The sequence below is a fragment of the Odontesthes bonariensis genome, chromosome 15, assembly GCF_027942865.1.
Source record: "Odontesthes bonariensis isolate fOdoBon6 chromosome 15, fOdoBon6.hap1, whole genome shotgun sequence".
Classification (NCBI taxonomy): Eukaryota; Metazoa; Chordata; class Actinopteri; order Atheriniformes; family Atherinopsidae; genus Odontesthes; species Odontesthes bonariensis.
The window spans coordinates 22814503-22943782 of NC_134520.1; the positions used below are offsets into that span (position 1 = coordinate 22814503).

The 129280-nt window shown below is 39.1% G+C and overlaps 6 protein-coding genes and 4 non-coding genes across 13 annotated transcripts; 2 read left to right on the forward strand and 8 right to left on the reverse strand.

Annotated features, from left to right (window-relative positions):
- Positions 1 to 46116: 46116 nt before the first annotated feature.
- mfsd8l1 (major facilitator superfamily domain containing 8-like 1) lies at positions 46117 to 56822 on the reverse strand. Its single transcript, XM_075485560.1, has 12 exons — positions 56445 to 56822; positions 54492 to 54677; positions 54266 to 54328; positions 53652 to 53771; positions 53403 to 53482; positions 52936 to 53290; positions 52675 to 52748; positions 52110 to 52323; positions 51697 to 51819; positions 51458 to 51588; positions 50459 to 50570; positions 46117 to 48606 (listed from the first exon to the last, which is right to left on the reverse strand). The coding sequence occupies exons 1-11, from the start codon at positions 56518 to 56520 to the stop codon at positions 50493 to 50495; spliced, it is 1500 nt and encodes a 499-aa protein (XP_075341675.1). The 5' UTR covers positions 56521 to 56822; the 3' UTR covers positions 46117 to 48606; positions 50459 to 50492.
- A 2448-nt stretch (positions 56823 to 59270) lies between these two features.
- On the reverse strand, positions 59271 to 61595 carry polr2h (RNA polymerase II, I and III subunit H). Its single transcript, XM_075484394.1, has 6 exons — positions 61437 to 61595; positions 60921 to 61012; positions 60476 to 60559; positions 60000 to 60093; positions 59808 to 59891; positions 59271 to 59650 (listed from the first exon to the last, which is right to left on the reverse strand). The coding sequence occupies exons 2-6, from the start codon at positions 60991 to 60993 to the stop codon at positions 59533 to 59535; spliced, it is 453 nt and encodes a 150-aa protein (XP_075340509.1). The 5' UTR covers positions 60994 to 61012; positions 61437 to 61595; the 3' UTR covers positions 59271 to 59532.
- A 243-nt stretch (positions 61596 to 61838) lies between these two features.
- On the forward strand, positions 61839 to 94261 carry armc9 (armadillo repeat containing 9). Of its 4 annotated transcripts, none has more exons than XM_075485562.1 (26): positions 61839 to 62065; positions 62355 to 62523; positions 62724 to 62849; positions 63196 to 63366; positions 63599 to 63754; positions 63863 to 63955; positions 65056 to 65080; positions 65838 to 65995; positions 66332 to 66430; positions 67822 to 67857; positions 69493 to 69527; positions 69614 to 69725; positions 70365 to 70457; positions 79193 to 79283; positions 79660 to 79783; positions 80593 to 80732; positions 80987 to 81063; positions 81194 to 81268; positions 81801 to 81891; positions 82121 to 82173; positions 83572 to 83670; positions 84357 to 84460; positions 85242 to 85411; positions 86145 to 86250; positions 90599 to 90774; positions 92776 to 94261. In XM_075485562.1, the coding sequence occupies exons 2-26, from the start codon at positions 62449 to 62451 to the stop codon at positions 92796 to 92798; spliced, it is 2508 nt and encodes an 835-aa protein (XP_075341677.1). In that variant the 5' UTR covers positions 61839 to 62065; positions 62355 to 62448; the 3' UTR covers positions 92799 to 94261. The 4 variants fall into 4 exon arrangements, with proteins under 4 accessions (XP_075341677.1, XP_075341676.1, XP_075341679.1 ...); XM_075485561.1 differs by having other exon boundaries at positions 61839 to 62017; XM_075485564.1 differs by lacking the exon at positions 90599 to 90774 and having other exon boundaries at positions 61839 to 62017.
- A 6695-nt stretch (positions 94262 to 100956) lies between these two features.
- Positions 100957 to 104523, forward strand: b3gnt7 (UDP-GlcNAc:betaGal beta-1,3-N-acetylglucosaminyltransferase 7). Its single transcript, XM_075484395.1, has 2 exons — positions 100957 to 101160; positions 102201 to 104523. Exons 1-2 carry the CDS (start codon positions 101156 to 101158, stop codon positions 103450 to 103452), a joined length of 1257 nt encoding a protein of 418 aa, XP_075340510.1. The 5' UTR covers positions 100957 to 101155; the 3' UTR covers positions 103453 to 104523.
- Positions 104524 to 110965: 6442 nt separating this feature from the next.
- Positions 110966 to 120008, reverse strand: ncl (nucleolin). Its single transcript, XM_075485565.1, has 16 exons — positions 119856 to 120008; positions 118714 to 118806; positions 118497 to 118608; positions 118077 to 118217; positions 117500 to 117748; positions 117147 to 117287; positions 116844 to 116927; positions 116605 to 116728; positions 115551 to 115687; positions 115313 to 115439; positions 114037 to 114173; positions 113714 to 113843; positions 113209 to 113351; positions 112881 to 113007; positions 111886 to 112151; positions 110966 to 111711 (listed from the first exon to the last, which is right to left on the reverse strand). Exons 1-16 carry the CDS (start codon positions 119871 to 119873, stop codon positions 111644 to 111646), a joined length of 2097 nt encoding a protein of 698 aa, XP_075341680.1. The 5' UTR covers positions 119874 to 120008; the 3' UTR covers positions 110966 to 111643.
- On the reverse strand, positions 112489 to 112628 carry LOC142401021 (small nucleolar RNA SNORA57). Its single transcript, XR_012773040.1, has one exon. It is a non-coding gene; the product is annotated as a small nucleolar RNA SNORA57 (small nucleolar RNA).
- Positions 113484 to 113617, reverse strand: LOC142401031 (small nucleolar RNA SNORA75). The gene has a single exon (XR_012773050.1). It is a non-coding gene; the product is annotated as a small nucleolar RNA SNORA75 (small nucleolar RNA).
- Positions 116012 to 116148, reverse strand: LOC142401033 (small nucleolar RNA SNORA57). Its single transcript, XR_012773052.1, has one exon. It is a non-coding gene; the product is annotated as a small nucleolar RNA SNORA57 (small nucleolar RNA).
- LOC142401022 (small nucleolar RNA SNORA57) lies at positions 117849 to 117988 on the reverse strand. The gene has a single exon (XR_012773041.1). It is a non-coding gene; the product is annotated as a small nucleolar RNA SNORA57 (small nucleolar RNA).
- Positions 120009 to 124578: 4570 nt separating the features above from the next.
- nppc (natriuretic peptide C) lies at positions 124579 to 127931 on the reverse strand. The gene is made up of 3 exons (XM_075484396.1): positions 127732 to 127931; positions 126456 to 126743; positions 124579 to 125089 (listed from the first exon to the last, which is right to left on the reverse strand). Exons 1-2 carry the CDS (start codon positions 127822 to 127824, stop codon positions 126477 to 126479), a joined length of 360 nt encoding a protein of 119 aa, XP_075340511.1. The 5' UTR covers positions 127825 to 127931; the 3' UTR covers positions 124579 to 125089; positions 126456 to 126476.
- Positions 127932 to 129280: the final 1349 nt, after the last annotated feature.

The following is a 129280-nucleotide window of genomic DNA, read 5'->3' on the forward strand; positions in this document are numbered from 1 at the left end:
TTTCAATGTATCTTTGTTTATATGTACTGTTTATCACAGAAGGAGCAAATGTGGTCCTGCACTGATTCTACCTTGCTTTTAAAACTTCTAGAGCTCTTATTCAGAGGCACATCAATAAAAAACTGCGCTGGTCTGGGAGGTTTTTTTTCTTCCATTTTTTTTTTACAATGCAACAGGTATCTTTCAGTAAAGATTTGCTTGCTTCATTATTCACAGGGCACTTCCACCTTTAAAAGACACCCTATCTTATTCATTATTTAAATGCCTTTTCACTGTGGTTGGAGACACGTTCAATTATTCAACAACACTATGGAGCCTAGCAAGGGGTTAATAGGGCTTTTGCTGGCAGTGAGTGGGAGGAGAGGTAAATGGGCAGCGGGGGACATGATGTGTGGGGTGAGAAAGATTTATGACACAGGTCTTGTGGCGAGGCAAGAGATTGTGGCACAAGGGGGATAGAGATGTGAGACTAAGAGAGATTGGGGTTTGTGGTGATGGAAAAGCATCAGGAAAAGGCCCATCACCACAAACAACACAGGATGGATCATGTCACTGGACTAAAGAATAAAAAAAATTGTATCATAGTTTTATGTACAGCTCTTCTGTGATGCTGTGAACAAGCAGCCATGGACATTGAATCTGTCCCCTTTTTTCTCTTTTTTTTGTGAGCTTTGCAGTTCTTTAATTTGGTTATGCATACATTTTGAGACATATCATCTTCCTATACCTTATCAAGCATTTTTCCTTTGTTATATTAGAATGAGACATGGTAGGGCTTTTATTTTTTCAAAACCCTGTTATGTGGAAAGTGACAGCACAGCTCACACTCTGACAGACACGTGCACAGTTACTTTCTGACAACCACCCTCCATCCCTTTTAGAGATTTCTATCTTCTGGAGTAAATCTCTATAATTCCTCAGTGTAGATAAAAGCATTGTCAAGACGATTGTTTTCTCGAGTAGTGAGGTGTAAGACGTGAATAGTTGAAGAATTTGTGCCATTTAGTACAACCATGTCATGTAAGACACCAAGACATTTATGCTAAATTACCTTTGTCAATTAATATTAAAGCATTTTCAACACTCGGGGTCTTCAGGTAATACCATATTACATATTACAGCTTAGGATGAGATGCATTGTTTGAAATATCTTGGCACTTGTAAATCCATTAGATTCATACTTGTAAGTAAAGGTCACATGCCCAGATTATTTAGAGATGTGACCAATAATCTATAATCAAGGATTTATATTTGGAGTAATTCCTCTTCTCTAACCTCTTTCAATCCCACTAGAATGCATAAAATGTAATTTGTTGATTGGATTTCGCAAGAGTGGTCATTTATAAAATATGCTGTACCACAATTAAATACATAGGCAGCTCGACTAATTAAACAAAACTGGTGACATGGTGAGAGTGTACAAGAAGACGTCTGCATCCTCTACATCCCAAAGTGAGTAAATTATGACCCACCTTGAATTTAATATAGAAATAGTGCAGCTGATAAAGTGTAAAGCACATCTATCTACTGGCTGCACGTACATGTCACCAGGCGTCATTGGAGACTGCACTGCAAGCAAACATGTCTCCAAAGGATGTTTGTTCATGCAGATGAAACAGCCTACAATTACGTATGTCAAATATGCAACCAGAGAGCAACCACTTGTGGACTGTAAAAACTGCATGAATGTGATAGTCACAGACACATTGTAAAAAGAATGTATTTTAGTCTTAACTATGATCATCGGCTAACTGGTAGTTTTTCCAATCGTCACAGAGTGAAGCTATTGGCTAAACAGTAAAAGAGTGGTAAATCATATAGTATTTGTGTTTTTGGTGGTTTCTAAGTTATGCGACTTCAACATGTCACATTGACAGTGTGTCAATTTTTATATCAACTCAGCCTCAATGAATGACGTACACATCCCTAGTGAAAATACTTTACTAATAAAAAGCTAATCTAAAAAGGCAAGGGGTCGTCTGTTTGGTCAAAAATACATGAAAGCTTCTTCACCACATACATCTTTCCTGTAGCTGAAAAAGTTCTCTCAAGACTCTCCCTGTAGGTTTAAAATAACTTGGCTTCTGATAACAACATGTTCTAGTTTCAAACAAATCCCTGTCATGTGCCCTTCAGCTCTGCTTCACTCTGTGGTCTCTGTTATCTCCTCCCCCATGGCACCTTTCACCCTCTGCTTTCCTACGAAGCCAGGAAGTGAGAAAGGTGTTCTTGCCCAAAGCTCAGGTTCTACATTTACCTGGCAATATCGACAGATGTGAGTTTTTCAGTAAATGTGGACAAGGAGCATTGTGTGGGTTTCTGGGTTACAGTTTAAGCCAGTATCTCTTTGGACATTCAGAATGTTAACTAAACATTGTTAATTTGATATTTAGTCATTCATTATTTAAGTTTCAAATACAAGGGATGTAATATTTTGAATGAAGAAACGTTCAAAAAGTTAGTTTTAAGTGAGTTAAACTTAATGTGGACGATGTCTATAAAACCAGCCAATGAGCTACACAGATTAATATTCTATAGGGGAAAAAACACATATCAAGACATAATACAATAAAAAGTAATAGTAGTAACACAATTGCAATGATAAAATTAATTTAGAAATAGAATAGATAGATAGATTGAATAGATATGACCTCCCCAAAGTTTTCATGCTAAGGAACAAATCTAATTCTGAGAAAAGACAACTGTGTTTGACAAAATTGGGGAATTTCCTGGACCATGGTCGATGATGAGATAATGATGCTAAATTATTTGTTTACGATTACTACCCAGGGGGATGTAATGTCCAAAACCAAGGAAACTTTAACAGGTCATAAAGATGATGACATATTTTCGCTATTTCTTATATTAAATGTGTGTCTCTCTGCAGCTATACAGTCTTTCCATCCCCAGTCAGCTAAACATGTGTTACCACATCCCATTTTTTCCCTCAGTTACTTTTTACAAGAGGCTGAAAACAGCCATCACATCCAGCTTCTTTAACCATTAATTCATAACATTAATGTGTTCAGTCCACTCTGTAATTGATCAAAGGCCATTTTGTAATGTTATCGTTATCATCACTAATTGATTTGATGATCCATGTGTCCCATTAATAATGTAAAAGATGGGAGATTAAGAATTTAACTGTCCATCGCCATTAATGTGATCAAGATGTAATATGTGAATGGGCTACAATTCATTTAATTTAATCAAACGCAATTTTATGCAGTCCAGTTTCTGCCCATATATCCTGCCCTCATGAAGAGAAGAAATGCTGGCAGATGAATAGTGTGGAGTTTTTAAATATCTTTTTGATAGGTTTAAGTTTAGGACCCCCCTTACTTTACCCACAAACCTCCTCTCAAATAAATTGTGAATTATCCTGAGTGGTTTTCAAATTAATTAAAGCTCTGTAAAACACAACGATCGGGCAGCATCATTCTATTAGCAAGGCAAATACCCTTCTACAAGACTAAGACTGTATTTAGAAAAAAAAAAGAAAAAGCTATTGCACAGCTCATATATAGGCTTTTTATTTGCAAAAAAAATTACAACAGAGTCCCTCTGTGCTTCAGGAATACACAAACTTGCTGAAGGCGTCAACCCAGTCTCATCGCACTCTGGAAGTTGTCTCATCAGAAAGGCTGCAGCACCCCCTATTGACACTGCTCAGAGGAGCATTTTTGAGTCTTCCAGCTTTACCAAATGCAGCTCCCTAGCTAATCACAGCCACGAAACCAGTCCTGACCAAAATGACATTTATAAAGTGTCAGTCCTTATCTTTGATCTCTGCACCGTTGTCTGCCTAACTGGTACAGTCAACAGAGTGATACTGGACGTGTCATTAAGGCATTCGTGGGTGTAATCAAGCATGCCTAATCTCAAATGTCATCAATAGCTGCCTCATTCTATAGTGCATCTGAGCTTATTCACTTCTTTCCTCTGCAACGTTATATCAATTTACAGAGATCAAACAGCAGCGGAAATCCTTCAGTCTCAAGTGTAATTAGCTGTTTATTGAGACAAAAGCACCCTTTCTGCCTTAACAGTTAAATCTCATGTGCCCCGCTCTTGAGATCCCTTTGTGGGATGATGACTGTGACGCACATTCAAGATTCGCAGCCAGCTTCTCTCCAAGAGAAAACTGAAAGCTTGATGCCTCTTGCTTGACAGCTATAGAGCAGCAGACAAAGTGTGAGTGGCTCTCAGTCTTTTGGGTCTTCCTCCTGATTTTTGGAAAGCTCAAATAAGTGCCACTCTTAATCTGAAGCTGCATTCATAGTGAGACTCAAACTGTCCCAATTTTTCACTGAGATGTGATCAGTTTCTGATGTGCCCTAATCAGAATGAACTGGATTAAACTGTAGGAGGTCGCTTCATTTTTTAACAACATGGAAAATTGCTCGACATGTAGTATCCTTGTGAAGTGGGCCTGAGCCTGAATAAATGTCACACCAAATTACATAAAATAACATTGTAACTTTGCATACATTATCACCTGGAAACGTGATGGCTCGGAAATTTTATATGATTACAAAGGGGAGTAAACATAGAGGACAGTGGGGAGAAAAAAAAGAGACCCAGTAGTCAACATTTAGATTTAAAAACAAAAGCTGTGAGTAGGAAAGCAAACGTTTTTTTTTCTTTTGTATTATCACTTGTGTGCACGTTTATGTCTTTTCAGCATATGTGTGATGTTGTGTTAGTATTGGCTGAGGGGCACATCTTTGAGCAAATAAGACTCAAAAAGAAAACATCAGTGTACAAAATCAATGCCAAGTTAAGCATGACTTATGCATGAGTGTGAACACAGCCTAAAACAATCAAAACTAAATTGACTCCCTGTTTCCCCTCCCTCCTCAATGCTGAAAAAGCAGATTGAAGCCCTTGATAGGACTATGCATCTCTCTGTCTGAAAGAATATATGTCAGTGAGGAGAAACACAGAGAAATTGTAATGAGTCTGTGTGGAGTGGAGGAAGGGGGGGTGGTGTGCCTGTAAGTAAAGTTTGCCCCAGGTGACAGCTTGAACAAACTCCCATGAAGCTCTCTACTGAGAGAGTTGCATGCTGGGCCGCGCAGAAACAATGGGCTAATTAAGGCGAGGCTCTCGACGCAGGGTTCATTGTAAGTCCTTGGATCTTGGCTGGACGGTGGAATGAGCGGAGAAGGAGGGTGTGTTTTTTTTTTTCCTGATTAAATTCAGATCAAGAGAGCTGACACAATCTGGCTTCAGTTCTGGCTTAATGAATGGCTCCAATTATTTCAGCAGCAGGTTCTATCTGCTCTGACTGCAGTATACACTTACACAGTCGCGCACACAAACCGTCCTATACATGTGGCGCAATTAATGTCAAAGTTTAGATCTTAGTATAGAGCTATAAATCATCCACTAAAAACCTGTATTACTATCTACTATATTGGAACAAAGTGTGTCACTTCTAAAATGTCACGTGTCGAATACATAACTCAGAAAATAAACCCTGTCTGACCACATAAAGAGGAAAGATGAATTTTGAAAGTACAAATACAGGCATATAGTAAATCTTTAATGAGATTATGTGTGGTGTTCTGTAGGTGAAGGGAGATGAAAGGAGAAAGAGTGTAGGAAAATCCCTTTTATCAGGTTTTAAAGTTTTAAAAAATGGGAAACATTGACAACCAGCAAAGCATTCAATGTAATTTGTGTGCTTATTCTAACATGAGATTCAACCATAAGCCCCAAAAATGAATGCAAGGTAACTGTGCATGATTTTCTACAAACTGACGAAACCAGAGGCAGTCAGTGTAATCCAAACAGACTGGCCACTGCCAATGAGGTGGTCTGTTACAAGGCAACGGGCAATTTTTCAACGAGCACAAAATCAACTTCTTTAGGTTACAGCAGTATATCTGTGGATTCAATTAATCTGTATAGTTCAAATAACTGTCTTTTTGTCAAAGGAGCTCTGTGGCCGTGAGGTGTAAAACTCAACATTAGATCAAACACATCAAAAACAAAAATACAAAAGAAACTTTTTTTTTTTTCTGAAAAGTTATATTGTCTTAGGTTTTGTTGTTGAGTTTTTTTCTATTTCATCTGCTGACATTTTGGTGAGTTTTTCTTATTGTTTTGTGCTTCTGGTTTTGTTGTTTCATTTTTGCTTGTGTTTATCCCTTATCCAGCGCTTATCAGAAAATGAAAAACTTTGTCCTGAATTAGAATTTGCACCATGAAAAGAGTTATTAAGAATTGCACTCAAGAGTTACTTTGGATGTTAAATTTGAATTTAACAAGTATATGTGTCAAGTTGTTCTGTGAAAAAGTAAATAGTACTTTTTACTGTGTGTTACAGTAACACTGTTTGTGAGCACACTGGGAGCATCAGGACCCTCGTCAGCTTGTGTTTTTACTGATGGGATTAATTTAAAGGGCGAAAGAAGACAGAGAGAGAATGAAAACTTAAATGTAACAGTGAGGTTGGAATTGTAGATCTTATTAAGTAGTTTTATCCGTGGTGATTTTTCTCTCAAATTCTGATAGTTTAAATAGTTATGAATTCTGGTTTGTCATTTTCAATTCTCATTTCTGAAACTGTCATTGCATTTTAGCTTTTGTGGAGTTTAGCTACTAGGCTAGTAATGCTGGCCGAACCTGCCTGATATGATCCTAATTTTGGTTTGAGACATTTGAGTAGCTGGGAAATGTTTATATAATTTGGTGAAACTGAAGAGCCTTTCTTCTTGCTTTTTTTCTGTAGACCTTACTTACAAGAGAAAAAGCAGCCCACCTCTGCTACTCACTGGCTTGTTTAATAAATCTCTGACCAATTAGGGTTGACAGCAAACTTTTCTTTGTTTATCGCTAATCTTATTCTAATCAATTCCTTTTTTTTTTCTTTTTTTTTACAACAGTCATGACTTTGAATATAAAATGTAAATTATTTACTATAATAAGTTTTTCAAAATTAACAATAAGGGAACAGTAAGGTACAAAATTAACATAATAGCTAATTGCTTTTAAATAATTAATTAAATAATTAAGAAATTACTCAAGGCGTTTTTTCTTATTTTCCTTGGTTTTTTTCCCCCAAATGTTAGCTGAGGTTTTTGCAACAAAATTTAAAACACTTCATATGAAACTTGTGTATCTTTTACACAAAATGTCAGAGACATTTATTTTCAATTTCCTAAACAATTTCACTATTTTCAAATTACACCTCTACCTGACTGTTGCTATTCTATAGCTCCAAAGTTCTAAACAACAGTAGACTCTCTGCTCACAAAACCACAGCAAGCTTTTCTTCAGATTTTAGTATGTAAACTCATCTTAAGCATCAAGTTGCACCTTTAACACATGTCGTCTCTGTCCCCACAACAATAACAGATACTGCGGACGTAGTGGTAAGCTGCCCCCGTCTGATTAACTGATGTCACAGTTGGTATAACTGGCAGCGAGGGTCAAATGAGTCTCAAGCCATACAAAGTCTCAAGAGAGATGAGTCTCTCGTGGTTAGTAACTGATATCCATTTGATTAGCTTCTCATTACTCTAATGAAAATCGGAAAATGAAATTCACAAGAGCCATTACATACTTTAAAATCAAAATAGGCTTCCCACACACAGGTGGCCGGGTTGCTAAGCAAATGGAATATTTTCTTGCATTTCTATGACTTTGAATTCCCTCCATGTCTTTGTCAAAGTGAAAAGCAAATAGTCACTGATAACCAGATGAACTTAACCTTGCAAAGTTAGGTTACCCTTTGGCTGTATGCCTATAATTACTATCTGTTATCTCGTAGAACATGACAGATTTTTATAGATTTGATATATTTAATTATGTGATGTAAGTATTTTAATAAGCGTATATGTGGAACACTTTCTGTGAGGTTATTTTAGAAATTATTTATTTTCAGCTATTCAACTCATTCATTCTTTAAAACCAAAACTTTCGCAGTCTTCAACATTATTCATACAACTGATTGCTTTCTGTATAAGTCTTTGAAATTTGATATTTTCCATTGTGGGTCCATTTTTGTGCCGCATTAAACCAGCTGTGTCCTTCAATCTGATAACTGATAATTTACCAGAACTAAGGAGAGAAAATTCTTCCATGGCTCTCATATTTGAAGTCTCTGTCGTAGTTTCACCTTAAAAAAAAAAAATCTGATAAACACTTTTTTATCTGTTTGGCTTTCTCTTTCATCGCTTTCTGTACCATCCCCACGGACTGTTTATCCATTGTCTGAAACACCATCCATCACAGTTGTTTACTGACAGTTCGTTGTTTTTTTTTTTTTTTTTTTTTTTTTTTAAATCACTCGTTCCAACTTGGCGGTAACAGCTACGGAGCTTGTCAAAGGCTGGGAAACAAACCCAGGCTGTCAACTGTGCTGTCTCTCTCTCTGTCTGTCTTCTTCGACTGTGAGGTTCCTCACAAGTGACAGATTTCTGTCTGCCAATCTGCTTCATCCGAAGATTTGTATCAGGCTGTTTGTTGTGTGTGACAGACCAAATATGCAAGCACTGCAAGTTTGTGAGTACACGTAGCAATGTGTGTGTGTGTACGTTTATGTATGCGTGTGCATATGTCCAGCAGATTGAGTTTTGGTAAATATTTTCAGATGTAGACTGAATCTCTTGCTGGCAACAGTAAAGGGGATCTAGACTTTATAGTCATGGTTCAAGAAATGGTTCAACTTAGCAAGCGAACAAAACCTGAGTTTTTTTTGGGACAGAAAGGGATCTGTTACCATCAGTAGTTCAATGAACTGTAAATAATTTTCTCTCCTCAATTACATCGAGCAATTACATCTACCGAACTTTCCGTGACCAACTCAGATATCCAGTGAAAAAAACAAAACAGATTTGAGACACAGTTAGTCATTGATGCATCACAATCATTCGCACTTCTAACGAGTTCGCGCTTCTAAACCTGTAAACAAACAGGGAAAGCTTGTTAAGGACTAACTGACCTAATGTCTTGGGGAGATTTCACTCATTGTCTGCCAAAATAGCAAAATTAATATCACATTGTCGTAACAGAAAATCCACTTTTATATTATGATGTATATATCAATACTATGCTAAATGGATCCATGATATGATATAATATGTTAGGATGTGTGTCTGTAAACTGAAATGCAACACAGCTTAAACCACTGAGGCTGCTTTGTTCTTTCTCCATTGATTGTATACATGTAATCTATCTTGTTGCTTTGGTGATTTTAATGCTTACGCTTGCTGTGCAGGCATGAAGTAGTGTTGTGGTTAAGAGCAGGGGAGCGTCCACAAGAGATCAGTTGAAGCAATGATAAACTGTCAAAGCCGTAAAACTTGCATCTTTTTTTTACAATTAAAAATAATGCATCTAATTTTCCTCTCTGAAGCAGAGAAATCTTATTCACATTTTTATGAGAGATTAATACGTTTACAAATGCGCCAGTGGTCCAGTGTGGCCATCTGAGAGCTCTTGTGATTAATGAAAGTGTTTTATTTTAGATAATCACCTGCTGTGAGAAGATGTATTCGGACATCAGTGTCTTATTTACTGATCCATAAAGCTTTTCGTTAAAAGAAAAATAAAGAAATCAGCTGAATTTTAACCGGACAATTTGATTTTTTTTTCATGCAAGCAACTGCACAAGTATTCACACAATTATTCCTCTTACAGCACCATAAAAACAAGTTAATTCGCATTGCAGTTGGTACAACAGTTAAAGATACTGACATCAGATACGACAAATGTGTTTTTCTGCGATCCGGCTCAACCTGTGAGATTTTTTTTTCTGGCGCAAGATGTCTTTGTGAGGGTGTGTATGTCTCAGTAAGTATACAGACAGAGTCATCTTTAGTATGTAAAGATCTTGGATAATTCATGACAAACACTGAAGAGGAATCGCTGTCTTTTTTCACTTATCTTCATCAAACATGTTAAGAGGCAGAGCAGCTGTCTCCTCTGATGTAAAGCTCCAACATGAATAAGAAACATTATCATTCCCTAGTGTCACCAGATAGCTTTGCTGGGAGTGGTGTGTAGCTGGGCAGAAGTGGGCTTGGCAGTGTTTAGATATATGTGTAGTCCTTTATGCTTTCATGGTTTCTTGTTTTCTTTCTCCAAAGACAAAACAATTGAAACGCTGTTTTCATCACCACATATTCTTTGCATTACCGGTAAGACGATACACGCAGAATTGGTGCTGCATGGGTGTTGTCATCCAAAACTAAATGAAACATTTAGCCAAGGGACACAGACCCTTATAATGCAGCAAAAGCAGCATATGAAATGCTTCTGAGGGTAATGAAGGGGAGGGAGGGGGGCATTTAAAAATTTTATACCATAAGCAGTGTCATCTTTGATGGCCTAACAACTCAATCAGTAAACTGTCAGCACGTTTAGGAAAAGGGATTTTCCTTCGGTGATGACTTCTGGCATTCACCTCCACAGTGATGGAATATCACCCAATACTCTGTTTGTATTTACCCACGGGACTCTGCATCAAATTTATGGCTACAACATGTATTCCCAGGTCTGCCCTGCCTAGTTTTTTATCAGAAGTGAAAATAAAGTTTTTTTAAAAATGCATTTACATTAAAAGTCTATCAGAGAAGATATATTAAATAAGAACGTTTTTGCCCTATTATGTTGGTTGTGCAGCCTCTTTCACTGACATATCTATGGACTGTAAATGGGGTGCAGAGCACTGTGGGAGCTGCTGCCACATAGACAGATTACTCTTGTCACTGCTGATCCACGTGGGATGGCTGGCCATTACCGAAATGATCTCAGGCTGCATACAAATACACTTATATAAGCACAGCACAGGTGAACAATTGGCATGAGATAGATATATGATGGAGACAAGTAGTATGCATTGGAGACAGCATGGTGGATGATACATGAGAAAATGGTCTGCAGCACACATATCCAAAACCTGAGATACACATGAAACACACATATATGTTAAAAAACCCAAACAAGAGTCCCAAAGCAGATAAAGCCGCCAGTGGAGTTAATATCTGTGTTCTTCAGTGCTTTGGGCCTAGGTCCAAAAATAAATCACTCACGGTCAAGCCAATTAACCAAGGGATCAACCCAGCAGTTGGGTTGCAGAGGAAACAATTTAGGTGTGTGGGTATGTTGTAGACTCCAAATTGTCCCTAGGAGTAAGTGTGAGCGTGGATGGTTGTGTGTCTCGTTTGTCTCTGTGTGGCCCTGTGATGGACTGGTGACCTGTCCAGGGTGTACCCTTTCTCTCACAACAAAGAGGATTGAGTGCCAAAAACCATAAATGGCAAACAAGCACTGAAGAAAAGCTTCGACAAGAGCTGCACTGGACAATTTCCATTACCTCAACACTTAGTTTCACTTAATCATAGAAAGGATCTTTGACTGCCTTGATTTCTGGCTTTTCCACAGCATGGCAAAGCTACAGGAACAACGACAGCACTAACACAACCAAGAGAGGCTGAAAGCTCAGATTATTCTACATATTTATGAGGCTGACCCTCAAGCGGCAGCAAAATACTACAACACGGAGATGTACATTTGTGAGGCACCGTGTCTGTGTTCAGTCCTTGCAGGGATCGTTATTCACACAGACCGGGACTATTGCTGTGTGGGAGGTGGTGATGGACCAGAGCAGACTGCTGATATCACAAAGAACGGGAGAGAGGTCTGTTTGTAGTCCAAAATCAAACAGAGTCTATGCAGAGGAGAGGAAGAGAAAAAAGTATAAGAAAGACCATGAGGGAGACTGTAGCTTTAATGCAGAGCAGCGAGATATCACAACTGTGTTTAGGGATAAACTGAGGCAGGGCAGCAGTGCAAGTTAATTGAACCAAACAGGAACATTTTTTTGATGTTGGATTCTTCATGACTGCAGGAAGTCTGATTACCCAATCTTCACAGCTGAAAAGAATGAGCGTGCATGGCCATCTGTAGTGCGTAGCACACACAGGTCTGCCATATGTCTTAAAGTAATATGGAAAGTCAGGATCAATGTGCAACATAACTGAGACAGAGGACACAATTTGCAGCTTATAAATGGATAGAATCAAACATCTCGAGAGGTCGAAAGAAATTAAAGGAGGAGCTGGACAATAGCGTGGTTTCATCCAGCTTTTAATACAAAACAAGAAACAAAGAGAGTTGGTAAGTCAGTGTTAAGGCTATTCCTGTACAGTGTGATCTGCCAGACATTTTGAAAGAACAGGATGGGAACTATGCAACCAAAAATGGTGATTCAAAGATACTTGAGAGATATTTGTGTGCCACACAGTCATAAAAACTTAAGAATTAGATGATATGTTGGGCATGCATTCATTCAGTGGTAAGAGCGGGTTGTCCAATAACCTGAAGGTTGGCGGTTCAATTCCCACTCTCTCTGCACTGCTGCCTCCTTGCTATGGCCAAGGTACCCCCGTCCCCCCTGGCGCTGTGAATGGCTGCCCACCACTCCAGTGAATATGGCATCTGTCTCTATGAGTGTGTGACCCTGTGCATGTATGTGTTCCAACAGGTGACAACCTGGATGGGTTAAATGCAGAGGAGTAATTTCGTGTATATCTACATGACAGTAAAGTTTCAACTTCAAACAAACAAGAAAAAAACAAACACATTTTCATGATTACAGTATGAGTTGCCAGCAGTGTTGATATAAACTAAAAAATAAATAAAACTGGAAAAAAATAAGACTGGGACATGTGGTTGAAAGCAAAAGCTTGGGACACATTTGAAAACTGTTGGAAACCTTCAAAGTTTGGACAGACCACACAAAGACTATTTCCACCAACTTGCATAGATTTTGGCCTTTGACAGTCAGGAAGGATCATACACGATACAACAGAGTAAATACACGAGACAGCACACTGAATGACTTGTCACAGATGAGTGGAAGTTCTGGGGGAAGGCTACCCATAAATCTTGCAACACTAACCAATTTTGCATGTCCTTGAACCAAAACAATATGGACAGCAACCTGCTGTTTTCACGGTTTATACACAATGGCATGAAAAAGCCAGAAGGGATGAGAAAATACCTCAAATGTGGTTGATTTAGATGGAGTTACATTTGAGGCTGTGGAGCCGGAACTTTTGGTGAATTAACTTTTTGAAATGAATTCCTTCAGGTAAATCTGGTCATTCAATTGTTTCCCTTGAACATCATTGATGTCATCAGTTGCAAATATCAAACAGGTTTACCCTGATCATATGAAATTCACTAAATATATTCTGCGTCATGTAACACAACATGGATTTCTTTTCAGGTTTCGTTCTGTGCCCAGATGTCAACACCAACTAGAACAGACTCAACTCGGTCCAGTCGTCTTGGAGACCCAAATTCATTAGCTTGTTCTGTGTTCCACAGTATGTGATTGTTGACATTTAACTGTGAGTGAAAAAATAAAGAATGTTTAAATGTGTGATAAAATCAAAAATTTCATGCTCGCATAATGACAAGACTATAGGTTTGTCAAGTAAGTCAGCTTTCAGTACACCAACTTTAGTGCAGTGTTGTATTTTTGTCGGTTGCAAACAGCAGCAAGCACTTGAGTGAACCTAACTTTTAGCATTAATATGGATTTCATATTCTTTATATCTTACAGTTGATAAACTGATGATGAATCTATAATGGACACACAAGTATCAGCTATTATATTAAAAGTGTTATTCTTCTTTCTTCACCGTTGAAAATCAACACAGCTAGGAAAATCAAAGCATCTGTACTTGTACGAACAAATGGAACGTGTCATGTGGGTTGATGACTGGCTTAAAAGTGCACAGCAGTTCTTAAGAAAACAAAGTGGAGAAACAGAGAAAGAGTGAGTTAATTGCGCTCAGGAACATCTGTTAGACGTTGTTCCAGAATAATCTTTGAATTATGGTCAAGTACAACGAAAAACATGGAAGCAGAACATTTTCCTGTCAAAAGATCTTCAGCGTGCGAAAGCATGACAACATTCTGGCACTGACCACCCACTTATACGCCTCCTGAAAATGTGTGAACCAAAACACTGAGAAAATGTATGTGAAAGTCCTAAATCACTATGCAGGCACGCACACAACCTGCCAACGCGGCCAAAATCTCAACAAAACAGTGTTTTGCCGCACTTACACATGTCCAGGAACATTAACAGTGATGTATTTTATAGTCTTTCATATCTAATCTGGGATATGTTCTACAGAGACAGCCTATCGTTTAAAATTTCCTGGCAGTGTTCGCTGAAAACTGACGATAGCAGGTCTGCTTAGTGTTCCAACCGTTGTCTCCCGAGACTCATCTGTAAACGCGCACACTCTGAAGACTGCTCCTCAAACACCCACTCATACTTACAGAAACTTCTCATACGTATGCACACTTAGGCAACAAAATCCTTTACAATTATTTTACATTTAAAGCCACCCACATCTCACTCTCCCTCTGTCTGTCCCTAATCTCTTCTCTCCATCTTCCTGTCTCACTCTCTTTCTCATGCTTCTCCCAGGACTTCCGGATGAGCCCCTCTAACTCCTCGATGCAGAAATGTCCCCTCTCGTCCCTTCTTTTCATCTCTCTGTTTGCCTGCTGCAGAGGGGTGGGAGTTGACAGCCAATAAAAGACCAACTTGTTTCTGGTTGCCCAAAAAATAAAAAAAAAGGTACAGACCCATTCTTTGTTGAGTGGTTTGTTTTTCCTCCTCTCTGTGTATTTTGCTCCAGATTTTGGCCTCTTCTAATGTGGTCTTAATAAGAAAGAGGGAATGATTTAATAGAATTCATTACCCCAAGCTGCCTGGCCAGAGCTTGGCCATTCATTCAAAACGTTTTCTGCACACACAGCAGCAGGACGCCGGAGTCTATAAATGTCTGTAAAAACCTGAACAAAAATATGGGTTCAGATGTTTTTAACGACTACAGTCAAGTCAACATGTAATTTCAATTAGAAAGATTGACTTTCTCTATGGTGCAGCTGGCAGCCGTGATTTGCAACATTGATTTAAATACAAAGTGGAGAGTAATGGTAATGGTCAAGACATAGGTAAAGAGCTAATCCAACTGATGAAAACCACAAATTCATCCTTAATATTAACATCCAACACCTGATCATTTCTTTTTTAAGAGTAAATTAGGGGGAAAACAAAACAACTTTTAAAATAACTAAACACAGATACCCGACCCACTTAAGTAATTTATTTAAATTCATACCTGGGAAAAGACAACTTTTAATCTGTTCACACACTTCAGATGTGCATGCTGTTGTTAAATATTCTCATGTCTCTCAAGACCAAACAATTATCTGCAAAATGTTCTGTGAATATTTAATTGGTACATAAGAGTATTTATCTTCACTGTGTTGGGTTAATAAATAATTCTGGTAGGACCAAAGAAGACTTTTAGGAGAGGTGATTGCTGTTCATGTATCTCTTTACTTTGCAGTTTGCAGGGTTTTTATTTCTGTGGAAATCAATAAACGCACTCTTCTTTTGATCAGTTTGTGTTAAGTTTGATTGAGGCACTGAGAAGAGGAACACGGGTGCGTGTTTGGCCGACTATGTCTTGTATTCCTTTCTGTCATTATTTTTGGTTGGTTTTTATTTCTTCATTTTTTTCCCTTTTTTTCAATAATCCCAGTGTCCAACACCATACTGCACTTGTGGGGTTTGACAGTTTTGTGTTGATGAAAATGATCAGTTGGAGCTGCAGAAAAAACTGCCAGTCACTCAAATGAGCTGTAGAATTAGCTCTTTATTACTCTTATTCATATGGCAAATATGAGTCTAAAAACTATTCCAAGTCACAGGCAACAGACCAAAAGACTAACTGACTGACCGACAGCGCCATAAACCCAACACCACTAAAATGTAGCTACATTGTTTATGGCGATATGCACTAAATATAGTTTCGTGTCGCATCACTTAACTAATGTTTATATTCAAAGATAAATTAGGTAAACCTCCTGGCTCTTTAACATCTTTTTCTTTCCACTTTTCCTGCAAAGGATGACCACCGTGAGTCATTCTTTCAAATCATTTACAGTCCACCGTCTTCTTCCATCACGCCAACCACCAGCTTGTCCTGAGTCTAAAAAATCTATTTCCCTCTTGCCTCGTTGCTCCTTGTTCATTATCTTTTTCAGAACATGTAAACATCTCTCCTTTGCTACCTTGTTCTCACTCCAAGGAAATCAAACACTGCTGTTTTGTCAGAGCCTGCAGGATCTCTGGAATATACACAGCGTGTCTTTTTCTGTCAGAGTCAAGAGACACTAGCTGTTAAAATATTTGACAGTTCCAGGTAGGTCAACGGTCATGAAGGACCATCTAAGCTGGCATAGATAGGTAGAGAGGGTAGGGATAGAGGTAAACTACCTCGTTGGGGAGAACTGGGTTGGTGTAGTTACAACTTTTTGACCCAAGTTCGAAGCATAACTGTGTCTTCTATGATTCGTATTTGCTGTTTGGTCAGGTACAGGGGGAAAAAAAACAAGATAAAATAAATTAGGATAAATGAATAGAAAATACAAATAATTCAAATGAAAATAAATGACTAATGAAAGCATAAACATGTGTATTAAGCACAAGTGTAGATTGACAGATTGAACTTCTCAGCACCTCAGGGCTCAGAGTTATGATTCAGTCAAATAACAACACTATGCTTCTCTATGCTCCTCGCTTGTGCGTCACTTTGTATAAAGGCGTCTGCTAAATCAGGATAATGTAATAAATACACACACACAAAGGAAAGTTGTCTCTGTGTGGCTGCAGTTTCATGACATAATAAGCAGTTGGTCATGCACATGTGCAGAAGACACTGTCTGCAATGGAAATTGACACGTGGAAGAGAGGTGCCGAGTTGAAAAATGCACCAAACTTGATCCTGAGCTTCTTAGACGAATGCTGTTTTTACTTCAGAAGTAGGATGTTTTAATTGTTAGGGTTTTTTTGTTGCTGTTGTTTGTTCACTTTACTTAATGCAGCCGCTATAAAAGAGCTAACTAAATGTTTTCCCATTGCCAGTTATATCACTTTACTCTCTGAGCTCTGAAAGCTACCTCTCAGGGGTCAAGCCAATAAATAAAAGCATTACATTGTATCCTGCAGGCTGTGTTGGACCACAGTTTCTGATTCTATAAGAAGAGATGAACAGAAAGTGACTGCCAGCTGTCGTACAGATGTTAAACTTAATCAATAGTCTATTTTTGTTCCTTAAGTTTTGCTGTCCCTAAAAGCCAGGTGTTAGCTGGTGTTAGTGGGTTTTGACCAGTGTAAAAAGGGCCAAAGAGTCACGAACTTCTACTCTAACTATTTTGCATGTCATTTACTGTCACACAGTAATATGGGAAACAAAAAGCTTAAATTGCCCATGAAAAACATTGAAAAATTAGTGTGCTAGTCATATTCAATCCCTAATCAAACTAAACAAACTCCATTTCGGCTCTTCTACTTTGTCCACAAACTGTCCAACCTGAGCTATTCTACCAATATTATCATTCCTGCTCCTATCTATTGTAGTGTCTCCCAACATGAGAGCAGTTTTAGCTCAGCTGGCTCCAAATTTCCCTCTTGTCTCTTTAACCCATAACACATTTAACATAGCTAGTCTCACTGCCATCTTATAAACCATCCTTTTCACTCTTACTGATACTCTACTGTCACAAATCTCACTTGACAGCAGTGCAACATCATAAATAGCGTTTTTTTATTTTTTTTATCAAAGATGGAAAACATTCCAACTCAGCCACTTTGAAGCCATCACACTGCTGATCACAGTTATATTATTATTTTCAATCCAGACCAGGCTTATGAGTTTTACCCATCAGTCTTCCATCAAGGGCTCAAATCATTGGCAAGAAAAGTAATGCAATAGATACACAATAACAAGAAAAAGTTGTCTGAGGAAAAAGCTCCATCAGATTAGGGTTAAGACTGCAGACTTTCTCCTTCCTGCTGTATAGCCTCTCGTGCTTCAAAACGCAGGTGGTGGGGAGAGAGCAGGGCTGCTAGGTCAGCAGTCAGCCATGGTTGGAAAACAAACACCGGAGAAGGAAGAGAGAAGAGACAGAGGGCTGAAGAGCAGAGGCGCAGTAGAAGAAGAGGAGACAGACACTTCAATCTGACAGGAGAGGAGGAAGGAGAAAGCGGTAGGGAGCATCAGCAGGAGCAAAAATTAGTTGAGCGAATAATGAGGTAGTGTTTGTTTATTGGAGTTTCAGAGCTTTTGAGGATACATACATCTGTTAAGCTGTGTGATTTGTCAGAGGATGTTTGTCAGGGTTGATTTGCATTCAGACCGTGTTTAAAAGACATAAGAATAGGATGTAGAAAGTCCCACATGTGTGAAAGTGTAGTAGGGAAATGGGTTTACCTCAAATAATGCAGCACTCCTGGGAGATGATGGTCGTTATTTTGAGTGAAATTAAACTGGGAAAGTCCTAAAAGGTTTATTTCTTGTTAAGGTTTTGAACTACCTTACTATTTAGCACACATTAACTCAGTACTTTGGGTATTTCACAAATTGATAAAAGTGGACAAATTTGCGGGTACAATTGAGTTCAATTTGTTCTTAAGGCCCAAGCTTGCAGAAAATGTCTGCACAAGGGGGGAGAATCCTGAAGTGAAAACCCTGTCGCCACACCAAGTTCTTTGAATAAAGGCAGAGGCCGATGATGTTTTGGACTGCCCTTCCATCAGGTTATATTTTGAGAATTTGCTCACTGAGACTTTTTTTTGGTTCTTAACAAAACTATGATTTTGATTTTGTTAAATACAAAGTATCTGCTGGGTGTTGTTGGGACGTTTAAATATAAAGGTGGGAATAAAAACCTTCTTCTGTAGAAACAGGTTATCTTGGCCAGACATAAACCATCCTCCCTCTGGAAACTCTAACCTAACTAATCGTGTGAATGAAATGTTTAAATCAGTTAAGTTTAAATTAAAAGGGTAAAGGGTTGCAATCCAGTTAAATCCAGTGAAAAGCATACAGTAGAAATAGGAGTTAATGCTCTTCCTGTTACCATACCACATTGTAAAGGTTATTCTCTCTTATTTAGCTAGATATATTACCGTCAGGTTCAGGTTAAATATGGCAGCCTGTTGCTATTCTTTTGTTTTAAGTCTTCAGCTCAGGCAGTGCATATTGCATTACTAACCCGCATTAAATGCCTAACCTGGTGGCTGGAAAACATCAGCCTGTCTCCATGAGCCTGCCCTTTGTTGGCCTCTGTATTTGCACCATAAAGACCAAAGCCTCAGGGGTGTGGTGTGCACCTGTCAGTCATGATCAAAAATATGAAAGCTCATGTCTTAAATTTTCCCAGAGGCACTGGCAGTGGCATGTTCGGTCAGTCAGTGAACAAATGTGAGCACCATCTTGGTGAATGTAATTTGGTGATATGTTTGGCTAAATCAATCACAGGAGGAGACAGTAATATGGTTACATTTAAAAGTCAGTAACCCTAAGGTCAAATCCAATAATTCACCAAAGATTTGACTGCCAACATTTTACAATTTTTCGTTGAGGAAGAACCTTTACAGACCCTACATCAGTTTTTTTTTTTTTTCTTACTTCCAATGGCCTACATTGATGTAGAATATTGAGTAATATGAACAAAACTTACAGTGTCTGGCCTTCTTTCTAGAAAAAAATCAAAGTAATTACCTGGGAGGTCTGTGATGCTAGACCACCAAGAGCTGACACACAACACGCATATACAACTTTAATCTTTTACTAGCACAGGCACGTAAAGATAAAATCTATGTCTGCAGTCCGAAATGGAGTTTTTAAGATGGAAGATTTAAGATGTTTTACCCTCACTGTTGAGGCTCAGAGTTCAGTATCTGTTTCCTTGATCTCCCTAAACAGCTTTATTGGTCCCTTTCATTGCTTCCGCAAATTGTTACCCATTCAGCCAAAGATGTTCCTGTATAAAACTGTCCTCTTTTCATCTTTATTCATTGACTTACTCACTATTTGGCTTCTTTATGAAGGTTGTAAATACCTTTTGAAATAAGCCATGTTTTCTTCAAAGAAGATTCCACCAGTCGATCGACGGGGGGAAGTAGTGACAATTTAAGCTTTTTACTTAAATCAGCAGCAGCAGGTAAAACAATTTTTAAAACCCCTATATGTCATCTGTTTTACTGCCGCAGATGACTTTTAGTCAGATGACCGTAACTTTGTAAAGTCAGTCTCACCTGAACAGATAAAAGCTAATTCAAAGCACTGTTATTTTTCCATGTTCCTTTGAGGACATAGCTGTGCCTGCACACCAAAGAGAGAAGAGAGTTCCAACAAAATAAAAAGAAAAAATTCAAAATTAAAGGAAAAAAAAAAATCAGTTAACTGTATACAATAGTCATTCACCCTGTCTCAAACACATTAACTTTCACAGTGACGGTTAAACCTCCATCTATGTCCTAAATTCTGCCCTGCATTCGAGGTTATCACCCAATCAATGGGTCAGGTTGACGAGTGAGATGAAGGTGACTGGCCTGACCCACTTCCAAGATGGCCTATAAAAGCAGTGGCCGCTTCTTGAGAACAATTCCCTAAAACTGGAAGCTGCTTTTTTCCTTGTTGTTGTAGATTTAATTTTTTGTTTGAACTCAGACACAAACACTAATACACACCACAAACGTCTCATAGATCTCTTTTTCAGCTGTCAAATTGCTCTCTCCCAGCCATATTTATGCTCATGTAATTACTAAAGCCAGATGACAAGTTGCTGACAGATGGCAGATAGATGGGCTGTGCCCTTGAGTTTGGATTGCGCCCACATGGCCTGTTCATCAAAAACATAATAACACTGAAGGTGAATGTTGCAGAGTCTCACGTATGAGCTCCAAAGTCAAGGACATCGTATTGTCTGGAGGTCTCTCCTAGAGTAACTGGTTGGCAATAATACATCGAGCAAAGAAGAAAATGCAAGTTTAAATGTTCACGCTATTCTTCATTCCCAGGAGAAATATACTGCCATAAGTGCCATAAATATGTTGGCACTTAAGTATTTTTGACAGCAAGTTCTCCCTTGTGGGAGTCATTCAGTTAATGCTTGTTGGGTGAAAAAATGGAGGACGTTTCAGATGTTGCTGCCATCAATCCGCAGCATAGTTTTCATCTGAGAGAAGAGATGTGGGCAGCCATAACGTTATGTCATCTGTCCATAAAACACTTTCCTGGTCCCACAGCAACTGTGCTGCGCCATCCGATTTTTCAGCGGATTGAAATGTGTATCACCTTACCCATAATGCAAAATGTATGTGGTGGTGAATATGCCCCTCCAGCTCTTTAAGTTCAGACAAAGGATAACAACCAACATCACACACACATATGAGTTTTTGCCGTAATATAACAACAGTTCATTTCAAGATTTAGACAGGTTTGAGTTGTAGAGTCTTCAGTAACACACCCCAATTTACTGTAGAAACTAAAACCTTCATAATTCTGTTACTGCAGTATTATTTCAGCTGCTATAGCCACTCACAGTAGAGCCAAGACAGTTGATGTAAGTGTTCAAGAACAACAAAAGAGTGCACCAAAACTTGTAAGCCCTTTGCCAAAAATCCTCACCATCTTATCACCATCTGTTTCTCCGATGCATAGCTTTCATTCTTAAGCCAAAGGAGGCGAAGGCCTTTACTTTGGCTGCCTAGCTGCTGTCGTTCTGTGATGCGACAAGTAAAAACAAAATGTCCTTTAAAATATGCCTCGAACTCATCTCCAGCTGCCAACACTTTGTCAACAGCCAGCGGAGGAACACTGCACAAATCACAACAAAGCAACTGGACAATTTCAAGTATTCAGCTACTCAAATCAGCTTACAATGCTGCTGCCACTATGCCTCATGGCTTTTAAATTGTTTTCACCACATGCACTTACAGAGGCTGGAAAAATATGCGTAAATTGCTACAGCTATTATCAGTATATCATTAACTGAGGATTCAAAAGGATCTGTCGAGCATGGCAACATCAAGCCTTTAATCTGTGATTTGTTACATTATACAGATAAAGACCAAATCGGCCATTTGGTTATATTACCCCTGGAGGCTAAGGCAGTGAAATGTTTACGAGCCCACATTATTTTGTCTCTTGTTGTTTGCAGGCAATCACAACAAAATATTTACTGGTGGGTTTTTCATTTCCTGTCTGCTTTCAGTCACAGTTGACTTCAAGTTTAAACATCCTATTTTTTTCTTTTTTGTTGCTGTTGTTAAAATTCGGGGAATTAAACAAGCTTTTGAGCTATTACAATATCTGTTCCCAGAAACGAATAACATTCTGCATTATTTGATGAAATACTGGCATGACGGGTAATTCTGTAAGAATAAACCAAAAGTTTTTCTTCAGGCATATACAGTATGTCATACTCTCAGCGAAGAACACTGTGTTTGAAAGGGCAGAGATTGTTAGCAGTGGACATGCAGTCATTCACTGTGTGTGTTTGTGTGTCTGTGCACACGTTCAGCACAGGCCGTTGTACCCGTCATCCTGTCTCCAGAAGGATTTAATCTAGTCCCTCATGCCTTGCACTCAAAGGCAGTGACTGACAACTGGCAGAGGGTGTGAGAGATAAGCATGACTCGAGGAACTCTGTGTGTGTGCGCGTGTGTGTGTGTGTGTGCAATGCTTCTTAACACTACCTATGTGTTTGTGCATTTATGAAACTTTCATGAACATTAATCCATACAAGATGGTGGAATGGTGGATTACATTTGTACATGTATGATGGGTGTTTAAAATCCAGCAGCAGTGTGCATTTTCAGTCACAACAGTTTCGCAACTGGGTTCACTATGCAGGTTTTACAGCTTTGGATAAACCTGGAAATGCAGCTCATGTACGCTTTAGGCACCAGAGTGAAATGTCAATGTTCATTTCTGAATGAAAAACATGGCAACATGACCATTTGATCTTTTATGTGTCATTTATGTGCAGTAATAGCTTGTCTCGTGTCATTTTAGGCAATAAAATGTCATGTTACTGTACATAGCACAAAATGATAAAAAGAACAAGAAAAATATGAGGAGTAATCACACGCAACATGACTTTGGTATTTTATCTATGTTATTTCATGACAGCAGGCTGCAGGGTGAAATTTGTGATGGTACATGGTGTCTAAAAGTACTAAATGCTTTGTCATGGCTCTAACATGCCATGTTACTCAGATGCTATTCCAAAAATTATGTACGTGATCATCGTATGGGGACAACTAAGCCATTTCATGGATTGACATTTCATGTAAAGGCCTCACTTTTAATTATAACAGTGTACAGCTGCGGTTTAATGTTGGCTAAAAGGGAGTTATCAAGCTCTGAAGCTGTAAATGGTTCCACTGTATGAACAGCAGTCTCGTATGTCAATCTTCAGGAGGAGTACTGTTGCACCACTAAGCCTTGTCATTGTTACAGTTGCTACTGTTGGATAGAGGACACACTTACACTGCTGGGAACTTGTGTGTGTCTCTGTGTGTGGGTGCGTGTGAGAGAGAGAGAGGGAGAGAGCTTGTGTGCACAATATACATGCACATGGCAGCACAAGCATGCGGGCACAAGTCTGTCCTTACCTTAAGCATGTGTTCGTATCCGTATGTTCTCAGTCATCTGTGCGTTCTCCGTCGTAAGAGTGTTTCAGCATGTGTGTCTTGGCAGATGATCAAATCCTGTGCCGACAACAAAAGGTCCCCCAGTTTAGTGCCAAGTCACATAGTGCCCCCTAATTCCCCATAATCCACCCTGTCTCCAGGCAGGTGATCCTTGTGTGTTTATGTTCCCAGCCCCACTCTGGTGACATCAGCAAACTATGGCTACTCTCTCAGTGCTTTGGAAACTCATTTTCACATCAGCCTGTCATTCCTCGCAGTAACCAGTTGGCTAACGCTGTCCTCGACCCAGTTAAGCCTTATTCATGTCCTTTTTCTCTTACAGGGGGGTATTAGGGCTATTAAATATCCAAACAAGTTCACTTTGGAACGACCATAATTCATTCTCTCAGCTATTAGTGTATTGCAAGTGTAATAATGTAAAGTTAGTCAGTTCTTAGTATTAACAACTGGAATCTAGATACAGTAATTAAACACTGTCTAAACTGAATGTATTGGGACAATATAGACGATGTAGATTGAATTTTTTTGTCTTGATGATTATAACTTGTATTGTAAGAAGTGTATAGAGCTTACTTTTCAAAGAATAACACACCTTTCTCCTGAATTTCAGAAACAAAGAAGCCACAGCACATGTTTAGGTAAGTGCTAATAAAGAATAATGTATAAATTCAAAAATAATGGATTCACGCTGGTTTATTTGACTAGTAGCTCAAAATAGTATGTTAACAGCTACTGTTTTAGTTTTCATTGTTGTTGGTGGGTTTTTTTGTTCCTTTTTTAACCACACATTGTCCCAGAATATTTGGGGGAACATCCAGGTCGCAATTTGCAAGCAGAGCAAATGTTTCCCTTTAACGTGAATAAGAACTGAAATGTATGTTACTTCGTATTTTCCAAAACAAAACGCATGAATATCCCTGCAAGTTATGGAGATCTCTGCAAGTAAAGTGCATTATTTTTCATCTCTTTCAGGGCTGCATGTTATGCTCTTGCTTTACTTCTAGAAACAATACTGATTTTCCTATTTTTGTAGAGATTTTTTTTTGTCTTGTTAGTGTTTTTTTGTATGTTGGTGCACACCCTGGCCCAAGTCATGATTAAGGCATAGCTCACACGATTCAATCTTTCATGAGAAGAGCAGACGTCTGTGACCGAACTTTCAAGCTCTCATTTATAGGGAGGAGCAACTCTATGACCTACACTTCCAATCCAGTCTCCTTCAGTGGAACATCTGACTACAGGTAGCTTGTGGAAAAGTCATTAGCAGATGGGGTTCACATACTTTGCTTTTCCAGCCTGGATTGTGAATGATTGCCCATAGTGTTTTATGAGTAATCAATTCCAAAATCCTAGCAATTCCAAAGGGGTCACAAACTTTGGAAAAAAGTAAGTATATTTCACGGAATCTTGTACAATTCTTTTTTTAAAGCCACACAAAAAAAATTATTGCTGAATTTTGTTGTGACATTGAATATTAAATATTCCGCTATGGCTGCCAAAGGATGTGTTACATTACCTGAGAACTCTTTTTTTTTCCCTAAAACTCTTCCAGATGTGGACAGGGGAAGCTGAAAGCACATATTCATAAATGCACCAAGACCACTACATACACCTAAGCATGCATTATCACTCCAGAAAACTCCCATGTTCTGTGGCACAATTTTTTCATCCATTGACATTCGCATGTCTACTGGATTTGTCAATAATTCAGCTAGTTATTTCAGGTGTCAATCATCGTCCTTGCTGACCAACCATCATGGTGTGCAACCAGAGTGAATACAAGCCCCCATGCTGCACTCCAGCCTGAACTCCTCACCCTTACCATAATGCATTTGGACTCCATCCAGCCTTCCTTCAGCCTCCCAGCTTTTACCTTTTTTCTCTCTATTCACAACAACAGCATTTATGGACTCATAGATACATCACTCAGGATACTTTATGTGCCCTCCCCTCATCCTTGTTTAGGCTCTTATCCAACTATTCGTGGTATTTAGCTTGAGTGACAGTGTTTAATAAAGTGTTCAAGAATAAAAGAGCATTATTAAAGGGGTAGGGGAGGGGGTGGAGGCCACTTAAAGGCCAGCTTTAGGGCAGCCAGGTGAGGAGGCATGTTTGTATTGGGGAACTCATTTGACGGTGCAAATGGGTCACACTGGTAGTAAGAAATGTTGGCATGGGTGTGTGAATGAATAATGAAAAAGAAAGCTCACAGGAAGGTGTAATAGCTTGTTCAATCATTAGAATATAATCATCTCAACAAATACTTCCCCCGCATGCTCTGTCGAACAAGTTCAACATTGATGGCCCATAGAGTAATGAGCACAGTCAAACTACTATTTCGTGTGTAATTCTATGTGAAGTCAGCTTCAACTGAACATCACAAAAGGCATTACCGGCATGTCTAGGAATGTGTGCTGCACAGCCGATCCTGGCCAATGATAAGGCACCATCTGTTACCCATGAGTGGATATGGTGGGTTGTCCACGTACAAAGATGCAAGCACACACCAGTCTTGTCACTACCAAAGACCTCCCTCTGTTGCCAAGATTACAGAAGGGATGGTTGGTTTTCCTTCTGTTATTGTAACATCTTTGGGCGGCAGACACTGCCCTTTCTTGCTCTCTTCGGTCTCTACTGGGGATTACATGAAGTAATGGGGGTGAAGGGATGGCTTTAAACTCTCGTCTCCCCTCTTTCTTTTTTATGAAGTTAAGAACACGGGGCCCCATGACAGCAGTTCACTTCTTCTCCCTCTAGTTTTAGAGAGGTGTACAATTGGTGCAAAGAAGTGACGAGAAAAAAGAAAAATCAAGTGATATAGTTTTTTGTTTTTTTTCTTCTTGCTGTGTGCAGTCCCTGGTTGTTGTTCTTGGAAATGGTTCCGTGTAAGAGGGCTGCCATGGGGCACAGAACAGGATAGGGTGACTGCAGCTTGGTAGAAGTTTCACAGTATAGCATTTCCACAGAAAGCTCTTAAAAAGGGGCACTATGACCTTTCTGACGTCAAAATGGCTTAATTAAAGAGCAGGTGACATGGAAGTCATTCAAAAGGGGGATAAAAACTGAAATGACATATTTGAAAGCTTTATTTCCTCCATGCCTGCCATACAAAAGTGTAGCAAGGAAAATGTTCCTTCCCATGCAAGTTTTTGATTTAGATTGTTCTGTTATCTGATTGTAAGCTGAAATGAAAATCTGTCAACAAATAGACGGCCAATACCAGTCCGGGGTGAGTCGCTGTTGCAAGTAACCATGTGTCATCTGTGTTCACTTGTGCTTTTTAAGACTGCTTGCTTTCCAAAATATGAGGATGAAAATTGATGAAAAATTTAATAAAGTGAGTCTTTAAAGCAAGAGTGTTTATATATGCGAGTGCAAGTGGTTAGAGAGAATGTGAGGCGCTACACTGTCCAGATATTATATGTTGAAACCTACACAAGAGTTCATCTAGGACCAAGGCCAATGCTGCATTTTGCAAGTTGGGTTTGAATCCACACCAAAATCTAATGGGTTCTTTCTTTATCCATACTCCAACTCTTCACAAAGTTTCATAGAATCTTGCTTGATATTTTATTGAGCTGTTACAATATCTTATTTTTGCTGCATGATTACTCTATTTGGGCTGCACGGTGGCGTGGTGGTTAGCACCGTCGCCTCACAACAACCTTTCTGTGTGGAGATTTTCCCCCGTGTATGCGTGGTTTCCCTCCAGGTACTCCGGCTTCCTCCCACCACCCAAAACCATACATGTCGGGTTCATTGGTGACTCTAAATTGTCCCTAGCAGTGAGTATGAGTGTGGATGGTTGTGCTTCGCTTGTCTCTGGGTGGCCCCGTGATGGACTGGCGACCTGTCCAGGGTGTACCCTGTCTCTCGCCCAATGACAGCTGGGATAGACTCCAGCCCCCCCCGTGACCCTAAATTGGATTTAGCGGGTATAAAAAATGGATTGATGTATGGATTACTGTATCCAAAAAAACATTCTCTTATGATATGTTTGCAATATCGACTGAAAAGTTCAGTAACATCTTAATTAGGAGGTAATTACATTAAATAATTGATCGGTCATCATGATCATGAAAACAAATCCGTCAAATTAAACCCTGATATTCACATTTGTGTATCGTCAACATCATAGCAATGTTATCTGAATGTCATACTTATTCACATTGCAGCCCCTCTAGTACTTTTCATGTAATTTTGTTAAAAAGACAAACTGCAACAATCACAAGCCTCCACCTCTGCTTTGCAATAAAACACTGGAAACAACAGTTGTCTTTTTTTTTTCTCTGTCTTCATCTTTTTTCTTTCTTTTTTTGGAATGAAGAACTACTTCTTTTTAAAATTCTGGCTCAAGAATCATACTTTGTCTTGTCTGGGCATGCAGTCAAATACTCGTTCCATGCCTGTAGTTTCTCTGCTTTTGGGTTGACCAAAATGTTTTCCGCTCTCTAGATTTTACATTCATTCATAGGCAAGAGTTAATTTTAGAGTTTCTCCCATGACATAGAGCTTCACATTTCCAACTTATGCTCTCCAGGAAGGAGGCTGCCATCGCTTCCCGACAGAGGAAGTAGGTGAAGGTTGAGAAACAGGATGTTGGGGTGGAGAAGCAGCAGGAGTGTGACACAGACTGCACCACTGGGAAACACCATCAGAGATGTAGAGGAGCAGCGAGAAGTCATCTCATTGGTGGGAAAATGCCTGGGGGAGAGCACCAGCGGGGGATGTGATGAGAGAGGTTTGAGATGAGATAGTTCATAGAGAAGTTGTCAGCTCTACTCATCCAACTAACTCAAGAGATCTGCAGAATAAATAAGTAATGCAGTCTACTCTCATGAAAAAATGTTACGTTATTTATGAGCAATATCAGCTGGTATGAATTGCAGCAGAGGTGGAACTATTCACTTGACATAATTTCTGCTCTCCTTTTTGCGTCAGCTATTATTTCTGATGTTTCTTTTCAATTTTTTATTTTTTTTCCCAACAACAAAATAGAAATGCACTGCCTCATGAAAAAGGCATTCACCAATTGATAATGTCCTTCTCCACATGACACAGATTTGATGAAAAAACTTGATTTCTGATTTCACTCAACATAAAATAATAATAGCGTGGACATACAGTGGTCCTCCTGTTGTTCTCTTGCTTATTGGCTGGATTTTACATGAGCTTTCTGGTGATACAGTGAGCCCCATAGGTATAAAAGCGAATCTGAGTCTCCATTCCTCCCTCCAGCTATCCCTTGTCATGAACAAATGTGCGCTCCCAGTGAACTTGTCAGATTAAATAAGGGGTTAACCAAAAGAGGAGTGGGCTGAAGCTGCCAAGTGTTTGACGATGGGGCACTGTCAGACTATTGGCATGAAACCCCTTGTGGCTGTCTCGTATCCAATGGCAGCCCTCCAAGTTTTTGCTGCTGGCAAAGTCTGCGTGCTGTGGTGGGCATACTATCGCTCCACTACCTTCATGGCAACCTAATAGTGCCCATTAGCCACGAAAAACACGCTAGCTTCTTTAGGTTAGACAAGTCCTTTTGGCAGGGAAGGTGTGTTACGTGAGCATTCAAGTGTTCCCCACACTTTTCATGTTCTTATGTTCTTTTTTTCTCATTTGATTTCCTTGTTCAAGTGATCATCTCTGCACAGGGCTGAAGTCCTGCCAGCCTGCACTATCTGCTGGCTGAAAAAGTTTAAATAAGCTTGCCAAAAGAAATTCAGTGGCAAAGTCAATCCTAAAATCCTGCCGTCATCTCCCGAAAACATGCAGAAACAATACTGCTTACTGACAGAGGACATTAACACTGACAAGTACAAGTGTGTGTCAGGATTTTCTGTTTATATTTTTTGCATGAGTCTGTGTAAGTACGTTTTTGTGTCTCTGGGGCCTGAAATGCAGGAAACATTGCAAACCCCGTTCCCTAATCCCCATGCCCAGCCCACCTCCATTAACCACTGCTTTCTCTGCATGCTGGTTGGTTCCTTCTGTCACACTCCAGACATCTCAGCTGTCCTGCTTCTTCACTGTCAAGGTGCTAACAAACCATGAAACGTGTCAATATGGAGGTACTCTGATCAGACTTTGGCTTGCACATGAAAGCTGTCATACATGTGTGTTTGGAGCTCGTCTAGCTCCGGAGGGCTCTGCATGATGGCAGAACTATACAACTCTGTGAGGGGGGAAACTGATGGTGGGCCAACAGCTCGACACACTCAGGTTCTCAGCAACTCACTCTCTGTGCAGATGTGAGCAATACTCCAGCCAAAGTGCTGATCCAAACCTGTGAATCTGATACCAATTAGTGGCAGCCTAATCATGTGCCTCCCAGTCCTGGCTTTTGTTAAGAAACGAAATAAAGAGATGGAGAAAAGTATGGGGGGAGAGCCAAAGAAGGGGGGCAAAGCAAGCACAGAAAGTGCAGCGAGAAAAAAAAGAGGCTAGGGGATTGTTTAGAGAAGTGATTTGGCATCAGAGGGCTCGAAGACTCTTAATTTAATCTCTGAGGAAAATATTCACCGGCCTTCATCTGTACGCATGAGAAGGGACAATGGACAAATTTGAAATGTGTTTTTCGGAGGACTTTGTGTTTGCTGCAGTGCTGACCACGTTAGCACAATTAACCATATCCAGTTCCCAAAGGCTTACATAGGCTCTACCAGAAAAAACAGAAATACACTCACTTGGACACAAGCTCAAAGTCACTCAGACGCATACAGATGCATCGTTGTCATTGTTCTCTTCTTGCAGGTGGACGGTTGGCATTTAACCAGTCAGCAGTGCCCTGCTGAGCTCCCAGCAGATTTGCAGTTCATCAAAGGGTCATATCTCTCTCACTCTCTTTCTCTATTCATTCATTACTCTGTTCATCACAGCAGCTTCTGCCCAACTGAGGTAGCTTACTGCCCCCTAGTGGAGCTCATCTATCGTGTAACTAAAAGCACCAATTCAGCTCTGCAAATCTTTCAGCTGATTTTGAACCAATAACCTCTCTGTGAACCCAGTGTCATTCAGAGTTCACAGGGTCTGAGTCAACAGATAAGCTTCTTTTTATTCTCACATAATAAAGCTTAGACATGCCTTGATACTCTTAATGATTTCAAAGCTTTTGGCTTGAAGCATCCACTGGTGATGATGTCAGTGGACAGCGTTCACTGATGATTTAAATGAAATCATGTACAGCTCGGAGAAACGCGGGACTGTTCTGTACATTTTGCGTATTTGTGCTTTTCTAAAGACAAAAGTTTGCTTTTGTTTTTTGGACAATATAATTTGATTTCCAAACGTTCTACCATGAGCACATTGCAGATTTTTAGATTTATTTACAAGCAGAAACAAGAGACTCATGGTTTTCTATATTTGAACAAAACATGGTCTGTCAACATTTCAATACAAATATGAAATTTCAGAGAATTTCATTGATTCAGGTACATTTTACCTCAAGTTATCTATGATTTTCAGTAATTAATAGTCGTACTATTAAATCAACAAATACATGGATGTTGCTGAGGTAGATGTAGATGATTTTAGGAACACTTTAGGTTTATATCTGTTTTCTTGCTTTTGTTTTATGAATTTGTACAGTGTCACTATGTCTATTTAGTGCACGAGTGAAGAGGTGGCTTTTATTCACATAGCTAGGATTATAATCAGAATCAGAATCAGAATTACTTTATTAATCCCTTGCGGGAAATTCCTTTTTTGCAGTGCCCTCGTTACAGAAAAAATAAAATAAAATAAAATAAAATAAGAAAGATGAATAAGAAAAAGATAAGGAAGAATCTCAATATGTACAAAAATACAATAAACAATAAACAGTCTTTACAATGCTACTCAGTATGATGATGATAATAATAACAAAAATAAGAAAAGGATGAAGAAAAACATATACAAATAATAATGATAATAAATAGAATAATATGTTATTGAAATAATGTATTTGTTTGAGTTATTATTATTACGGTTGTTGTTGCTATTATTATTATTATTATTTTCATTTAATTTTAATTCTAGTATCCTTTAGAACTCATGTAGGGACATAATATTTTGACAAAGTAGCAGTATATCAGCTAGTTATCACAAGTTATGTATTCCAAACAGCTTTATTACGTGAACACAATATGTCAGTTTTCCCACAGTAGGCTGGACTGTAATCAGATATTTTTTAAATAAAAATAAAATTCCAAAACAGAAACAGTTTTGTGTAATGTGTAGAGAAAATCTGAAACTACAGGAAAGATAAAGTAACTGCTGTTTTAAAAGATTTGGTGGCAAATTTGCCAACGCTGCTTTCAAAGTCTTTGAAAGTTTCCTGTGTCATGATAGCTTAAAACTTGTACAATCGTAAAAAAATATTTTATCATCAATTGTTGTCCAAAGAAGACAATAGAAAGACATGCATGACTTCCCTCTAAACGCTTCTTTAATTAACAAGTCATCGAAGTTTGTTCCGTGGCTCCTAATTTAGCTGAGTTTTAAAGTCAGTACCTTTATTCTAATAATTGGTTTTAGGGTTATTAGTTTTTTGCTCCTCTAATTTGCTGCAAGATTTTTTATTTCGTATCTTTACAAAGCATAGATTGAGTTTCATAATTTGGTCTTTTTTAAAAAATTAAATTAGCATATTATCACATACTAATATATTTTTGTGTTTATTTCTTTTAAAAAACTGGAAATAATTTTTTTTTCCTGTTTCTTTGTGTAGCCTTTTTCAATATGTTTGTTGTATTATTATTATTTGTATGTTTTTTTCTTTAAATCACGCAATGCAATATAACATATAACAGAGAGTAAATAAACAACAGGTTCTAAAACAGTCCCAGAACATCAAAATTGTTTTTACTTCAACCTCGAAATAGTCTAAATAAATGAGGAGACATGACAAGTAAAAAGTATAATGTCAAGCAACCAGAAATATGCTGAATATGCTACATCTGATGGATAGGATTTAGTCATGTATGAGCTGACCCAGAAAATGAAATAGTACGTTTGTACTTTTGACTTTGCATGAACAAGTGTTTTTTTAGGAGTAGTTTCCTGTACACAGCTGCCCAGTGTTAATTCTGCTCTGCGGCACATCAGGAAAACAGCCTGGCCTGTTTGTCAGTGTTTATCATTGTTTTCCAACTCCTGACATACGCACATGACCGCAAGCTACATGGACTTGATGAAGGGGAATGGAGGGGGCAGACTCTGATGAGCATGCATGGTACTTGCAAAGACATATGATGCACTGGAAAGGCACAGAGCTATTTACAGTGAAAAAAATGGGCCACTGCCTCTTGGCGGCCTCCCTGACTGCATGTTCACATAACGACTGGTCTGCTTTTGTGGACACTCTTATCTTAATGAAGCCCAATCCTTTGTTTAGCCCACAGTGGATTAACAGATAGGATTGTTTTTAAATAGGTCCCCCCCCTGTGTCCCTCTTGTAACTCTGTTTACTTGCTGCCTACGCTGAATCAAGCCAACTCAGGCCTCCCTCCATTACCGAACAACTCAGACGTGATACATCAGTGTCAAAGTTGTCATCTATTCTGGGACTATGAGGCTGTTACAGAAGATCTCTCTGCTCACCTTGAGGTATTCACAAAGATATTTGGCATAGCTGTCCCCATCGGCCAACCTGACATATTCAGGATAAGGAGGCAAGGCAGTACTAATATGCTGTGAAACCCCATAAAGCCAACTCTCTTGGTTGTTTGTGATGTTAAACACACAGAAGACTTTGTCAGATGTTATGTCTGTTAGTGTTCTGGGCTGGTAAAAATCAAAGACAACCAGGCTCAAAATCAAGAGCCCACTGATCAGCATAAAAAAATAGCAAAGGTCAGGAAAAGGTTTCGGATGCTCTGCTGACTTTAACTGTGACTCTGAAGGCCCATTGGACTTCCTCTGTGGCCACACACAGATGCATATCTCAATGTAACTAGGCCACAGAGCCATGCATTAGAGGCACAGCAAGCCAAGTGTCTCTTCTTGTAAATGAGTCGCCACGTCCACCTTGACCTAGCTGCCCACTGACCCGAGACCTCCACAGGCCATCTCTTTCTCTGTTCTAAATTCTGGCGGCTTTTTCCTGAGGACGGCTTAACGGTTAACATGGAAAATACAAGATGAAGAGTTCACTCAGTGTGAGCACTTGAAGCTCTTGTTTACAATAACCCTAAAGGAAGGTATGTGGCTGCAAACCAGCGCCTCCTTCTCTTTGAAGTGAAATGCTCATTCTGACCCAAAGGGCAGGTTTTAAACAAGTGCTACAAGGGAATTCATAAATATCTCTACATGCAATGAGAGTGACCACATACACAGATTTGTTTGGAACCTCCTTGCAAGATTAAAGTGGAGCATGACTGTCTTGTTCATGGCTGGTAATCTTTGGGTGGGAACACTTGACTTTATGGCTGCAGGACTTAGTTTTCAAAACTTTATGGTTAAACAGTCGTGGACAACATAACAAAAAGTGCCGTATTAAAGTCTGAATCCAAGCAATTTTCTAATTAACTGCTTGAGGCTCTATTTGAGTGTTGAGTATTGTAAAAAAAAAAATAATAATGGTGTAGAAAACTTGTATAGCTTGGTATGCCGTCTCAGACTTCTAAGTTTTAAAAGATTAACAAGGGACTAATAAAGACTGGGAACTGTGAAGGTGGAACTGGTCAGACGGCAGGAATTACACTACAATATCTCAACTATAGAAATGTAATGTGTATTAAGAAAGTCTAACTTAATATGTATATAAAATAGATTAAAACCTGTTGCATGTCATCACAAATCTGAAAAACCCTGACAACTGTATTTGACATCATTGTATAGAAATTTAATCAGATTTATTGATCATTATATCCATGTAAGATTTTTTGGCCGTTATTACTGGATATTTAATCATTACAAAACTGTTTTAAAATAAATGTAAATTTCCATTTAAGACGTAAAGTTTATTATACTATTCCATCAATTGTTCATATGATGCTGTAGACAGTTAGATATAAATTGCTTTGGATTCTCTGTCCATAACATTGCGAAGTAAATATAAAATATTAGGTGTGCTGACCAATTAAAGGCAGAATTTGTTGATGTAATTTTAAAAAAAAAAAAAAAAAAAAAAACTTTAATGCCTGTCTTCCTCTATGTAGCACCAAAATACGGATTTTTTTTTTTTTTTTTTTTAGTGTTCTTATAATGTGCATTACACAATGCATGAGTATTTTGAGGTAACAATAACAGTGATAACAATGAGGGTGTATATTCTGACTTTGTTATTACTGTTCTTTTTCCCCATGATAGTAACAGAAAATATAAATTTGAATTAAGATCATATACACACACAAGAAAATAGACCAAATGTTGTTAAATCCCAAAGAAATCATTAAAAAAAAAAAAAAAAAAAAAAAATGATATCAAGTTGGTCAGGTATGTTTCTTTATTCAGTAAAAAAAGTCCATCAAGATAGAGCCAACATTTTTTTTAAGTCAGTGTGCTTAGAGAGGAAGGAGGAAACGGAGAAGCTAAAAGCCTCACTGCCTGCATTAATTTGGTCTGTCCTTGGGGACAGATAACCAAAGCAGCTCCTAAGGCAATAAAAAGTCAATTCAACCAAAGATTTTAACGATATGAAACCCCTATATTCTGCCCGCAGGCACAAAAGGAACCAATAAATGTCGACACACAAAGTAAGGACAAGAGGATACATGAGAACCAAAGGCAAAACCAAATGTTGGTGCTTTACAGTCTGTGATTAACAGGGATCTCGAGATTGGAACGAAGATATGTAGGATTAACTACAGTCCATTAAATAGGAAAACAAATAAATGCACATTAAGTGAAAGAAAACCAGACTGAGATAGACTGCATATTAAGCTTACTTAATGTGCATTTAATACACATTAATAGGACCAACGTATTTTCTGAGTTGACCAATATTCAAAATCAGTCGATACTGGGTTTGTTGCATGCATCCATCCGTTTCCTATAGCCGCTTGATCCAACTCAGGGTCGTGGGGGGGGGGGCTGGAGCCTATCCCAGCTGTCATTGGGTGAGAGGTGTGGTACATCCTGGACAGGTCACCAGTCACAGTTGTTGCATGTAGTTTATGTATTTTAGCATTTGAGGAAAGACAAATATCAGTAATGGATGAAATTAACACAATGGTGAAATTTTAAAGAATACCTGTTGCATTTTAAAAATCAAGAGGCCTCACAGTTAAAAAGCAATTCAACAAATATTTGTACTTTCATTGCTAAGACATAATATTTGTACGTTAATAAAAAGTGCTTTTTGCTATATAGACAGATCATTTATCATAAATCAAAATTGTATTCCAGCATGAAGTACAACAGCGTGAGCGACCACTAAGGATGGAGCAACAAAAACTGGCATCAAGGTAAAATATGTAAAAAATTATCATTGAAAGAACATTTAAACAGCACAAGTGAGACAAACCAATTTGACTCAGATTTAGAACATAAAGGCTAAACAGAACGCTAATTCAGGCCAATAGTTGTCCAACAAAAAGTAAACAGGTTAAAGATTTAATGGTTTTTAAAAAAAAAAAAAAAAAAAAAAAAAAAAACATTAAGACCTTCCAAACCAGACAATGCTGTAGCTAAAAGAAATGTTTTGAACAAATTATTAAAAAGACAGCACCAGAACACACCCAATATCACTGGGGAGGGGGTGTCAGGGGTGGGGATGGTGAAGGTAGGACACGGATGCAGACTTCAAAAGAAAACTGGGTAAATTTCACAAAACAAAAACAAAAAAACAGAAGGCGCAACTAAGCCAGATTAAAAAAAACTAACTGTGAAAAAATAAACAAAGAACTTGGCATGGCATAAATAAATAATTACTTAGCTTGGAAGGTGGTGACAAATAACATGGGGCACCTCTGGTAACAAGGCAGGCAGGTCAGGTAGGTACAACAAAAAGATCCGACGACAAGACAGGGGAGACAGGAAACTAAATAGAGGGCTGGGAGTGATTGGAGACAAGGTGCAGCTGGTGAAAATGACAGACAGGTGAGAGGAATGAACTAATTAACTGAGTGAAGGGAAACTGAAACATGGCAAAACTAAAAACTAAACATGGACTAAAACACAAAACGTAACCTAAAACATAAAACTTGAAATCTAAGTTCCATGGCGTGACAGAGGGCTTCAGCAAGCTGGAGCATAAAAACTAAAGGGAGTTTCATCAGTATTCATGGAGACTCAAGAAAATACCCGACGGCCTGTTCTATATGGCCAGTGAGGTCTATGTAGGTCACAGCTTACAAACATATTGGAAAGATACAGGGGTGCAGACAAATAAGATAAATTAAGATGAATTAGAAATTTGGAAGCTAGTGTAATTATTTCATCACAAGCGTTATACTCCTTTTTTAGTAACTGCAAAGAAGCTGCATCAGCTGATATGTTTTTAAGATATTCTTGTTGAGACTGGGACATCTGAAACATGGGCTCTTTACACCCCTTAATTCCCCTTTCACAAATGATAAAATGTTTATTTTAACTCTGCAGGTAAAATGGATCTTGAAAGCAAGGTCAGCTTGATTTCAAAGTGATTTACTTTCTGTTAGCTTTTTCCAGAAAAATAAGCAAAATTTTTATCTTGTCACTGTATACCCGTTAATTAACAGCCCAGTTAGCAGTATGGATCATAGATTGTGTTAAGTGTCAACAGAGCTTAAATCTTTGGAGGACAAGTAAATATTTAATTATGTCTCATTTGCATAATCACTGTTACACATTGTGTGTCTTGTTAAGTTGGCCAAGTGTCATCAAGAACATGTTAACCAAACAATGGGACTAAAACGTACCCATGGGGAACATCACAGGAGATTAAAATCTGTTCAGTGTTAACACAGACATGCAAAATCCCCTCTGTCTTTCACCCAGTACCAAGATCAATATACTGCACATCAGCATAAACTAAAGTAAAAGCTATCAATTGTATCTAACTCATTAATAAAGTTGAACAAGATTGCTTCCTGTACTTTGCTGGTCGTTTGATTATTGCAAACTTTTCCCAATCATTGTATTTAGAGCTGGAAGTTGAAAACTGGTCCCATGTTAGATCTACTGAAAATAGATGGGTCTAGAATGTGTTTCATTAGTTTCTGGATTTAATCATTTAAGACAAAAATGTATTTCCTCAAGGCACCTTAGTGCATCAGAGATAAAATAAAAACACTTAATTAAAACGGTTCATTGGGGAATTAAATGCCTCAGAGTGCAGAAGTTTTCCTTCAATCTACACACTTTTGCAAATAGCATTTTTTGATGAAACAGAGGTTTTCTAAATCAGAATCAGAATCGCTTTTATTGCCAGGTATGTGGACACACACGAGGAATTTGACTCTGGTTACATCTCGCTCTCTTAGTGCAACAAATAGAACATACAAAAATAGACGTAGAACATGGGTTTAAACATAAACAAGGGTTTTCTCGTATAAAACACTCAAATGTGGCTGCTGTTCAGAAACATACAACATAAATCTAGACACCATGATAGTCATATACACTGACACAAAAAGGAAGTATAAGACACAGATGTAATTTAATAACTGGGATTCTAAATGTAATCTCAGTCCCTCAGTCCTCTTGAAACACTAGTTCAGGCATCTATGGTCAGCTAAATCAAATTTGGTACACAAACAGTAAATACTGATTACAGTATCAGTCAGCTGCCTATTTTTTTTCTCCCCTACAAAATCTTACGCAACTGAAGAACTATGCTCTTGTATGTTTTGTTTATTTATGTTTTATTAATGTGCATATTTCCTACTTTACATGCATTTTTTGGCCGAGTAGCTCTTCAAAGATTTAGATGTTAAAATGCAGAGGATTGTTCTATAAGGACACAAAGATAAAATGCTTACGGTATACATATACATTCAACAGGACATCACTGGCCACATCCCCACCTCAATTTTCATTTTAACAATAATATTGTACATCTGTACTTTGTAATGATCTATTGTGCTTACTTTAACTGATGGCAGATGTATTCAGAGGCTATATTCAAATAAAAGCACAGATGAAATACTGTTAAATTGAAATTCTAACAGATACAAGTCCTGCAGTGATCAATGTTAACCATGTCCCATGTAACTCTTATATTATTATATATCATTATGTTAATTTTACACTTGCATTCTGATACAGCCTGACACATTTTTATGTTACCTCCCTTGACCCCTGGATGAGTTGGGTCGTAACGCATTCATATACAATCCTATATTCAGAATCCTCTAAATTCTAAATAATTGTTCAACTAAAAAATAGCAACTTTCTTGATAAAATGTTAGATTTTATATTTCTAATTTTTTTAAAAAAGGTTATCCAAATATCTTCGGATTAATCATTCAACTAAACTGCACTACCTTCCTATGTGATTTCAAATCTTATGGCTCATAGGCTGTCAGAGACATGTTATGAGACAACATTTACTGCTGAAATATTTTAAACTTAAAATGTCAACACTAAAATAAATTGTAAGTACAAAAGTTTTGGACTTATGGGTGGCGCTTAGGGCAAAAGTACACTGTCTACAACCACTGGTGAATACTAACAAACCATCTCATACTGATCGTTTTTGTTCTCTTGTTTTTTGCAGAGTAAAAAGAAACAAAAAAAAGACATCTATAGCCAAGGTGGAATAATGAAATCAACTACCAGACCATCATGTGAAAATCCTTGGAAATTTGATCAATTTTATTTTAGAAAGGCCTCAATATTCTTGACATTCTAACTACAAAACTGACACAAAGGAGATTTTTCTAGACATCCTACAAACAGTGAACTGCTTAAATTAATTGTTCAGCCAAACCTGATTACAAGAACACAAACGTGTCAAATGGATGTCATAAGCCTCGAAATGTAACACCATGTCACAAATGGTACAAATTTAATAGTTTCCCTGGAACACTTCTGTATTCTTCATATTTGTAAATTTACAAGTGTGGTTCAGACAGGGAAAAAAACAGATCTTCAGAAGGCAGTTAAATACACTGACAACAAGGGGGAAGATATGTGACCCATGGTACATGAGACACTGATGAGACACAAACAGTGAAATAAGAGTTGGAAAAACAATGTGCATCACAACAGAAGTGTCGTGACAATTACGCACGTTAACTAGAATGAACTCACAGATCACTTCAGTCTTTAAAATTCCATCCTTGTTTGTGCCTCGAACCACTGACTCAGTTCTTAAGACGAAAACATTACAGACCATGAAAGAGAAAGATTAAGTTGAGAAGCCAGTGCATTAGAAAGTCGGGGGAAAATTGTGGATTTATTTTCATATCCAGTAGGGTTAGCTGTCTTTGTCCATGATGATTATTTTCTTTTCTTCTTTGAAAGTTTAGAGAGGGGTTGTTGAAAGGCCACAGCAGGGTGGTGTTATGCCATTTAATTGTGTGGCATTTGTCTTGGCACTGCTGTGGTGTGGTTGCTGTCTCTCGGCACCACTTGAAAGTAACACTTTGGGTGTAATGTTTTTTTTTTCCTGATTCGATGAGACACTAATTGGCTGAGCAGTGAATTCAGCATGAAGTGTAGATTTGACTGATGGCTCTTTGACATGTCCAGCGGCCTTACACCTCACAGTGGCGGTACAAAGCGAAAGTGGTTGCAGGTGGAAGCAGTGAATGGGCAGCCGGGAAAGAACAAGGGAGAAGGGAGGGGCAAAAAGGTGTGAAGAAGTGGGGAGTCCCATGGCTGGGTCAGGAGTTCGGAGCTGGAGATTGTCACCTGCCGGCATTGCTATTCTCCTCATGGGCAGCAACACTAAAGCCCAACCACCCCGGTTATGTCTCCATCCACCTCCCCCTAATTGGATTTAATGAATGATTTAACAACACAGCAATGCCCAATCAAATCAGACTGCTACCGTCCTTAATCCAAGGTCTCTCCTTTGTAGTGCGAGCTACTTCCAGGACCCTCCTTTCTGCAGAGCAACTCCAGTCTTATTGCTGGCTTTTCCCCTCACACATTCCCTCTCTCTTTCCTCAACGTGCTGTCTCTTGTTCTTAATGTTCTGCCCATATAACCAAGAACAGGCTCATAAATCCTGTCTCAAAGATCTCCAACAACGCTCTCACGAGACTGGTTATGTTTTGGAAATGATGAGCTTGACAGTGTGCTCTTGAGCTCAAGGTGTGATCACACCTACAGGTCAAAGGGAAATGATCTCCACTCTCTTCTGCATACTTCTACTTACCATACTAGCCCCTGATTGTTCAAGCATTTCTCATACATGCTTTACCTGATTAAAATTTCCCACCTCTATGACACCAAATCAAAAAGGTCAACTGATGTAACATGCCCAGACACTGGCTGCTTTTAAATTTCCCTGCACTCCCTCTCAAGGAATCAAAAATTGAGGGAATAACTCTTAGTGGGATGATAAAAAATGTTTTGTGGTTAAATTAGAGAGCATGGAAGCATGGAAGCATTCATGCATTGCGAAGAAGCTCATGGTGGCCTCCACAAAACAGTGGTTTAGTTGAAAGAGATTTGTCAATGCGGGATGGCAAAGCTGCTTCTCAACTTATAATGCCAAAAGCAGCTTAATTATTGGGTCAAAGGAGAAAGGGCAGGAGCTCTGGGAAGCTTTGTTGAGGCTGTTCGGTGTGTTGTTTTCACTACATTTGTCACAAAAACAAATCTATGTACAAATAACCTTTATTATATGAATGTTATTTTCTCCAGTTGCATACTTATGCATGTCAGCCTCTCTATCCCACTGCAGAGATAATATGTTTAGTGTGAGTCTTTACTCTTTACTAAGTCTATACCCTGCCTCTCGCCCAATGGCAGCACCAGCCTCCACACGACCCTGAATTTGATTAAGCGGGTATAGAAAATGGATGGATGGATTATATAGAATAAAATCATGAAAGTTATTCAATCAATACAGCTTTTTGTTTCAAATTAAAATGTTTACATTATCTATAGATTTCATGTAAATACCTCATCATAGAAAACTCAGTTCACCAGTTTTACCATGAAGTAAATTCATAGGTATATTTAAATTTTCTGATAAGCATTTTGTCACACTCAGCTAACTGCACTATAGAAGAGTGACAATCTTACGCTACTTTAAATGCACACTGTCAAATGTGACATTCACAGTGAGCCAGTCCTGACCAGAATAAAGTGAATATGTGAAATATGGATAGATGGATGACTGGAGATCAGGAATGTGGGGAAATAACATTTGTAAATATCTGCTCACAATTAGTGCTGCGTAACCTAAACACCTTGGTGTTCCTGCATTTGTGCATTTCTACACAAAAAAGTTGGTCTGTAAATGTATCTTAATGTGCAAACAACTAATAAGTTCAGGCTCATTTACAAGCAGTTTCCCAATTTTCCTCAATTTTTCTAAAAAGCGTGAAACAATACACGATCCACAGCACAACAATTAATAGATAGGAAGACTTGCTTTCAGCTCAGTGTTTATTATCTATTTATGATTTAAAATTAATGGAAGATTAGATTTGACATGAATGCACTCTTAGTTCATGGAAAAAAGATCAGTGGATGCATTACTGCTTGTTCCTTGCTTAAAACAATTCTAGATGCTTCAAGCCAGTTTGCTTATCTTGCAATGACAGTGCCTCTCTTCATTTATTTCATATTTTTTTTCCTGCCTCCAGTTCTTATCCACCCTCCCCAAGTTTACCCAATTCCCCCTCGGTTCAGCGGCAGGGCACTGGGTCGCGGCACTGACTTGATTTTCACACTGTTCCCTCTACAGGGCGGCACATCAAGTTAATCAGGGTTAACAACTACGGCGGGGTCTTGCTGGGCAGGGCTCCCATCGGCTTAGCGTGGCCTGACTTGTGTGATACAGATGGGCTGGTAATCTCTCTTCGGCGTGCACAGGGGACGCATGAGACCGAGCGTAGGTGGTTTGGTAGCACCTGGTGAGGGGTGGTGTAGTCAGAATACAAGTAAAACAGTTGTACAGGACAACGTTTCAGATGTAAACAGAAACTTTGACACTTTAAGATTATGCAAAAGACGGAGCTACTGGAACAGAGTACTGAAGCAGAATCTGAAAAGACAAGTAACTTGGTGTGCTTGCTCCATGGAATTGAATTAAAGACAAAAGATCAATTGATGAAATTATGAAATTACATTGACTAACCCTGTTTCTTCATTACTGGATCTTTGTGCTTTGGGAGAAAAACAACTTTAAAACTCAGTTGTCCATGGTCTCCCTTTAGCTTGTTTATGTGCCCCGAGAACAGATCTTTCTACTGAGTAAATCTTTAAAAAACATTTGGAATCAAGATTCAGTGATCATACAGCATCATACAGTGCACTGTGCATACAAGGAGGAATAAGTATTCTTGTCAGGTAGTTTTAAAACTCTAAAAATGTGTAAAATGGGACTGAGGTATTCTTAATCCCTTCTGTGCTGCTCTACTCCCAAAGACCACACAGTTCATGAGCATTGAGATGTCAAATGTCAAAAGGGCTCGAAGTTGTTAGACTTAAACTCCTAGAGCTGACATTGACTGAAGCGTGACCCATATGGCGATATAAAAGCCTCTGTAGCAGCTGGCTCGCTTGCACAACACAGCCAAGGGTTCCCGGGCTACAGTCTATGCAGACTTAATTATTCATTCAGTTAGAAAAGGCATTACACAACCATGCTTTACTGATAAGACCAATGGTGAAGAAAAACTCTCTCTGTCATACAGCCCTGGGTGACAGATGGAGTTGATTTTTTTTCCACAAGTTCAATTTTTTACATCAAGCAACCAGAGTAAGACTCTTGACGTGACCTTTTAACAAAAGAAACTGGGACAGAGTATGACTTAGGCATGAGATTGTCTTATATTTTACCCTTCCCTTTGGCATACCTTCTGTCAAAGTGCATCCTTCTTTTTTTTTTTCAAACTATTCCGCATCTTAAATGTTGCACCTTCGAAGTGACACATGCATTATTAACACAGGACTCGAGTGTTATCTCTGCAGGGAGACTAAGAGACTATCACACATTTGTGTTGGTGCCATCATTTTGATTTGACTGTGGCTGAAACGGTTTCTGCACAAACATTAGGAATCCCTGACACGAGAGCACAAAGTGAATATTTCATGTCATCTGCAGTGCAAAAGTTTCAAAGCTTTTGCCTGAAAGCAGTTCTGTCTGTGTATTAACTCTCACAACTAGCGTCATGAAAGTCTTGAAATCACTTTGAAGGTATTATTCTCTGGGGGCGAAAAAAATGTGTGCTGTGAACAGGGAAAGGGTTTTTATCAAAATGGAGATATGATGTAAAAGTTATTGTTGATGCTCAAGAGTGGGACAGGTTGTCCAAGCCATTTTTCTGGACTATATTTACTGTTCAACTGTTAGAATTTAAGTGACTACTTGCAGTTGTTTCAGTCAATTTTCAGTGGACTTGAAAATATAATATTCTTTCACAAACATTTGGATTTTTGGTGCATTTTAACCCAATTTAAGGTGAATCTATTGTCTTAACTAAGTAGTTTTTGTAAACAGTCTTGGCCGTAAATAAAAAAATAAACCAACAACAAATAAAAAAGAGTGCGTTGTCCCACATAGTACCCGAACTCTGTTTTAATGGTTGAAGGGTCCTTCTTTTTTCCTCCAACTCTCCTCCTATTTCTCCACAGATTTTCACTGTTTGTCTCAACTGGAAATCCTACTTTATGGAATTTAAGGACTGTTGTATGTTTTTTCGCCGTATCAGACTTCAAGGACAGACGGCATAAATCCAAATAAAAAAATTCAGGAAGTTATCGGCTTTTTACATAAAAACTATTTGCGTAAGACGAGGCTGCAATGTCCATAAAAATAGTGACAGTGACTCATCTCCCCACCAACCCAACCCAGTTTGCGAGGGTCAATCAGCGTTCAAGCCTCGGGAAATTAAAAAGGAAAAAAATTTCAACAACAAACACGGAAGTCCTACTAAACTCCACCTGCCCTTTCTAGTCGAGGTAAAATAGAGTTCACCAAAAGTTCACACGTCCATTATCATAGCTGAGTTTGGTAGTATCGGTCTGTGATTGGAGAGAAAAGAGGAGGAGCCAGCTTGCCAAATTCACCCAGAAAACTGTTATGACACATGCTCTGCACTTTCGACCCTGATATGCGGGGTCACCGTTCGGTCAGAGTGCCGCTCCCGGCCAACTGTGTTCAGGGACTGTGTGTGTGATGGACACAGGGACCCACTTAAATTTGAAAAAAAAAAAAAAAAAAAAGCAAAACCCCAAAATATCTCTGTCCCTGGCACTGTGTCGTAACATCTCTGATCCTGCCCCGCCCAACACCAAAACGGGTTCATTTAGAGTTCACCGTACGAGGCCGTGCCTCCTCGCCGCCACGTCACCAGGCAGACGATGTGTCATCAGGGCCACAAAGCACCTCGCTGCCACCCTTGTTGCTAGCTTCCTGTTGGCAAGATCACAGCGACGCCAGATGGGGCCTCGCCCACATGCTCTGAACAGAAACTTCCAGAATGCTTTAGATTAAAGTCAATCAATTTTCTTCTAAAAATTAATTTGTTTATTTGGTTGAATTCCTTCATCGGATTACTTTTTTTATATATACAAAGTATTGTAAAACACTAAAACCTATTTTTCTCCGTGACTTTAAAAAAAAATTGTTGTAAAATATAAAATAAACAAAACAATTTTCATTTTGAAATATGTATATATTATTAATGAATTATTTATACATTGACACTTTTTGTGTTGCACATTATGCAAAGACGCTGCTTCTATTAATTTGATAAAAACTAAATAAAACAAATTCATCACTGACAATATTCAAGCTGTGAATGTTCATGTTCTTGAAAGGTGTTTGGCTTTCTATAAATATTCATATGCATTTTGTGTTTTTCATCTTGATTTCTAAAATTCAACATTCTACTTTTTGAATATCTTATATTTTGTATGTATTTGCACAGAGGTATACACATACAATTTAATTGAACAATTTTCTAAACAAGTAACTTTCTTTCTCTGCTGCTCAAAATATTTTATTTCGGAATCATAAATTATATCTGTTCCTGTGGCAAAATAGTTTTTCGAGGTTGCTAAATTTTAGAAAGTGAAATCAGAGTTTAATAATTTCATATTTGTATGTCACCAATGCCACCGATTTTCTATTAAATAATTATTAAATAATTGAAAGAATAAATGTCTGTAGATGATTTGCAGCTGCAGACAAACAATGAACCCAAATACATTTAATCAACATCATATAAAGTCTCTTAATATTTAAATAATGATTAACTAACAAAATCAAGATTAAAAATAAATAATTCACTTAAATGCTAACTGTGCAATTATTTTTATTCATTCTAAAATAACATTTTACATGAAGTGCACTTAAAATAAAAAAGTCAGTCTTAAATATCATGTTAAAATATTTTTTAGAGAATAGCTATTTAATATTTTCTGAAGACTGTGGTATAGAGGCAATGCTCACGCTGTGCTCCTATTCTTACTGTGCAAAGACACACAAATGTACATATATTACCACTTAACAGAATAATGAGACACAAGCTAGGTAGAGTAAATTTAATGTTTTGCTTTTAGAGAGCAATAAATAAATGCTTAACAAAAGCTTCATATGTGAGCAATAAATACAGAGTTTTCATGACAAGTTATTTGTTTGTGTTTAAAATCTAAATAAATTATCAAGAGTAAAACATTTTCAAACTGCATAATATATATAGAGAGAGATCTATATATAGATATATACAGTATATATCTATATATAGATCTATATATACACACTCTCCGCGTGTTATAATAACAGTGCACTGACTGACTGAGGTCACACACATGCACACTGGGCTCAACAGTAATGAGGATGATAAAGACTAAGAGCGCCCACATGTGCAAAAAACATGAATTACACCACAGTCAAAAAAACTAGAACTTTTTATCACAATGGCACAAAACCTCCCATTAAGATAAGAACTTAAATCAAAACCCATCTTTTTATTGCATTTTGCCTTTTTTGCTTCCATCTACTCTTTCAGACAAGTTGGAAAAAAATGTCTACAATGCAACACGTAACATATTTAAATGTTTACTTTACTACACTTTGTCAGTGGGACATTTATGCAAATCATTGCATAGTTAACTGGAAAACGCATCAAATATAAAAAAGAAAAGAGATTTTTGAAAACATATTAAACAAAAAAAATTTCAAAATATAAAAAGAAAAGAACAATCAATTCAAGTAATCAAGTGGGTGAGTTTGAAGGTGATAACTTTTGGTTAAGATTTTTACTCAAAACTAGTGGTTTCCGGTTGAAATAATTCTACAATACATGTTTTAAAGCCAGTCGGGCCTGATGCAGCTTGAGAGCTATTTTACTTTTTCATCATTTTCAAGACACACAATTATTTAGAAAATATGAATATATACACGGCTAGGTGAATTACTTACCATAAAGCCAAGGGTTTAGCCTTTCAAATATCTTTATTTAAGATCTTCAGTGACTGAGAGATAAAATATTTTATTGAAAGTTTCATGTTTCCTGTGAAACTGTCTTTCTCTAACAAAGCCTTAGGTCTGAATGGGTTAAAAGCCATTATTCTTAAACCGTTCTCGTTAAATGTCTTTTCTTTTTGTTCTGAACCACAGATCTCCATCTCATCAGAACTAACACACACAACATTCCACTTTTGTTCCTACTTGAGGATAATATGATTCATTACTTGATTTATAGAAAAATGTATTCTCATGGATTGTATGTGAAAATGTGGACACGGCCACCATAGTTGAGCGGTGAAATCAATATGAAAGTATCATGAAATAGAATAGTGCAAATGAATTAATTTTTTTTTTTACTATTTTACAGAAATCATGATGTCATGAACTGATTTAATTTCTTCTGATCAGGGTGTTGCACCTCCTTTTGAAAATAATTTGATAAATAAGCAGATATGACGCCTTTAAAAGGGCTTGTGTTTGGCTTGAATGACACACTTAGGAGCAATTAGGACTGACAAGTCATCTTATTATAAGGAGACAGGACAGGAAGGTTCATAAAGTAGAAAAGTGGAGAGAAAGGCGCATTGTTTTAACTGTTTTTTGTATCATTTGTGATACAAGGGAGGCAATATATTTCCAACAGAGTATTTTGATTGTAACTTTACAGCCATTATTAGTATATATTACAATATTTTACCATTATATTTGAGTATTTTTCATGTGAATTTAAAATGTACACTTAAAGTTCATATTGATCATGTCATTGATCGTTCTTTTTCAGACTTGTGATTCCTGCTGTAACAGGTGAATTCCCCCAATGGAGACAAATAAGGATCCATCTCATCTGATCTTATCTTAGAAATGGCTTGTTTACCTGGACTAAAAGACCCTTCAAATAATTCCACTAATCAGGTTTTTCTAAGACGTAGTTTTTTTTAGGCTCAAAGGAAATTCAGTCCGAAGTAAAATGTAAACACACAATAAAATCATTTTGTGCTAGTGTTAGCAATTCTGGGTGACTGATTCAGAGGCCACTGTGAAAGTATTCATTCACAAATCGTATAAATACTTTTATGTAACATATTTTCCAAAGAAAACAAAATTACATCATGTTGGCAAATATTTAGCTTTGTTAGAAAGAAAAACAACTTTATGAAAAAAAACTTAGTTTCTCTGAACCACATCTAAATTTGAGTAAATTTTTATATCTAAGCATCTTATTTAATTCCCATCAGCTGAATCCAAAACTTTTAGGCATCTTCTTTCATTTAGGAGTACGTGTTGTGTTGCATGTGCTAAAATATAATGTGCTGAATGTGCAATACACCTAAAGGGTACTTTTGATTAAAACAATTTTTATCTAGCACTTTCAGAAGCGTTGTCAGCAGGATTCTATTATTTCCATGGGAAATATGCTTTGAATATACTCCATATCAGTCCTTTAACCAGCCTTTATACAGACAACTGATTTGTGTCCTGTTGGTGCGATTTCACCCAATATACTGGTCCCATTGCAGACTGAAGATGCAGGTCAGGAAACTCCCACTGCGTTCTGACAGAAAAAAAAAAAAAAAACAGAATCAGATCCATTATGAAGTGCTCTTTACAATCTACCTCACTGGCAATCTAAAGGTGGCTAAAAAGTATGATTTCTTCATAATAATAGTAAAAACTGAACATATGTAAAAACTGAATGTGCACTACTGCACATTATGTACACAGGCTAGATTTCTATATTTTTATTTCTATAGTTCTATTTTATTTAAGAATCCTGTTTTAATATTGTTGTTGCATGCTTATTTTATCTTTATCTTATCTTTTATTATTATATATTTGGACATCCAGTGCGGGCAACAAAGCAAAGAATTTCATTGTACAGGGAAACACGTTTCTAACTGCACATATGACAACAAACCTTTGAATCTTGAATTTGTTAGATATTGAACGTAACTTCTGCATATAAGCATGGTCATCTGTGAAACACCGTTTGTCAAGTCAACCTTTACAATATAAAACATTTTGGCACCTCTAGTCAATTTTTTTTCTGTCAATAGCGAAGTGCGTAAAAGATTATTTGAATTGTGTTTATTTACTTTAAATAAAAAATTTAATTTTTTTTTAAAAAAAAGGGACAATGCACCTTGTTTAACAAGAATACTAATCACGTTTCATCAATCAGCCATACAGGCTAAATTTCACATGCGTACTCTGCCAGGTTAACAGATTAAAAAAATGTCTTCATGGCCTTCTTCCTCATCTTCTGCAAACCCTTGTGCATGCTAACAACATTTTTATTTTTTTTTTAAAAACCAACAAGCATATTGCCTAAATTTAGACAAATGTTAAAACAATAGAAAATAAAAAGTGGTAGATCAAAACAGACTCCAAAATCACACGACAGATAAAATGAAATAAACACAAATAATAATATAAGCACAGAAAACTTTTTGACTAATCTGCTACAGCATGTTTGAGTTCTAAAACATCACTTTAAAGAAGTAAAATTTTCCTTTTAAGCATGATCTGAACTTTTAAAAAAACAATTATTTAAATCTCTCATAGTTAAATGAAGTTTTGACACTCTGCATGATAAAGCAAAATAAAGTAGCAAGTGGATCAAATTGCATACGTTTTTTTTCTAATCAACTCACAGTGTTTTGGAGTGCATTGTTCCTGACAAAGTCTTTTATCTTATATCAATTCCTGTTCAATCTTCCATGTGCTGTTCTTTTAGGTCCGTCTAAAGACTATTGATTATATTTTGGATGGTTGGAAGTCCTGCGGTTAAACCTCCACCTTTCACATCTTGGGTTAGATGTCGATTGTGACGTGTTACTGGGATCTATATCCTGTCATAGAGGCTGGTTTATCTTTACAAAGTTTTCTTGGTTTTATAGACAAAGTTTGGTTTTGACCAAACACAGTTGTTAAGTGGGAATTACATCACAAACTAAGGAAAGGGCTTCCAGATAACAGGCAGCCATCTTTGCAGTCTTATACTTTGTAGCCATCAATTATCGTAATTTGCAAAATATCTGAGTAACCTGTATCCATTGCTTGTTGAAAAAGGTTTGAGTATCACTTTATTTAACTTAAAAACATACATCGTCTGACTTTTTCTAACAACGAATGTGAACGAGCCATCTTGTCTGAAATCTTCTTGAAAATGTAAGCATGATGTTGAACTCCTTTCTCAACTCTTTCTGTAAAAAATAATAACAATAATACACTGATCATGCTTTAAATTATGGCAAAAGATTGGGTTTTTATGACTGCTGTAGATCAGATCATCCTCTGCACAGTTATTTACTGTAGGTCAAACATTTGCATACCACTTCATGTTGTTTGTTGAAAAAAAATCATTTCAAATTAAAGAAAACAAAAACTCAGCGAGGCCACCACACCTTCTAGAATTTCCTTTGTCGAGCACCCACAGGTTCAATCGCAGCTCTCCAAATTGTCCATTTGCCCCTCTGCAGGTTCCACCAGCCGGCTGTATGAGAAGGCCAGCATCATCTGTTTTTGGGGGTATATAATTGATATGCATTAATGTAAAATATTATTTGATCTGAAAAGCAAAGCAAATAAATAGTGGATAATATTCAACATTTCTACAAGTTTCCGTTCTTGTACTGCAAGATTCAGTTATTCAGAGAACTGAAACAAAGGAACCCACCAGATACATAAAAAGTACTGAAAACTGCTATACTGACATTATCTATTGATCTAAAATTCAAATATTTAGTATCATTCACCTGTATAATTAGTGACCAAGCTGCTTCAATGACAAGTAAATCAGACTTTAAACTTTAAAGTAATTTTTTAGGCAATTTGCGCTTAAGTAAATCAGAAAAAGAACTATACAGTTTCCTTCTTTGTCACTGACAGTGGAGATACGTTGGTGTGTTGTAGTTAAACCAGGCTTCACGGAAAGCACTGGAAACATCATGTTTTTCTAGTTTGTTCCCTAATCCAAGAGAAAAACCAGACTGTAAAAGTCAGCATGGCACTTTTTATGTGAAAAAGGCCCCACTGATGCAAACTTTGCTCTATTTTCATCCTGTGAGGAATCTCTACATCTTGACCAATGACAAAAAAATCAGAGGGTGCTATTTTTACTCATAAAAACATGTCAAATAATGGATGGGCAGACACACAGCATGGTAACAAAAAACAATGGCAATCATGAATAAATTAAATCCATTCTAGAAATAAAATTTGGTAACCTGCTATGGTGAATCATTTGAAAAAAGTAACATTAGAAAAAAAAGCACACATATGGAACTGTACAAATTATTTCTTCAAATAGTTCCTTTATAGACTGATTTCTAAGACTGAGATGGGCAAGAACATGTATATATGTCTTTTTTGATTTGTACTCTCTCTGTATCATTTTTACCTACCGTGAGCAGTGCCAGCAGGGCCACCATCACTCCCATCATTATGTACATGTTCTCTGTGAGACCACCGGCCCACAGAGGGCCCAGGATGGTAGCTAGACCCCCCACTGAGCGACGCACTCCCTGACTGAAACCTGGAGGACCAATGGGAAACACACACTTCAGCGACAAGGCAGTTAAATGTATTTCTTAAGAAGCATCATTACTAAGCAATCCGTCCACCAGGCGGTGCTGTTTCTCACCTTGAGTTTTCTCAGCAGTAACTTTGGAGAAGAGAGAAACCTGAGCCACAGCCACAAATGGTAAACCCAAAACCTGCAGAAACACCCCAATGATGAACTCTGTCAGCTGCCATGAAAAACCCCCTACAGAAAACAGAAAGTGCAACAGAGGAGAAGTATTAAAGAAAAATAGAATTAGCTAATACCAACATCATCTGATGATGCCTTTCGTGTATTCATTAATGTTCTTGACAAACCTTACATCCTCACAGCTTAAGAAAATCCAGGTAATTACCTCATGGAACACATATCCTTAAGCTTCATTATCATTCATCTGTTTATAATTAATTTCCCGGACTTAAACTGTGTTTCAGTGTGTATGTCATCTACCGTTAGTGCAAGGGGGAAAAAAAACTTTAAAGTTTCCATCTGACCTAGTGGGTTAGCCAGGAATATGAGGCACCAAATACAGGAGATGTTGCAGATGGTCAGGCCAATGGCAAGGACCACTCGCTCTGCAACATGGCGGCTCAGCCAGCGCACAAACAGGAATCCAGCGATCACCACTACACCGCCAAGACAGTACATGACACTGTTCTCCAGCTCCCCAAAACTAAAATATTTCTGCGTCAGGGGGGTCACCATGGTCTGAGGAGAGAATGAGCAACAATATCTCACTGTGTATTAAGAACATTAGTTTCAAATTACAGACAACCACAATCTGACTAAATAACTCCAAAACTGATAAAAATGGAACCTGAAAGACTAGCTAGGGTAAGGTTTAGTAAGTTTTGTGATGTGTGAGTCTATAAAACTTGTGACTTGCATGGGAATCAAACTAGATTTTTGTAAAAGAGGATGGGAAACTGTTTTCAAAGAGCTTCACATCGTGTTTCTTCTCACCAGAAAGAGTTTTCCATGTTCAATAATACAGTATTACTTATAAGTATGTAGAAGTGCTTAGAAGTGCATGATTCTGTTTGTGTGCCTTTGGTGAACCTCCAAAGCTGTCTGGTTGAAAAGGGTGATGAACTGAGCAGCCAGCAGCACGACCACCTCTTCTCTCAGGAACTCTGATACAAAGTGAGAAGGCAGATGGATAAAAGAGGAAGTAAAAAGAAAGAGTCAGAGGTCAACAGCAAAGTCAAAGCAGGGACACAGAAACAGACATAAGTCCACCATTTTTACACAAATCTATTTCTTCCAGCAATGAAAAGTATGCAGTTAATTAAAGGTGCACAGATGCCATCAGCCACGTACCTCTGGAGAAGCTGGAATTTTTTAAGTGTTTCAGGTAACCACGGGTTTGCGGTATCACAGAGGGTGGGGATGGAGCAATGTGATTCAACGAGGTGTTGGAAGCAAAAGAGGGATGGTTATTGCAATGGTTGGATGTCACCACCACAGAGCCATAGGACCCCACCAACTCCTGAGAACCCATAAGTGGCTTTACTTCTTCATGGCCTTCTTCCTCATCTTCCACAAACCCTTGTGGAGTCTCTTCTACCTTGTGTACCAGATTATCATTAGTCTTCCTCTTTTCCAGGGGTGGGAGGTCCCAGTACATAAAGACCACCGCAAATTGAAGGAGAATCCACAGTAGACACATAAACAGCTGCAAGAGGTAGAAGAGCAAGAGGCTACATTCTTTCTTTTGTGGAGTAAAAAAAATATTCAAAAGCTGAAATGTTGTTTCACTGGGAACACTGGCATATTTTATTCCTTACCCCAGGTGCAGTATATTTATTGACAGTGAAAGGACCCACGTGGAAATCACAAAGCCTCAGAAAGATGTTAAATGCTGGACCTGTGTTAAACCACGATGAAAACCTGTATGTTAACCACATGTTACCCCTATGCTTTAGCAACTCTATCTACAAATTCTGGAAAAAAATATCTTTTTTTACCCAAATATCATCATCGTGACACTAAGAAAACTCAGATGATTGGTGATCAGAATGCACAAAAGTACCAACCAATCAGAAGGCCAGCTTGTCGGCACGCCATGACAGCTGCAAACACAGTGGCCCGGTCCTCTGGAGCAGTGCTTCTGGTCAAAAAGCCAAAGATGGATGAGCCAGCGCCTGCACCAATACCTGAAAAAGTATTTTATCACCATGCAGGAGAATGTTGGTATTGTCATACTTGGTTCCTATTTCTGTAAGCTAAGACATGGTTGTAATGTGATCTGAGGATTTAAGCGTTGGCATAAATTTCTTATTCTTTCTTTTTTTTTTTTAAGGAAATCTGACAGGCTCAGTCAGAATTGACTGTACAATACATATGAAGGAAATTATTACTACAGCAGCAAATAAATACCATATTATGACCTTAAAACAATCAAGACAAGAAGAAAACTTGCATATTAACATAGGCCAGAGCTGAATTTTAATATGTCATCATAAAACTAAAAGTTGAGAGTGGGGTATTTATCGGGAGCTAAAACAAAAAATACAGGGACCGTGTCCAAACATTCCTCACAAACATGATATTTAGTGTTTAGTTAATCTTACGACTATACAAACGCATTCTACACATATTTAATATGCAAAATGATTATCAGTTCCAGTGTTAATAAAACCAGACTTACCTGCTACCAGTCTACTTGACAGTAAGAGCCACTTGGAGTAGCCCATGAAGTACATTAAATTACCTAAACAGTACAAATAAATAGATAAGCAACACAATTAGAATGGCCTTACTCAAAACTAAATTTCAAATAGTGTTTTTGACTACACAACTGGGTACTGAGGTTAAAAGGGTTCCATTTGTTGGGGAAAGCATTGAGTATGGTGTATGGGAAAGTGTGGACTCACCAACTACTTCAAAAAGGTTTGCAAACAATATGATCTTCTTTGTGGTTTGCGTTCTGTCAGACCAGTGGCCAAACAGTGGTCCTGACAGCAGACCACTCAGACTGAATGCCGACAGGGTCAAACCCAGGAAGTAAGGAGCTGCATCTAAAGTCTGTAAATATCTCCATATGGTGGGTAGTATCACAGCTGAGGACACAGAAGGGAGGGGAATTCATATAATTACTTTTCAGCTTATAAAATGCTTAACTTATATGCTTTAGGATGTTTGCTCTCATGTTCTGCTTTAAATGAACATTTCCAAACTAGGTGCGATGAGGGTGAAACAAATGGTTAGTTGATTTAATTATCCTCCAACATTTAATCTTATCATGTTAAGTGAGAGAGCTACTTAACACGGTAAAGTTAATTTTTTGCTTTAGTGGTGTTTTTTTGTCCCTATCCCCACACTTCCATATCTATTATCACATGGACAATAGATGGCCTCATACAAATACAACCCAAACTCAATAATGGGGTCAGATGACAGACAGGTCACATAGTATTCAATATGAAAATGATTACTCAAGTGATCTAGTGACAAGGGGAATGCCATTGTGTCATTAACCCTGACAGAGACACTGGTACGAAAGAGATAAAACTCTAAGTTAACCTAACCTAATACAGTCATTATCATAGACACGAGTATGAATTGCAGAAATTGGAGTTTCAGAGATTTTCTTGAACTGATCTGTATTAGTGGCAAAACGATTGTGAGTCATGGATCTTTGATACAGAAAAGGAACAAGAATTTAAAGAAGTTCCACTTTATCCTGGGATTTCTGAACACACAGCTTCATGAATGTAAATACAGCAATAACCTGCCAGAATCCCAGTTGGATGTTTATTCGTTATCTGCTCCTGTTGGAAGGAAGTTTTTTTTTTTGTTAAGGTCAGCCATACCAAAAGCTGGAAGCCAGCATAATTTATCCATTACACAATCAGTTTCAATATGTTTGTGGGTGTTGTTGAACAGCTGTGTAGCTCGTGGTTTGGGTTTATATTGAAGAATCGTGGAGTAGTCGTCTTTCGTTTGTCACGCCCATGGGATTTTCCCCATGTTTTTAGTTTTATCATGTTTTAGGTTATGTTTTGGTTTTCAGTTCATGTCTTGCATTTAGTTTACCATTGTCTTCCCCACAGTTTCTGTCTGATCATTAGTTCATTCCCCTCACCTGTTTGTTATTGTCACCAGCTGTACCCAGTCACTAATCACTCCCAGTTCCCTATTTAGTTTCCAGTCTCATCCTGTGGAATCTCTACATCTTGACCAATGACAAAAAAATCAGAGTGTGCTATTTTTACTCATAAAAACATGTCAAATAATGGATGGGCAGAGCCGATTTGGCCCCTCATTCCACGACCCCACCTCAAAGCTAAGTGTTTGTCACGTTATGCCAAGTCTTTTGTTTTTCTTTTTTCATGTTCTTGTTCCATAGTTTAAGTTTTTTTGTTGTCCGGCTAAGCCACGCCTTTAGTTTTGCCTTAAGTGAAATAAAACCCTGTTTGCTTTTTACTTCTCTGAGTCCGCATCCGTGTCCTGACCACCCCAGCCAAACCTGACATCGTTATTGTCATCGACTTCGGGCGAACAGCTCCAGAGCATGACGCTACCACCACCATGCTTGTATAGTGCAGAAAATTTTCAGTTTCTCTCTTTTCAATATAAATGTTGTAAGTTGCAAATTTCATATTCTATATAAACCCGTCATGACTCAGTCTCAAATCAATTCAGCCATTCACATCCCAATTTCAAAGGTCCTACTAAGTTTTACATTTACATTTACTTTAAAACACGTACGTTCATTGACAGCATACATACACATAGATACGGTGTTTCACTAACGATGACACTTCAGTCATCAGTGATGATTACTGTGTTCTCCTCTGAGACTGAATGTCGATGTGTCATCTTACCATATTCCACACCGCTTAGAAGAAAAATGAGTCCAATGGTGAAGAATGTCAGTTTCTTTTTACGTCGATTATCCATCCCGTTTGGCGGCTATAACATTTTTCCTATACTTTCACTCGGGTTCATTCTTCAACCGTACCGTTTTTATTTCTCAACAAAACACCGCAGACATAATCCAGAATGCAACGCTTCCAATTAGAGGCAAAGGAGATGCGAAGCCTGTCAGTGACCAATAGGAAACGGCTTTAAATAGGAGCGCATTATTGTTCCGCCAGGAGCGTGCAATGCGAGCCTGACGATTCAAGAGGTGCAGTCCACTCCCCGAGAAGTTGAGTTTGAGACAGACAAGCCACCTCAAGCACACACTTTATGAATCTGATACAAGCTGACTGGGCTGGCTGTTCCTGTCCAACCTACATCACTTCCTGTGGTCTAAAGATAGCTGTCATCTTGACAATCACAACATATAAACTCACACTCCGGAGTCTGCTCATGTCAGATTATTTTTGTTTTGAAGTTTATTCATTTGAATACAATGTCCTTTTCTGGGAGTTTCTATATTCATTATCTGCAACCCTTTGGGTTTAACCTAAATGGCACAGTTGAATTATGTAGCATTATGTCAGAGGCATTGTAAAACTACAGAAAAATTCATTTGCGTAGGCCATATGGGGGAATTTTGTTTTGAAGATATGTGAATCTTAACAACTCTTACTGTCACCTCACACAACCTCACAGAAGGACTATCTGACATGTAGTTTGTGCTAAACCAGGACTGTCAAAATGCAAATTCCATTTGAAGATGTGATAAATCTGACCTTGGTCTATTGATAATGTTTCTACCAAAAAATTTAATCCAACATTATATAGCTGCAAACTTATTCCGCGGAGTCAGTACTCATCAGGAGTCTTTGTGAGTCATTTGTAGTTTGCTTCCCCGTCCTGTGACATTCATTACAACCAACTTTGAGAGGCCTGTTTTGTGCACAAAAGCTGCTTCTTTGCCTCTGATTCAATTTTCTGTCCCCTGAGTGCACACATTTTAATTTGCTGGCATCTCGTTTCCAGCGGCATGCCTGGAATTAAAGTCCAATCAATGAGCTGGGACTGAAATACAAATGTCAGGTCCAGATGAGCTGGGAAGTTTTCTAAAATGCAACAAAATCTTTAATCTGCCATTTTCATATCCATTTAACCTTTATCTATGAGACAAAGGTTCAATGAAAGTGTCACCAAACATCTACAGTGCATAATACTGTAAAAAAAAATATAATAAACGCAGCACAGCTTGTATTGGGTCTCTAGATACACTTTACACAAATTAAGCTATGTTTTTCATCCTGTATGTAAAGGACAATCCGCTAGGCCACGGCCATCCCTACATTTACGATGTCAAGGAAAAATATCAACATCCACGACCCCATCATGTTACAGATGTGAGTCCTCCGGCATTGCTGCATGGAAAATATACATTCCTCTGTGATCAATTTAGCCATGTCGGCTCGGTAGTAACCTGAGGCGCCACCAACGTCCGAACCACCAAACCAGTCCACAGATATATCCAGAAATGTATCTGAAACAAGGAGGGAGCCATGTATCAACATGGTACAAGAATGCCATTGAGTTCTGTGGACACTCAAGCTTATCTCAGATACATAGAAAAGCAGTGGATGCTTGGGATGTTGTCAGATGAGTCTACGTTTCAGTTTGCCTCTGGGGAAAAATAGACACCAAGTTCAGTGTCCATGGCATGGATGACTTGGAAAATCATCTGCATGAAAGTACTATTGATGCAGAGGTGAATATTAGAATTTTGGAGACATATTTCCCTGGAGGTCCCAGGTTATTCCAGCAGGACAATTTCACACCTCATGCTGCACAACTTGTAAACGGCGTGGCTTCACACACACACATTGTGTACCTGCTTGACTGGTCATCCTGCAACTCATTGTCGTCTCCTTTTGAAAATGCACGGAGGATCCTAAAGAGAGCAATCAGATAACTACAACCGCAAACTGCTGAAATGTTGTAGTCAGCAATAATAGACACATAATTATCTGAACAATCAACATCCATCCATCCATTTTCTATACCCGTCAGTCGGGTCATGGGGGGCTGGCTCATCAGGAGATAGGTGGGGTATACCCTGGAGAGGTCGCCAGTCCATCACAGGACCACACGGAGACAAATAACCACACACTCACTCCTAAGGAGAATTTTAGAGACACCAATTGATCTAACATGCATGTTTTTGGACAGTGGGAGGAAGCCACGCATACATGGGGAGAACATGCAAACTCCACACAGAAAGGCCCCAGCTGGGAGTTGAACCTGGAACCCTCTCACTGTGAGGCGACAATGCTAACCACCACACCACCTAAAACATGGCTTTTCTTTTTTTATATACAACCAGAGAAAACTATTTTCTTTTTTGTTTCGGTTTGAAACAATGTTTGAGAATCTTGATTACAATTTTTGTAGCTTTTTGGAAACTATTCCAGTTGCTCTGGAAGAGGTAAATAGATGGCTAAATAAGACAGTAGTTGCCAATTATGAAAATGGTACATACTTTTGTGTCGATATTTGCGAGTTTTCACTAAAATTGTAATGAAAAACGGGACTACCCCGTGCACACAGCTTTCCGATGTCATCATGTCACAAATAGACTCCAAATTCCTGCTGACAGGAAGAACAAGAATATTCGCATGTCTAAAAGCCGACCTCAGCGGCAGCTAAGATGCATGGATGGAAGAAAGCCTACAGAAATAGGCAATATTAGTAACAAATACTTTGTAAAATAACCCAAAAATAATCAAAGCTGACAATCATTTTGTATAAAACAAATATTTATTTACAGTTTGCTGCTGTGTCACAGACTTCAGTCTGTATTCCATCTCCTTGGAGGAGCCATTGTGAATCAACAGGGTAAAAAAAAGAAAATGTCCTCTAATGAATCCATATAGTCTCTCTGCATGCTGCTCAAATGCACCAGATTTAGCTTTATGAATGTTTTGGTCACCAGTTTATTACGGTTTTGAGGTTAGCAGTGATGGTGGTAGAAATGAGGCGATTGGGTAAGGACACTGAGGTTTAGAAGGCAAGCTTCTTCATGAGTAGGTAAACCCTGGAGTCCACCTCAAAACCGTGAAGGTTGTTGGCATCTCCCTGCAGTCTCATGAGGAGGCCTCCATAAGACACATAGGCAGAACTGAAAGACAAACAATAGAAATAGATTAAGAAATAGATTAGATTAAATATTAGAAATTATTAGAAATAGATTAAGATATAGATTCACAAAAGAACTAAAAACGCCTCATTTTCAAATGATTTCCCACTTGAGTCATGTGTGCTAATGATCAACTTACAGGCGTGTGGCAGCTTCTGTTGATGTCTCATCACCTTCAATTTTGTAGACCTTTCCATACATCACATAATCAAACTGGTCTGCCCTAAATATTATCAAATGAAAGCACAAATCTCAATCATAAACTGTGTACAATTTGGGATGAAAAAGTGTTCATGATGTATTTTATACATCAAAACATAAAATGTCTCACCTCGATGGTCGATCATCCTGAGGATTGTACTCTCCATCATCTGGTGTTCCATCTTCATATAGCGTGCTGGCAATCACTAGTCTGAACTTATCACCTGAATTAAGTGAAAAAGAAACTCTAAACACGCTGGGTGTATAATATGGATGTGATTGGGCACATGGACACCTTGGCTCACGTTAAGTTTTTGATGGATGATACTTTATTTAATGGTTTACTCATAACTAGATCCAGTTTGGAAAAGCTGAGCAATGCTGAACAGCCAAGCTACATGAGTGTAAGTAAACTGAAGCGACAGACAGTAAGGTGCATCCAGAACAATTACTAAACATCTTACCTAAAAGTAGTAAGATAGCTTTACTTAGAAAAGACACAAATCTTTATGAAATAGTGTATATATAAATCGGACAGGGTTAGGGTTGGAAATCAGATTTAAACTGTTAAACAACAACATGCATGCACAAGAGTTTCTGTCTTACCAAGATCAACAGGGTAGATCTGAATGTTCACATCCAAGATGAGGTCCATCTTGAAAGACTCACTTTCACAATGTAGACGAGACACTGCAGCAAACAAAATCTGGATTAGTCCATGAAGTTTTTAAGTTTAGCTGAAAACGCACGCACGTCTCAGTAAAATCTGCATGAGAGGAAGGACTCAAGGCTTCCCTGCAGAACATTCCCCTGTAAAATGATGATTAGTTTTATTCAGGTCACGTACTTACTTTGGTGGTAACAATTGTATGACTGACTGATGTAAATACAATACACTAAACAAAAATAAAATCAAAGGAAAGTGCACATGTGCACAGCCAATAAAAATGGCTGAGATGTAGCTAATAGAAGCATGCCAGGAAATAGCTGTGGTCTGGTGTCAAAACTTCCCCACTTACTCAAGCTTATTTCATTATTACATATGACACACCTCTGTCAAACTTCTTGCCATCTGGATCGATGTCTTTTACATCAAAGATATCTTCAAACAGAATTCCAGCCATCTGTGATCCACTGTGTTAACTTATGAAGAGAAAAAAAAGAACAGAAAAAAGTCAATGAGAAACAAAATTATCTTTATTAGATTAGTAGAATTTGAGGACATCAACAAACATAACGAGACTAAATGAACAGCAATGAAGTGAAAAAAAGAAAGAAAAATATTGCGTGGGTTACTCTGTTCATAACCATGTCGAACAAACTAGAAAAGCAACACACATTGGAAATTATCTCTAACCCTGTATTTCACCTATAACAAAGTTTTAATGTTACAGACTCATGGCGCTACATTAAAACAAAAAGTCTGCCCGAATTGTCTGAATTAGTTTGCAAAAGTAAAAGGTCTCCTCATACAAAAACTACAACTTCAGCAGTGCCTCCTCGTAGTTAGCCTAATCGGGCTAACTGTTAGCTTTAGTTTACTGTCAACATAATCTCCTATTCTTACCACAATTTATGTTCTTGTATTGTAAACTCAATGGCCTCACGGTCAGTCAGTTTCGGAGACAATAAAAGTGTAGTTTGAGCGATAGATTTGTTATTCGGATGTAAATTCATTCATTGCTATCTGAAACAAACTGTACCGCCCAGAAACAATGTGCTCAACCTTTGACATCGAAACTGCTTCCGGGTTGATTGAATTATCGTCGATGATCACCTCTCATTTTGCTTTGAAACCACTTTATTAAAAAAAAAAAAAACTCACATTTCCCTGCCCTATAAGAGCAGTCAGTATTTTAAAGAGAAATACAGGCTTTTTTTTTGTTATTTTTGAAAACCAAGCTGTTGATATTCTTCACGACATTTGTTTCTACTTTCCGTCTCTACTTTCCGACTGTCCGCATCTCGTTGCTAGGTTTTTTTTTTTAGCGTCCTGTCTGTGTACTGTTGCTAGCTAATGTTTAGCTGACTGAAATAAAGTGCGAGCAGTCGTGTCAAAATATGTACAGCATAAGATTCACGGACGGATTAATGCCCCGAAGAAAGGTTTATGCGCCAATTTCACCATGTAAATGATGTGCAAACGAGGTATGGATGATGCCGATGTCCTCTCGTAAAGTCAGTAAACGTTAAGTGGTAAGCTAGCTTATATAATTAGCTCGCGACATCTTTCCTTATAATGTTGCTGTCGTTAAAGCTTAAATTTTAATATATTTTTCGCTTGATGATGCCCGCAAGCAAGATATTATATGTGGAAAAATATACTGACCCGTTGTTCTACTCTACCTGAAATATAGATAAAACAAACAAACATATTAAAAAAAAAAAAAAAACACATGTTGAAGTAGCATGACCAGCTACATTTTTACTGTAATTTCATCTTGGGTGCGTTTTTTTGGTGGGGCATGTTATTCTGTTCTTGCAGCGTGCAACATGCTCACTGGCCGTGCCAACTTTATTGAACGAAAGCGAAGAAACCCTTCCAGTTAGTAGGTTTTTGGGAATATTTGGGCTGTCACATGAGTTCCAGGGAGCCAGCCAAGATGGGGGACGTCTTGGCAACTGAAGCTGATCTCCTCGGGATGATGAAAGAGGTATCACGTTTTGGAAACGCATATCCAGCCATATGCAAATCAGAGTGAAAATGAATTAGTTTTCAGTCATAAACTTGGTGTTGGGAGTTTTGCGAAGACAAGAGTTGTGCACCTAGTGTAATTAGTTTGCTCTAAAACACAGCTTCATTCTGCTTTGGTTAAGGTGGTGTTAACGCAGTGCTCGTTTCTGTTGTTCGTAGTACCTTAAGTTTGGGGAATTTGAAGAGACGCTTCAGAGTTTCGACAAGGAGTGCAAAAGGAAAGGCAAGCTTGTCTCAAAGCCTCAAGGAAGTACTCTCAGAGATTCAAAGACCCGTGTCATTCAGGTACATCATGGAATTCTTCAAGCCTGTTGTTCCTTCACAGTGGGTTGTTGTTTTGTAAAGATGACAACTGCAGGTGGGCAGGAGAAGTGTTGAAAACCACCACAATGCTTACTGACACGTAGTTGACACAACCTGTGTAATTGTGTGAAAAAAGGAAGATTTTGAATTGCAGTATTGTAAGCCTCACAGCTGCTTTGCATCCATCCTGTTGAGAAACAGGGAACAAACTCATTTTTATGTAGTTGTGTTTCAACTATCATTGTGTTATATGCAAATAAATGGTAAAAAAAAGCTGTGTTGTTTATCCCAGCCTTATTTTGTTTAAATGTGGCTTTTTTTTTTTTAGACGGACCTCCTTAGCTCTTTTGAAGATGGAGACCACAGGGTGTTCTTTGAACTGTGGACGGAGAACATTCCCTCTGAAATAAAAGACACAGATGCTGAAGCCCAGAGCCTAGAGTTCTACCTTCACATCCACTTCACCATCTACCCACTGAGGAGGCACCCGGGTAGACAAGTATGTTTATTGAAATTTCCCTTCTTTATTTGATAATCGAGTGAAATCAATGAAAATATCACAGCGTGCTGTTTTCCAAAGTGTCCACTAAGCTGCGCCACAGGCTTCTTCTCAGTGCTGTGTCGCTGGACGACATTTTTATTTCCTTGAAAAGATGCAGTTTGCTTAAAACAACATTTTGTCATTGACTTTGAAGAAATTATTTAATTGTAACTTTCAAATCTGTCTCCAGGATCGAGTGGAGTTTGAAGAAAGAATTTCCTACTTCAAGCAGTATCTCGAAACCCGGGGAGCAGCGCTGAGCCAGACTACGGAGTTTTTGCCTTACTATGCTTTGCCTTTTGTCCCCAACCCCGCTGTTCACCCCTCCTTCAAAGATCTCTTTCAGGTGTTCAGGAAGTCACAGAATGTTAATTACTCAGTGTCATTATCAGATTAAACCTAACAATATTTTAAATTCTTTTTGAACAAACATTTTTCTTTTTTTTGTGCTTAGGAATCTTGGATACCACAGTTGAAGGATAAGCTGGAGAAGTTCTTGTTAGTGACACTAAAACCGTCCAAAACTCCAAGGCTGATGACTTTATATGTATCCTTTTACTGTGCCTTATGAGGCCTTGCCTTGAAAACCATCAGAGTGCAGAGATAATTTTCTTTCTGTCTCGTTGTCAGTGGCATGAATGTGTCAGTGAATTGCAAATCTGACAGGTAGACATGCATATCTATCAACAATACAGTCACGCAGTCTATCATCAAGCAGATTCTCTTTCACAACAGCTACATGGATGTAGTTTAAAGGTAGCTTTAATTCATGGAATTCTCAGTTCAGTTTCTTAGCTGTTACATCAGTCAAAGTGGATATTTGGTGATGATCTTGCACGAGATTACACATTTAACTTTAAATATCATTTATGCCCTTAGTTTTTGGGCTGGGCAGTAACATTACAAAGAGTAATCAGTACTTTCCTTGCTACAAAATTGAGTTATGTCAGTTTACAAATTCACATCTGAAAGAAAACCTCCCCAACTGCTATACATGAGGGTAGAAAGGTCTTGCTTTGGGCTTGTTTTAAATCCACTGGCACTGAGAACATTTCATTGGCAAGAAGTTAAAAACGGTGACACTTAGAGGAAAAAAATCACACTGTCTGGAAAACAGCAGAAGATGTTTTTTTTTTTACAACCAATAGTAGTACGTTTGGAGTTCCAATAAAAGAGATTTGCCACTGTCCCCACAGACCTGTGGATAGTCTGAGAAAAAAAAAATGTGATTGCACAGCAGGCCAGGAATCCCACAGAACCAGGAGCTTCTTGGTGGAGGAATGGATGAAAATCCTTTGGTTTTTTTTTTTTTAAATCTTAAAACATGGAAATAATCAAGGACTTATTTTTAAAAAGAGAAAAAAGGAGTTAACTTTTGGAAATCAACCCATCTTTTACTCGCTCAAGTATTTTCAGTGACAGAAGTATTGCTCTCGGGGTACCATGATCTGCATGCCGCTTTTTCAAGTGTTTGTTTTCTTGTTTGACTACAAAAAGGGTGTTGGTGTATAGAATTAACAGTGAGCCAATATTGAATCTCTACTTTAGTTTCTACATGCAAGTTTGTGTTCACATCCTATGAGTTTTCCCTATTCAAACAGGATTTCTGGTACATTTGGTGTGTATTCTTTAACAGACGTCACGCAGAAGGAGGGTGGACGGAGTACTAAAGGTAAATCAACCTTTCAAACAATGCGCCTTTCTCAAGTGTATTGCAGTTGTTAAATCCATCCGTCGTGGAAATACAGACATTTTGTACAAAAACTGCCGGTGCCAGTTAATCAACTAATTCTTTAACAGGTGCTGTAAATGTTTTCTGAGTAACCGATCCAACCCTCACTGTTCAAGTCATTAATGTTTAGTGGGGGAAAAAAAAAAATCGTGAAGTTTACGGTTTCATTTCTTGTTCATGGAAAATTACAAAATCTTGAAGCTCTGCTTCAAAGTAATAAGATTTTCTATTATTTATTTTTATTTTTTTACAGAACTTTCCTCTTTTAAAAGTGCAAAGTTGTAATTTAATTTCAATCTATAATGTCGAAATAAACTAATACATCCAAGGCCACACCTGCTCACTGCATACTTACTTAAGATTTATGCATTGAACAGAGGAGATTGTTGTAGGCTTTGCCAAAGATTAGGTGTGGACACAAGTGTACCGACTGGTGAAGGTAGATAATTACCTAGCATTAAACATAGAATGTACATGTTAAATATTGATGTGTAAACTTAGGGTGTTAGGGTTGTTTGTCTCTGTGTGGCCCTGTGATGGACTGGCGACCTGTCCAGGGTGTACCCTGCCTCTCGCCCAATGACAGCTGGGAAAGGCTCCAGGCCCCCCTGCGACCCTAAATTGGATTAAGCGGATATAGAAAATGGATGGATGTTATCACTGGTTTCTGCAGCTTCTGTCTATGTGTGTTCCACAGAGGCCATGCAGCAGTTACAGCTTCAGCTCGCTGAATCAGACCGGCGCATCGCCAGCTATGTGCGAAAGTTTAATAAGATGCAAGCCGACTATCACAACCTCATTGGAATCACTGCTGAGCTGGTTGACTCTTTGGAAGCCACTGTCAGCGGAAAAATGGTAGGCCAGGACGACCGTGGTGCAGACACACATTCTAAAAGACCAGATGCAAACTACATGCAGCAGATGGGCACACACTAACATGTATGAGCGTATGATTATTGCACTTCACAAACACTGCACTGGCAAATGAGAAATCTTAATTTTGTCTCTTTTTTTTACATCTGCAAAGTTAACCGGTGCACATTTAAACGTTTTCCATATATATATAGTGAAGTTTCATAATAGACTTTTCTCTTTCACAGCATGGCTTTTAAATGCAGGCAGACAAATATTTACACTTCTTCCAAGTGACAGCGTCTTGAAGCTCAAGGGGCTTGCTGTTTTTTTTCGTAGATCTCTCCTGAGTACTTGCAGAGTGTGTGCATTCGCCTCTTCAGCAGCCAGATGAGGCAGAGCGTGGTGCAGAGCACTGATTTCACCAGGCCCGGCACTGTAAGTACCGCACGCAGTCTTGTTGCTGGAAGACAGAACAGAACAAGGCCTTCAAGAACGGTGATTTCAGCAAAGGCACAGAAAATGTCAAGCTGGCAAGTGCTGATAGAAACCACGTCACTCAGGTGTGGTTAAACGTATTCACTGTTTGAGAAGGATGTTTAAACACAAACGATTATTATGCTGAGTGTCTCCCTTTGTAAAGCTTGCAGTCAGTCATGAACCTAATACAATATATATCCTGGAAACAAGGCTTGGATCCTAGTTTTCTGTTACCCATGTTAGAAACTTCTTCCAAAGTTATGAACGCACAGCTTTGAATCAAGAAAGAGAATCATTTCTGCCAGTCGGGGTGGCTCAAAAAGAAAATCAAAATCAACTTAGTTTAAAGAGTACTTTGGTTTGGTTTAAGAAAAAAAATATATAGTTGATTGTTGCAAACCATTGTCCCCTTTTTGCTAATTGATCAATGGTACAGTGTGCCTCTGCAGTGAATACCTCCTTCCCACAAATGCAAGTAGTGTGCTATTTCCGGGCCAGTGCTGGTGTTGCTGCAGAGTCAGCTCAACATGTAAAACTTTGAAGAATTGGTTGGTTTCACCCTGACCCTAAGAACAAATTTAAAACCATTCCACTACGCAGTATGTGCAGTTTTTGTGTCCTAACTGTCCCACTGCAATAGGACAGTTTCTTTCCTCAATAGACCACGCCTCACTTTTTCTGCAGTGCAATGTCTTTAATATTAGCAGCTGGTATTTATGAACCCTCATAAAGAGGAACTTTTGACAGCGAACAGCAGGAAATTTTAGATAAAGAATGACTTCATTAGCTTCTCGTTGTTGCTTTAAGTTTGTGGTCATGATCAGCTAGCCTTCAGTGAGGAGCGGTTTCGAGTACCCACACAGAGGATAAGCAGAGTGGCGCTCTGAATGGGTCGAGCTGCAGAATATAGTCAGCAACCAAAATCCAACAGAAATGGGTTGTATTTCCATTGCTTTATCTTCAGATTGGCTGAATGAACAAGGAGATGACAGCTGATAAAGGCATAAAAGTACATTGGAAAATACAACCTTTTGTGATTGGCAGGCGGTTTTCAGCTGTTGAAATGAAAAGAACTGGTCTGAGATAAAGCACTGGTTCAGAACAAGCCTCGAAACTGCCTTGTTGGAAAAGGGGTGAAAAAAAAAAAAGAAAAAAAATCTGTCAAAAGTAGAAATTGAACTAAACTGTTCCAAAGCAATTCAGAACTTGAACATAATGCTTGCTGTAAGTGGTGTTCTTTGTGGTGTTGAACTATGAAAGGTGAAATCTACTTTATTTCTGCTTTGAACTGAACAACCTTCTGTGTGTGTGTGTGTGTGTTTGTGTGTGTGATCCTTTTGTCCACTAAGGGATATTACTCTATGAGTCCTTATGATGATGGCTATGTAAGTTTCATATGTTTTCATCTTTTCTTCTTGTCATCTCTCAAGTTCCCAGCTCCCATCTTGCTTGTGCCTCGCCGCCTCTTCTCCTCCTCTCCTACTTTTTATCATTATGTCTGACCCCCAGAAACATGTACTGTACTTCTTTTTTTTTTTTTTTAGGCCTGGCCTTGTACTAGTCCATATTCCCCGGCTTGCCATTAGAATGTCCTAGTTTAAAGAGATTTTTGTCTTCATTTGTTTGAAGAATGAATCTTGTTTTTAGGCCAAACGAGCGCCTTTCAGAGCATAGCTTCTCATTATTTTCATGTTCCCAAAAACCATAGTCGTTGTTCTTCCTTTCAATTCCCCTTATTGGTTGTCTGTCTTTTTACAGTCTTCTGTCAGTTTCAGTCTCCCCTCTCATGTTATAGGTATAGTATTAAGTATTATAGTGAGAATTTAGAAAAACACCATGATAGGACAAGAATAGCCAATAAAAAGTGCTTTGATGTGAAAGTCATCCTAGCGCTCAGGATGCATAAATAGATACGATATGATAAACTTTTATTGATCCCACTGTGGGGGAAAGTTCACCGGTGGGGATAAATTACTTTGGTTTCCGTATGAAAAGACATGACCTGAACACTTCGGTCATACTGTAAATGCTTTGGCTCTTATCAACATTACTGGCAGGTACAGGGAGAATCTTCCTGGTTAATTTGTAACTTACCACTCTTGATTGCATGGAGCTGGTGGGAAGTGGTAAAATAATTTTGTCAGGACAATAGTTGTACTCATTCAAGCAAGCTTTACACTCGTTGGAGAATAGATACGGCCTTAAAAAATAAGTAGTTCTGCTATTGCTGCACATAAATGATCGTTGTTTGACAATACCTTTGGTACAGTATTTGCTTTTTACCTCTAATGAAAACGTGCTCCTCATTAGTCTGATATAACTTAGTGAAATACTTCCAGCAGTTCCACGCCATCCTTCAGGGTAGGAAATGATTACAGAGAAAGGAATTCCCTTTTTTTTTTATTTCCACGTTGACATCTGCACAACAAAGCAAAAATGTGAGCAGATCAAATGATTCCTCAGACGACATGGATCACTCCCCTGACTGTGTGCTGCCCCCACTCTATAGGTCCAACTGCCTAGGCTTCAGATTGTATTTCAGAGCTTAAAATCCCCCCTCTGGCTGTGGTGACGGTGGGTTTCTGGGGCACTTATAACTACTTTGGAGGCCTTCAGTTCTTTTTTTTCTTTTGTCTCAAATAACAACAAGACTTTAGTACAGGTGCTTTGAGGTGTAACATCTGCAGAGATACTAACCCACATTCTCTGGGGCTGGTTCTTTGCCTAATTGTCATTTATTGCATGGAAGATGGTATCAAACCATTATGCACTATACACTCCAGTGTTTAGCATGTAACCCAAGCATGGTGTATGCATGCCTAAAAGACCAACCATGACTTATCTTGATATGTAATAGTGATCTTCAGCATCTTAAGTGGAGGAAACTGCAACGTTGAATGGGGGACCAGCCCATTCATTTGAACAATTGCATGGGATGTTCTGTACAATGAATGAAAAGAATGTGTAGGATGGAGGAAAATGTGAAATATACTTAATATGTGACTGCGCTTCCCATTTAGGCCTCCTCCATGCTGCGAGCATCCATCGCACCACAGTGAGTCTGAGGAAGTGTTCTGCTTATCTCTACAGTTTATTTCTACGCTAAAGCCTAGCTGACATCAAATATTTGTGAATCTCCAGGAGACCTAATGAAGTACCAATGTTGCCCTCATTAGACTACGATAAGTTGAAGAAAGATCTGGTTGAAAGCTCAGACAGACTAAAGTGTCTGCTGTTACAGGCACTTCGCTGGGTGAGAATATTTTCTTCTTAGAAAATTTGAATTTTTCTAACTTTACTTTGATAAGCGCTTTGTTTTCCATTCTCTGACCTTTGCATCTTATTTATCTTATTTATTTATTTCCCACATGTAAGTGACCCAGGTTCTAGTGAGGTATGACCTACAGTTTGTGGTAAAATGCTATTTGACTTTCAGGGACTAGTCCTTCACAGATACGTAGAAATAATCTATTCTCAACCCTTTGTGTTGACTTTGTAAATCCTAGCAGGTTTTCAGGAGGCTACAAGAAAACATTTATTGGAGTTGTAGTGTAGCCACCGTAAACAGATCACAGAGAAGACAATTTTTACGTTTAAAGAGTTTGTGTTGGGTGACATTAAGAGTCACAAAAAGAGCGACGCTTTACATAGTGGTCCACTGTATTTGGGTCCTGCATCTTTACATCAGGGTGGATGTAGCTGAGAAGGAGGAGCGGACGTCCTTTAGTCAGAAAGTTGCTGACTTTCTCCCCAACTTCCCCAGTCTACATTGCACAGTGTCCTTAGTGAGCCTAATTAGGGAGCATAGTATTTATATGACTTTTTGTATGCTTAAACTGTTTTGAGTCTTAATTGTTATTGTTTATTTATTCATTTCCTCTTTTTTTTGAAGAGACTCACCCGCTCACTCCCTGGGGAACAGAGAGACACCGTGCTTCAGGCCTACATCAGCAACGATCTGCTAGAGCGCTACAGTACAAAGCAGGTGAGGCAGCATTTTAAGTGCAGTTGGATTTGGTTGTTTTCTCATTACAGAGCAGTTGTTCAGGTGGAATTATCCCCAAATTAAGTACACCGTGAACTGGGATGGCAGTGGTTTTGTTTTTTTAAAACGTATGTTTCATTCAACTGTCAGAACAAAAAAAGCAGCGGAAGAAAAAGAATTAAAGTTGGACTGCCTAATTAATCCCAAGGCTCTAATTCCAGACAGGTCCATGTTAATGAATTAGCACATCTGCAAGGTGCAGTTGGATTATTTCCTCACTGTTGACTGTTTTAAAGTGAGTGAAGAGACTCACAATTCCCTAGTTCCTTGTTTAAATTTGATACACATCAAATAAGGAAGGAATAGGGTTTTTACATCAACCATATTTGATCTAGAGCAGGGGTATCAAACTCATTTTCACCGAGGGCCACATCACCATAATCGTTGCCCTCAAAGGGCCAGATGTAACAAGTGTAACTAAATGCAATGTAAAATAAATGTAACTACTCCTTTAATGTTAAATAACTCTTAATTTATTACTTATTCAAGTTACAAATATTACATATATATATATATATATATATATATATATATATCCTTTTAATTTGTCAGGTTATGAAACCCATATCAACTCCATCAATCAATGGTCAAACTATCCAAGTGAATAAAGAAAAATAACATCAAACACAAGTTATGACATTTACTTTGTTCAAAACTTGAAATATCAAACAAAGCTAGCTTTTACTGCCGCATTGTTTTCGGTTGTGGCTTTCGCGAACACATTCTGCTGCGATCGCAGTTTGCCTTTAAATTTTTGGGCAGTTTGTTGTTTTTCTTGATGCCTGATGTTGGCACACTTAGCTCCGTGTTTGGTCTCAGAATGCGGACGTAGGTCGTACTCTCTGACAACCGCCACCACCTCACAACATAAAAGACATACCGTTTTTTCTCCTTGAAGCACAAACACGTATTCGCCTTCCAATCTATCTTGAAACAGAAAAACTGATGCAGATGGAAGGGCATCTGCATCGATTTTTCTCTTCCTGGATATTTTGGGATCATTATTTGTATTTTTCAATTCCACTTGTTGGGAAAATCGCATCGATTTGGAAACATTGCAACATAATCGGCATGCATTGTGGGAAATGTAGTTTTTGGTCACTGCACGTATTTGACTTATTTATTTTTAGACAATCAGACCTTTTAAGCTCTCGCGGGCCACATGAAATGACGTGGCAGGCCACATTTGTCCCGCGGGCCTTGCGTTTGACACGTATGCATTACATGTACGCGCCTGGTTGTGTTCTACTGAGATCCCCCCTCGGCTCCCGTAGCTGGCGTTTCATAATAACTCTACTACAAATATCAAGTTTAAATCTTTCTGGGTTTTTTTTGCTGGATACATTTTGTGTATAATTGTGAAAGATACTTGCTTGATCTTATTGTTTAGACAGAATGTATTACTGTGGTTTAACTTGGTCCTGCTGAGATAAGCAAGGCCTTCCCTGAAGCAGATGTTGCTCTAACACCTGTTTATACCTTTCAGCATTGATGGAGCCTTTCCAGATGTGCAGGTTTACAGTACTAATGCCCCCCCCCCACACACACACACACTTTTATGATTTGGTTTTATATAAATAAAATAAGTGAAAAGTGTAAAAAAAAGATTAGAACAGTTTTATATAGAAATCTGTTAACATCCAGCTTCAGCTTCATTGTATCCGGTTTAAATGCCACAACTTCCTTGTGTATTCTTGGTCTTTTGGTCCAGACGATTTGATGCAATACTTTGGAAACTTCTTTTAGTTTGATTATAATTTGTATTTTGTATTTGTTGGACTTTTATGAGTTGGTTTTATAGAAATAAAATAAAACCAAATTGAAAAGTGTAAAAAAGATTAGAGTTTCATATAGAAATCTGTTAAGTCCCTCACTGTCCCACAGCCAACGACAGTTAAAGAATAAGCAGTATTAAAGGGACAAAAATCAGCATGCCACAAAAAAAAGAAATTAAAACTTTTTTAGTACACGTCCACAGTTTGCGCGTGTACTCTTTGTTCTCTGATAGTTCTGTGATGTGCGCTCTTATTGACTGGACGATGGCTGCGTCCACACCTGGCTCTTGTAGTAACATCAGTGACTCCAGAACCCTCCTGCTGGTGAACTTCTGCTGCAGCTCCTTCACGATCTTTTTGCTGACTTTTTCTATCTTTTTCACATTGGGGGAAAATTCTTCAGCCACGGTAAATCCCACCATGGTTTGGTTAATCAGACGCTTGGCGTGGGAGATCCATTCCTGCTCGCCCCGGTTCTGGAGAGCGTGGCATCTGGTCAGTATTCTCGTAGTGAGGAGAGTGACGAACAGACGGAGATGATCTTTGGCCTCTGTCTGCTCTGTGGCCTCTGGTGAGGCAGATTTATCATTGAGATCCATCCTTAATGGTGGATTTTCCTTAACAGGTTCTCTTTTCTCTGCTGTATCTTCACAAAATTCTGCTGCTTCGGTCATAGCGACTGCGCTCTGTTTCTCTTTCTCAAGGATCATTTCTGCTCTGCGTTTGAATAATAATGAAGAGGCTGGAATTCCACATATAAGCTGGAACACAAATGATGTCACTAAGGATGACATCACAGTGCCTTTGAAAGAAAGGAATGTGATGAAGTCACAAGATGACACGTTCCAGGGGGCGGGGCCTGCATCTTTCTGCTCCTATTCATTGCACTCTTTTTTTTCCTCAGAAGCGTTTATCTCATTGGTCAATTCTGATTGGCTGTTGATTGTGATGCAAACACGTCACTCACGCAACGTAGCTTTTTTTTTTTCTTTAAACTTTATTAACAATTATATACATAACAAAACTGTTTAGCCAGGCGAAGAAAAGAAAAAAAGATAAAAGTATAAATATACAAAGAGTTTAGAAACATCATGCATAAAAAAATGCATCACCGTAAAGAAAAACATATTAGGCAAGGCAAGGCAAGGCAAGGCAAGGCATCTTTATTTATATAGCGCATTTCATACCACAGGCAACTCAATGTGCTTTACATAAAGACAAGGCATTTAAAAGAACAGCATAAAGCAGCAATTTAAAGAGAAAAAAAAATAGAATAAAAATTAAAAACACAGTTAAAAGCAATCAAAGAAGAGGGGAAAAAGAAAGATATAAACTCAACCATAAGCACACCGAAAGAGAAATTAATTAAATACAACTTTTTCTAAATCAAATTTGTTTTTAAAGCCTTAGGCATTTCTAAATTATTGAGGTCGGTGCTGTATTGATATAGTTCTTTAAAAAAAAGTGTAAAATTTGGTTTGCTGTCAGTCCATTTCCTTTTGTGGATATGAAATTTACCTAAAAATAAAACAAGTTGTACAAATAAAATTAAATCCTTTTCTATTTGGTTATTTTCAAAGTAAAGAAAAATGTCCTTTTCGTGCAAATGTACTGAATGTCAAGTTTTCTTTTCAATAAAATTTTGTACATTCAACCAAAAGATTTGACAATAAAAACAATGAAAAAATAAATGTGCAATAGATTCATACAAGCCACAGAAATCACAAGAGTATTCAATATTGTAGTGTTGGTCAATAACGTTTTCATTTAGTTTCCTTTATTTCCGAACCTTCACATTACATGTACGCGCCTGGTTGTGTTCTACTGAGATCCCCCCTCGGCTCCCGTAGCTGGCGTTTCATAATAACTCTACTACATTCCTCCCCTTGTAGATTTTTAACTCAGCCTAACTAAATTTAACCCATTGAGACTTGAAAACATTTCAAAATTAAATCTCCTATTATTAACTGCATCTCAACAACACTAAACTGAAGCAAAAGAAAATTCAAGGAACATGAAACACCAACATTATTATTATTATTTTTTTTTTTTGAAGTGCTACATCCTGTACCGAGCGGGTTTCTTGATAACCCTCCCAGATCTGGTGGTGAGTGGTAAGTTTGGAGGTGTTGGTTCTGGGACTGAAAGTCTCTTGTGGTATTTCTGAGGTCGGCTGGTGCTGTGGCTGTGTATCCTCTGGTAAGCCTACTCCATTGTCTAGGTCCGTTATCTCTTGTTCTGGGATGCTGACCTCCACTGGCATGGGTGCATGTCGGAGGTGCTTGACATTTCGGTTCACACGACTTCCGTTTTCCGTACTTACTATCTCAAAGGAGGTGTCAGAGGTATTTCTCAATATGACATAACGCACATCTTTGTATTTTGAATTCAACTTGCTGTTCTCCAGGTTTGCAATGTATACAACGTCTCCGACCTCAAAGCTGTGTTCTTTTGCTCCATGTTTCTTGTCGGCATACTCTTTCATTTTCTTCTTGTATTCGTCATGATGCTTTCTGATGTCACAGTTCTCCTTTTGTTCCTCTTCCCAATGATTTAGTTTGGTGCGCATATCCCTCCCAAAGATGAGATAGGCTGGGGTTTCTCCTGAAGCTCTGTGGGGGGTCGTACGATACGCCATCAGGATCTTTGACAGTTCGTCTGTCCAACTCTTTCCCTCACACTTACAGGCCCTGAAAGTCTTCTTCAGGTAGCGAGGAAAGCGTTCAATCTTGCCATTACTCTTTGGGTAATAAGGGGATGCCCGGATATGCTTGATTCCACAGGTTCTTAGAGAAGAATCAAAAAGAGTGGACACAAATTGCCTGCCATTATCAGTCCCTACCTCTAGGGCAGGGGGGTCAAACTCATTTTCACCGAGGGCCACATCAGCATAATCGTTGCTGTCAAAGGGCCAGATGTAACTACTCCTTAATGTTAAATAACTCTGAATTTATTACTTATTCAAGTTACAAATATTACATTTATATATTTGGATAGATGTAAAAATAAATATGTTTGCTTGTTGCTCTGTTATTTTATCATAAATCCTTTTAATTTGTCAGGTTATGAAACCCACATCAACTCCATCAATCAACGATCAAACTATCCAAGTGAATAAAGTCAAATTTGTTCCAAACTTGAAATATCAAACAAAGCTTTTACTGTTTGTTTTGGGTTGTGGCTTTTTTTAGCGAACACGATCGCAGTTTTTATTTATTTTATTATTATTACAGTTTTTCTCTATTGGTTTGGCTCATTTCATGAAACAGAAATTACATTCTCAAAACTCTAAGATCATTTGGCATAACACTCTTATAGTTCAGCACAACACCATAGCTAACCTGCAAAAGCACATATCTCTCCCAAAACTGTTCACCCATGCTTCAGACCTGATTTCCCTCCCATGTAAAGAGTCAGTGCCACCCAAATTGCAAAGATCTTTCTCAGTTGCCTAGGCTCATTTCTTGAAACAGACCGGACGTTTTCAATACTCTTTAGCACTTTTTGCAAAACTAAACTGAATGGTTCAGCAAAACACCATGGTTCACCAGCAAAAGCTCATATCTCCCCCTAAACAGTTCAGCCATGTGTCAAAATGAAGTTTCTTTCTCATTCAAATAGTCAGTGCCCCCAAAATGCATTGTCCTTTTGGCATTGTGTGAGCACTACAAGTCAAAATGTTTAGATGTTTTTTCACTATGGCAAAGGACTACCTAACAGAATACAATAGTGTATAAAACTGAAGGAAAAAAGTTTCACAGTAAGAGTAGCCTCAAAGCACACACAATACACTCATACCAACCATTTTTATTCACACAAATACTGTGAAGTACGTAACTTCCATTCAGTATAGTATTGTAGAAGGAAAAGAAAAATATACATAGCACACATACTGTAATATAAACACAAGCAAAATTATGTGGCCTACAGTACTGTAAATAAATTTGCAGCTTACAGAAAACACTATAGCAACACTTTATTGGTCGCTGTCGTTCCCCCCGCTCCCCCTCCCCCTCCCCCGCCCCTCCCTCATGAACACTGTCCTCACCCTCCTGGCCGTCCAGACGTTGCTGTCTGTCTGGCCACAGATTCTCATCAACATCGCAAAGTATATTTTACCTTGCAATGCAATGCGGGAAGAAACGCCCTGCATGCCGCAACCATCCCCTACACTGATCTCCTGTAATGTCTAAACATGCAGCGTCCATTGCATGGAGCAGGGATCTTTGGTCTTGAGCATGATGCTCATACACTCTCCACCTCTAAGCAAAGAAAAACTCCTCAATAGGATTAAGGAAAGGGGAATAAGGTGGGAGCAACTCCATCATCATTCTTGGATTCATAGTGAACCAAGCTCTGATGAGTGGACCACGATGGAAGTTGACATTGTCCCACACAATCACGTAGCGTGGTAGGTGAGACTCAAGAAGACCTTGCTCATATTCAGGGACCAAATTAGTATAAAGGTGGTCCAAGAAGAAGAGGAGCTTCTGTTTGTTGTATGGGCCAAGAGTGGGGATGTGAGTGGCCACACCATTCTCAGAAATGGCTGCACACATAGTTATATTGCCCCCTCGCTGGCCTGGAACATCCACCGTGGCCCGGTGGCTAATAATGTTGCGGCTACGTCTTCGCCCCTTGGCCAGGTTGAAGCCGGCTTCATCTACAAACACGAGGATGTGAGGGGTCTCATTTTCTTCCAATCCCATTATTCTCTGCAAAAGTTAGAGTAAAAAAATTACATGTACCCATCATGTGCTTTTTAGCTGTTTTCACACACTGTTTTTATTTACTTCTTTTACTCTGTAAAGCACACTGAACTGCTTCTAAGCATGAAATCAATTACTCAATTACTGTCATGAATTTATCAAACGTTACATGAGATTCTATATGGTATTGATGGTATCATGTTCTTGGCCCATTTTGACAATTGAACAGATTATTGTGCATGTGATGACTTATACAATGGAATCATGCTGACATATTTTGGATAGAAGAACCATTAGACCAAGAATCAACTAATCAGTTCAAATCACTAAAATCTATTCACTTGGAAAATGTGCTAAATGTAGGCAAACTGTGCAAACTGTAGGCTTCTTGTACTTAATCTTTTGCAGAGATGCACTGAAACAATTGACACATGTATTAAGACAATTGCAATTTGATGAAAGCAATGAGAAATGCCATTCTGTTGTGAACAATTGCGAGGTAGTTTGGAGATTTGTCCATGTTATTTTGATAATGTAATTTCTGTTTCAAGAAATGAGCCAAACCAATAGAGAAAAACTGTAATTTATAAATATAATTAAAGGCCTACAGAAAGGTGATTTTTTTTTTTTTTTTTTTTTTTTTTTTTTTGCACAAAACTGAAATAGCAGATCGATTCCTTATATACCATGGATTTTTTTTTATGATTTTAAAATAATTTTAGGCCCCTGGATAGTCCTGATTAGGCCCAATAAACTATCACCACATTTGACTCGAATTTGGCTAACTGGAACGACAGGTGCGTGACGTCGCGAGTGCCAGCTGCTGGAACAATCACCAGTAGTTCTAGCAGCGAAGCCAGCAGTTTGCCAGACCTGGACAGCTTCTTCACGGCAAATTTCAATGTGTGCCGCGGGACGTCGCTTGGAAATATAAAACGTTGGGTTCAGTGCAATTTTTATTGCGAGTAGATGTACGAAGTGTGTGTGTTGCCCTCAGCAGCAGCAGCTCACACCACCGGGGACAGAGGAAGCAGAGAGACCCGCGGTCTTGTGTCTGTGTCTCCCTGTCCGCCTGCCTCCTCTCTGGTGAAATCAGCCGGAGCCATGCCGCCGTGTTCAGCTCCCTGCGGTGCGGACGCTCAGGGGGAATCCACCTGGCGGAGAGCGGACACACTCTCCGCCAGGTGGAGAGTGGAAATCTCGGCAGAGCGATCATCAAGAGCCCCGACATGGACACACGTCGGGGCTCGCTCTGCCAGCTGATTTCAGGGCAACCATCCCGCGGTGTGTCCGCTCTCCGCCAGGTGAGCGGACACGGCGGGATGGCTCCGGCTGATTTCACCAGAAAGGAGGCAGGCGGACAGGGAGACACAGACACAAGACCGCGGGTCTCTCTGCTTCCTCTGTCCCCGGTGGTGTGAGCTGCTGCTGCTGAGGGCAACACACGCACCCACAGCACTTCGTACATCTACTCGCAATAAAAACTGCACTGAACCCAACGTTTTATTGCCTTCACCACTCAACAAGCATACTACAATAGCGGCAGCCAGGAAAACCCATGGCACCTGTGACGTCACACGGAAGCCCCGCCCCCAGTCTGGAATTCCAGGAAGGATTTCCAAGCGGCAATTGAACATTTTCCAAAAGATTTTTCATCAACCAGATCTACAGCATTTCTGTCAATACTATTCTACCACTGGAGGACAGAAACTAAATATATACCGTACACATGTCAATAGTGAATAGATAGGGGTATATCGAAAAAAGCGACATGAATACTGAAGAAATGTAGATTTATCTCACAGGTTTGTTATTTCGTGGATACATTTTTTTTTTTAGTGGCGTTTACTGGAACATGAATTTATTTAATGAGCTATTTATATTTTTCGTCTTTTTTTGCTTTTCTGACCCTTTCAGTCTGCCATATACTTTTGCTACATAAAACACATTGGCTCTGTGGGCAACCCTAATAACAAAGTTGGTTTCTTACCTATTTAACACAAAATCATTCCGGAATACGGTGGTTTTGTCTGTTTTTCCACGTTCGAAATCTTCCACCAAAGTTTTGTCAGGATGGTTCAGAAGAGTTTCCAAACAGCTGAACTAACTGTATCTGTAAGCAAAAATATGTATTTTTAACTGACTTACATTTGGCATTTTTCTGTTCTTCTTGTTCTTTTTTTTTTTTTAGAAAACTCTGCTTCATTTAATGAGATCAACAAATGAGATTGTCCGCCAATACATGGCTCGTCTCATCAACGCATTTGCTTCCCTCGCAGAAGGTAAGTTCTCTTCCATCATTAGATGTGGTTAAGCATCATCATTTCTTTGTAGGATGACTCATTGCCTGACTGGATACTTGTGGAAACTGACATTGATTGAATACCTCAGTAGCTTTCCATTGTTTTATTTTATTTTTTTAATGAGATACTGCTCAGAAGTCTGTTTATCGTATTGTTTTTGTTGTGCTTGAGCGGAACAGCCAAGTTTTAGATTTTTCATTATTGAAACCACTACTTATTAGATGATAAACTAGATAAATCAAGTGTATTTCTAAGCTGTGTATGGAAGACGTTGCCTGGTGATGCTTGTATTTGAGTACTTTCGAGATGTCGGTGTTCTTTTGATCTTTATTCCATGTTATGGTTCTGATTACAGGGCGGGTTTACCTCTCCCAAACTCCCATTCTTTTGAAACTTCTGACAGAGATGCTCAGGAAGGAGGATAAAGACGCTTTGACTCGAGAAAATGTACTCGTAGCCCTACAGAAACTCAGCCTCAGGTACATTTTAAAATCACCAGGGTTTTATTAACAGTTGCACAAGGACCAACCATCATTCTCAAATGAATATAAAGCTCAAAAGAAAAAGCTTTTCTGTAAAGAAGAACACATGTGACATACTGATGGAAAGCTAAGATACTGGTGATTTGATTGATAAAAAGCATTTTACGATACAGGCTCAATCACCATGAACAATAATCAAAAAGAAAATTACAACATTGAGCCTCCTGGTGAACCACTGCCTGGATCCCATCTTCTAGACAAAATTTGCCCTTTCATTGAGAAGACTCCCGGCCGTCTTGTTTAGTAAAACTTTTAGCCCCAAAAATGCACCACCTTGCAAGAAAGTGCTGGGCCCAATATCTTTCAAGATGCTCAAAGAGCGAAAATCTGTTACCTAGTCCCAGTAATACTTGAGTGATTCTGTTTTTTAGGGAAATAAAGTTAAGAGTTTTAGCTTTGAAACAAGACCAAATTCAAATACTAACTCCACATAGTAGCTCTCAGTTGACTTTTTTTTCTACATCGTGGATAGTCATTTGAGGATAAGCCAGATCTATTAATGTTTCCGACTAAGCAAACATATTTTGAAAGACGAGCGCTTCGAACAGATCGATACAAAGTATATATTGTTATTTTCTTCAGTAATGATAAACCTACATTTACATGAACAAGGTACCTAACATTTTTACCTTGAAGAACTAAAACCATAAAATAGGGAATTGAATCATCGATCAAGTTATTCCAATAAATGTAAATATAAATTTTTGCTTTGCTGAGAAGTAAACAAATATTTGTGCTGGTGTTAGGAGGAGTCAGCAGACAGCCATGATAGCAGATGATCTGATTGGCTGGCTGGTGGATGAGCTGCAGGACTCGGACTGCCTAAGTGACTACACCCTGGAGTACTCTGCCGCTCTCCTGATGAACTTGTGTCTGCGAACAAAAGGTAACAATATGAAAAGCACCAGTAGATACAGAGACCAGACACAGCTGGATACAGTCTTGAGAATGAGGAAGTGGTTTTGAGTGTCTCACACACAGGAACCAGATTGAAAAAGTAAATGGCGCTGGAGGGAATCGATAATTAATCTGAGTCATATGACTGAAGGAAAAAAATAAAGAAGGAAACAGATTGTCGTGTTGCAAAATTTAAGTGTGTGCACGTGTGTGTGTCTGTTGGATGACTACCTTTTTTTGCAGGAAAAAGGAAGTGTGCAGAAAACGCCAAGCATGTGCTCAAGGTTCTGACTGACCTTCTTGGACACGAGAACCATGAGGTGATTCACCCATATAAATCTTCTTCTGTGTCCATATATCCTAACTGCACGTTCCCAAATGCGTTATCATTTGTCCTAAAAATCACTAAGACAGAGACCATGTTTGTGAGTGTCACTTTGCTTTCCTCAGATTCGACCATATGTGAATGGAGCCCTGTACAGTATCCTGTGTATTCCCTCTGTGCGACAGGAAGCCAAAGAGATGGTGAGATAGCAGAAATGCTGCTCGAAGGAAACAGACTTAGTTTTTGTTCTGCGCTGCATTTGTCTTCCTTTATGTCAGCACACAGTCAGTGTTTATGCGTGAACCAACGAGTATTCAGGTAAGCCAGACACGAGAAGCAATTTGTGGGCTGCATTTATGCATCGTATATTTTAGAAATGGAAATATGATAAAAGCTTTTTGTTATGAATTGTCAAAGTAACGGAGAATATGGGCAGTGTCAAATGCATCCAACATTTTATTAGGTCATTTCAGATACATTAGAGTGATGTATTTTAATAAATGAGAGAATGTCAGTAGACTCGAGGACCTCTTTAAAACATACTTTTATCAGAGAACCTCTCCTGATTTTAGTTGTTTTTTTTGTATGACTTTCATTTCATTGGTTTACTTCTGTCTGTTTTCTTTATTTTATCCTCCTATTTTTAAACAAGGCTAACTGGAATATTAGCATTCACTGTATGTTTCCCAGCCACTTATGCTCCCTTGTGAATTTGTTCCCTCGTGAATGCAGAGCATAGAGGAGATTCTTCGTTGCTACAACAAAGAGGAAAACCCAGACCTCAACAGACAGATTGAATTCATCATCAAACAGCTCAACTCAAGTCAGTGAAAATAAATGTATTGTTACAGTAGGTGCATAAAACACTAGCAGTCCAAACCTAAATAACTTCACCTAAAGATTAAGCTTGATGTTCTTTTGATCATGTGGTAATTTCATCAAGTCTTTAGACAGTTTTGTATTTCTTCAATCCATTCACAGATTTGCATAATAGCAGGGGAGAAAGAACATATTTGTTAACATCTTTAAACCTTTTGCTGTTTTTCACCCAGCTGAGGAAGAGGGACCAGAGTCAGATGACGAAGAGGAGGATGACGACAATGACGTAAGGACCCCTCTCTGCCTTTTGGGTATTCATTATGATAGCACATTGTTTTTGTCCATCTTTCAGAACATGTGAGCAAACTCGGATAAAAAAAACTAATATGTGAAACAGAAAGAATGACCACTGCTTTGGCACATTTCTCAGGTGTGCACTGTAGATGACTATCTTAACATGACACAGATATCTGGTGTCTCTCACATGTGTGTCCTGCATGTGTGTTGATGGAATTGTTCCATGCTTTGAGTGGCTGCGTGTTGTGTGAAAGTGGGTTATCAAGATAAGGCATTAGCACTCAGCTATTCGGCAAACTGCTGTGTGTTTTTGTTCACAGTTCATGTTTTTATAAGCAACTGAAATATGTTGCTCGCTTCTGAAAGTGAACCTCAACAGCTCAGAAACACAGTTTTCTTGTCATAGCCTTCCAGATTTATGCCAAGCACTGTATAACTCCTGGAAAAAGTTATGGAATCGCCACACTTGGAGGATGTTTATTCAGCTTTTATATTTTGTAAAGAGAAAGTAAACAAAACACCGATGACTCCAAACTATTTTATTTAATACCGTAACATTCTGGCTTTGTATTCCATGGCTGAAAGAAATTTCTTTATCCTTTTTTTGTCTCAGGAAGGAGGTAGAGGAAAGAAATATGGAATCATGGACTGAAAATATCACTTAGTACTTTGCACATCCTCTGCTTTTATGGCTGCTTGGATTCTTTGAGATGTGGATTTATTAGAATATTAAAAAAATGTTCTTTATCATTTAGGTTCTTGCTGTCATGTACAGCAGTGAACAAATTGGCTTTGCAGAATGGAGCCGTGTCATGGATCATTTTTCTTTCCATTTTTAGCATATATTTTCAATCTGATTGAAATCCAGACTGTTTTGAATGTTCTTTCTTGTGCTCGACTGCTCCATTGCTCTCTTCTTGTCTTGTATCGCTGTCCCCACGCACGCAGCTGTGTCAGTCCAGACTTTTCTCTCTTTTGTGGTTCCATGATGGTGGAACAGGGGGCCTCCATCTCTGCCCGTACGAATCTCTAAATGACTCATCTCTTCACACACATCAAACATGCTCTCGCTTCCTGCTCTTACACTTCTGCACTTGTTCGACTTATAAAGTTCCACATAGATGATTTCATACGGATTTAGCACTCTGTATAGGCACTTACACTCAAATGTTTCTTTTGCCTAATTTGGATAAATTGGATAAAATTATCTGCTAAATGACTAAATATAAATGTGAAATGCAAGTACTTGATGAAAGATATTGTTTTTAAGAATATATGAGCAAATGTAACACAAATGAAGTAGCCAGGTGAAGTATCCCACCCCAAGATTCTGTAATAACGATGTTTAATCGTGTAATTTGTCTGCTTTGCAATCGTCTTGTGACAGGAAGATTTAATGGAGATGGACCTTGATAAAGAGGAAGTTCTTCAGCCACAGCAAAGGGAACTGTCTGGGGAGAGTTTGCTCACCACTGAGTACCTGGGAGTAAGAGTCAAACACGTGCACAACAGTTAGGCTGCAGATTGGCTTTCGCTTTCTTTTCTTTTAAATCAGCCTCAGACTGCAGTAAGCAGTGAGCTGGAGTTGTATTGATATTCAGTTCTAGCCAGTTTAAGATACAGCTACAAAGATAAAATATTTTCATTGGCTATTAGACACTCCTTTCGAGCTCGTGTAGAACGGAAAGATTTTATGCCGTTGTGCTTCTTAATCAACAAACTGGTAAACAAAATAAAGAGCATGTCTCTGGCTCTTTGCCCCTTAAAGCATAAAGGGGGCATGCAAAAGTGGTAAATTCATTAAACAGGTCATTTAAGCAAAGGACGTGTCCTTACTTAATGTAACATACAGTCCATCATCCGGTGACTGTAACAAATATCAACATCTGTAAACACAGAGGTCCGTTTCCTTCATTTCGAATACTGATATCACCAGGTGGCACGATCAGTTTTTTTATAGAGGAGCTGTGGAATTATTGAACCCAGCAGGATATACCTAATGTGTAACCCATTGTTCAAACTGATCAGACTTAGGGACCTTTGATATACTATCGTTCATTGTTTGGTAACCAGTAATAAATGTGTTGCACTCATGTTTTTTTTTTTTTTTTTTTTTTTTTTTTTTTTTTTATCTTCAACACCCCTTTCATGTTGATGATGTGTACGTGGTAGATTATGACCAACATGGCTAAAGTGAAGAAGAAGTCACAGCAAAATGTTGACGAGCCCCTGCGACGGCCAGTCACTCCTAGTTCTCACCGTAATGTAAGCGGAGGGTAAGTTATGTACTCGTACATACACAGTGTGATAACGTTGAAATTACAGTTCACTCTTATGACACTCGCGTTTTGGTAGTGTCAAGGTGACAGAGTGAGCAAGAAATGCTCTAGACTTTGTAAAAGGGAAGTAGATGGTCATTTTCATATGATTTGCAAATTACCAGAGAAATCTATTGGATAAATGAGTCTGGCCACCGGCCTCTTTTCTCGAAAGGGTGATCAGTTTACAACAGAACAAATAGCTTGTAGTCTGACCTATAGCCCATTTTGACAATGATTTTTAGGCCCCTTTTGTTCAACAACATGGATAATGAAGTTTTTACTGCCATTAAGTGCAGTGGGTCAAAGCAAGAAAGGGATCATTGACATTTAGCCATGAATCCTCACAAAGCCTAGATTGCAAGGAATCAACAGGACTATGGGTGGAACGGGTTCAGCGGTTCACTGCAAATAGACCATTCTCAAAAGACTGTATGTGAGACAATACCAACAAAACTGATATTAAATACTAAAGAGGTGATGTGACGTGATATGGCCCCAGAAAAAGGAAAGCATCAATTAACTACAAGCAATGGTAACTCTAACCTTGTATTTAATCATGTTATATTAACTATTGTTAGAGAGCGTTGTGTAACCGAGGAAAAGCAGCACAAATTAAACCATTAAGACAGAGGAAGAAGAAGAAGAAAAACTGTCAGAATTATACTGTAAATATGAGCTTTCTGATTCATAAAACCTTAAAATATGCCGTACTGTTTTTTGTTCGTCTTGTGCATAGTGAACATCGAGCCAGCACAAATGCTCGTGAGAGTAGCGGAGACTGGGAATACCACCAGGGCAGACGGAAGAGTGAGGATGGAAGCCTTCCTCCTTCCCAATACAACTCGCGACCTCCTACACGCTCTGGCAGTCGACCCAGCACTGCTGACTCCCTGCGGCACAGCATCGGTGCACAATTTTTCTTTCTTATGGTTTTTCAAAAATGATTTGCAAATACTTGAATGATTCAGTAGTATTAGAACTTACAGTTACTAAAATAAAGCATCTTTGACTACATCTATTCAGATGTTTGCAGTCTCATGACTTACTGTTCATGTTGACTGTGTGTACTGAAAATCAGCTGGAATTTTCATAACACACACTTTGATTTCCCTTCCACCGGCTCCGCTTCATTTTGTGCTTATTGTATTTATTTGAAGTGATGCCCAGTGTCCTCAAGAAACTCGAGGCCCTTGCAGATAAGGACGTTCCAGCAACTTCCTAAAAACTCTTAAGGGATAAAGAGTCACGCCAAATGGCTAATGACCTATTTAGTCTTTCGGTAAAAATGTCAACACAGTATGTGTTTGTTAGCATTTTACAGTTCTTTGATTATTTTTGTCATTGAACTGAAATTGATAGCTTTATTAATCCATAAGGGCTCTATGTTGTTGCACACAATCAACTCCATTGTCTTGTTCATATTTAAGATGAGGTGATTGTTTCCACACCATATTGCAAGTCTGTTACACACACAGAGTGCATCCCAGCCTGTGCCCTCAAAGCACCCCTGCAGTTTCTTTAGCTTCTTGGATTGAACATTCAAAAGTGTTATGTTGAAGTGTCCTCTTTAAATCGGGCAGATTTTTTGGTGTGATTTTTGAGTGATGAAGCTCTTTCACTTTCTGTCATTCTCATTCAGACTCAGAGTGTGGGCGGTTCTCGCAGGATTCAGAGTTAGACGGGGACTATCAAGGTCCAGCCAGGAAAGGACGTTCCCAATCGGAACACAATAGGCACTCTGGCAGGTAAATGTTAACTGCACACAAACGTGTGTGAATGCTGACCTACTGCACGTATATGGAGCACATGTGTGGTGCCCGCGTTTGTTCGTTTACATGTCTGGGAGTTAGTATTATTGGGGGGGGGGAAAGGATTTTCCCTAAATAATTTATCATATAACTTTATTTATCAAGATTAGATTGGTTTGAGACCTGATTCACAATGACATTTATTTATCTATCTATTTATTCATTAATTAATTCTTTTTTTTTTTATATAGACCTTTTGTCGTGCAGTAGCATACAGTTCTGTTATTGTTGATATGTGTAATCTTATAATGTTCATGCAAACGTCGTTGGCCACACAACTAGTAATATAAGAAAATAACAGAAGATACATCTGCCTCAAAATGTATCTGTACATCTCAAAATATCAACAGAATTTACAAGGTTGTTTAGTTATTTCTTTTATAAATTGGTAATTGAGCTATGCTCAGAAGGCATTGTCAGACATGTCATTGCGAACCTGGAACAGAGAGGGTTCAGGGACCGACAGCGTGGCAGTGACGGAAGTTTCTCTCCTGAAATTCTTATCAAGAACCCAAAGCTTTAACCCTGTACTGCTGCCCAAATCTAAGTACAACTTTAAACATTCTCAACTGAAATCAATGACATAGACATCATGGGCATACAGTGTAAATGGAAATTTCAAAATATTCTGACAAGTGGGAACTTAACTACTGCTGTGATTAAAACTATTGGCACCAATGTGAATTTCACTGCAGCTGTCAGAAATCCATAATATTATTTTTGATCAAAGCAATTAGAAAAATGATGTTTGATTTAGTTTCAGTGTCAGTTTATCAACTGAGCAAAGGTCAGCACAGCGGTTCCTGTAAGAAAAGGAGATATTCTTTGTTATTGGCTTTGTGGTCGTGCTATTTGAAGTACTTCAGCCTCAAACTGTTCCTTCTTGATTCATTCAAATATTTACAACTAATTTGCATGCACTTTGAAATTAGTAGCCAGCATGCTGAAGAGAAGTTAGTACAAACTCGGTGGAAAACACAGTGGAAACAAGGCCAAGCAAGGGGCCGTAGCACTCAGCGAGCAGTTGGTGGTGAGACTCACTGGCTCTGATGTTGCTGCCCCAATAGATGGCTGCAAATCGGATCTCTACCACAGACTTGTAGAAGATATGCAACATCTCGCTGCAAACATTTTTTACCCTAGCTTCCTTATGAAGTGGAGTCTGCCTCTGTCCCTTCTTTCAGCCTCAGTCTACTCAGTCTGTTGTCCAGGTTAGCCTGGTCATTCAACTCCACTTCTCCACCCAGGATACATAATAGTGTCAGATTATTCTCATTCCTCCTGAGACACACAATCATCTCCTTTATCTTGTTTACATTCAAGATGAGATTATAGTTCCCACACCATTCCACAAAATGGTTGACCAGTTTCCTGTACTCAGCCTCTTGTCCATCAGTGATACACCCCACATCTGCAGTTATCTGATTAGTTCCCAAGATGACTCTGTGATGTACTGGAAGTCTGGGGTGTACAGCAAGAAGAAAAACGGTGAGAGTACAGTCCCCTGTGGTGCTCCTGCACTGCTGACCACCTTCTCAGTCACACAACATTCACAATCACAAACTGTTTGTCAGGTAGTCAGTAATCCAGGCGAATGTGGAGGCATCCATCTAGAGAGAGATCTAGAAATATGTCTGGACATAGTCTGGACCCCCTTCTCCTTAAATCACTTTTTAACCACACATCCCTGACACATTCTCCTGAAGTTTGTTTTCCAACTTTTTCCAAGTGTCTCTACACTCCTCAATAACTTCCTGTCTCTCTCTTTGAAGACCCACTTCTCACTGTCTTTGTGGGGATGATAATCTCAGGAGTTAATATAGCCTGTCACACACACAGCCGTGGCATTATCTCTTGAGCTGATGATGTCTTAGACAGCATTGGCAGGGGCACAGGGTAAGATATGCACCACTGCTAGACTATCACAGTTGAACTCTCCCTAGATGATATAGACATCAACTCATAGCTAACAGTTAAATGTCCCAGATACAGATCCTCTCCTTGACAGTGACATGTCCAGGATTACACCATCTGTTGTGAACAAGTACTGCAATATCTCTGCCTTTGCTTTTGTCACTGTGTTGATGTCTGCATCTGCCCATTTAGCCTTGAAAACCAGGTATGTAGATGTGGAGTTTGGTTTACATGCTGCTGCAGCTATGTCTGCTGCATAGATCACTTAAAAGGAACGTCAAAAACTGGCAGATTATATTTTATTTAAACTAAGATACTTACTATAAAAAAAAAAATTTTTAAAACGTCACAAATGGTTTTTATCCGCAAGCGAATCTGTTGTGAAGGCTGTGAAGGATGGACGCAAATGAAAACAAGCCACATAACACCGCAGAGGTTCCTGTTCAACCCAGAGATGTGTGTGTGTGTGTGTGTGTGTGTGTGTGTGTGTGTGTGGAGAGAGCTGGCAAGAGTGTTCTTGGACACCAATGGGTGACTCAGCACAGCCAAGCTGGTTTCTGAGACTGTGACATGCGTTTAAACGAGTTATGGCCACAAAGAGACCCATTCAATCAAAGCTCCCATGCTTCTCCTCCCCTTTTAAATCCCAGATGAACTTGACTCCCGAATCCCGCCAACAGTCCCAGGAAACTGCCTCAGTTATCCCTCCGCCCCAAGAACGTAAAACACCTCCACAATACAGCCTGGCTGAGTATAAACGAAACAGCCTCATTTGACCATAGTCTGGATGGCAGGACTTTTATAGTGAGATGAAAAGGGCATTCATATTGAGGAGAATAGGGTCTTAGTAACACAGCAATTTGGTGAAATGCCAGATAAGGAGATGTTGCTTTCTGCAGTTGTTCTTTGGCTAATGAACACATTTGCTCTTTTTTGGCAAAGCAGTTCGTCAAGGGAACACCTCAGGGACAGTCAGGCTGTTTTCTGTTCAAATGAATGAGTTGGGTTTTTAGGACTGACATTGATGCCAGTTTCACTGGGGTGTGGAAGTGCTCCAGTATTGCACCACTACCTTTGTTTAAAGAAATAAAAATCAGTTTGTAACACTCGGCTGGAGCAGATGAAGTCAGGGATGTAGGAGCCAACAGCGAGTACCCTAAACAGAAAGAAGAGTGAAATCCATCCATTTGATGTGATACAGGATTGCTGCACAGGATGTAGGTCATTTAGCCTCTTCCTGATAACAACATTAGGAGAGTTTAGTCCATTGCTGAGCGATTGGATGCAGACAGACTCAATTATTAACGTTGATCCTATTTCTCAGACATTTCTACCTCTTGTCATTTCTCTATTTTTAGTGACACAAGGAACTGCTACTATTTTACATCATTTCCATAACTTAATGCAGAATTTCACTGTATGACTGATATTATTGAAGTTTAAAAGTTATAAAAGTATAAAAGCATCCACATTGAGGGTATGGCAGGTTTAACAGAAAGGAAAAACATACAGGGAATTCCATGATAGAAACTCAGGCTGCGGCCTAGGCTCTGACCGTACATGAATGTCAAAGTCTGAAAGAAATAAACTTAAAAAGGATGATAGGGGTGGAAACTAAATACAAGCTATTTGCTGTGAAAATCTTGAGACTGTAAAATATTAGCTATCTCAAAAGTATCACGACACTCTGTATGGATTCTTATCTATCCAAGTCATCAATAGTGTGTCACCAGAATGGAAGCTATCGACTGAAACGGATACTATTAAATATCAAGGTCAGGAGACTTGCGCACGGTTCACCTTGTACACAGAACAGCCGTGATTTCTTTGCTCTAAACCCCCTATGAAATTAGATCTAGTCATGACTAGAATGCCATGATGACTGAATAGCTTTTATATATACACACACACATACACAGCATTTGAAAGTCAGAGTTGTGTGTTTTCACTGCACCTTTTAGAGTTGTAATTTTTACAGCTGTGTTCAGAAATACTGGGACAAATAATTACAGTATGCCTAATATTTCTATCTGGATGCCCCCAGTGGATCTGAAATGAGGCAATCGTGATGTGATACAAATGTGGACTTTCAGATATGATTTAGAGGATTTACCATGAATATTTCATAAATCTTTTGGCTGTGTTTTTTTTTTTTTTTTGAGCCCTTTTCCAACCACATATGGCTCAGAAACTCAAAACAGGCTGTTGAGATGGGTTTGGGGTAGATTCTGAGTGTTACATTTGGGACGAAAAAAAAAAGAAAAAAAAAACGACAAAAATTCTATAATTTCACAATTCTATATCACAACAAAGCAAAACTTTTTTTGCCTTTTCTTCCCCCTCCCCTCTCTTCTTCCCTCGTCGTCAACAGTGGTGATTATGTGTCTGCATTTAAATGCCAGCGTGAGATTCCCCGCACACCTGACACCACAGTCAACCAGAACAGTGCTCACCGGGATCGCGGGCCGGCCCTGGCACCTCAGTTTTCTCAGTCGGAGCCACAGCAGAGCAGCCGGCCTGGCTCTGCCAGCTCCACAGGAAGTGGAGGTGAGCATATGTTAAAGGTGGGAAGTCAACACCAGCCACCAGCCAATGTTGGCAAACTTTGGCTCCAGCTGGTTACTTCATCTACTCTGCCAGTAACTTTGGAAGACAGCCCATCAGGATTTTGATGCTCGGTGGCTCTCAGAAAACAAGCTGGCATAAAAGCAGTCTGTTTTAATGGAATATTAACTGGGGAGTTGAAGCAGACATGAGTGAAGCCAGCTTTCCTGTACCTGTGTTTATGTTTCTGGCCCATTTTCTTGCAGATATTTTGAACTTACTGTTTAAATTACAAGAGAGCAACTGTCCTCCAAATGCAAACTTAGCATAAAACAGCCGTCCTTGTGGATTTGTGTGGTATTCCAATTCGAAGTAATAGTGTCAAAGCATATAGCAAAACTGTTACAGGTTGACAAATTTAGTTATTTATCATTACCATAGAAATTAGAGTAGCTGATACTGAATTACATGACAGACTCTTTCATCCTGGGAGATGACATGTGATGAAGTTTAGGTGCGACTTGTAAATTCTGACCTTAGTCAAACTTGGAACATTGGCTCTTTTGTACATTTACACTCAAAAGTTTCAGCTTCCTGAAACAGTTTCATTCGGACTGTCTTCTTCTTCTCTCCATTCCACTTTTTATTTACTTTTGGCATTTGCTCTGCTCTTTGCAAATATGTTTCACCATCACAATCCATCCCCGTATTTATCTGAAAACAAAGGCAGACTTCTTATAACTCAACAACAAAAGCATAATTTACTGTAAGATGACTAATCCTGCTTTAGTTTCTTTGAGTTACACAGTTTTAACTTGAAGTCTGTAACCAAATCTGGTGTTGTTGTTTCCAAGTTATGTGTTGTAACTTTCTTTTTGCAGAAAATGGAGACGCAAATTGCGTTAAATTTTTGATGAACACACCACAACAGCAGTCTGTGCAAACCAACAAGCTTCATTAGCTGTCAACTTCATATCTTACACAAAGAACTTGAGTCACTGCAGAAAAGATCTGGTGCTCTTAGCTTGATGATAACATCTCTTTATGCCCTCATGCGTCTTAACTGCATTTTATGAGCGATTACCTCCAGCTCTTCCGCCAGCCGCTCTTACCATAAAGCTTGTAAAACCACCTAATGCTTTCTCGAAGCTACCACATCCTCTTGAGTGTGTTGTACTTTTGAGGTCTGGCAAGTGTCAAACAGCCATTGCCCAAATCATTTACCATTATCATAGTCCAGCTTATAGGACAGTATGAATACACATATGGGCACATATGAAAGTCCAATTCATCTCTGAGCTCTTTTTTTTTTTTTTTTTAAGCCTCTGTCCTTTCATTTTTAACCACCTGAACGTAGTCTATGGCACGACTAATATTTGCTGCCTGGTGGACTGTCGTCACTCTGCATGGAGAGAACACCACAGCGAGTTAGACCTGCCTTTGGTACACATAAGCGCTGTGACGCTCACTTGGCTAAGGAAAGATGGAGGAGGCGTTCGTGCTGCTGACCGGACCACCCACCCACTCAGTCGGTGCAAACAAGGAGGGGAACCTCTGTCATCCCCCTGTGTTGAGAGGATGGAAAATGCAGCTTTATTCTAGTCAAGACAGGTCAGCCAAGCTGACTATTGTGATGACAGATCCCCGTTATGTTGCCATGCAACCAGAAAAAGCAGAGGAAGTGTAAAAGTATCTCGTAGGACACTCCATTCTCATCCAATTGTAAAAGGGACATTTTTTAATTTTTTTCCCTTCACCTCAGTAAATCGGGAAGAAGTCCTTCCTTCTTTTTTAAAAGCGATGGAAACCAAAGCCTCTGGTGTCAAAACAGCGAGGACGAGTCTTTTGTGTGTTTGTTAAACAGGAGACATGTCCAGCACATAAACCTTTGTAATGGCGTACCTTCAAATACTCCCAATCTTTCAGTAAATTAGATGGGGTAGATGCTGCACACACCCTGCTCTTCCTTTTGTTCATCTTTTTCTCTTCTCTTTCCATCTTCAGGCAGGCAGTCAAAGAGGAGGTGAAGAAGGAGCTGTCACCATGGGGTAGCACTATCTCCCCAGGAGCATCAGGCTTCCTGTAACATCATCCCCTCAGGCTGTGATCAGGGTCAGGGCAAAAGAGATGGTAAAGCATCAGCTGCAGCAGCCAGAGGAGAAAGAGGAGTGGGTGGAACAATGTGTAGGATTGTGGCCCTGCATTTTTTTCCCCCCTTTGGCTTCAGCACAGGCTGCTTTGGTAACACAATATGAAGGCAGACAATAATCACAACCCCCCCCCCGCCCAACACAGCCATGCAAACCTGTGCACCGTCAACACCATCAAACCTCCCTGAATTCACTCTCCTTAAGGTAGAACTTCGAACACTTCAAGATATCACAAAAGTTATGTGTTACAAGATGCAATTTGTACATAGAGGGATATATTATACAAAATGCATAACTTCCCATGTTGATTCTACAAGTCAAAGATCCTCTGAATGTCACAATTGTACTGTATTTAATTAACTTTTTCAACTGTGGTGATACATGTCTGTCCATGTAAGAAATAATTTTTGAAGCTTTGTTTGAAATGTAAATCATATTCTGAACTCACAGTTCATACCTGCATGAAAGTAGCTGCTCCTGTTTAACTGACACTTCAGGAAATGCACAGTTCCTGGTGTGACTTGGCAGACTTAATGCATGATTTTAAATGATATTAGTATCATTAAATGCAATATCTGAAGAGAAACAAACGGAATAAATATACAGACTTGGATTTTTGTGAATGTCTTCACATTGTTTGCATTGTACATTTGAGGTGTGGTGATGTGTGTGTGTGTGTATATATATATATATATATATATATATATGTTCAGTGATCATTTTTTTGTTACACTCCATTTTGAAAGATGACGCATTTCCAGTGGTTTTAAATAAATTTGTGTCACATCACCTTCTCTGCTGGTCTTTGCATTCTGTCATGCCTGCTCCATAGTTTCCAGTTTCCAGTCATTCCATTTTTTTTTTGGTTTCATGCCACTTCACAGTTGGCAGCTTAATATAATCCATGAAAAGAATTGTGTATCACTTGCCCGCACATACCAGCCACAAATTGCACATTTTGCCCACCTTTGCACTGCACAGAGGAAAAAGTAATACAATTCATCACAACAAAGAATAGCAGATATTCTGATGATGTAAAGATTTTGTTAGACGCATCTGCTTCACCTGAAAGTCACAAACTTGCAGGAAACAAATAAATGTCCACATTTAAGTCTTTAAGAGTGATGGAAATTAGCTCAGAGAGCTACAGTCTGGTACAAAGCATATTTTCCTCCGTGATTTATGTTGCTGTACACATGATCTCTGTTCAGTAAACTAAACTAATTAGCATTCGGTCCTTTAAGACCTGTCACCTCAATCTGCTTCCTCCTGCGCTGTGCCTCCTCACCGAGCCCTCCTCTGTTTTTAAGTCCTGTATCAGTGGCCAGCCATAAATAAAGTGAAGTGTTAACTGATTGGTTGTCTGTGTCATTTGACATGGTGTGTAAGATTTGTGTGATGACTCTTTAAGATGCTTTAAGATTTGCATGGTCAGGTGTAAGAGTTTTGTAAGTAGGATGTTTGTTATTGTAAAAGTGATCGTCAGAACAATAAGGAAGTTGAGGAAACACTACACTGTGACAGTTCCTTCCCCAAGTGGAATGCAGCCGTCCAGAACACACCTGTGCTTTACCTGCTATATAAGATAATGAGGCATGAAAAGTTATCGCGGTATCATTTACAGAAAGGTTAATGTTAGGGTCCCTGCATAAATGGCAATTGTCTTGAGGAAATATGACTTAGTCTTCTGACCTCTACCAAGGTGTCTTGCAGGAGCAGCTAATCATTAGTCAGAACAGTCCCCCTCTGAATGACATTACTGATATTTATTTCCCCAGTTGGACAGAGTAAGAAGAGCAAAGAAATAAAACTCAGAATTATCCATTTTGCACCTGATATTGTGCAAACAGGCTAACAGTTACCCCACCAGGGCATATTGGGGCTCTTCAGAGCACAGCTATCAGTTATTTGGATTATTAGTACCAACAGTGATATGAACAATGAAAAGCACAGGTGCTCTCACTTGTGTTCAATTTCACTAAAAGCTATAACTAATCACATGTAATCCTGATATAAGAACCCTAAAACACTGGGCATTATAGTAAACGCCCACTTAACCTCAGAAACATCACATCAACAAGAAATGTACTGATGGTTTTGGCTGGCCAGGTTTTTGGTAAATGCACGTCCACCGAGAGGAGGCTTATTCAGCAGTTAACATTGTGAATGCAGCCTGTGAGGTACGGCACAATGTGAGGAAACAGGTCACACATGACACACTGACGCACTTGCGACCAGGTGGCAATATCTCCCTGAGCCGTGCCGGAGCCGTCCAGCTGTAAGAGAAGGAAGCTGTTGCTTTCTCTCAAAACAAAAAGTGTGGATAAAAGGAAGAAGCTTACAGATGTGGGAAATGATCAAATAGAATAGTTTAACTGAAAGTTGACGAGTTTATCACTAATTAGATTTGTCTTTTGTTGGAATCCATATTATACCCATTTTCTAAAACGGTAAGGGAAGGAACAACTGATGTCATCGAGATCTCTGGCAGCCACTTCGGCTCTGTTTATCAGTGGACAGCCATGTGCACGACTGATAAAAGGTGCTACAGACCAAGAAGAGACATTTCAGTATCTGTCTCCCAAACTTCTGTTTCCTCTTGTCCAGACCTTTTGAATAGATGCACTTTGTCGTAAACTCAGGGGGAAAAAAAGGAAGACATGTTACTTTGCTGTGTAAATTGTAATGTTAACGGTGAAAGAGGTCACTCATCAAATAAACTCGAGTCTAAAGCTTATTTTATTTCACTTTTTTAACATTATTGACCTTCCTTGGAATGTTCTGACAAACCCCTCATTAACCTTTAGACGAAAACATTTACAGTTTCACTGTGTGTACATTAGAACATGCTTTGGAGGTCACACTTAGGCCTGTTTGAGTCTGTCTATATGGGATAAAGAAAAAGAAAGAAGAATCAATGTCACAAAACAGCAGCATTATTTCAAGACAGTGAAACACTAACTTTCCTCTGTGCTTTACTGTGGGTATCAAGGGGGCTGATTTATCTGTGGGTGTTCCTCGGTTTAAGCTTGACAGTCCATTTTTAACTCTGAAGTAAGAAAGTTGACGAGATACTCTTAAACTCAAGGGTGCCTCATACTCGTCCTGGGGCTTTTTTCGATGGTGTTTGCTCTGCAGTCATTGGACTGTAGATGTTCCAGTTTTCTGTTGATTTAAGTACTTTCACAGTTTCTAAACTCGCCACTCTTCTCTATGTTGCTCTGTGTCAGAGGTGGGGGATTTTAGCAGGTGAAGATCTGACAAATCACCAAGTACCCATTTCCCAAGCGAGAGGTGGAGGGGAGACCCACAACAACTGTCAGGTACCACGAGGTGTTTTCCGTCATCTGGCCCCAGTGAGCAGCCCATCATAGCTCTGTTTATACAGTGAGAGGAAAGGATGCCGCATTAGAAGTGAAGGTAGTTTCGATGGTGCATATTTGACCTTTGAAAAAGCAGCTCGGCAGAACATTGACGATGATGAAGGCCTTAAGTGCTCCTTGAATGCTCCAAAAGACAAGTAGACCTCACGTTTCCTGAACTTGTCAAAACAAAATATTTCAGGGTGCCAATTACATTGGATGAACACACCGGGTTTCCAAAACTAACAAAGTAAATCATTGATATCTATCATACGACTTAGCAAATGGAATTCAGAACACTCAAGTAGGTTCAAATTCGTCTGAAGAAAACCAGGAAGTTGAATCGGCACTAAAAAATATCTTTCTGGAAACTGTCATCAGCAAAATCACCCATCCATCCACACGAGTGTGTACTGAACTTTCAGAGGACTGGTTGGTTAAAGTATTGAGGAGATTAGTGTTTACCTACGGCTCAAAGGGGGGCATTCATAGCACAGCCTCCCCACACCTTCTTTGTTCTTTCTGCATTTTTAGAAGTTAGCAATCCTCAGTTGATGGCAGAGTGGAAAAAACGGGAGGAAAAACCCACCCTCGAGCTACCTCGTCTTAAGCTGTAAATTCTTTCATGGTGACTAAAGAGTTTCAGAGGCCCCATTCAGTCCGTTGACAAAGTTTAAACAGACTAAAAAGTGATCCTCTCCCAAGTCCCTCAGGTGACTTGAACCCAACAAGGTTTTCACACAAACTTGTGGTGTGAAAAAAAGTAATGGAGGATATTTCAGTTGCTGTTTTCCTCATGTCACTTAACTCTCTGTGAAGACCTTCGGTTCACAGTGACATTTTAGCTGTAGCATAAGATAAAACAAGAGGCCGGAGGAGGCATTGGAAAGCTCTCACTGACAGAGAACCTGTAGGAGTGACGAGTGGTAAAATGATCTGCGGAACACTGTTAGTTCATTGTTCATTCAATTCAATTCAATTCAAGTCTTGAAGATGCAACACAACAAAATTGCAGCAACAATCGTCATAATTTGACAAATAACAATAATAAGTGACTTCCTGTGTTTACAGAGCTCAGGTTTTGTTTTAGGTGAAGGCCTCTGTTAGACTTGAGAGACAAATTTAGTCTCATCAGCCAAGGAAAGCTGAGGTGCTGGGATGTCCTCTGCAGAACTTGCAGAGGCCAAATCTACAAAGAGATAGAAAAAAAGAAAAATCGAAACGGGAAAAAACAGAGCCTGCAGGCAACAGGATGCACATGTGCCTGAGAAGGATGGCGGGTTGGATCCAGGAAATGGAGAGAGAAGGAGAGGAAGGAGAGATTTTCAATCACAGCTGTGTTCACATTGAAAAATTCTTGTTTTGAAGCAGAGAGAGACATTTTGTTCCTCTTTCCCCAGACCGTGAAGAAGCGGAGGGGTACATTTGACCACAGCAAGGGTTCAGTTCAGTTGTGGTGGTAACGGCTGTGCAATCAGCCATCAGAGTGCTCATTTTGTTTTTCCGATGAAGAGACTGTAATGGTAAATACTAATAATGATCCACGATTAGTTAATCTAACATTTCACTTCTGTGAGATATTGCTGTGTTATCGTTATTGACACAATGGCCGCTGAAGGTTAGAAAAGCTAATTAAACCTGCGCATGTTTGGTTTGTCACGACTCATTAACACGAGGCCCTCTGGCCGACGTCAGTAATACTGGAAACTAATACATTTTAGAAAATCATTGTCATTCTACAGGGCGATATCATAGACTACAGGTTTAACCACAAAAATAATTCCACCTCCTCGTGTTTCATCCCCTGTTACGGCCAGTGGCCTTAACCCCTCTTCATTATACAGCGCCCCTGAGTCGCCAGCAGGCTCCATTGGATGCAGCCCTTCCCATCTCTCCTTCCTGGGTGTCGCCCACGGACGTCGTGACTGGCTGGGCAATTGAGTGCTCCACCTATCCCTGAGGAGGACCGGGATATTTAAACCCTCACTTCCTTTTGCTCGCTGCAGCTGTTCCTCTGGTTTGGAACAGTTTGCCCTCTTGTGTGCTGTGACTCTGAGTCTAAGCTTTGTTGCTTGTGTTGTGACTGATTTAAGCTGTGTAGCTTTTGTTAAGCTTGTTAGCCTTTGAGTATCCTTGATTTTGTGTTGCACTTAGATTTTTCTCAGTATTAGTTGGTTTGTGGTCCAGAGCCATTTTGGCCTCGCTTTTAAGTTGAGTCCGAGTTTTGTTTTGTATGGAGTTTGTTTTTCATTAGTTTTTTGTTTCTCATGTGCCACACTCCTGTTTGGAGGAGATTATCTTTGTTTTTGGACCAATTTTAATCCAACAAAATAAACCCTTTTTTATTTTTCAACATCAAACATTATTAATGTTGCATCTCTCACCCGCTGGCCGAGCCGGGATGTAACATCCCCACAGTGCAAATATAAAGAACCGCCCTCTTATCATGTTATCAGCGCTGCTTGCGTAACTCATTATTCATTAGCTGAAGGGAATTTATTGTTTCCTTGTATCCTGTCTATAAAACACTCTCGTTTTGATCTTTTACTGGCTGAGTAATATTTGGCTGTAGCCCACTGAATGGGGTAGAATGCACAACAATGAACATTCAATGCCACCCACCGGCATTTGATCTGGTTTACCTGTGGAGTTTGGGTCAAAAATCAGTCATGACTGGATGCTTGCTGCAATTATATGCTGCTTTTCAGAGCAGAACATCACTCCACATCTTCCACCAGGAAAAATTAGTATTTTACAATTTTAATAAAACCAATATGTATATATATATACATATGTGTATTTTTTTTTTCTAATACAAAGCTATTCATCAGAGATGAAGCTTGTGCAAGAAAACAAAGGTCTCATCCTGTTACAAAGACTTGCATGCAGTATTTGAACAAATGTGCTTTGGTTACGTTACACTTTAGCTTGTTTTCTTAACATGATCTGTATCAATTAGTCAGTCCCACAAAGTCACAAACTTGTGTTATTTCATCCCACCAAAACCCAAGTCTAAACCAATAAAATTTGAACCGATCAAAAATCACTGGGTAAGATTAAACATTCGGTATTGACTGGTGCCTGGTTCTTCCTTACAGAAGCCAGGGATACTTGAACAGATCTTACAGAACCGAAGGGTCCTATCCTGTATTCCTGCTGAAGTCCAACACTACTCCCTCACTGCAGCCAGAAGCAACAACTCAGCTCTCCCAGCACATAAAGATCTGAGGACATAATGAATACTAAGGATTGAATATAGAAACTTAAAGACAGGTTTGAAACCTACAAAGATGGAAATATCCTCTGTACTTCATGAAGGATTGTCCAGTTTCTTTTTTCCTCATGACATTCAGGTCACAGTGACTTTTCAGTTGTATCTACTGTGCTGGTATATGTTTGAACATATATGTTGTTTGCATGCAAATGTTACTGCCCATACTTGTCTGCAACTTAGAAGCAGTCCCTGCATCTTTTGCTCCGGTTTAATGACAAAAAATACTTTTTATTCTGTTCTATTCTGTCTATCTATGCTTTACATTTTGCCTAAACTCAGCTGGCTGATTGACAGCCTCTTCCCTTGCGCTCACATACTTTATTTTCCCAGTAGAGCTGTTAAACTGGACATGCTCGTTTTATGTAAAGACTACAGGAGCAGAGAGAGAGTATTGATAATGGTTTAGTATTAGCCAATTACAAGATGTAATTAGCAGACCCTTTCAATTGACTGAGTCTTATAGATGATAGATCAAAATACCATAAGTGGGGACCAGAGACAAATCAGTCTTTGTGGTGCATTAAATACTTTTCAATGACACATTCAATGAAAATAAAGATTTTATGCAATGTAATCATTGCAGTCTGAAAAGGTCTTCTGACCTCAAGACTTGTTTTTTATTCTGACATTCATCCTCAACCTTTAGACCTTTAAGACGCAGACGTTACTCGTGTCCAGTCAGTTCTAAATGGGACAAATTGACCTCAGTCAAGCGGCAGAGGAATACTACTGCTGACACGTTGTAGGATGCATCACAGTCACAAGTGCCTTGGCAAAATTAGCTGTAACCATTTTAAGATGAGAGCGAAAAAAAGAAAATGTGGTGTACTTGAGAGGGTTTGAAAACATTTGGTACGCACTGTCACTTAAATATGCTGCATCAGTAAAAGACCTGGATTACATCCCACCTCAGTAGGATATAAGAGGAAAACAGTATAAAAACAAAGCCTTAAGAACGCAGTCAGTCTATTATACATGGTAAGTTTTGAAGCAGAACCCTTCAAAAGCTAAAAGAAATAAGGATTTTTCTTTGCTCAAGCTGCTGCCCCCGCGACCCGATCCCCGGACCAGCGGAAGATAATGGATGGATGGATGGACAATCCTTCACAAGCTGGTTGGAAATCTGTGGTTCTCTTTTCAGTTATCCATTTAATTTACAGGACACAGACAATTACCTCTGAGTAGATGGGAATGCGGGCTATTGCAGTCAGAAATTCAAGATCATTTCTTAGTTTTCTTAATGATGTAAGGAGAGGACGAAAAGGGCTTTGTGAGCTTAAGTTTGCGCATAGCCTCACTGTTCATTGATCATCCACATCCTGTTCTACGTGTTGGCTACGTAACCGAGCCTTTAAAAGCGGCTCCGCAGTGCGCTGCAGTGAGCACTGCGCGCGTCCGAGCCACAGGCAGCAGGAACTTTTCAAAGCGCACCTCACTTAAATTCCCTGCATCAAGACCTATTCGATGGAAAGGAATACTGTGACATTTTTCTCTTAAGCCAAAAACACATGAAGTGAAACTGTCCCACTTTTCAGGTCTCAGTTATTTGAACTTTCTCGGTGTAACCGTCACTCAGCCACGTCAAAAGCAGAAGAGAGATGGTGTAAGTTGCATTTTCTCTTTTTCTGCCCTCTTCTGTATTTCGCATTTTATTCCTTACTTTCTGTCGCGTTTCAGCTTTGCTGATAACAATGTCAACTTGAAATTCTTTGTCGATATGCCGAAAGAAAATTGAAAAAGTCTAGAAGTGTCTAAAATGTCTTTAAATAAGGCAAGGATGGAACACCCCACGTCTAAACAATCCGATAAAGGCAAAACATTTCTTAAGGAAAGAAAAACAAGGGGACAATTTGGGGAAAATTCTAAATTCATTCAAAATTTCAAGGTGATTTTAATAGCACAGAAAGCATAGATTATTTTAGACTGCCATGTAACAGTGCCATAGTTTGATGACAATCATACCAGAAACTCCAGTGAATTATCCTCGTCACCACGTCATGTTTAAAGATTAAAGATGAAGTTTTGTTCATTTTCGATTTGTTATTATTTTCCAACTATGTGTTCCTGAACTAAAGACGTGTTTTAACTGGTTGGGGGTTAAGAGGGACTCCCTCGGAGGTATTTGGGCCCCTTTGGGTTTGTCTCAGTGGTCGTGAATGAAACGAGCCCTGGCATGACATGATGGAAATATCCAGAAATATGAGAAGCTGTGGTACCTTTCACAGCTTCTATCAGAAGCCACTGATTAGTCCTTTTTAACGAACGTGTTTAATGTGCTCCAATTTCATGAGTGTGAGGTGTTATAAAGAAAAGACACAACCATAGATACTTTTTTTTTCTGTTTGTAAAACAACACATACCTCTAGGGACCATTTTGCCATGAGGGAACTTAAACAATGTCTCTATCTTTGCCATGACTGGCTGGTTGTTTAGCATCATTCTAATGGTGGAGAGTTTTGGCCATGTATTTTTATATTTAGACTTCCTTTATAACCTACAGAGATAATGTTTTATACTCCTTAAATTCTTAGTATGTTGTTTTTAGATATCAACTCCATCAATAATTCAGTATTTACCTTTTTTTTTTTTTTTTTAATTAGATTTCCTGATCTGACTCATTTTCTCATCTTTGTCCTCCTACAGACTGAACAACAGAGATCGCTGGAGAGTGTATAAGAGGGTGAGTGTCATTTTCTTTGTGGCTGTAGTGGCGCTGACCGTTGTCCAGAGGGGAAGCATCAACATGGGGGCTCCGTTTGAACTTGAACGGCTGGCTCGCATGCATGCTTCTCAAGGAGTGGAGCCCGGAGGAGCTCTGGAGGAGAAAGCTAGCTCGTACTTGGGGATAAATAGCTTCTGGAAGGTTGGCAGGCCGCAGCCACAGCCCAAAGCTCGGCCCACGACGCAGAAACCCAGAGTCAACGCAAACAGCAGCCCCGGTACCTGGGATGTGCCCAGCTCCAACTGTAGCGCCAACCTAAACCTCTCAAGCCTGCCGTGGTTCAACAGCCTGGAGAACAACTTCAAGCAGTTTATGCTGTACCGACACTGCCGTTTTTTCCCTATGCTCCTCAACCACCCAGAGAAGTGCACAGGGGACATATATTTACTCATGGTGATTAAATCAGTGGCCACCCAGCATGACCGCAGGGAGGTCATTCGAAAAACCTGGGGCAAAGAGCAGATGGTGAACGGCAAGAGGGTAAAGACCCTCTTCCTTCTTGGCAAGCCCTCCAATGAAGAGGAAAGAGCGAACCATCAGAAACTCGTTGAGTATGAAGACTATATCTATGGGGATATTCTACAGTGGGACTTCTTAGATAGTTTTTTCAATCTGACACTCAAAGAGACCCACTTCCTTAAGTGGTTCCACACTTACTGCCCCGGCGTGCGCTACGTCTTCAAGGGGGACGATGACGTCTTTGTCCATGTGGAGAATATATTTGAGTTTCTAGCAAGCATCAGTGACAAGAACCTGTTTGTGGGGGATGTTATTTTCAAGGCTAAACCCATTCGCAAAAAGGAAAACAAATATTATATCCCTCAGGCTTTGTATAATGAGACATACTACCCTCCGTATGCAGGTGGTGGAGGTTTTCTGATGGATGGGACGCTGGTTAGAAGGCTTCACTGGGCCGCAGAAACCCTGGAGCTCTACCCCATCGACGATGTCTTCTTGGGCATGTGTCTGGAGGTGCTACAGGTCACACCTATAAAACACAATGCCTTTAAGACGTTTGGCCTTGTGAAAAATAAGAAAAGTAAGATGAACCGAGAACCTTGTTTCTTCAAAGATATGATTGTGGTGCACAAGTTGTTACCATCAGACCTTATGCACATGTGGAACCTGGTCAACAGTGACCTGGTCTGCACACAGAAAGTGGAACTCCTATAGCTTTTAGGACAGCACCAACAAGCTGAGCCTTACCTCACTGGATGCCAAAAAAAGTGCAGCACAATGCAGGCGAGTTCAAAGTGGACTTCCCGGTAAGCTCTCCTTTATGTGGAGAGAGACCAAGACAATCCATGGTCTTGCTGATTTTCAGCAGCAACACACATTTTAGAGGAATATCCTCAAAAGTAAATTATGATAAGCTTTTCTAAAAAACTTGTATTTAGAATTGTGTATTTATATGGAGATTTTTAAAAACCTACACTGTCAAAGACAGCAACTAAGAGGAGCTGCTGTGCCAATGGGCACACCAAGGATGACAGTCCCTTGTTCTACAGTTAAAGGTATTTTGTTCTGTTATTTAATATTATGATGTGGGCTCTGTTGGAAATGTACAACCTGCTCATCTCCTTCTCTGTGGCCAGGGAGCCCCCCTCTCCTTTGATATGGTGGAGGGATTTCGTTGAATTAAAACAAACCCTTGATGTTGTAGTCTGTGTCAAAATCACCTCTGGTAATGAACCCATTAATGTGACTACACTTAAATCTCTAAAGTCAATCTTAATTTAAAAGGACAGGTAATGAATAACCCTACGAATGTTTTTATTTGATGTTGTTTTGCTGTCATATCATTTTCCTGAAAATGAAATCCGAGTCACTTTTTTTTCTGAGGTCCTTGCACTCGTCATTTTGAAACATGACTGACTGGCTTGATCTGGACATCTACTGCATGTGTACGACTGGAACTTTTTACACTTGCTACGCGCACGTTGTCTGTGGATTTGAATGTGCTGATATCTACTTGACATGAATTTGAAAAAAGGGTTTGCAATGATACTGTGAACTAAAACTTTTGCTGGTACGAGTGTGTGGCATGTTAATTTAATTGTTTCCCCCAGTAAACGGGGTAAAAGCGGGGATTTTGCATTTTAATTTAACGCAGGTGATAAACCTTTTCATGGAAAATTACATAATTAAAAGTTTATTGGGCGTAGTGGTTGATGATTGTGTCTAAATGATGTAAATGTATGTAAAAAAATCAACATGTACATAGGATCTCATTTGTAAATAAACAGCTTGACAATACATTTGTCTTTGAAAATCTGTCCTAGATTGGCTGTTTTTGTGTTGTTGCTTATCGGCGTCCAACATCGATGTGAAAATCCTGATCGGGTCATCCAACAAAAGTGTCAAGTGTTGACACGGCAGTATCAGTTACACAACTAAACAGGCCGAATAACTTATATGTTTAAACAAATGCTAAAGCTATAATAGATGCACTCCAAACATTAAATTAGATGGGTTTTTTTTTTAACAGTCTGTTTTATACAAAGCAGTGTCTGGTCTGATAAGATATTGATATCTTTCATAACTTATGTGCTATGTGAATATGTATTATGCTGTTAGACAACATTTCTGTTACAAAACTAACAGCTGTGAAAAGCAACATCACGATGAATGCAGTTTGCCCCACAATGATAAACTGCACTTTGTGGGATCACTGTCTATCATGCTCAAGCAACTTCGCATACAGCTGATTCAGTATGATATTTCACACTGTTTATGTAAGACGTCCCCGTCGAATAATGTGCCATTTCATTCCTTAAATTACACTGAATTGCTGAGGCTGATACTGGCAGTAGTACAGTGAATATATTGTAAGGGGCTTTAAGTTGGCAACAAAAGACAGAGAGGACACGGGAAAACAAAAGAAATTATGTTCTCGTGTTCTTTACAATCTACTTCAGGGCCAAAGACAACAGAGTATTGTGAAACTGGATCTTCTATAAATTGTGGTTCTCCCGGGTGCTCTTCCCAGAACAGAAGCATACCTTAAGGTTTATCTCTTTCAACTGTCTTTGTTGCACACAGAGTTGAAGTGATCCCATGTCAAGCCTGTGAGCTAAATTGTCTGTATCGTGGAGTAGTTGTATCATTTATCAGAGTGGTTTGATGGATACGAACTTTTAAAGAATGTTTCTATTATTTACTGTGTTTCTATTGAAATCTAACTTTGGCAAGATTATCTGACAAAGCAGAACAGGTAATTAGCTTATGTAACAACAGTTATGCTTTCATAAAGATTTCATTGGACGCTTAGTTAGAATTTTCCCTGAGGTTTGAGACTCTGATACTGGTAACATGGAGGTGGGGGTTGGTAGGAAGTCACATCTCTGTGTACAAAGAAACAAAAGTTTCACTGTTTCTGTGTAACACTTCAATGTAAAGTATTGTCTGCGACTTGTCACAGCACAAATATCACACAAGGGTTTTAATTCCTAGGTCAAGGAAGCTATCAAAACATGCTGTATAGGCAGTTTTAGAACGTTTTGTGACATTATTCTCTGCCTCGCTATTTATTACGGGCACATGTTGTTGTAATGTGGGCAGAATTTGGTGACGCGTTGGGAAAAAAAAGAAGAAAGGCCATATCTGGGCGGCAGCCGGTCTGTACATATTCAGCATCAATGGTGCCTTCACAGATGTAGATGTTGCCCCAGTCTGTGCACTAATGCATCTCCATGTTGTCACTGTGCTGGCTTTTGAACAGCTTTGTCAGACCACAGCAGTCCATCTTCGATAAGCTCCATCCCACAGAAGGCTGGAGTGTTTCTCGTTCTGATTTCTACGTTTGTTTGTTTGTTTGCTTTTTTCTTTGCATGCATGATTTTCCTGCAGCATTTGATACTGCAGTGATGAACTATAAATTTGCCTGAGGCCATGCGTTTATTTCTACAGCAGAAGAGTCTGAAAATCCAAGCTATCAAATGTTGTATATATTCAGCTGTGCCACCTGCATAAAGACATTATATAATTATAAGAATTTCAATGTTATTTTATTAAATTGATGATTAAATCCCTATATTACTCTCTAAATAGTTGAACTAATCTTTCACATAGTGTTTCACAGAGTTGAAAAGAGAGTTTATTTTTCACTTACTAGACTTTAAGGCATTCCTCTGTAAGTACATAAGAATGCCCGAAGTTATAAGCTAGTTTGCGCTGTGTGAAACAGCCCACGTGTGGTTATTAAACAGGAACTCAAAATACTGGGTTATTTTCTCCCCTACCATTGCAAAGCTGCGAGTATCAAAGAGGAACCCAAAGCCAGAAATAAAATACACATTGTGGTCTTCACGTAAAAGATTAACTTAACAATCATTCAGAACTTTGACTTGACTTTCAGAAAGTCAAAATGACAAGAGAGACTAACACAGGCTTTGTAGCTGAGTGAACTGACTTATCAACTACTAGCCAAAATTTACTGTAATCTAGTGTAAATTTCCCACTCTGTTGATGAAATGTGACTGTAAGTGTATAAACAGGCGGCCTTCTCCTCTGCATGCAGACTGGGAGCTTCATATTTGCTGACACTAATTGGAGGAAGCTTTTGATGTCAGCTTGGTCAATGAGTCAGCTGGATGGGGATGCAAGTTTTCACACTAGACCTCTATTTTCTTCATGGGCCTCTCATGGAGAATCATCGCTGGCATGGCTTTCGATGGGAGTGTGCTTGAGCTAAAAGTAAAACATACCTTTTGCAAATCTACTGTCTGCTAACAGGCCTGTCTGTTCTTTAAACCACGAAAACAGCGGATAACATTTATGCAGAGCACCTTAATGTGCAGAGTTATAATGTGTAATGTCTGTCTGTATATACAGATAAACATTGCAGATAGGTGAATAGATTACATTAGCAAACAAGTATCAGGTCAAATTTTGATAAGTCAAGTAGCCACGAGGACCGCACATTCTTAAAATGCCTGCAAGTATGTGAAAACACATGATCTCTTTGTGATCATTGAGAAAAAAGCAAAAATAATAAATGGAAAATGCAAAAAGGATTCGGCTGTTTATAAGAGTCACTGGTGATGGTGACAAAATACAGCACAGTAGCTTCAGTCACACAACCTTTTTGCATGGCAGGATAAGACGAGGAACAAATGTAACAAAATGATGTTTTGATGGCTTTCCTGAAAGGGCCCAGTGTGACCAAATACATGAAAAAATAAAATAAAATACATTTTCACTTTGGAGATGCAAAATTGTTTCAGACATGGGCTATTTCAAATAATGGCAAAGAGTGCTACCATTCAAAGACCTTAAATATTTTAAAGATCTCTGAGGTCTTTAAGACCATAGACCCCCAATAGTATGGGCTTTTTCACAGAGGAGAAAATGCCAAGGCATTGTAACTTAACAGTACATCTTTGCTATAGGACACCATGCGTGTCATGACACCATGACAAAGACAAGGATCCTCTGTGAAGGGAATTAAAGAGGGTCCTATTGAGATTAGCTAAACAAATGAGATGGCTATCAGCCTAGGCCCCCACTTTTCTTCACAATGCCCTGTTGAAGCGCCATAAAGCTTTATTAAAGCACTTTCATGGATATTAGTCAAAGATATGTAGCTGTCAGAGTAATTTTATCTAGAATTTTGTCTTATGCAGGACCTTTTTTTTTTTTTTTTTTAGCATTGCGAGACAGCTGAATGTTAGTTATGATATTTATTTCTCATTTTACTGCCCTGCAGATGACTCAAGAAAAAGTAAAAAAAAATCATTTCTTTGACAAAGAAAAAGCATAGAGGCGGGAGGAAACTGAACGTGTCAAATGAAAAGGAGCTGACCTGGGAGCAGCGTCCAGAGGTGAAACAGAAAAGAAAGCACACGGGTCATTCTAGATGGCTGACATAACACCACAGGGACAAGCTAGCACGACCTCTGTCAATTTCCAAGGCGGGAGGCAACAAATCTCTAAATGGAGTTATTCATTGGTGCCATCATCAGAGCCTCCACCCACACACCTTTGGGAACAAAGATCCCTGTTCAGCTGCCAGAACTGTCACACGACTGCATTCTGCTGTCCCCTGTCTGCTGGTGTCACTGACACGGGAAACCTGCCACAGCTCAGTGTTAATCAAGCCCATCTGAGTTCACTTACCAGACACAGTTAGTCGGGTGGGTTAAGGCAAAATGGTTAGACCCAATACCCCTTTTTTCACCATGATAGAACAGGTTCCATCCTGCATACATTTGGAAGTGTTGTGAGTTTTATACTGGTCAAGAACTAAAAAAGCCAAACAGTTTGGGTCAAAGTTAGAGTGGAAAAAGAAGAGGTTGTCGTGTTCACACTGCACTGACACCAAAGGAGTACATCCTTTCGTAGAGGATAGCAAGAGAGGATAAGCAATGACCTCTGCTGATGATGCAGCTTTAACAACAGTGAATCCGCTCCAAACTAGTGGAAACGCAGGCTGACTGAGAGTCAAAGGTTACAAGAATCCTGAGTCCAAGAAAATTAGCTTTTTTTAGTTGGAAAAGCTGCCATCAGTTTATAGTAAAGGTTTGTTACATTACATCTTCCACCGTTGGTGTCTGAGGAAGACGCACAACATCTTCAAGGACCACAGCCATCCAACGCGCAGACTGTTCTCGAAACAGTTTCGAATTTCGAAACTTGCAATTCTTCTATCTTGCACATTCTTTTATTCAATATTAATATCGCTCTTTTAAAAAAAAAAACTATTATCATTTCTTATTGACTATACTGTTGAGTCGCACGTTAGTCTCATCCAGCACATTTCATTGCATTGTTGACCCTGTGTTTTCATGCATATGACAAATAAACTTGAAACTTGAAAAATTTGAAACTTATTATTTTTGTTTGCATGGCATTTTAAGCTCCATCAAGGATATTAAGCTGGTGGTCATACCTGTCTAGCAATTGCTCCACTTTTGCTTATTTTGTCTTTGTTGTCTTTGTCTGCATGTATATTTCTGTTCTTGGCACTGTGTAGAAGTATAATGATAGCAACTAAAATCCAAAGAACGTAATATCTAGGCAACAAGATTAGTTCCCTTCTTGATAACAGGTAGTCTAGTAACTTGTATGTCAAAACACAATGTTCCCATAAGCTGATGCTAAGAATGATTTTTAAAGTAGCGAAGGGGTATTTCGGAGTTAAGGAAACTCTATTACAAATGGGCAGTTACGTTTGACAGCCTTCCCATTTCTCCCAGTTTAGCACAACAGCCTACCAACATGACAGTGGCAACAAATTTCATAAGGACACGTTCCATCAATGAACATTTTAAGAGACTTCCAATGAAAATCTGATCAAAATTACATTTTTCAAGAGTTCAGCTTCCACATCAAGTGAATTCTTTGTGGCCCTCGCTTAGCAATTGATTCTCTGTTTGCATCAAACTTATGTTGGGAGTCGAACACTGTTCCCAGATACTTATGTCACAATTTGGACTTCCTCGCCATGTGTGATGCTGAGTTTTGGGTTATCAAAATTTCCTGAAAAGTCCTTCCTAAAGCCAGTGATTGGTTCTTTAGTTTTTGTTAAAATGTTAAAATGCAGGTAAAACTAAGGTGAGCCTTAGAGAAGAGACAGCAAGATAGTATGATCAGAAAACTTAACAAGGTAGCTGCCTTCACCGGATGACTTGCAGCTGTCCGTGTACATGATAGAAAGCAGCCCTGAGGTGAGCCGGTATTTGAACTGACAGTATGAGACGTGCCCAATGTGTATCATATGTAGCCAATATCAAGTTGCCTTTCAAGCGTACTGTTTCAGAAACTAACTCACGGCAGTTTTACACCCCCCTCAGCTCTGCATTTCAGCCCCATCTTACAAGTCTCCATTTGGTTTGCATCACATTGTATTGTACCAATCTCCTTTTCCTCTTCCGCCACCATGAGGTTGATTCTTTCAACAAATCTTAGATCTTATTGGTTGGACTGCAGTGAAATGAAATAATCATTTATATTTACTGACTTTTCAGCCCCCCCCACCCCAGAAAATTTTAATTTATATATAATAATAAAAAATAAGCCATTCCCATTTGCTTCAGCTTATGACCAACATGACAGGAATAATAACCATTAAACTTCTCACAGTTTTTCAAGTGTTTGTAAAGTCATAAAAAAAAAAAAAACAGATGACTGAAATACTCCATTTACATTTGTGTTCAGACCCATCACGACTTGGTCAAACTTTTGGGAGAGATGACGGTGTCAGATCGTCCTTTTTCAAGCTCAAGCAGATTGGACCAGGGAATCTCAGTGCAGAGTTGTGGTAAAGGTTCACGGGCAAGTGTGTAATGGTCCAGTTGGATTTTTTTTTTTTTTAGTGACGAGGAACAGTGGTTTTGGTTTGTGGAACCTAAATACAGTTGAGGCACCATATAAATTCACACCACTAATAAATCTTGCAGGGAATAAGCCAGCCTTGAGATTGCTTTCTGAAATTCATTTGGAACTACAATTGCGTACAAATAAGCAGGTCTCTTTCTTCAAGCTTAATCCTACAGACGGTTCACCTCCTAAACGGTTCATGTCCAAACAGATGTGGAACGTTTCTGCCACTGCACCAGCTAGCTGCATTGGGGACTGCCACCTAGTGGAGAATTTTTTTTTTTTTTTTTTTTTTTTTTTTTTAAATGGAGAAATGGTGTATCATAGTTAATACTACTTGTGTTTAACTCAATGTAGCAGACTGGCATTTAAAAATCAACACCTATAAGGTTTTATTTCATGATGTGAAAATTTAGATGGGGGGAAAAAAAAACAAACAAAAAAAAAAAATGAATTAGTCAATGCACTACAAACATTTTATGTCACATTTCTTTCATCCATGACTCAGCTTGCAACTCTGCCCCATCAAACAACCATAACAAACATCCAAAAGAACTCTTGCGCAAGGACTATCAAAATATGAATTTGCACAGTAAAACTTGGCATCTAAAGAAATCTAAACGGAAAAAACAAAACATGGATACAAGTGTAATTATTTTTTTCTTTTTTTTTTTACAAAAGGTAAAATGAAATCATACAAACTGTTTAAATTTACATAATGTATCTGACAAGACAAGCATATTTTTCACAGTAAACTTCCTTGTCAGACCCATTCCATTTTACTCCTTCGGAAAAAAGACAGCTAAGGAGGGCGAGAGGTGCGGGTTTTCATTCGGAACATTCAGTTCTCACATGTAGCACTTAAGCTGAAAAGGTCAGAAGTACCGTTCTGGCACAGGAGGGTGAAGTTGGTATGAGGGGTCTAAATACAGGGCTAAAAATGCCTGTTTACAGTTAAATATATACCAATGACGCTTTCTGGAATGTCCAAAAGCTCTGAAAATTGATGAAACCAGAGTCCATTCAAAACTTAAAATACAAGACTTTAGTCATCAAACTTGATCTTCTTCCCCTGGGGCCTTGCTCCAAATCCACCACCACCTCCTCTTCCACCTGAAATGAGAACAGGAGTCAACTCTTTACTGGCCTGCATTATATGAAAGTCATTTAAGTAGAAATAACAACAACCCTCCCACCGTTATACATTATCCCACTACTGATCATCAAAAAACCCCAAAACAACTCGTCATCCCTTGCAGTTATGACCAACATATCGTGCCCTCTCACCTCCTCCCCTTCCTCCTCCTCTGCCGCCACGGCCTCCTCTGAAACCACCACCGCGACCTCCGAATCCGCCGCCGCCACGGCCCCCTCTGAAACCACCACCACGACCTCCGAATCCGCCGCCGCCACCTCTGCCTCCACGGAAGCCGCCCTCACCCTTGGGCTTGGCGTAATCCAAGGTCACATTTCTGCCATCGATCTCGCCATCCTCCATTGCCTCCTTGGCTGCTTTGCAGTCGTCTTCGTTGTCGAAGTCCACAAAGCCAAAGCTGTTGGAGTTGGATAAGAGCAAATGTGTCACTAAAAGACTTGGCTGACCTTTCAGAACAAAAACTAAGAATTTCCAACAACCATGTTCTATAACCTGTGGCTAAAAACTTAAGAGCCTTAAGAGTACCTAAAAAGGTACAAAGAGCCAGACAACAATGGTATTTGAATCCACTAAGTGTCACATTAACCAGATCAACAGTATTCACAACTGCACCGGTTAAAAATTAAAATACAAAATTTACAGACAGCAAAATATGTATATGCAACTTGTCAAATGTGATATTCTAATCACCAATGAGAAGCTTCAAAAGTGAATTACTGAAAAATTAGTAATCCAAATGTAACAGCGATTGAGGATAGAACCGGCAGACAATAAAATACACACCGGTACCGAAGACATAGCACTGCATTTGCTTTTCCTCCGAACATTACACACATGAGTACTGAACAACCACATGCATGCCAAGAAATGGAGGGTGATGTGGCTTTCACTTAAAAGTTTGGACTATAACCTGTGGCTAAAAACTTTAAGATTTGAGTCTGAAAGTTTGAAACAGAAACTTACATGTAAGCCACAAAGTTTGAGGTTATAATCTGTGCTACACTCGCGACTGTCTCACATCAGACATGGGCAACTCCCACTAAGTTAGCTGCCTGACTGCGAGTTCCCTTCTAATGCCAATCCTTACGCTGTTAGAGGGAGAGTACTCGCCTCCCTCTAAACTCACCCTTTTGATGACCCCGTATCTCTGTCTGTCACTATCCTGGCTGCCACAGCAGACTCAAAGGAGTCCTTAAGGGTCTGATCCGTTGTGTCCTCAGAGAGTCCCTTGACGAAGAGGGTTTTTGTTGGACCTGGTAGAGAAGAAATCATGAAAAATTCATCATTAAATGTGCAAATACAGTGCTCAAGACATCCTAAACTATCAAAGCTAATTGTGCAGACCAGGTCAGGACTTGACTATCTTAGAATCTTCACAGAGTCTCAGGAGATCAAGTTTTCATCACATCTGGTCAGTTCAGTTCAATTCATATCAGTAAGGCTTGAAGCTCTACCCGAGTTCCCTCTGCCCCCATCTCTTCCACCGCTGTTCTGGCTGTATTCCAGTCTGATAGTTCGGCCTTCAATGTCTGTGTTGTTGAAGTTGTCCAGAGCGTCCTTGGCATCCTCTGTGCTCTCAAACTCTATAAAAGCAAAACTAGGGACAGAGGCGGAAAATTAGGGATGCATCAACCAACCCATTCACACGATGACTAGTCAAATTAAAACAATGATGCTGACTGCTTTAATTATAAGACACAAATCTGATTAGATTAATTAAGACAGCTATATCTGTTGCACAGCAGACATGGGCAGCACCCCCGAGGAAACGGGGAAAGCCTGTTCTGACCGTGCATTGACTCTTCTTCTCGTGCGAATCCGTGCAGAATCATGGATTAGATTAAGAGGAGCTCATGAGAAGGCGCACCACATTGAGATGCTATGCTTCAGTTTTGAGGATGATTTAAGTGTCCGTTGAACATCAAACGTGACCATTTCAGGTAAAGTTGCTACACTTACCCTTTGGGCCTGCCGTCTCTCTGTGGAATCCTTACAGAGACGGCTTTCTCAAATGTAGACTGCAGCACTTCCTCTGTGGCGCTGAAGGACAGATTATTCACCACCAGAGTTTTGTTGGTTGCTCCTGTAGCTACAAAAAGGAAATAGGGACAGAAGTGAAACAAAAGACAAAAGGAGCATTTTTTCTTTGGACATCTTTAGAGTTATAAAGATTAGTGAATATATGCCATTTAAGAACCCCACTGACGTGTGTGACATGCAAGCAAGGTCAACATTAATCTAGCTTAAATACCGAAACCAGGATTAGCTTGCGAACAGCTTACCTGACATCCTGGCTCCTTTTTGGCTCTTTTCTCCAACATAGTCGACCATAATGGCCCTTCCTTGCACATCAGCACCCTGAGCCTCCTCCAACATCTTCTCTGCTTCAGCCTCAGTTTTGAACTCGATGTAGGCAATACTGTGAAATGAGGAAAAGATTACCTTTTTACAACCAGACACTACTGCCCAAAAATACTCAGCTGCAGATTGTTGGTTGGATTACGAGGAAACTGGACTACAAACCCAGAGCAACAGTTTCCTTTACATCAGTGGTTTTCAATAGGTGGGGGGGTGCCAAAGAGTCACGGCGAGCCAGCGAAACACGCGAAGAAATATAACGGTTTCTGTCAACATCTCAGACTGATTGTTCGTGCTTCCGTGTGTGAATAAGCAGGACTAATGAAAAATACATCGTTTTCTCATACCACAACAGAAGTCAGCAGAAAGGGAGGAGCCCCTCAAAAAACGTAGGAACTACGATCCCGAATATTTAAAATTAGGGTTTACGTGGTCTGGTTCTGAAAGCGCACCTCTGCCGCAATGTGTAGTGTGTCCGTCAAAGTCATGAGTCCTGATCCCCTTCACCTCCACTTACCTGTGTGGTTTTCTGCTCTCACCCTGATCAAAAACAAATACCAGTCAAGGCTACAAGTACAAGATGACTTGCGGCTGTTTCTGTACAACCTTGCATTGAACAGCTGTGCGCATCAAAGGCGCGTCCGCATTGTTCGCAATGCTTGAGAACATCGTTGTTAAAATAGCAACAGGTTTAAATTGTGTATAATTAGCCTAAAAAGTAAATCAGAATATGTCGACGTCTATCTTTATTATTAGGCCTATTATTATTATTTCAGTTGACGTCTCCTGTTTACATGAGTTAAGTTGGACATTGGCGTCTGTTTAGTCTGCTGTTGAAAACGTTCGTTTATGAATTTGTTCTAATGACAGTTCAATTTTAGGCCCTCTGTTCGTGATGTTTCAGTAGGCTAAAAGTAGCCTCTAAGATGGAAATATTTGGATGGACATTTTATGAATAAGCCTTTTATGAATGTAGGCTACTTTGTTAAAAGAAATACAATTAAAAATACATGTATTGGGCCATCTGTTTTTGAAACACCATTCTAGGAACACAAAAGAAAGATGCATTTACTGTAGGGACCTGGGGGGGCGCTTGGTTATCTTTACCTATTCCAAGGGGAGGCTCACATTCAATGAATTTGAAAACCCCTGCTTTACATCATTCATGTGGGCTAAACAAAGATATTTTCTGGATCTTACCCTCTGTTTGAACCGTTCTGGCCTTGGGGTAGTCTGACATCGACAGCATCTTCAAACAGTTCTTTCAGGTCATCAACCGTTGCAGAGAAGGGAAGATTTTTCACAAACAGCGTTCGTGCCTCTCTCTCTGTGGGGCAAAATGTCAGCGTCAGCATTGCAAATGGGGGCAAAAAAACCCTCTTTTTACGACTAATGTTTTAGGAGACAAAAATAGATAGAACAGACTTGCACACATTACCTTTCTTGCCTTCTTGTGAGTTCTCTTTGCTGCGAGCCTTATCCAGCTTTATCTCCTGACCCAGGACTTTCTTGCCACTGAGTTCCATTGCTTTGTTCATGTCCTCTTCAGATGCAAAGTCCACATAGCCAAATTTCCTATTAAAGTAAAAAGAATCAGTCACATGCAACTTTGCCAAAAATCCAAGTATCAAAAGCAATATTTGAGGCTTCAAATATGGAATAACTACAATTCCTAAATAAAAAGGTACAAAGAGCCAGACAACAATGGTATTTGAATACACTATGTGCCACATTAACCAGATCAACACTATTCACAACTGCACCGGTTAAAAATTAAAATACAAAATTTACAGACAGCAAAATATGTATATGCAACTTGTCAAATGTGATATTCTAATCACATTTGACACAAGCTTCATGAGAAGCTTCAAAAGTGAATTACTGAAAAATTAGTAATCCAAATGTAACAGCGATTGAGGATAGAACCGGCAGACAAAATACACACCGGTACCGAAGACATAGCACTGCATTTGCTTTTCCTCCGAACATTACACACATGAGTACTGAACAACCACATGCATGCCAAGAAATGGAGGGTGATGTGGCTTTCACTTAAAAGAGTTTGGACAACCAGCAAATCTCTTAAAAGTCATAATTGGCATGGACAGGAATCTATTCAGTCTGAGTAGACAGGTCTTCAAAAGTGAATTACTGAAAAATTAGGTTTAAAAATTATATGCAGGATTTATACATCTCCAAAAGTGTTGTGTGTACAGTAGGGCTGCACGATTATGGAAAAAAAGTGAGGAGCTGCGCGCTTAACTTGCTTGTGGATCAGTTAGGCGGCGTAACGACTATTGCATGCTAGAATATAATGCAACTGAACCCGCATTAAGAAAACAAATGTTTATAATAATAAAAAAAGCAATTTTCATTTTCTTCGCTGCCAAAAATCGCAATTTTGATTAAAATTCGATTAATTGTGCAGCCCTAGTGTACAGCCCATTTACACAGAAACGTACATTATTTATAAGTGCAAATTAACTACTTACTTTGATCCCCCTAACCGGACATCGACGATTTCCAGGCTGTTCTTAGTGAAGAATTTCCTCAGTGAATCTTTGATCTCCTCAAAGTCTTTATTAGAGTTCAAGTTTCCCACAAATAGGCAGTACCCTGGCAAATGGGAACACATTTCCAAAGTTTCATCATTTGTGTAAAACTCGCATTAAGTTGATTTTTGGACCACCATAAAGACCTGAACAATCTCAATCGATGCGTTCATGTTTACCTTCTCCCTCTGACTTTGCTTTCTTGGTAGGAGGCGCTTCCTTTTTGCCCTCCGCCTTCCTCTTTGTAGGTTTCACTGGAGCGTCTGTTAAGAAAGGAGGAGTGCAGTTCTTTAAGTCACAGAAGCCATCCAGCAAATGCAAGATGATGCATCCTGAATGTGGCCAATGCTAAATCGGGTACATAGAAAGCCACCCACTGATTGACATTGCAACACATGTTCTTTTGAGCTCGTCCAATATTGACAATCAAATCAATCTATAAGACATACTTAATTTACCACACAAAATCTGACAAAACTCACCCTCTTCTTCCTCCTCCTCATCATCATCATCATCGTCGTCGTCTTCATCATCATCTTCTTCCGACTCTTCTTTAGCCTTCACCATGCCTGCTTTCTTTGCCTTTGCTGGAGCAGGAGTTGTGTCCATCTCTTCTTCAGAGTCTAAAAACAAAAACCATTAAGAACACAAATCCATCATCGTGGCCAAATTCAAACCATGTGACCATCGGTGGTTAACCTGTGTCAGATGTGTAAAAGGTGACATCATACAAGATCAGTATTAAGTCCCTTGTGATCATCATTCAGCTTGTGGAAAAGTCTCTAAACAAACAACTCCAGAAATATTTGTATTGCAAATAAACAAAGCTTTTTACCATCCTCCTCGTCATCAGAGGACTCTTTAGCGGGCTTTGCTTTGGCAGCTGGTTTAGCTGCTGCTTTGGCGGCTGGTTTAGCTGGAGTAGCCTTCTTGGGGGGTGGGGCCTCCTCTTCCGAATCCTCTTCATCATCATCGTCGTCGTCTTCATCATCTGAGGATGCCTTTGCAGGTTGGGCCTTGCCTGGGGGCTTGGCAGCTGGCTTGGCTGCTTTCTTGGTGGGTGGGGCCTCCTCTTCTGACTCATCTAAACAATGAAAGCAAGAAAAATGTAGTAATCTTTACAGTGAAGATGAGATACAGTTGAGATAAAGACTAATGAGTGCTTAAAAAAAATAAACTCAAGACAATGTAACAGCAATTGAGGATAGAACCGGCAGACAATAAAAAACACACCGGTACCGAAGACATAGCGCTGCATATGTTTTTCCTCCGTACATTCCACACATGAGTACTGAACAACCACTTGCATGCCAAGAAATGGAGGGTGATGTGGCTTTCACTTAAAAGTTAGGACTATCGGCATCGGTCACAACAAATTCTGATTCTGCTACCAATTCTGAAGTAGGACATACCATCATCTTCGTCATCATCGTCCGACTCCTCTGCTTTAGCAGGGGCTGCTTTGGCTGGGGTGGGTTTAGCTGGAGTCTTTGCTTTTGCTGCTTTCGCAGGTGTTTTCTTAGGTGGAGGTGCTTCTTCCTCAGACGACTCCTCTGTAGATGATTATCATGTCATGAGACCTCTTCGCACATGTTTAGTTCGAGAACACCAGATAAATGATAATTTCCCACAAACTGCGAATAGGTGTCCCTCCATATTATTTAAATATTTGAGGTGAAATCAGATCATGGCTTTATATTTTCATTATGACAAACTCATCTGTGTGTCTTTGTTTAAAACTAATTCTATTGAATCAATTCCACAGTGCTACATTCATTGGGAACAGGACTCTGAAAAGCATGAATATTAAAATCGGGAGTTTCATTGCTTACCGTCATCGTCGTCTTCATCGTCACTTTCTGCTTTTTTAGCAGGAGTGCCATTTTTTGCAGCCGGGGTGGCTTTAGCCGGAGTAGCCTTCTTTGTGGCCTTCAGTGGAGGGCTCTGAAATTTAGAAGAAAAAAAAAATTATTATGCGTGTTTTTTTATATATTGAACTTTCCTTATCATAAACAAATGAATGGAAATGGCTAGTCATTGTATTTTTACCTCCTCTTCCTCCTCACTGCTGTCCTCATCACTAGATTCCTCCTCCACCTTCTTGGGGGGTGGAGCTTTTTTCTTCTGAACTTGATTTGCTGCCTGAAAGAGCAAAGACAGAACATTTAAATTGAACGTTTCATAACATGCCCCCATGGAATATGTAAAGGATTTTCATGGCATGCATTTGTCAAAAATAAAAAAAAATGGCTCCTCGGGATTATCGCTGCCGTCTAGGCGCCATGTTTCACTACGTTTTAAGACATCGGGGTTTTAACCCACGTGTAAGCCCTTCGAACTTGAAAACACAAGAGACCGAAGATACCGATTAAAAAAAATGATTTAATCGATGACAAACCCGTGGATAAGCACGTGCTAGTGTCGTTTTAATTACACACACTGAAAAGCATTGTCTGGGTTTTGGTTGGTCACCTCGTGTGTCACACTGAGCGTCCAACCCACGTGGAGCTAAAGAGGCTGGCCACCTAGCATGTTGGCTAATTCATTTGTTTGACATACTACAACACGTGTTATGAACATTTAGGTAAAGGGGGAATGGAAATTTGATAGCAATAGGTCATACTGATTAAATAACAAAACGCGGTGTAACCAAACTGTTTAAAAATAGAAATAAGCGGCATTAAATGAGAAGCGCTGATGCTACTAAGTGGTTCAAATACCACGCTGGTCGCCATTAAAATACTACTTAAACTTCCCAAGAATTGTTCCATTAGTCGGTGGGTCCATTTAAAGCGGTGTTGGCCTTTTTTGTCAACGCATCTCAAAAATTGAATCGTCAAGCCGAGAGCGCGCCTGAAAGCCATTTTGAATAAGCCTGTTCGCGTTGGCAGGCCACGCCAGGCCTTGTGAGCCAAACAGCAAGGCGCAAACATGGCTACTGTCGAGCGAAAAATTAGTGTTTAGTAAGAAAGACACGATGTATACTCCATTAAGCATGTAATAAAAGACTTATCTCAAAAGAGTGCATTGGTTGCCACATACGAGTACCCATATAGCCCTTATTTCAGTTCATCATTTTCTCACAAACGCAGCAACTTCTGCATGAAGGCCTCGCGCGTAAACAGAGCCTAATTCCTACCACAATTGCGGATATTCAATGAAACAGTATAGTAAACGTTTTTCGGTCTTACCTTTGCTAACTTGACCATGGTTGTTTCTGCTGTGTTTCAATGAAACACACGGAGCTGGATGATTCGATTCAAGAAACTAAATTTCTAATGTATGCACGTGTATCAGCCTGCTCGGTGGGACATTGGACAGGAAAGACAGATAAGTCGCAGTCGCAGTTGCTCTCCAGCTCTGCGCGGTAACGCCTACCCGCCCACATGACCGCGTGAACCAATCAGAAGTTGCAATATTTGCATCGTGCCCGCGCCTTGCCTACAATGTGGAATTGAGGAGATTATGTTATTTCCTATAATTCACAATCAAATAAATGATGTGCTGTTTAGTATTTACCCAGATATTTAATTTGAAACAATAATAGAAATTTGTCTACAACTTCATCAACTCCACGACGAATGTCGTGCGGTACCCACACAGAGAGTCTTTATGCACCATGCAGCTGTTGTGAACCACGTGGTTTGAACAGTTGCCGTAAACCGTCACTAGCATCACATGTATCTTAGGTCTGTTGACTGGAACACTCACCAGTGATCAATAAAATTAACCATATTGTCTGATGTAGTGATATATACTCTCCATTACCCGTGTGAGTTTTAGATTATCACGTAGTCAAGCGAGGATTAAAAGCATACCGATTTAGACCGAATAGGAAATTGAAGGAATTACTGCTTTAATTTTACCTGCTGCTCTTACAATATAAAGTTGTTTCGCTCATGATTACTGCCACTGCCATGGTACTTAAACTGTATGAAAACGTGAGATAAAAAAAAAGGGAGATATATTCATCTTTGAGAAAATAATCATTTAAATAAATATGAAGATACTCCCCAAGTTTTAGTCTGAAAGAAATAGACTTCAAGTAATTAAACTTGTTGCACACGTGTTGTCTTCACACAATAACGTCATGATGATAAGTCTTTCAAAATGAAGTAGGACATATAAGTGTGGGGCTGTCGAGTGATTCTCAAGACCAACATCAAGACAAAAACTGAGTTGGCTCCTTTTTCGTAACACTGACTATAACTGGAATTAGAAATAATGTGTTCTTTACAAAGTCCGTTTGTCCCATTGTGTTACCATATTTTATGGGTTAACACAACTATTCATGGCTAACTGCACATGCATGGTAGACATGGTGTCATGACACCCAAACTGATGTGCACAGATGATGTTGGTTATGCCTGTGCCGACAAGTTATCCCCCTGAAGTCTAATTAGGTCCATAACTGATCCCCAGAACCTGTGGACAGGAATTATGAGAAGGTGATGAAAAGTCTTCCCATCTCCAAGAGTCAGAGATCATTGAAGAAGAGGAGTGAGACAGATTCCAGGAGAGACACACTGACATTTGCTGGTATTGCTGTTGATTGGCAAAGACTTTGCCACTGATTATTGAGGAAAAGTAGAAATGATTTTAGTCAGCGTTTTCCATTAAAATGAAAAAAAACAAAAACTGTGTGTGTTATGTTATTCTGTCTATTGCCACAAGTTCATGTCATTTTCAGCTAGAGGAAGCTAATTGGTAAAAATCTCTTAAAGTCATAATTGGTATATGGACATGAATCATTTCAGGCTTATCATCTATTCACTCTGAGTAGACAGGTCTTTTTTTACAAGTCTTTATAGTAAAAGAGTAACAATGAATGTGTTTTGTCTTCTCAAGCAACTTTACAATCGTACATAACCTGTTATAAAGGCTATGTACGATTGACTCCCCCGGGACATGAACAGCACATTTGAGTAATTAACCCGCAACACCACACAGAGGCAGCATTGCCTTTTCCATCACTTGCCCAGTCATATAGGATACCTAGACAAGTGAGAAGTGATGTTTATTTTATCTTATTGATTTTTCTTCTTTTTTTGTAACAATCAAGCAAATATGGATCTAACCGTATCAGATTTACTGAGAAACTATTTCTGAGTCTACAGATGATAGGTCAGCTGTGCTATCCAGAGACAAAGTACATCCAACATGGTGTACATGGTGAAATTGCTCAATGAAGACAGCTTTGGTTTTGAGGTGAGTGAGGTGGTTTGGGACCTGAAAGTCACGGGTTCACATCCCTCACAGTCAGGAAAATGTGGACAGGGCAGTGAATAATACAATTCAATTCCAAGTTGTGGGCCTTTGAGCAAGGCACCAAATCCTTGTTTGTGATACGAGATAATTTAATGAAGAGATCGTATGCCTGTGGTTGTATAAGCTTACTGCGAAATTAAGATTATTTTTAGTCTAAAAACCTTCTCCTACACTTGTTATCCAGTTCTGGGTTCCAGGGTTGAATTAAATGAATCCAATGTATAGAAACCATTAGGGAGAGAAACAGATGCACCCCAAAGAAGTGGATTTTCTGTATCACTGGGAAACACATTATTTCTGGGCAGCCACCCAAAATTGCTCATGGTGAGATTTAAAATCCTAAATCCTTTTTAATATTTAATGACTTTTACCTTTGACAGCATTATTGCTTATGGAGCTAAATACTGAAACCCTTCTCAGCCAAATATATGCTCTCACCAGGGTAGCAGCATTATTGTTTGCACTGTGCAGTCTGGATGTAGGGCTCAAATAAAACAAACTCACAGAACTATCACAAGTTAGTTCTGTGAGTTCAGGCAGAACAGATTTACCACCCCATTTTGCACGTCGTGTTAACGAAAACTTTATATTCACACACTCAACAGGATCAAGGTGTTTTTAAAAAATCAAGCATCAATGACTACAAAGGTCACATACATCAGGTCAGTGGCCAAAAGCATTGCAGGTAAAGCAGTCAGGCTCCTTTATAAAAGTTTGTTTTCAGACAGGATTTTTCAGTTTGTCATAAAAATCTCAGTAAACAAACACCCACTCATCAGAGTACAAGGTCTAAGCTTATTTCTGTGCGCTATGGGTTTACAAAGAGATTGCATCCTTTCAAAAGCCCCTATGATTCTCACAAGGCATTTTCACAAATGTGTTTGCTGTTAGGTGAAAATAATAACAATAAAACATCTCTGACAAGTATAGGCAAAATAAGTTACGTTGTAAGACTTTCGGTTTATTTTCATCTGATGAATTATCTCATGTCTGGGACTTTGTATTTGTGTGGATCTTAGTGTCACACTTTGAGTAGTATATGTTTTTGATGCAATTTATGACCCCTTAACAACAGCGATAATATAATAAATGGTATTTTTTATTACTAAAAGCTTTCGATACAAGCTTTTATGTTTGATTTTTTAACATAAGGGGTTACAGCGATTAGATCATGAAAAAAATAAATCTGACATTACTCAGTTTTCATAGATTGCTAAGTGACAGGGTCCACTCTGTTTCTGTTTCCCACAGCTCTATAGCTCCCTCTAGTGCAGAAATATGTCTATGCAGGCTGTGAACTTAATCACTACACTGTGAACATCATGTTTCAAGACATTGGAAAGGATTCTTACGATGTAACGTTCAACCCACAATAATAGTGTATTTTTAGAAACATTAATAACACAATCCAGACCTTTTAATCCTGATTTAATTTTCCATATTTTAATATTTTGGCCTATGGATAACCTAAGTGTCATGTTGGTTTACAGCGACTTTGTAAAATCAGACATATTCGGGAGGGTTTTGCCACTGAGACTTCATTTCTGGGCAATAAAAACAAAGCCTTTTCCAACTGATCGTCCTAAGAGACTGTGGAACAACCTCTCAGAGAAACTTATAGCCAATTCATTATCACATTTTCCTAATAAACACAAATTTATAGACTTGTTTTTATACATTTCCATCTTATTTTCTCGTGCGGCCCTCTTTGTTTCTTTTGAAAATATCACATTTTTATTACCTTTTTACATACTTAAATGTTGTGTTTTATGCCCCCCTGTTATTGGAATCCCTGTTTTTATATATGCGCCATAGCATAAAGACATTTATTATTAGTACTGTCATTATGTAACTTAAAGTTGTGGCCGTAAAAGTCTTGGCCTGGATCCAAGTTCCCAACGTTAAAGCAATAAAAGCAGTGAACTTACTGCTTCATCTCTTCTACCCTATAAATCTACCAACACCATGTTTATTCCTTTAAATGTCACTAAATGGTAATGCTCTGTAGAATTACAGGTACATAATAAAAAATCCGGGTGGTGCAGTGGTTGGCATTCTTGGGATTTTGGGACCTGCTGGTCAGCATGTTTTTATCTGTATCTATATTTTCAGGTCTTTTCTATTGCTGCTCCAACTGTCTGTTTTGTCTGCTGGGATGGACTACCCACAACCGTCCACCTGCTGGATGATTTAAAGGCCTGATTTGAAATGTTCACCCAAATGATATCTTTACAAGGTGTCATAATGGAATTGGTCATTTAGGAATAACATTACCGGTACTTACTGCCCGATATCTAAGTCCCTATAGGTCACAATGTAAAATGGACAAATTTATAGTTAAGTGTAAAATTTTCAAATTACCACACTCCAGTAAGCAGTTTCGGGAATAAATCTGCAATCTGATTCACAGGAAAGGATAGAGGAACCAACCAACTTATCCTCATTCAGAATAATTGAATTGAGTGTAAGTCTTAAGTCCTAATAAGACGTGTAATAGTATGAAATATAAACACACCCGCTGCACCCCCCTCAGTCGGTTGGCCCCTCTACTGTCCCATATGTGGCTATTAGGACCACCTTCTCTCCCAAAATCAAGGCAAAAGAGACATGGCATGTAAGTGCACATGGAATGTTCTTTTTTTTTTTTTTTATCATTTTTGAAAACATTTACAACTATTTGAGACAAAAGAAAAAGGTAACAAACAGAATTGACCTGCAGTTTGCATCCATTTTCAAAATGTTACATAAATAAAACTCATATTTATAAATATCTCTTTTTATAAACATATAAATATTTTTTAAACATAAATACATTTATGCAGCGGAAGATGAAGTACTTGAATGTACAGCAGCAGCAGTAATATACAGCTTTGCAGTTTGTAGTTTTTACACCATTGTCCACAATGTTGTAGTATATATCTGTTTGTATAAGTTGGTCATTTTGTGTGGTATACATATATGTATATATACCTGCATATTTACTTAATATATATGTATTTATATGAGGATTTTGTAGCACTGTCATCCCAGTCCTTGTAAGTGCTGGTCTAGGTCACTTTCGTACCAAAAATCTTTTCGCTTGATGATTTTTCTTTAATTTTTTTCCTCAGGTGAGAACAAACTCAACTCTTGTTGTCCAAACCCATCGTCCAGGGATCTAGAAAAAGAAAGGAAACAGAAGACAAAGCTTAAACCGATTGTCAGGGACAACTTAGTAAACACACTGTCATCCAATCTGTGTTTTGTATGTGTTCATCATCTCTTCGTCTTCCTGGGTATTTCCCAATTTACTCGTTGGTTGTATTCTCAACTAAAACTGTTCCCCTACCTCTTCACCTAACAACTGCAAGTCTGAATTCATAGCTAACGCAAACTTTCATGGTTATGGGTGAGCAATAGTTATTCATGGTAGTCATAAAATCACACACCCTCATCGGGATTTCACAGTCTGCCACAACCACAAAAAGGCCTCAGTCCTCAGAACTAACTATGTGTCACCTAGCTTGTGTATTACTCCATTCACTAGTTCATTCCCAGCAAAGAGAAAATGGGTTTCCCAGAAAGATCCTGACCACTGCAGGATACTCTGTTTTCAAGAGTGTGGAAATGTGTGTGTCTGCATCCCCATTTCCTTCCTCTGTCTCTCCCTAACTTATTTTCTTCCTAAACAAGATGTATGTTGCTGTTTTCCAGATGAAACAGATGGGCTCATTCATAATGATGATGCATATGAATGCAAGAGTGGACTTCCTAAACACCCACTGGATTGTTCCCAATACATCACTGTACATCAGTTTAAGTGGGCTATCCTAAAGGGATTCCCGCCCTTCCTGGGAACACCGCTTGACTTGACAATATTTTTTTTCTCCTGTAGCTTAATATCATTTTAGTGTCAGTATGTGTGACAAGGAGGAGTCGCACAGACAGCTAGAGTCAGTCATATATACTTAAATGGGATTTCTTACATCTACCTGACCTCTCATATTCAAAATTTAATCTATCACTTGACGCAACCAGATACATGGCCTCAGCTCTCAGACTTTTAGAATGCTTCCACTGATTCCAGATTTTTATTCTACCCTGGAATTCTAACCATGAATGAAAAAACAGGCATTGTCCTGAGATGGACTTAAAAAAAATAAAAAATAAACATGTTGTCTGATCTTTTTTGCACGTATTCTTTCACTCATTCCCGCCATCCCTTCCCTCAGCCATTTATGTATCTATTCATAGACCTACTAAGAACATTTGATAAACCAGTAACACAGAATTGGGTTTTCTCTTTTTTATTTCTCTGTTCTTCCTAATTGTTTCCTTCCCTCTGTCACCAACATTTCAGCGTCACATGATAAAAAATGTGCTTTCTTGATCCCTATTTCCCTTCTTTTTTTTCCCCATGCTGCATATTCCTTCTTCCCTCATTTCCCAAGACCATTCATAATTCCATTGGACCCCTTCATGTTTGCGTTTCTGAGGTGACTCAATCGAAGAGTGAAGTGGGACGACCTTTAAAACTCACTCACCCTCGCTGCGCTGCGCCGACCTTAGCAGCCCATGCCGCTGATGGTCCCTATCCTGTCCATCTTATGTCCGAAGCAGCCACTCGTGGAGCCCCCTTTCTTGCTCCCTGATTTGTGTTTCCTCGCTGGGGGCTGGTCGTTAAGGAGACGAGCCCACATCCCTCTGGCCCGGGTGTCCATCCGTAAATCTCGCAGTAACCGCATCCGAGAGCGCACAGCGTCTAGCCGCTTCTCCCTCTCCTCCGACTCCAGAAACTCTGCCAACTCCTCGCCCAGCAAACTTCTAAGAGACTGGAAGATGAAACAAAAAATAGATAAACATTGTATCCCGTGGGCAAATACATTGTAGCCTACAAAGAGATCGGGTTGTGATAGAATTGCAAATACTCAGTGCTTGTTTGAGCAGAGCACTCGTTTGGTATTTGAGGTAAGCCTCAACTGATACACATTTAAGCACATCCAAATAAGCGTTGGCAAGGAGAGGTTTTGCCAATTATTACGAACGGATTCGTAAACCTGAGCAGTTATTCTCTTTAATCAAAAGCAAGCATTGCGATAGATACGAAAATGCGGCAGTCACGGGATTCAAAAATGAAGCAAATCCCCGATACAGCCAACCGCTCGAAGGTTTGGTTTTTCACCAAGTGACAACAGATTTCTGTCACTGCGCTCTCAGAGACAAATCCGGCTATAAAACAGGTGCCCGAAGCCCACTGCTTTGCTCTGAACTGGAACACCAACTCCAGCCATCCCAAATTCAAACTATCTATTCAAATAACCGTATAATTTAATTTCAAATAATCTAATCCCTCGTTTATCAAGGCGACTCTATTTTACGCTTCTTCACTTTTACGCACAAAACTGTGTTGTCGTTTCGTATCGGCAAATAATGTGAGAAAAAAAGAACCGATTGGTGATGATTATCTTGTAATGTCGATTCTAAAAGAGGTTTCACTATAAAGTATTTCATCTTTTTCTTACTATTTACAGCACCTATAAATGCTAATAGGTATACAAATGATGCTGTGGAGTAAAAGGCTGCATCAATCGGTCTTAGGCATCACTGAAACAAATAGTTTTAAAAAGTTAGGTTCAATGGGATAAACAGCGTTTACAGCAATGTTTCTGACTCCTCATTTGGAAAAAATGTCTTTGCTGAATCGCTAAACACAACTGAAAGTATGAAATATGATGCGTAAAACACCACAGAACAGCTGTTCACTTATGAAGCAGCACTCATGCTTCCAACATCCAGTTGAGGGATTTTTGTGTGACTTACCTTTTGCTGCGCCTGAGTCAAAGGTTTTGCCCCCATCTTCTCTGAAAGCAGGGTGACCAAAAGTCCACACGCAACAAAGTATGACAAGTTCATTTTGACAAGTCTCGAACTCTTTCGGGAACTCCTCGGCGGTGGCGTCGGTCAGTCAGATGTTTAATGTCAGATTGAGCACGTCCTTTTCTCCAAAGCTCCTCAAGTGCTCTTCTAACTCTGAACATTAGTCCTCGCCGCTTTATAGCCAGCCCATAGTGATGTCATACCAACCTGCGTAATGGTCTTCCTCGCCAATTTCTTGTTTTCTATACCTGACTCCGAGTACGTCACGCAAGGGATTAATTAAACGATACAAGCTCCGGTCATCGGGGCTTTAGAGGAAATTATATCGGGTATAAACTATCAAAAGACCCACACACTTTTAACTTTCAGACCTCAGGCTGGGATGAAGCAATTGAAACCAAAGGTGCTTTCAAAGGCTGTGCGTCAGGAGCGACTTTGACATAGACATATCAATGACTTCTAAAATATCAGCCGCCCGTGTTGGGAAACTTCTTAGCAAGTCAAATAATATGCTAAGCGCGAACGGCATATTTGATTGACACATGAAGTAAAGGCACTGACCTGAGACCGGAAATAAAAGCGTAAGGTCATCGTTGGATCCATCCATGAAATCCACTCTTATCTAGGCTTTTGTGCACCTTTTACAATCATTTTTTTGCGGCTAAATACAAATGCTTAAATGTGATCACAACTCTTGATTTTAAAGTGTCTGTGCGCAACGTAGTTGACGTTGGCGAGTGCCATGACATCAGTCACTTTTTTCATGAGTGAAATGGGCTCCAACGGTTCACGCGATATTCAGGACTTATGCAAAACAAGAAGATTCTTATTATATCACTCATGCGTCTTGATTGTAAAGACAGTGGTCGAAACCCTAACATCATTTGGACAGATGGGATTTGTGGATCCAAGAAGCGGGCGCTTTTATGCTATGATTACATCTGTCACATCACCATTTACCAACAAATGTGGGAATGACAATAACCTTTATGTCAATCTGGGCCTGAGGCACAGCGTCACACAAGGAGTGTTTTGAATGGCCATGTGTGAGACAACAACCTGGCCACACTAAAAAGGAGACTGATTCAGACTCATCTGGAACTGCATTGGCACTAAGTTGTCACAGTAGGCTTACTACGAGATCATTTTTTATTTCACAAATTATGATTTTGTATGCTAAAAGAAGAAAAAAGCAGTGATATGAAAAACTTTTTTTCTTTTTGTGTTGGCATTCGCTCTTTTTATTGAAAAAAGTTTAAAGTCATTAACAACTTTTCCCACTGCTCTAATGAATCTTAATCACCTTTTCACAGCCTCACAAAGCCTTCTGGAGTGCAGGTCATTCTATTGGTGATTATTTCAAATTATGTAAGGATGCTTTTCAGAAAAGAAAAATGACACCAAAGAGATACAGTAAAAAGGAAGCACAGAGTGCAGATAATTTTATGTTGATGGAAGAAGGTACATTTTTAAAGACCCATTTTCTGAAACA

Excerpts from the sequence above, each read along its gene's own strand:
- mfsd8l1 (XM_075485560.1), bottom strand. The coding sequence starts at position 56,520 with ATGGATAATCGACGTAAAAAGAAACTGACATTCTTCACCATTGGACTC. Across the intron at positions 53,772-54,265 it reads GTCAAGTAGACTGGTAGCAG|GTATTGGTGCAGGCGCTGGC; the intron begins GTAAGTCTGGTT and ends ATACTTTTTCAG. Across the intron at positions 50,571-51,457 it reads CCCTGCTGGCACTGCTCACG|ATGATGCTGGCCTTCTCATA; the intron begins GTAGGTAAAAAT and ends CCCCAAAAACAG.
- polr2h (XM_075484394.1), bottom strand. The coding sequence starts at position 60,993 with ATGGCTGGAATTCTGTTTGAAGATATCTTTGATGTAAAAGACATCGAT. Across the intron at positions 60,094-60,475 it reads GATCTACCCTGTTGATCTTG|GTGATAAGTTCAGACTAGTG; the intron begins GTAAGACAGAAA and ends CACTTAATTCAG. Across the intron at positions 59,892-59,999 it reads CAGGATGATCGACCATCGAG|GGCAGACCAGTTTGATTATG; the intron begins GTGAGACATTTT and ends GATAATATTTAG.
- armc9 (XM_075485562.1), top strand. The coding sequence starts at position 62,449 with ATGAGTTCCAGGGAGCCAGCCAAGATGGGGGACGTCTTGGCAACTGAA. Across the intron at positions 65,081-65,837 it reads GGGTGGACGGAGTACTAAAG|AGGCCATGCAGCAGTTACAG; the intron begins GTAAATCAACCT and ends TGTGTTCCACAG. Across the intron at positions 66,431-67,821 it reads ATTTCACCAGGCCCGGCACT|GGATATTACTCTATGAGTCC; the intron begins GTAAGTACCGCA and ends TTGTCCACTAAG.
- ncl (XM_075485565.1), bottom strand. Across the intron at positions 117,288-117,499 it reads CTCTGATGACGAGGAGGATG|ACTCTGAAGAAGAGATGGAC; the intron begins GTAAAAAGCTTT and ends TTTTGTTTTTAG. Across the intron at positions 116,928-117,146 it reads TGAGGAGGAGGAAGAAGAGG|ACGCTCCAGTGAAACCTACA; the intron begins GTGAGTTTTGTC and ends CTTTCTTAACAG.
- nppc (XM_075484396.1), bottom strand. The coding sequence starts at position 127,824 with ATGAACTTGTCATACTTTGTTGCGTGTGGACTTTTGGTCACCCTGCTT. Across the intron at positions 126,744-127,731 it reads TGACTCAGGCGCAGCAAAAG|TCTCTTAGAAGTTTGCTGGG; the intron begins GTAAGTCACACA and ends TTCATCTTCCAG.